General features: G+C 48.6%; 5 protein-coding genes and 1 pseudogene across 30 annotated transcripts; 2 read left to right on the top strand and 4 right to left on the bottom strand.

Annotated features, from left to right (window-relative positions):
* Positions 1–59,039: 59,039 nt before the first annotated feature.
* On the bottom strand, positions 59,040–62,267 carry ZBTB9 (zinc finger and BTB domain containing 9). Of its 2 annotated transcripts, none has more exons than XM_007972919.3 (2): positions 61,754–62,267; positions 59,040–61,567 (listed from the first exon to the last, which is right to left on the bottom strand). In XM_007972919.3, exon 2 carries the CDS (start codon positions 61,494–61,496, stop codon positions 60,072–60,074), a length of 1,425 nt encoding a protein of 474 aa, XP_007971110.1. In that variant the 5' UTR covers positions 61,497–61,567; positions 61,754–62,267; the 3' UTR covers positions 59,040–60,071. The 2 variants fall into 2 exon arrangements, with proteins under 2 accessions (XP_007971110.1, XP_007971111.1); XM_007972920.3 differs by having other exon boundaries at positions 61,822–62,267.
* Positions 62,268–62,907: 640 nt separating this feature from the next.
* SYNGAP1 (synaptic Ras GTPase activating protein 1) lies at positions 62,908–96,973 on the bottom strand. 13 transcript variants are annotated; one of them, XR_005242999.2, is made up of 21 exons: positions 96,299–96,967; positions 92,984–93,105; positions 90,679–90,784; positions 84,365–84,456; positions 83,779–83,900; positions 81,293–81,446; positions 80,984–81,082; positions 78,293–78,916; positions 78,021–78,165; positions 77,665–77,809; positions 75,619–75,855; positions 75,261–75,462; positions 74,876–75,054; positions 74,143–74,184; positions 72,682–73,753; positions 72,023–72,196; positions 69,843–70,054; positions 68,697–68,787; positions 67,745–67,824; positions 65,516–65,635; positions 64,734–64,835 (listed from the first exon to the last, which is right to left on the bottom strand). XR_005242999.2 is itself a non-coding variant. In XM_073005910.1 (20 exons), exons 1-20 carry the CDS (start codon positions 96,363–96,365, stop codon positions 64,689–64,691), a joined length of 3,912 nt encoding a protein of 1,303 aa, XP_072862011.1. In that variant the 5' UTR covers positions 96,366–96,972; the 3' UTR covers positions 62,908–64,688. The 13 variants fall into 13 exon arrangements, 11 of the variants coding, with proteins under 11 accessions (XP_072862011.1, XP_072862010.1, XP_072862007.1 ...); XM_073005910.1 differs by lacking the exons at positions 65,516–65,635; positions 67,745–67,824 and having other exon boundaries at positions 62,908–64,835; positions 72,682–73,548; positions 73,669–73,753; positions 96,299–96,972; XM_073005909.1 differs by lacking the exons at positions 65,516–65,635; positions 67,745–67,824 and adding an exon at positions 93,685–93,833 and having other exon boundaries at positions 62,908–64,835.
* Positions 96,974–98,258: 1,285 nt separating this feature from the next.
* Positions 98,259–100,071, top strand: CUTA (cutA divalent cation tolerance homolog). Of its 5 annotated transcripts, none has more exons than XM_073005917.1 (7): positions 98,299–98,546; positions 98,620–98,759; positions 98,938–99,152; positions 99,323–99,382; positions 99,491–99,536; positions 99,664–99,713; positions 99,853–100,071. In XM_073005917.1, the coding sequence occupies exons 3-7, from the start codon at positions 98,965–98,967 to the stop codon at positions 99,977–99,979; spliced, it is 471 nt and encodes a 156-aa protein (XP_072862018.1). In that variant the 5' UTR covers positions 98,299–98,546; positions 98,620–98,759; positions 98,938–98,964; the 3' UTR covers positions 99,980–100,071. The 5 variants fall into 5 exon arrangements, with proteins under 5 accessions (XP_007971127.1, XP_072862018.1, XP_007971124.1 ...); XM_007972933.3 differs by having other exon boundaries at positions 98,463–98,546; positions 98,620–98,671; XM_007972936.3 differs by lacking the exon at positions 98,620–98,759 and having other exon boundaries at positions 98,259–98,546.
* A 110-nt stretch (positions 100,072–100,181) lies between these two features.
* On the bottom strand, positions 100,182–105,633 carry PHF1 (PHD finger protein 1). 7 transcript variants are annotated; one of them, XR_005243000.2, is made up of 15 exons: positions 105,409–105,632; positions 104,208–104,382; positions 104,044–104,125; positions 103,842–103,937; positions 103,331–103,431; positions 103,069–103,217; positions 102,796–102,891; positions 102,521–102,589; positions 102,263–102,386; positions 102,085–102,152; positions 101,790–101,894; positions 101,475–101,653; positions 101,290–101,384; positions 100,949–101,029; positions 100,182–100,810 (listed from the first exon to the last, which is right to left on the bottom strand). XR_005243000.2 is itself a non-coding variant. In XM_038005973.2 (15 exons), the coding sequence occupies exons 2-15, from the start codon at positions 104,364–104,366 to the stop codon at positions 100,522–100,524; spliced, it is 1,701 nt and encodes a 566-aa protein (XP_037861901.1). In that variant the 5' UTR covers positions 104,367–104,382; positions 105,409–105,631; the 3' UTR covers positions 100,182–100,521. The 7 variants fall into 7 exon arrangements, 5 of the variants coding, with proteins under 5 accessions (XP_037861901.1, XP_007971128.2, XP_037861904.1 ...); XM_038005973.2 differs by having other exon boundaries at positions 100,949–101,026; positions 101,475–101,664; positions 105,409–105,631; XM_007972937.3 differs by having other exon boundaries at positions 101,475–101,664; positions 105,409–105,630.
* Positions 105,634–106,693: 1,060 nt separating this feature from the next.
* KIFC1 (kinesin family member C1) lies at positions 106,694–124,567 on the bottom strand. Of its 3 annotated transcripts, none has more exons than XM_007972939.3 (11): positions 124,441–124,567; positions 118,111–118,248; positions 117,870–117,969; positions 113,231–113,284; positions 113,062–113,112; positions 112,468–112,868; positions 110,970–111,749; positions 110,095–110,385; positions 109,916–109,989; positions 109,704–109,779; positions 106,694–106,933 (listed from the first exon to the last, which is right to left on the bottom strand). In XM_007972939.3, the coding sequence occupies exons 2-11, from the start codon at positions 118,135–118,137 to the stop codon at positions 106,889–106,891; spliced, it is 1,899 nt and encodes a 632-aa protein (XP_007971130.3). In that variant the 5' UTR covers positions 118,138–118,248; positions 124,441–124,567; the 3' UTR covers positions 106,694–106,888. The 3 variants fall into 3 exon arrangements, with proteins under 3 accessions (XP_007971130.3, XP_007971129.1, XP_072862006.1); XM_007972938.3 differs by lacking the exon at positions 124,441–124,567 and adding an exon at positions 124,244–124,433; XM_073005905.1 differs by lacking the exons at positions 106,694–106,933; positions 124,441–124,567 and adding an exon at positions 124,244–124,432 and having other exon boundaries at positions 109,885–109,989.
* Positions 124,568–128,298: 3,731 nt separating this feature from the next.
* Positions 128,299–128,860, top strand: LOC119626763 (large ribosomal subunit protein eL33 pseudogene; annotated as a pseudogene).
* Positions 128,861–140,614: the final 11,754 nt, after the last annotated feature.

The raw sequence follows: 140,614 nt of genomic DNA, 5'->3' as shown, positions 1-140,614 counted from the left end.
CTCAGGTGATTCTCCCACCTCAGCCTCCCGGGTAGTTGGCACTACAGACGTGTGCCACCATGCACAGCTAATTTTTTTTTTTTTTTTTTGTAGAGATGGGGTTTCACCGTGTTAGCCAAGCTGGTCTCGAACTCCTGGGCTCAAGTGATCCGCTCACCTCAGCCTCCCAAGTGCTGGGATTACAGGTGTGAGCCACTGCGTCCAGCCTGAGTACTCTGTTCTTCTCAAGTTGATTTTTGTGCAGAATGGGGATCAGGTCATGTTGTGTTTTTGCTTGTCAGGCGGTGAGAACAGAACTGAGAAGGTGGGGTCAACTTTAAAGACGGGCATTTCCGAGGACACGGAAAGTTGAGTGTTGAGTCCATTGGGAGGACTCCAAAGGCCAGACTTCAGAGATCCAAATTTGTAGAATCTCATGAATCCCAAGAAAACACAAGAGATCTTAGAAGGAAAGGATCCTTCAAGTGTGGTGAGTGCAGTAAGGGATCTAGTAGGAAGTCACACCTTGCTGTTTGCAGAGTAAAGGCGTGTGGGGAAGCCCTGAGGAACAGCCGCAAGTTCTCCCACAGCTGACACTGCTCCAGGGAGAAACCCACACCTGCAGCGAGCGCAGAAACATCTCTGTGTGTGACGACATGGCCGTCCACTGCAGAGAAGGCCCAGGAGTGTGTGGAAAGGCTCCACAGATGTAACCCACATGGAAGAGCCTGGCAGACGACGAGGCCCTTTCCTCCCACCACAGAGCATGTGTGAGAACAGAGTGCAGGCACCTTCTCTCAGAAGGCCATTGTTGTTGATCAGGCGGTCCACTCTGGAGACTTTGGAAGCTGTTTAGGATGTAAAGAATGCAGGAGTGATTTCAGAGAGGGGTCAAAGCTCACTACACGCCAGAGAGTTCATGCTCCAATAAATCATATACGTGCAGGAGCTGTGGAAGAGCTTTCGTGTGTGTTATACTGCAGAACCGGAGGGACGCCGTCAGTGCACCAGAGTGGCAAAGCCTTTAGGGAGAGCTCCCAAGTCCTGGTTCATCAGTGCATTCACACCAGGGGAAAAGCCTTTTACAGGTGGGGAGGACTTCAGGGATCAGCCTCACGTCATTGTCAGAGCTTTCATTTTGGGAAGAAGCCTTTACATTATTATTTTTGGAGACAGTGTCACTCTGTTGACCAGACTGGAGTGCAGTTGTGTGATCACAGCTCACTGCAGCCTTGACCTCCTGGGCTCAAGTCATCCTCCCACCTCAGCCTCCTGAGTAGCTGGGACTACAGGTGCACGCCACCACGCCCAGCTCAGGAAGATGCCTTAAGAATGCCGGAAGGTTGGCCAGGCGCCGTGGCTCATGCCTGCAATCCCAGCACTTTGGGAGGCTGAGGCGGGCAGATCACCTGAGGTCGGGAGTTTGAGACCAGCCTGACCAACATAGAGAAACCTCGTCTCTACTAAAAATACAAAATTAGCCGGGCATGGTGGTACATGCCTGTAATCCCAGCTACTTGGGAGGCTGAGGCAGGAGAATCGCTTGACCCCAGGAGGCAGAGGTTGTGGTGAGCCAAAGTCGCACTATTGCACTCCAGCCTGGGTGACAGAGCGAGACTCTGTCTCCAAAAAAAAAAAAAAAAAAAAGCCCGGGCGCAGCAGCTCACTCCTGTAATCCCAATCCCAACACTTTGGGAGGCCGAGATGGGCAGGTCACTTGAGGTCAGGAGTTTGAGACCGGCCTGGCCAACATAGTGAAACCTCGTCTCTACTAAAATACAAAAAAATTAGATGGGCACGGTGTTGCGCACCTGTAATCCCAGCTACTTGGGAGACTGAGGCAGGAGAATCGCTTGAACTTGGGAGGCAGAGGTTGCAGTGAACTGTGATCATGCCGCTGCATTCCAGCCTGGGCGACAGAGCGAGACTCTGTCTTAAAAAATAAATACATAAATAAATAAATGAATAAATGAATAAGAAAGAAAGAATGCCAGAGGTGTGGACAAGTGTTCAGACATAAGTAGAATCTCAGGGCCCATCAGAGTCCGCATAAGAGAGAAGCCTGGGAATGCCATCAATGTGGCTGGACAAGGAATACCAGCCTTAGAAATCATCAGACTGCACTTTGGGGAGAGGCACTGACTGGGAGGGAGGAGGGAAGAAAGGCTGTGGATAATCATGGGGACCTTCATTAACATAGTAGAATTCACACAATTTCAAATCCCATGAGTGTAATGAGTGGGAAAGCAGAACAAGATCACACCTTACCGTAGAATTCATGCAGGAGAGAGATGGTACAAACAAACCACAGAGAGAAAAGCCTTCACTTTTCATTCATTCCAGAGGAGGGCTTGGTAAGTTGTTTTTGTAGAGGACCAGAGAGCAAATCTGTTAGGCTTTGGGGGCTGCGTGGTCTCTGCCGTAACTGCTCAGCTGTACGGGAAGCACAAAGATGGCCACAGACAGCATGTGTGCGAATGGGCATGACTGAGTTCCGGTAAAGCTTAGCTTTTCCCTTTCTCTTTCCCTTTCCCTTTCCCTTTTCCATTCACTTTCTCTTTCCCTTTCCCTTCCCTTCCCTTCCTTTCCTTTTTTTCTTTCTTTGTGACAGGGTCTCACTCTGTTGCCCAGGCTGGAGTACAGTGGCGTGATCATGGCTCACCGCAGCCTCAACCTCCGAGACTCAAGTGATCCTCCCACCTCAGCTTCCTGGGTAGCTGGGACCATAGGCACAGCCACCCCACCCAGCTAATTTTTGTATTTTTAGTAGAGACAGAGTTTCACCACGTCACCCAGGCTGGTCTCAAACTCCTGAGCTCAAGGGATCTGCCCACCTCAGCCTCCCAAAGTGTTGGGATTATAGGCGTGAGTCACTGCACCTGGCCCCAGTAAAGCTTTCTTTCCAAAACAAGTGGCCACTCAGGTTTGGCCAAGGGGTGTACTTTGCCAACGCCTGTCCTAGAAGTTCAAGGGGAGGAGTCACACTAGATAGGGGCTGCTGCAGAGAAATCTCACAGGAGCAAGGTTAGTGTAGCAGAATCTGCAGGGCTGCCTGCCTCATCAGCGGGGTCTAGCAAGGGACACATGGGTGGTCCAGAGATCTGAGTTCTGCCATGAAACAGCTGAAGGACTAGCCCCCATCTCTCAAAAGCCGTGCGGCTTCTATGAGAAGCAAAATAATGTGTCTGCACCTGCCTTTTTTTTTTTTTTTTTGAGACAAAATCTTGCTCTGTCGCCCAGGCTAGAGTGCAGTGGCGCGATCTCAGCTCACTGCAACCTCCACCTCCCAGGTTCAAGCGATTCTCCTTCCTCAGCCTCAGGAGTAGCTGGGATTACAGGTGCCCGCCACCATGCCCAGCTAATTTTTGTATTTTTAGTAGAGACAGGTTTCACCATGTTGGTCAGCTGGTCTGGAACTCCTGACTTCAGGTGATCCATCTGCCTCAGTCTCCCAAAGTGCTGGGATTACAGGTATGAGCCAACGTGCCCGACCTGCATGTGCTTTGGAAGTAATATAGTAAGTACACCTAAAATGGTGATTTCTGTGAAAAGATTCACTCTTTCTCTAAATAGTTGTTGAGCCCCTGCTCTGTGCCACCTTCCTGCCAGAGGTAAATTCAGGAGTGTCGGAATGCATGCGGTGTTTAGAACCACAGACTAGATGATTTCAAGGGGACCCACGAAGATTGAGCTGCAGGCCCCCAACACTTAGAAGTTACAGGGAAGTGAGGGATCCAGCATGGAAGCTGTGACGAGGCCCTGTGGAGTCGGCAGAGCAGTGTGAAGGAAGCATCTCAAGAGGGCTGGGGGGCCGGGCGCGGTGGCTCAAGCCTGTAATCCCAGCACTTTGGGAGGCCGAGACGGGCAGATCACGAAGTCAGGAGATCGAGACCATCCTGGCTAACCCAGTGAAACCCCATCTCTACTAAAAAATACAAAAAATAACTAGCTGGGCGAGGTGGCGGGTGCCTGTAGTCCCAGCTACTCGGGAGGCTGAGGCAGGAGAATGGCGTAAACCCGGGAGGCGGAGCTTGCAGTGAGCTGAGATCCGGCCACTGCACTCTAGTCTGGGCGACAGAGCGAGACTCCGTCTCAAAAAAAAAAAAAAAGAGGGCTGGGGTTGCCACCACCTCCAAGTTCTGCCAGTGGGTGGGTAAGGGCAGGCTTGGGAATTTACCACTGGATTGGTCAAGGTGGCTCTGTTGGTCTCCTAGGGCTGCTGTAACAAATGGCCACAAACTGGGTGGCTTAAAACAACAGAAATATATTCTCTCATGGTTCTGGAGGCTGGAAGTTCAAAGTCAAGGTGCCAGTAGACCGTGCTCCAAATGCTTGAGGGGAGAGTCCTTTGGCTCTTCCAGCTTCTGGTGGCTCCAGGTGGTCCTTGGTTTGTGGCTGTGGAACTCCATCCTCTGCCTCTGTCTTCATGTGGTCACCTCCTCTGTCCATGTCTCTCCTCTGTGTGTCTCTCGTGATACTTGTCATTGGATTTAGGGCTCATTCAGATATGATCTGATCTTCAGATTCTTACTTGCATCTGCAAACACCCTTTTTCCAAATCAGTTCATGTTCCTAGGTTCCAGGTTTGCAAAGTGAACATATCTTTTAGTGGTGGAAGGATCTTTGAACCCACTAGACATGGTGTCAGTGGAGGAACACGTGGTGAACTCTGGAGAGAATGGGGGTGGAGGGATGCAGATAGCAAGCCTGTCTAGAGCTAGAGGATGAGGCTGTGCTACACCTGCCTGGTAGAAGCCAGGATCCAATCCTACCTAACTCGAGTGGCCTCCCAGACACCCCCCTCACTGCACACACACACCCTTGCTCAGAAGGCAGCGGCTGGAGGAGGGAGGGGACTTGTATTGCAGCACTCCAGTTACACAGCTTTTGTAATGGCCTTTCTGGAATTAGCAATTGCAGTATGTGCTTTGCTTCTGGGTCTCTAGGTGCTTAAAGGACACATGAGCTTGGTTGGGACTCGGATGGTGCTAGCATCACCAAGGGCACAGCACAGGAGGTAGAAAAGAACAAATTTGCAATGAGCTGCCCTCTGCTCCCTGCATTCTCCATGTCTAGGAGCGGGGCTGCTGGTTGCTGCACACTCCAGCCTATGGCACAGCTGCCTGTTCCTCAAGACTGCACTGGGGACTTGCAGAAACTGGGTTACCTGCAGTGCTGAGGCGGCTCTCCGTAAAACAAGCTGTGTGACCTCCCTGCAGCCACCCCTACTTTTTCCGCAGGAAATTTGTCCTCCTGTAGCTAAACCCAACCTGTGTCCCAAGCTTCCAGGGGAAAGGAGAGACTTCCAGCTGAATGTGGGGCACCCACATCAGGCTTGGCATGAAAGCCACCGCCCAGATGCCCCATGGCAAAAGCCCACCCTAGCTGTTTTGCATAGGATTTCTTAAACGGGCACACAAATAGCTGGTGTGCTTCGGGAACAGTGAAGGGGTGGCCTGCCCCTCCACACCTGTAGGCATTTCTCATTAGGTGGAACAAGAGACTTGAGAAAAGAAATGAGACACAGAGACAAAGTATAGAGAAAGAAAACGTGGGCCCAGGGGACCGGCGCTCAGCATACAGAGGACCCACGCCGGCACCGGTCTCTGAGTTCCGTCAGTATTTATTGATCATTATCTTTACCATCTTAGAAAAAAAGAAGTGGCAGGATAATAGGATCATCTTAGGGAGAAGGTCAGCAGTAAGACATATGAATAAAGATCTCTGCGACATGAATAAGTTTAAGGAAAAGTGCTGTGCCTTGATATGCATATGCAAACATCTCCATAAACCTTTTCAGTGCATAAAGAGCAGCATTGCGCTAACACGCCCCACCTTCAGCCCTAAGGCGGTTTTCTCCTTTCTCAGTAAATAGAACATACGATCGGATTTTACACCAAGATGTTCCATTGCCCAGGGAGGGGCAGGAGACAGATGCTTTTCTCTATCTCAGCTGCCAAGAGGCCTTCTTTCCTCTTGTACTAGTCCTCCTCAGCACAGACCCTTCACGGGTGTCAGGCTGGGGGACGATCAGGTCTTTCCCTTCCCACGAGGCCGTATTTCAGACTATCACATGGGGAGAAACCTTGGACAATACCTAGCTTTCCTAGGAAGAGGTCCCTGTGACCTTTGGCAGTGTATGTGTCCCTGAGTACTTGAGATTAAGAAAATGGTGATGACTTTTCACAAGCATATTGCCTTCAGGCACTTGTTTAACAAAGCGCACCCTGCACAGCCCAAAATCCGTTAAACCTTGAGTCACCACAGCACATGTCTCTTGCAAGGACAAGGTTGGGGGTAGGGTCACAGATTAACAGCATCTCAAATACAGAACAAAATGGAGTCTCTTATGTCTACTTCTTTCTATATAGACACAGTAACAGTCTGATCTCTCTTTCTTTTCCCCACAAATAGTGAGCTGTATACTCAGCCTTGAACAAAAGAGAACTAAAAGGAAGGTCTTAGGAAGGAGGCCTTGGCCAGAACGCCAAGTTTCCAGGTGATGCCAGGATGAAGTTACTCATTGGAAAGGGATAGTACCCCGGGGCAGATGTTGGTCAGGGAAGGGGGATGTATTTGAAACTTAGTTTACACATGGTTTGCAAAAAGGCTTTCTTTGAAACACACCTGCCTAAATAAGTTGGGTCCCCTGTTCTTACATCTCACTTGTCCATCATCGCCCTAGGAGGGCAGCTCTGCCATGACGGGGACTGGCCCAGCCTCTCTGCCTAATGCATGGCTGACACTGGGTGAATTGGAGGGGAAGGGTGGGAAGAAATAATCAATGTCATCTGCATCTCAGGCTTGGGTCCTGGGAGAGGGCTTTCCTCTGAGTGGTTGCTGTCTGACATCCCCCTCTGCCCCTGCCCTAGAAGGACGGCTGATGCTGTCCGCCTGCAGGAGCTGCCTGCCCTGCTCTCCCCGCAGCCCATAACACTGCGGGGGATGGAGAAGGGCTGACCCTCGGATGCTCACCTGGAGTCACGGAGGATGAGTGAGTGCCACACTGCCCCCCTCCCTGTGATTACTTCTGCTGATAAGTTTGCCACAAGGGCCTCCTCTGTTGTCACCACCGCTATCACTTGCCACCTCCCAGCTCTTCCTCTTCCCTGTTCCTTCCCTTTATCAGTGGACTCCAGCTGAAGGAATGCCGCAGGGGTGGCAGCATAGGACCGTCCACCCCATTCCTTCCTGTCCTCCCAGCAGTTGGATGTATTTGAAACCATCGAAACCAGCTAATGGAAGCACACAGCCTTTTTTTTTTTTTTTTTTTTTTTTGAGACAGAGTCTTGCTGTGTCGCCCAGGCTGGAGTACAGTAGCATGATCTTAGCTCACTGCAAGCTCCGTCTCCCGGGTTCACACCATTCTCCTGCCTCAGCCTCCCGAGTAGCTGGGACTATATAGGCACCTGCCACCATGCCCGGCTAATTTTTTTTTTTTTTTTTTAAGTTCACACAGGGTTTTACCATGTTAGCCAGGATGGTCTCGATCTCCTGACCTTGTGATCCGCCCGCCTCGGCCTCCCAAAGTGCTGGGATTACAGGTGTGAGCCACCGTGCAAGGCCATGGAAGCACACAGTCTTACCCATGTTACACACACATGTGAGAGTGGGTTTCTGCACCGGCGTTTCTCTAGAGGATGGACCAGGCCTCAGCTGTTTCTGAGGTCTGTTTCCAGAGATGGGATTACCAGAGAGGCCCACTTTCTATGTTCTGGACCTCTCTAGTTTGGCTTTTTTTTTTTTTTTCCCACACGGAGTCTTCCTCTGTCTACCAGGCTGGAGTGCAGTGGTGCAATCTCAGCTCACTGCAACCTGTCTTCTGGGCTCAAGCAATTCTCCCACCTCAGCCTCCCAAGTAGCTAGAACTATAGGCGTGCAACATCACGCCTGGCTGATTTTTGTATTTTTGGTAGAGACGGGGTTTCACCATGTTGGCCAGGCTGGAGGACCTTTCTTTTTTTTTTTTTTTTTTTTTTTTTTGAGACGGAGTCTCGCTCTGTCGCCCAGGCTGGAGTGCAGTGGCCGGATCTCAGCTCACTGCAAGCTCCGCCTTCCGGGTTTACGCCATTCTCCTGCCTCAGCCTCCCGAGTAGCTGGGACTACAGGCGCCTGCCACCTCGCCCGGCTAGATTTTTGTATTTTTTTAGTAGAGACGGGGTTTCACCGTGTTAGCCAGGATGGTCTTGATCTCCTGACCTCGTGATCCGCCCGTCTCGGCCTCCCAAAGTGCTGGGATTACAGGCTTGAGCCACTGTGCCCGGCCGACCTTTCTTAAATAAACATTTTGTTTCAGAGTAAAAATAAATAAAATATGGAAAATATGGCCAGGTGTACGGCTCATGCCTGTAATCCCAGCACTTTGGGAGGCTAAAGTGGGTAGATCCCTTGAGCCCAGGAGTTCGAGACCAGCCTGGGCAATATGGCGAAATCCTGTCTGTACAGAAAATAAGAAAATTGGCTGGGCGTGGTGGCTTGTGCCTCTGGTTGCAGCTACTCGTGAAGCTGAGGTGGGAGGATCACCTGAGCCCAGGAGGTCAAGGCTGCTATAAGCCATGATCACACCCATCCTGAGTGAGTCTCTGTCTCAAAAAAAAGAAAAAAAAGAAAAAAAGAAATATATGGGCATTGTTTGCTAATTATTGGTTACTAATATCTTTTTTTTTTCTTTTGGTTACAAGTAACAACTAGTATCTTTCATAGTTATGTTTTCAGGATTAAGGCTGTGCTTAACTGACCTTTCCATAATGTCTGTATTTCTTTTGAAATTTGACATCTTTTCTAAAAAAGTCCACATGTTTTGTAAAGCACAGATTTAAAACAATTTTTTAACCATTTTTGGCCAATAGTTATAGGCAAATAGTTCCTATCTACCTGAATAGTCTTTTTTGACGATTAAAGCCTAGTTCCAATGGCTTTATTGGATCATACACACTGAAAAGCATGTATCATCTTGGAATATTTGAGAAGTGTCTGTTTCATTGCTTACTGTTTTACCAATTGCAAAGTTTTTTCTAAGTGATGTTTATCTGACACTTTCGAAGGGAGAAGAATGTCCCACAGCCAGTCACCTGGGGCCTTATTTCCAGAAGTGGAGTCCTGGAATCAGCGCATCTGCAAGCAGTGGGCGTCACATGGTATAACGTTATGTTCAGTGTGGCCTAGAAGTGAGCTCCAGCGCCCTGCCACCCTCCCAACACAGGACACTACACATGTAACCAGAAAATAAAAACAAGAATGGCTCCTGTTTCTAGATTATTTAAAGGGAGGGAATCTCTTATTTCTAGATTTAAATTTAAACTTTTTTTTTTTTTTTTTTTAGAGACAGGGTCTCGTTTTGTTACCCAAGCTAGAGTACAGTGACACCATCATAACTCACTGCAACCTTGAACTCCTGGGCTCAGGTGATTCTCTCACCTCAGCCTCCCTAACAGTACTGCAAGCACACGCCACCACAACTGGCTCATTTTTAAACTGTTTTATGGAGACAGGTTCTCCCTATGTTGCCCAAGCTGGTCTTGAACTCCTGAACTCAAGTGATCCTCCCGCCTTGGCCTCCCAAAGCACTGGGATTATAGGCATGAGCCACTGTCGAAAGGAGAGAAACCTTTGCAGTGTGAATAGACTTCTCTAAAAGCACACTTGGCTTCCTCCCTCAAACTTAACTTGATTCTGATGCTTTTTCCCACTCTATAAACTCTTTTACAAAGTTGAATTTACATGTATCGTTAAGATACGTAATTTCCACTGTTACATCCTTCTTAGAGGTCACTTCCCCTTACCTACTGCTTGATATGACTTTTTTGAGGGAGTGTGATTAAGGACATCATGGGACTAGACTGAGCTTTTTGAAAGCAGGGGCCGTTTCTCAGTCATCTTGGGTATCTACAGCACTTGTTGTGAGTGAATGAATGAATGAGGAGGGAATGAGTGATGCCTGCTCTGCTTTCACATGGCCATAAAGCAGGCATCCAGGTACCCATTCCCAGGAGGAGGTGAGGTCCACAGTCTCCACCCCCAAACCCCCATCCCTTCCTGGACCCTGGTGGGAGCCCAAGTGTAAAGCAGCCCAGACCAGAGAAGGGGTTACAGCTGGACAGCCCCCAAAACACAGGAGGGCAGATTGCTCGAGCATCCCAGTCTGAGAACAGTGGGGGCAACATGCCAGAATGGAGGTGAAGGGAACGGAGGGGCAGGGGCGTGAGCTCACCTCCACCCTGTGGCCAAGGAACGGGCACAGGTAAGAAGGGAAGGAAATGTCCTGAGCTCGGCAGGAGATCGCAGACCTGTGAGGGAAAGTGAGGAAGAGCTTGCAATGTTGGGAGGAGAGGCAGGAAAAAAGTTTCCTTTCCTCAGAGGAAAAGGAAGGAGAGCCCAGTTTTAAAAACAAAACCCTCACCTGCACCCTCCATAACCAAAGATCCCGACACTGATTCTCAACAGCTGAGAGTGAGCTGGGACACAGAGTGGTTCATCCACCCCCCAGCTGCAGACAGCAAGCTGTGGGAGGAGCAGGTTTATGGGCCTTGAAACCCTCTGAGATGGGAGAGATAATATCCATAAAATCCAGGATTGCTAGAGAGCCACAGACTTGCTCTCCAAAAGGCTGAAAATAGAAAGTAGGAAGTGAAATTAATAGAGCTGGGAATGAGAAAGAAACAAGGCCATGTGTGCGTATCTTTAAAGCTAGAAAATAACAACCACATCTTCTGAACACATTACATTCCCGGTGCCGAACTAAGCAATTTGCACTTATTTAATCCTCATATAACAATCTAAGGAGACTGATATTACAATCTTGTTTTATTGGTGAGGAAATTCTCTCAGAGAAGTTGTTACCACACCTGTAATCCCAGCACTTTGGGAGGCCAAGGCGGGCGGATTACCTGAGGTCGGCAGTTTGAGACCAGCCTGACCAACATGGAGAAACCCCGTCTCTACTAAAAATACAAAAATTAGCCATACATGGTGGCACATGCCTGTAATCCCAGCTACTCAGGATGCTGAGGCAGGAGAATCACTTGAACCCGGGAGGCGGAGGTTGTGGTGAGCCGAGGTCGCGCGCCCTTGCACTCCAGCCTGGGCAACAAGAGCAAAACTCTGTCTCAAAAAAAAAAAAAAAAAAAAAAAGAAGTTAAGTTACTTGCCTGAAGCCACATAACTGAGCCCAGTTCCAGCTGACTCAAAAGGGTACAAATTTAGTCACTATGTCAGTTATTTTCAAACTTTGTTTCTTTGTTTGTTTGTTTTTGAGATAAATTTTGCTCCTGTTGCCCATGCTGGAGTGCAATGGTGCAATCTTGGCTCACTGCAACCTCCACCTCCACCTCCTGGGTTCAGGCGATTCTCCTGCTTCGATCTCCTAAGTAGCTGGGATTACAGGCATGTGCCACCACACCTGGCTAATTTTTTGTACTTAGTAGAGACGGGGTTTCACCATGTTGGTCAGGCTGGTCTTGAACTCCTGACCTCAGGTAATCCACCTGCCTTGGGCCTCCCAAAGTGCTGGGATTACAGGCGTGAGCCACCGTGCCTGGCCTGCTTTCAAACTTTTTTGACTAGGACCCACAGTAAGAAATACATTTTAGACCGGGCCCAGTGGCTCACGTCTGTAATTCCAGCACTTTGGGAGGCCGAGGCAGGCAGATCACCTGAGGTCAGGAGTTCGAGACCAGCCTGGTCAACATGGCGAAACCCCATCTCTCCTAAAAATACAAAAATTAACTGAGCGTGGTAGTGAAAGCCTGTAATCACAGCTACTCGGGAGGCTGAGGCAGGAGACTCGCTTGAACCTGGGAGACAGACATTGCAGTAAGCCAAGATTGTGCCACTGCACTCCAGCCGCGGTGACACAGTGAGACTCTGTCTCAAAAAAAAAAAAAAAAAAGAAAAAGAAAGATATTTTAGATTCTAAGCCAGCACACATACATATAATTGATAACCAAAATGAAAATTTTATAAAATGCATGTACCCTTACTACTTATTAAAAGAAGAACTTTAGTCAATAAAATTTAGCAGAGTTTATTTGAGCAAATAATGATTCATGTTAGGTATGGTAAGTAATGCCTGCAATCCAGCACTTTGGGAGGCTGAGGTGGGAGGATCACCTGAACCCAGGAGTTTGAGACCAGTCTGGGCAATATAGTAAAACCCGGTTTCTAAAAAAAAAAAAAAAAAAAAAGAGAGAGAGAGATAATCCATGGAAGAGTGGTTTGTAAAAAAAAAACACTCACAAGTATGAGTTGTAATTTATATCTTATATATAATTTTTTTGGTGGAGACAGAGTCTTGTTGCCCAGGCTGAAGTGCAGTGGTAAGATCTCAGCTCACTGCAACCTCCACCTCCCGGGTTCAAGTGATTCTCCTGTTTCAGCCTCCCAAGTAGCTGGCATTACAGGTGCATGCTACCACACCTGGCTAATTTTTATATTTTTAGTAGAGACGGGGTTTCAGCATATTGGCCAGGCTGGTCTTGAACTCCTGATCTCAAGTGATCCACCCGCCTTGGCCTCCCAAAGTGCTGGGATTACAGATGTGAGCCACAGTGCCTGGCCTCTATCACATATATGTAATGGCCTCTGTCCCCTCCACTAGAATTTGACCCCTTCGAGAGTAGAGAATTCTTTCATTCGCTACCTTTGTATTTCCAGCACTTAGCCTAGAGCCAGCCATTTAGATGCTCCTCAATACATTTTGGAGGAATGTTATCATTAATTAATCAATATCTGCCTGAAAGAGGACTCTGGGGGCATGTGCCAGGGCTTCAGCCTTAGTCCTCTCATGTTCAACATTCTTCTCAGCTACCTGGACACGGAAACGAATGACATATTTATCAAAGTTTCAGGTGGCAAAAAACTGGGGCAGCCAAAGTCCTGAATGACAGAATCAGGGTCCGAAAATAACTTAGTAGCCTGGAATGGTGGGCTGAACGAACGTAGAGAATAATAGACATCTGTATTCTGCCTTTCTGTCTAAAACTTAGCTTCATAAGCACAGGACTGGGGGTAGATGATTTAACAGCAATACATGTGAGGGACTTGTGGTTTTTACTGCAAGCTAATTAATGAAGCAGCAGTGTGGTTAGGTCACCAACTCTGCAGACTTAGACTGTGAAAATACAGACTCAGTGAACAAAAGAGGGAGACCAGAGTCCCTCTACCTTATGCAGGTCAAATGACACTGGAAAAACTGGCTTTGTCTGAATGACATTATTAAGGAAGACATTGACAAATTGCAAACCTTTTTAGAGGAGAACAATATGTTGAACTTGCCTGCGTCACAATTAAGGATTCCTGTTAAGTATAAGACGCCATAAAGTTATTGGATGAATAACAAACTAGGAAAAGATGTAAATGTAAAACTAACACAGAATTAATATCTAGAGTATTTAAGGAACGTCTGCAAATCAACAAGAGAAAGCCTGGAGTCTGTAAGAGTAAAGGTCACAGAGAATGAGTACTCATTTCACAGAAGAGGAAGCTTGAACTGATACCAATGTAAGAAAAGATTCACCACTAATCAGATAAATTAAATGAAAACAACAGGACTTCCTTTTTCTAGTAATAGGAGTATAACTCGCTCAAGCAACCCTCCAGCTGAAAACAACTAAATAAGCTGAATAAAATACTGAAAACAGGCCAGGCATAGTGGCTCATGTCTATATTCCCAGCATTTTGGGAGACCAAGGTGGGCGGATCACCTGAGGTCAGGAGTTTGCGACCAGCCTGGACAACATGGTGAAACCTTATCTCTACTAAACATACAAAAATCAGCCAGGCGTGGTGGCAGGCGCCTGTAATCTCAGCTGCTCGGGAGGTTGAGACAGGAGAATTGCTTGAACCCAGGAGGCAGAGGTTGCAGTGAGCCAAGATCGCGCCACTGCACACTCCAGCATGGGCGACAAAGTCAGATTGTCTCAAAAAAAAAAAAAAAAAAAAAAAAAAAACCCTGAAGACATCTTCTGTAAAGAATTGACAAGGTGGGACAGCATCACTCTGTAGGCAACAGGAACCAAAGGAGAGGGAAGCCCGGAGGCTGTTCTCTCTCCAGGACCCTTCACCCATCAGGGGAGGGTAGAGTGTCAAGCTTATTTTGATGATGTATTTTTCTCTCCCTCCCTCCCTCCCTCCCTTTTTCTTCCTTCCTTCCTGCCTTCCTGCCTTTTCTTTCTTCCTCTCTCTCTTTCTTTCTTCTTTTCTTTTTGTAGAGATAATGTCTCACTGTGTTGCCCAGGCTGGTCTTGATCTCCTGCCTCAAGCAATCCTCCTTCTTTGGCCTCCCAAAGTGCTGACAACCACTGCATCCAGCCCAATGGCCTCTTTCAGTGAAAGGATCTGAATCACAGCCCAGCACCATCCTAGGTGGGAAATCTATCAGGACATCCCCTTTTCCCCAGTGAACTGTAAGTGGACCAACCGGCCAGAATTACAGCCTGGCTCTATTTGCCTGGATTATCCAGGGAACCCCCAGGCCTTGACTCTGGATAGCCCAAGACTGACAGTGCTCCCAAGCTCCTAGCAAACGCAAACACAAATTCTCTGCAGGGGAAATCACCTTTGTCTTGGCCCTTAAATTATTCCCACAAATAATTTTTCAAATATAATGACCAGCATATAGTCAAAGATAACTAGGGACACAGGAAATTAGGCTTCAGGTCACTGCCCTAGAAGTCCAATTTCTGTAGCTGTGGGAATCCAAATCTAACACCTGGCAGCAGGGATGTCATAGAGTATGTGGCTACCAACAGCGACGTGCCCCAGGACCCAGAGACTGCATGAGTGAGTGAGAGTGTGGGTACATGTGTGTGCCACCACAGTACTGGAAAGTTCTGCCTGGCAGAGCTGGTCTGGTTTTGTGATACAATAATATTATAACTTTTGCAGAGATCCATGGCTTATGCCTACAATGCCAGTACTGTGGGAGGCTGAGGCGGGAGGATCACTTGAAGCCAGGAGTTCAAGACCAGCCTGGGCAACAGAGTAAGACCCTGTCTCTACAAAAAAAAAAATTTTTTTTTTTTTTTTTTGAGACGGAGTCTCACTCTGTTACCCAGGCTGGAGTGCAGTGGCCAGATCTCAGCTCACTGCAAGCTCCGCCTCCTGGGTTTACACCATTCTCCTGCCTCAGCCTCCCAAGTAGCTGGGACTACAGGCGCCTGCCACCTCGCCCAGTTAATTTTTTGTATTTTTTTTAGTAGAGACTGGGTTTCACCATGTTAGCCAGGATGGTCTCGATCTCCTGACCTCGTGATCTGCCTGTCTTGGCCTCCCAAAGTGCTGGGATTACAAGCTTGAACCACTGCGCCCAGCCCAAAAATTTTTTTAAGTAAAAAAAAAAATTAGCCAGGTGTGGTGGTATGTGCCAGCTACTCGGAGGGCTGAAGTAGGAGGATTGCTTGAGTCCAGGGAGGTCGAGGCAGCAGTAAGCCATGATTGTACCACTGTATTCCAGCCTGGGAGACAGAACGAGATCCTATGTCAAAAAAAAAAAAAAAGACACTTGTTCCAATTTGTGTAAAGGTGCTCTATGGCCTAGTGGCAGCTCCATGTATAGACTTTAAATATTATAACTATCTGGCTGGGCACAGTGGCTCACACCTGTAATCCCAGCACTTTGGGAAGCCAAGGCATGTGGATCACCTGAGGTCAGGAGTTCAAGACCAGCCTGTCCAACATTGTGAAACCTCTTCTCTACTAAAAATACACACACACACACACACACACACACACACACACAGACACACACACACAAAATAGCCAGGTGTGGTGGTGCATGCCTGTAATCCCAGCTACTTGGGAGGCTGAGGCAGGAGAATAACTTGAATCTGGGAGGCAAAGGTTTGCAGTAAGCTGAGATTACACCACTGTATTCCAGCCTGGATGACAGAGTGAGACTCCATCTCAAAAAGTAAAACTAAATATTACAACTGTCTGATACATACAACAAAAACTCTAAGTTTATTATTTTAAAGAAATAAGAAAGAAGAAAAAGTGAGAAGTGATATGGCAGATTTTTAAAGGAACCTAGAAAAAAGAGTTTTTAGAAATGATAAATACAATAATTGAAATGAAAAACTCATGTCCGTGAGATAACTACTTTATACCAGTTAGAGAGATCAAAATTAGAAAGATGGGAAATACCCAGCACTGGCCAGGATGCAGGGCACCAGGAGCTCGTGGGCAACACTTGTGGCTATATATATTAGGTGCTGCCCCCTGGAGAGCCGCTGCAGTACTGAGTGCAACTAGGCACGTGTGACAGTCCTGACCCTGCATTCAGAGCTCAGAGAGACCCTTGCACTGGCTGGTGCAGACAAGCATGAAGGCATCCAACCTTGTGGCACAGACCACAGGCAGCTGCGAGGAACACCCTCATGCAGCACCCAGAGGTTTTGTTACAGCAGGTGTGGAAAGAATGTTTTCAAATGGAAAAGTTCACACCATAGCATGTCGAAACTGAGAAACGAAGAAACCTTATCCTTGGGGGGATCTAACTAAATAGGAAGCAAAAGCTATTATTCATAAAATCATAAAAGTGATTATTCATAAAAGTGAAGTGATTAAAACATTGAATTTTAAACATATTTTACTTGTATTGCTGTCAGAGTATTAAAGTCACTTAATTTGTTTTGCAAAGTCCATACACATTTGTTACAGAAGATACAATATATGATGTGGCTGTTTTAGAAAAAGGAATATTTTTATGTCAACATTTTTTCGTAATGATAGTTGGGCTTCTCACAGAGTCGTGTAAAAATAAACTCACAGCTAAAATGCAAAACTGACCAATTAGTTTGAGAGAGTTAATTTCCCAGTGACTGCAATTATTTGCATCATCTGTTTTTTTCTAAATAAATTAACAAATCATCTTTCTACATGTGGGTATACTGGCAAATATAATGAATAATTTTAAGTATTTAATGTTATTAAAAATGTTTTTAAGGCCAGGCATGGTGGCTTATGCCTTTAATCTCAGCACTTTAGGAGGCTGAGGTGGGAGGATCACTTGAGGCCAGGAGTTTGAGACCAGCCTGGACAACATGATGAGACCCTGTCTCTACAAAAAAATACAAATAAAAAAAAATTAGCTGAGCATGGTGGTGCAGTCCCAGCTACTTGGGAGACTGAGGCAGGAGGATCCCTTGAGTCCAAGAAGTTGAGGCTGCAGTGAAACGTGTTCATGCCACTGTACTTCAGCCTGGGTGACAGAGTGAGAGGAAGTCTCAAAAAATTTTTTTAAGTTCATATAATAAAATGTAGCCTAAAGCCAAATCCGAGATGTGAAGACCATATATTAAATTTATATCAAAAAATGAGCAAGCACTCACTATTTTGTGGAAAGCTGATTAAATCAAGAGACCCAAAGCAATACTTAAATACATTCATAACAGGTGTTTAAAATAGTAAATTGAATCTATCTTATTAAAATCAGATCCCCTGACTCCATATACCAGATGCAATTTGTGCTGATAATATTTAAAACAGTTTGCAATTCCTGAACACCCCTGGCTGGTCCCTGGAAGACGATCCTTGGGAAAGCTCTACGGGTGGAGGTGGGGGCTGCCTAGAACCTGACATTCAGGGTGGGCACATCTGGCAGCCTGTCTGGGCCTGGATAACAGAGGATTGACCACTGAAATGTATTGCCACCAATCGGCTCTCATGTTTCTTGGTTTGTTGGTGTAAAATTGTTTATGTTGAGGCTACATTTGCAAATTCCTTATTAAGGGATTAAAATTACACTGATTTGCTTTGTTGTATTTGGAATGCAAAGCTCAGATACATTTTTATTGGATTCTGGAAGCCCCAGGGGTTTCTCATAAGTAAGCTGCTTGTTAATTGCCTTTTTTGTACATAAACAAAATCCCAAATTGGATAAATAAAAGAAAATGGAGAACTAAACTTTCTGTACTTTAAAGGCAATTTATATAGTTTTATGTATTCCTTTCCCCTTTCCATTAATTATTTAACACATTTTATGATACATGGGGGTAATTGGCTGCTTTAAAATTAAAACTGAGAAAAAATACTTATGAGATCCAAATGATGGTGTTTTTCCCCAATAATAGTTCTGAGATACGATGGGAGGCATTTGAAAGAGTAAGAACTTTACAATCACTCAGACCTGGGTTTTAACTGGGGTTTCTCAATTAGCTATAAATTAATTACCCTTTTGATGTTTCTGCTCTGTGAAATGGGACTATCACTCCCATTACGGTTGTTATGAAGGCAAAAGATAATATGAGTAAAGTGCCTGGCAAATGAGAGACAATTTCTTTTTTTTGTTTTTTTGTAGAGATAGGATCTCACTCTGTTGCCCAGGCTGGAGTGCAGTGGCACCATCACAGCTCACTGCAGTTTTGACCTCCTGGGCTCAAACGATCCTCCCACTTCAGCCTCCTAAGTAGCTGGGACTACAGGCATGTGCCACTACACCAGGCTTTTTTTTTTTTTTTTTTTTTTTTGTAGAGATGGGGTCTTGCTTTGTCCCGAACTCCTGGCCTAGAGTAACCCTCCTGCTATTCAGCCTCCTGAGTGACTGGGATTACAGGCATGAGCCACCATGTCTGTAAATACTTTCCAGTGTGACTTCATTTCCCCCTGAACCTAACACTTTCATATGAATTAATTAATCTAATCTATATAATAGTCTATGAAGGTCTGTCTCAAGCCCATCAATATGAACTTATAATTAAAAACTAGAAAATTAACAAAGAAATAATCCACCACAAATTAGACTTTGTTTACACGACAAACAGTGCAGGATTAGACCCATAAGCACTTCAGATAATGAAATTCCAAGATTCAGTCTGTAAGTATGTTAAAAAGTATTGAGGTTATAAAATAAGGAATCAAAAGAAAAATAAACAGAATGCTATTGGAAAATTAGGTATCATTTTCAAAATTATTATTATAGACAGTGAATGGGTTTCGCAGATGATTAGAAGTAGCACAGAGGCTAAGTTCAGTGGCTTACGCCTGTAATCCCAGCACTTTGGGAGGCCAAGGCAGGAGGATCACTTGCGCCCCAGAGTTTGAGACCAGTCTGGGCAACGTAGCGATACCTTGTTTCTACAAATACTTTTAAAATTAGGTGGGTGTGGTGGCGTATACCTATAGTAGCAGCTACTTGGGAGGCTGAGGTGGGAGGATCACTTGAGCATGGGAGGTCAAGACTGTGGTGAGCCATGATTGTGCCACTACACTCCATCCTGGGTTATGGAGCGAGACCCTTCCTGTCTCTTGAAAAAGAAAAGAAATCACTGAGAACAGAGATGGATACTAGAAGATAAATCTGACAAAATTTTCTAAAATGTAGCATAGAAAGATACAGAGATGAAAAGTGTGTTGAAGAGATGAAGAGGCATCATGGATAGCATAAGATATTCCAATAAATATTTGAAAATATTTGAGCAGGAGAGAATAGGGAGAAGATGAGTGGAGAAAATGCTCATTTACAAAATCATTCAGCTGTTTAGAAGCACCTAAGGTGTACCAGGCACTATTCTAGGCCCTTAGAACCTATAAGGAGATAAGAAGAGATCAGAGCTGATCATCCTCCAGAACTGACTTTGGACAATAATTCTCTTTCAGGAAATGAGTCCCAAGATACACTAGATTCTCACCTGGACACATAGAGAAACTGAAGGACTCAAAGATGGAGATGGGGTTAAAAAATAGGAAAGCAAGGCCGGGCGCGGTGGCTCAAGCCTGTAATCCCAGCACTTTGGGAGGCCGAGACGGGCGGATCACGAGGTCAGGAGATCAAGACCAGCCTGGCTAACACGGTGAAACCCCGTCTCTACCAAAAAACACAAAAAACTAGCTGGGCGAGGTGGCGGGCCTTTGTAGTCCCAGCTACTCGGGAGGCTGAGACAGGAGAATGGCCTAAACCCGGGAGGCGGAGCTTGCAGTGAGCTGAGATCACGCCACTGCACTCCAGCCTGGGCTACAGAGCGAGACTCCGTCTCAAAAAAAAAAAAAAAAAAAAAAAGGAAAGCAGACTGGGTGCTGTGGCTCATGCCTGTAATCCCAGCACTTTGGGAGGCCGAGGTAGTCAGCAGTTCGAGACCAGCCTGGCCAACGTGGTGAAACCCCGTCTCTACTAAAAATACAAAAATTAGCTGGGAGTGGTGGCGCATGCCTGTAGTCCCAGCTACTTGGGAGGCTGAGGCAGAAGAATCACTTGAACCTGGTGGGTGGAGGTTGCAGTGAGCCGAGATTGTGCCACTGCACTACAGCCTGGGTGACAGAGCGAGACTCCATCTCAAAAAAAAAAAAAAAAAAAAAAGAAGAAGAAGAAGAAGAAAGCAAAGACATTTCCCACAAAGCAACAATGCCTGGACAGATGGCAAACTTCTCAACAGCTACTATAGAAATTAGAAGACAAGGGAATACAGAATACAGTCTTCATAGTTCTTAGAGAAACTATCTGGCAACATAGACCATAAAACCCAACTAATCCATCCTTTGACATGGAAGGTGACTTGAACTAATAACCAGTATACAGTCAACTCTGGCTTAGATTTACCCAAATCCTTACAAACTTTTTGGACAGCTGGAGAAATGTGAATATAGACTGCATTAGATAGTTTAAGGAATCATTGTTATTTTTAGTGATATAATATTGTGGTTAAGTAGATGTCTTTAATTTCATAAGATGAATACTCAATAATATTAGGTGAAATGTCATGATGTTACAGCATCTTTGGGGTGTCGATTTTCTTCCTGAAAACCTTGTGGCTGGTGGTGCCTTTGGAGCCTTTGCCCATGTTCTTGTCCTGTGTCCAGGTACACAGACAAGCGAAGGGTGAAGAAGATGAAGAGGGCCTTTATTTAGTGTTAGAACAGCTCAGAGGAGACCCACAGTGGGTAGCTCCTCTCTGTAGACAGGTTGTTCTGTCGAGTGTTCAGCTCTCAGCATAGAAGGCCCTGGAGTGGGTAGCTCTTCTCTGCCCATGGTCATCTGCTGCCCTCAGCAGAGAGGAGGCCCTAGGGAGAGTGGCTCCTCTCCACAGGCAGGTCATTCAGACATATCCACAGGCCTCTGAAGGTCTCATCAGAGACGGTAGCTCCTCTCTGCAGCTGGTCATCCTGTTGTCTTTCTGTCCTCTGCCCTCTGCCCTGCTCTGGCTGAGTCTAGGGCTTTTATGGACTGAGAGGGGAGAAAGTGCCTACCAATTGGTCATGCGCAGCCATGGGTGGGCCTGGAGGAGGCACCACAAGTGCTCACTCTGGTGGGCAGAACTGAATGCCTGGCCCCTAGCCTTCAGGCCCTCCCTGGCCTGAAAGTGGGGCTTTACTGAGGACCCCCTTCCACCCAGGGCTGTGCCTTCCACTGCCATTCAAAGCCTCAGGACTGGCCCCGACCTGGTTCCCACTGGAGCTGCCAGGGAGAGGAGAGAGGTCAGGCAGCAGGAAGACTGGGTAGGGTGGGGCGGGCTGCAGAGATGCCCAGGTCCTGTGCCTGGGAGGGCAACTGCAGCTGCAACCAGGGAGCTCCCACCCTGCCAGTTTGGAAGGGGCGGGTTTCCTGCTTGTCCTCAGCTCCTGCCTGTTCCATGGAGCAGGAGGCCCAGGTCTGCAGCTATGGATTGGGAGGCTGCAGCTGCAACCCGAAGGGCAGATCCTGCCTGCTCCTGCCCCTTCCAAGAGCACAGAGAGGCTGAGATCCACAGCCACAGTTTGGGCTCCGTAGATCAGGAGGCCTGGGTCTGCAGCCAGAGTTTGGGTGGCTGCATGGCACCAGGGAAGCTCCTGCCCCAGGTCGGAAGGGGCAGGGCTCCCACTGGCTTCATGGAGTGTGCAGCCCCAGCCAGACCTCCTTGCTGCAGCCGGCATGATGGTAGCAGCCACTGCCATCAATCATGTGTGAAATAATTTTTTTAAAACCATAATGAGATAATGTTTCACATAATTATATTGGCTAAAGTAAAAATGTCTGCAAATACCAAGTGTTGAGGAAAGGAAATGCCTTACATGCTACTGGAAGAGGTGTAAATGGGCTAATTAGATAGCAATTTGAGACTAAGTGCTAAAGTTGAAGATGTAATCTCCTTCTACTCAGTAATTCTGCTTTTTAAGTTTATAGCTTAGAAAAATTCTCCTGCATGTACAGAGGCATCTTCCAAGTGGTCCCAATGAATGCTGCTTAAAGTCTGTATGTGTATGGCCTTTTATCCCCAGGATGCATTTTCCAACATTCTTCCTTGTCTCTTGCTTTTTTTTTTTTTTTTTTTTTTTTGAGACAGAGTTTCACTGTTGTTGCCCAGGTTGGAGTGCAGTGGTGTGATCCTGGCTCACCGCAACCTCTGCCTCCCAGGTTCAAGCGATTCTCCTGCTTCAGCCTCCCACATAGCTGGAATTACAGGTATGTGCCACCACACCTGGCTAATTTTTGTATTTTTGGTAGAGAAGGGGTTTCTCTATGTTGCTTAGGCTGGTTTCAAACTCCCGACCTCAGGTGATCTGCCCTCCTCGGCCCGCAAAGTGCTGGGATTATAGGCCTGAGCCACTGCACCCAACTCTCTCTTGCCTTTTTTTTTTTTTTTTTTTTTTTTTTTGAGACAGAGTCACACTCTGTCGCCCAGGCTGGAGTGCAGTGGCATGATCTTGGCTCACTGCAACCTCTGCCTCCCCGGTTCAAGTGATTCTCCTGCCTCACCCTTCCAAGTAGCTGGGACTACAGGCTCATGTCACCAATGCCCGGCTAAGTTTTGTATTTTCAGTAGTGTCGGGGTTTCACCACATTGGTCAGACTGGTCTCGAACTATTGACCTCAGGTGATCCACCTGCCTTGGCCTCCCAAAGTGCTGGGATTATAGGCACGAGCCACTGTGCCCGGCCCGTCTCTTGTTTATTGTCCATCACATGAAAGCGAAAGAAAGACAGAGAGAGAGAGAGGGAGGGAGGGAGGGAGGAAGAAAGGAAGGAAGAAAGGAAGGAAGGAAGGAAGGAAGGGAGGGAGGGAGGGAGGGAGGGAGGAAGGAAGGAAGGAAGGAAGGAAACCTTTCACCAAGGATATAATGTTAGCATAGAACTTAGTACAAGAATGCTTATATAACAGATGGATCAGTAGGAGTCTTCTAGCCCAGCACAGTGGCTCATGCCTGTAATCCCAGTACTTCGGGAGGCTAAGAAGGGAGGATCACCTGAGGCCAGGAGTTTAAGACTAGCCTGGGCAATATAGTGAGTCCCCATCTCTTTAAAAAAAAAAACAGTCAGGTGTGATGGCACACACCTGTAGTCCCAGCTACTAGGGAGGCTGAGGTGGGAGGATCTCTTGAGCCCAGGAGGCAGAGGTTGCAGTGAGCCAAGATGGCGCCGCTGCACTCTAGCCTGGGTGACAGAGCCAGACTCTGTCTCAAAAAGAAGTATTTTGATGTGAATATTGCATCGCCTATGATGTGATCAGCCAATAATGTTTGATATGAATCCAGTGAAAACTTTGGATCTAATTTACAGTTTATAGGAAATATAGAGGAAAGAGGAATGTGCTAACCACTACCACAAGGAAGCAGTCAGACCCAGGAGGTGGGAAACTCTGCAGGACAGCCTACCCTGTCTCTTCAGCCAATGAGCACCATGAAGAAAAGGACTGTCCAAGACTAAAAGAGACTGACAGGCATACTAAATAGACTGACAGTATGCGGTTCTGGATTGGATCTGAACTGAAAAAGCAAACACAATTGGGGTAATTGGAAAACTTTGAATATGGAATGGATATTAGATGATACTAAGAAATTGTTTATTTTGGTAGATTTGTTTATGTTTAGTTGACTAAGAAAAAGTTCTTTTTTAATATAGACACAAAGTATATTTAAGGTTGGAATATCAAGATCTAAAATTCTGGATTTTTAAAAGATAAAGCAAGTTTAAAAATATTTTAAAAGGAGGTGAAATCGAGTTGTTTTTATTCAAAGAAAAACAAAGAGTTTATCACCTACACAGCCTCAGTGAAGGATTTCTAAAAGATATATTGCAAGATGAAGAAAACTGAACATTAAGATGCAGGAGAGGCCGGGTGCGGTGGCTCACGCCTGTAATCCCAGCACTTTGGGAGGCCGACATGGGTGGATCATGAGGTCAGGAGATTGAGACCACCCTGGTTAACACAGTGAAACCCCATCTCTACTAAAAATACAAAAAATTAGCTGGGCGTGGTGGCGGCGCCTGCAGTCCCAGCTACCTAGGAGGCTGAGGCAGGAGAATGGCGTGAACCCGGGAGGCGGAGCTTGCAGTGAGCCGACACCGAGCCACTGCACTTCAGCCTGAGCAACACAGTGAGACTCCGTCTCAAAATAAATAAATAAATAAATAAATAGATAAATAAATAAATAAAGATGCAGGAGAGAGGAGTCTACGAATAAATCAGTAAGAACTTGAGTACATTTAAATAGGAGTTGACTGTACAAAGCAAGAATAATAATAACGTCAATCTGAGGCATAGAAAATAAGATACAGTGAGACACTGGACTCCAGATGGAAGGGAGGTGGTTGGTGTGGTAGCATTCAGAGGCCCTTTACTCTTCTGAAAGAAGGCACTGAAGTTAATCAACTTTACACTTTGTCAAGTGTGCATATTATAATATTAAAGATAGGCCAGGCACGGTGGCTCATGCCTGTAATACCATCACTTTGGGAGGCCGAGGCAGGCAGATCACAAGGTCAGGATCAAGACCATCCTGGCCAACATGGTGAGACCTTGTCTCTACTAAAATACAAAAAAATTAGCAGGGCGTGGTGGCACGCACCTGTAGTCCCAGCTACTCGGGAGGCTGAGGCAGGGGAATCGCTTGAACCTGGGAGGCGGAGGTTGCAGTGAGCTGAGATCACGCCACTGCCCTCCAGCCTGGCAACAGAGCGAGACTCTGTCTAAATAAATAAATAAATAAATAATAAAATAAAATAAAATATAAAAGATAGTTACTAAGAGAACAGAAACAGAAAGTGTAACTTCAAACCAGTAGAGAGAAAATAAGGGAAAAAAATAAAACATAATAATTCTAAATTATTATCATGAGGTCAGGAGTTTGAGACCAGCCTGGCCAACATGGTGAAACCTTGTCTCTAGTAAAAATACAAAAATTAGCTAGGCATGGTGGCGGGAGCCTGTAATCCCAGCTACTCGGGAGACTGAGGCAGGAGAATTTCTTGAACCCAGGAGGCAGAGGTTGCAGTGAGCCAAGATCATGCCACAGCACTCCAGCCTGGGTGACAGAGCAAGACTCTGTTTCAAAAAACAATAATAAAATAAAATAAATAAATCCACATAGTCACCAATAACAATAAGTATAATTTTCCCATCGTTCCAAGGATTATTGGGTTGAATGATTTTTAAATAACAAGCTATATGCTATTTACTAGATCACAATGAAAACAAACAAGCTATTTTCAGAAAAGTTGAAAATAAATGGATGGAAAATGATATAGTAGACAAAAAGTTAACCAAAGGAAAGGATTATTAGGGTGGGAGCAGTGGCTCGTGCCTGTAATCCCAGCACTTTGGGAGGCCCTGGTGGGTGGATCACGAGGTCAGGAGTTCAAGACCAACCTAACCAAGATGGTGAAACTCCATCTCCACTAAAAACTGCAAACATTAGCCAGGCGTGGTGGCAGGTGCCTGTAATTCCAGCTACTTGGGGGGCTGAGGCAGGAGAATCACTTGAACCCAGGTGGCAGAGGTTGCAGTGAGCTGAGACTGCGCCACTGTACTCCAGCCTGGGTGATACAGCAAGACTCTGTCTCAGACACACACACACACACACACACACACACACATGCACACACACACGATCCCATGGATCAGAGCCTTTAGCAAATATGTCTATTATAATTTCACATTCAGGAACCTGGGAAATAACCGCATGGTAAGTTCACGGCCCAACCGGGCCTGCCTGTTGTGAGTCAGATTGGAATTGAGAGTCCATCTATCACTTGACCACCATAACCCCTATTTTTTTTTTTAAAGAATCAGGATCTCACTCTGTTGCCCAGGCTGAAGTGCAGTGGTGTGATCATAGCTCACTGCAGCCTTGATCTCCTGGACTCAAGCAATCCTTTCACCTCAGCCTCCTGAGTAGCTGGGACAACAGGCTTGCGCCATCACTGGAGCTGTTTTTAAATTTTCTTTTTTCTTTTTTTTTTCTTTTAGACGGAGTCTCGCTCTGTCACCCAGGCTGGAGTGCAGTGGCCGGATCTCAGCTGTCTGCAAGCTCCGCCTCCCGGGTTTACGCCATTCTCCTGCCTCAGCCTCCCGAGTAGCTGGGACTACAGGCGCCCGCCACCTCGCCCGGCTAGTTTTTTTTTTTTTGTATTTTTTAGTAGAGACGGGGTTTCACCGGGTTAGCCAAGATGGTCTCGATCTCCTGACCTCGTGATCCACCCGTCTCGGCCTCCCAAAGTGCTGGGATTACAGGCTTGAGCCACCGCGCCCAGCCTTAAATTTTTTTAGGGCTGGGGAGGTTTTGCTATGTTGCTTAGGCTAGTCCCAAACTCCTGACCTCAAGGAATCTCCTGCCTCAGCCTTCTGAGTCACTGGAATTACAAGTGTGAGCCACTGTGCCAGCTCTCATATACCCCCACTTAGAATGGCATTTTGAATCCCCAGAATTGGCATTAATTCAGAGCCAGTGTCCAATAATCCCCAAAAGGTCTGGGTATTTCCTTTTTTGTAAGGCACAGTCACTGTAGGAAATGTCTGCAAATTCCTTTAGGGAATGCTTAGAAGATGTTTTCTGTAGTTGTTGGTGTTTTTCGGTTTGTTTTGGTTTGTTTTTGAGATAAGGTCTTGTTCTGTTCCCCAGGCTGGACAGCAGTGGTGCAATCTCGGCTCACTGCAACCTCGACCTCCTACAGTCAAGCTACCCTCCTACCTCAGCCTCTCAAGTAGCTGGGACTATAGGCACACACCACCACACCTGCTAATTTTTTGTTTATTTTTTGTAGAGATGAGGTCTCACTATTTTGCCCAGGCTGGTCCCGAACTCCTGAGTTCAAGTGATCCTCTCGCCTCAGCCTCCCAAAATGCTGGGATTATAAGTGTGAGCCACTATGCCCAGCCAGAATGCTTAGAAGAAGATGAAGGTGTGTGTTTCCTTCCTTCCTTCCTTCCTTCCTTCCTTCCTTCCTTCCTTCCTTCCTTCCTTCCTTCCTTCCTTCCTTCCTTCCTTCCTTCCTTCCTTCCTTCTTCTTGCTTTCTTCTTTCTTTTTGAGGTGGAATCTCACTCTGTTGCCCAAGTTGGAGTGCAGTGGTGAGATCTTGGCTCACTGAACCTCTGCCATCCAGATTCAAGCAATTCTTCTGCCTCAGGCTCCTGAGTAGCCGGGACTACAGGTGCCCGCCACCACACCCAGCTAATTTTTGTATTTTAGTAGAGACGGGGTTTCACCATGTTGGCCAGGATGATCTCGATCTCCTGACCTCGTGATCCACCTGTCTTGGCCTCACAAAATGCTGGGATTATAGGCATGAGCCACTGCACCCAGTTGCAGGTGTTTTCTTATAGCAGTGTTACAAGGTCCTGCGAGATCTTCAAGGGAAACTAGCCTCCTATTCAAGCAAAGGGCTCTGAGTCAGTGAACCGACTTTAGCCTGGAAACTGAGTGAGAGGCCACCATTCACCATTGTTATGACGGAAATCAAGTATTTGGCTACTGGACATAGGGTTTTCCTATTATACAGATCAGCTAACTCCACCAAAGATCTCTGTAGGCCAAAGTGTTTTGATTACTGAAACATTTGTGATGCCCTTTATGGTTGATGTGCCCACCTAGTCTTTGTTGGTTAAGTGCTTCAACTTGGCCTCTGCTACAGTGCAATACCATCATCCCCACTGAAATTAGGGGGCCCATCTTAAAGTTGGAACCCCCCCACAGCCTGGTCTAACAAGGGGAATAACCAGAGAACTTGTCAAAGATGCAGATGTTCCCCTGACAAACGTATTTTTTAATGCCTTGGTAAAGGGAGTATCTTCTTGGGTCTTTACATAGAATAAGTCACACGTGATCAATCCACTCCAACATTGCCATCTCCCGATGCTCTTGGATTTCTTCTTCCACGACACACCAGCAAAGCTCTGGCGTCTTAACCTCATTATATTAGACCTCACGAAACTTGAATTTTGAGTTCAAGTTTCAGTCAATGAACAAAATAAGCAGTTAGATTCACCTTCATCTACACAAGCTAACACTTTACATTCAGAATTCTAGTAAGCACACTCATGTAAAAGGATTTGGCCTGATATTGTGCTATATCAGGTCTACCAACCTCTGATCTACCAACTTCAGAATCCGTTCCCATGTATAGTCCCCAGGTTACTACTAATATATATTAGCAAGGCCCTGCAATCCTTTTGGTGCCTAAGCTGTCTCCTCCTGGGTCCTAAGTACTCCTGTCCCTCTGGAACATGCTAAGACTTTGTGGGTCTGGTGGCCACAGGGTATGGCTGTGGTGGGTCTAGTGGAGAATGTGCAACCCTATTCAAGGCATCTGCCTCAAGCAAGGTTGTCACAAGGATTTCAAGCAGAAGAAAGGTAACATCCTCAGACACCAGAGGGCAACCTACTTCTGCTGGTCAGGGGGCTCAGAACGACCCCCTGATAATCTTGGATCTCAAGACTATTGGCTTCATTTGATATCTCAATTCATTTGAGTTGTCCCAGTTCATTTGAGATGTCTTGATTACAAGGTTCAGGATCCCATTCTTTCCTTATCAGTGCCCTTTCATATTAAAAACTTGCCAAGACTGTGAACTCAAATGTCATTATAATTAAGTAAACTGCACAATTAAGTTTTATTTTTGGTCTTCAGCAATATCAACCCTGGATCTACAAGAAAAATTCCTAAAAAAAATTTTTTTTTTTAGAGACAAGATCTCTCTGTGTTGCCCAAGCTTGTGTTAAAATCCTGGCCTCAAACAATGCTCCTGCCTCAGCCTCCCAAGTTGCTGGTATTACAGGCATGAGCCACTGTTCCTGGCAAGGTTCTTTTTAGGGTCACCATGGAAGCTTTCTTGTTCTCACTTCAAGACTTGAACTGAAAGGTAACAGACATGGACTTGTCATTTTTTCTCTTATGAGCTCTCAAGTACACTGGAAAGAACCGTCCCACACCTTAGAGCTTATAGTCATTATTACCGTCATAATGGTGCAGGGTGGCAGCCATATGGGCTCCTGAGGCATGTGCTTCCTTCTGTTGGCACTCCATCAGAATCAACCACAGATGATGGCTTGACTAATTGTGGTGCCATTGCATGCCCATTTCTCATGGACAAGGAGGTTAGCACTGTGCTCAAGCCCAAGGACACAAACAAACCAATGCCCAAATCTCACCTTTTTCAGTCTGTTCCTGGGACCACTCCTGAGACCGATTTTTTTTTTTTTTTTTGAGATGAAGTTTTTTTGGTTTGGTTTTGTTTTGTTTTTGTTTTGTCACCCAGGCTAGAGTGCAATGGCACGATCTGGGCTCACCGCAACCTCCACCTCCCAGGCTCAAGTGATTCTCCTGCCTTAGCCTCTCAAGTAGCTGGGATTACAGGCATGTGCCACCATGCCCTGCTAATTTTTGTATTTTTAGTAAAGATGGGGTTTCACTGTGTTGGTCAAACTGGTGTCGAACTCCTAACCTCCAGTAATCTGCCCGCCTCGGCCTCCCAAAGTGCTGGGATTACAGGGGTGAGCCATTGCGCCTGGCCAGGACTGATTTTTTATCAGTCTGTGTCCAGTTAGTAGACAGAAACCATCCAGTAACTTAAACAGAGTGGCTTAATATAAAGAATTATTAAATGATGACAGGATGGTAACTATAAAGATGTGAAAAAAGCTCTAAAGGGTATTGTGGAGTGGAGGGAGAATACCACCAAGGCCCTGGTTGAGACCTCATTGGAGAAGCTGCAGCTGCAGTCCACTGGATGGCAGAAAGGTCTGCCGCACGCCCCGGCCAGAGCTAGTCAACCATCAGCAGGCAAGCAGGAAACAGCCCCCAGGGTGGCAGGGGAACGAGGCTGATGGACAGGCATGGAGAGCTTGGCTGCTTGGAGCACGTGGTGTCTAACATCAGGAGGGTTTCGAGGTGAGCTGAGGCCAGTGGAGAGGCATGCAGAGACAGTGAGGGCACCACTACGGCTGTGCAGTCTGGAGTGTGCTAAATCTGCATTGGCAGCAGCAAGGTGGTCTCTGGGCCCACACGGGGGCCTCACGGTAGCTTATTCATGGTGTGCAGCTGAGGGGCTGCGTTTTCATTCTTGGGGCACACAGGTTGAACAGAGCACTCGTAGATCATCCCCACCATCAACATACATTCACTGCTGATAGACCATGGAACAGGAGCAATAAAAGCAAAAGGCAGCACACTGGAACTAGGAAGAGAAGCTCCCTTCCTTCTACAGCATCCCTCCTGTGCCCTCTACTGAAAAAGCTCAACATCATCCTCCTTGCAAAGGAGAAATGCTTACATAGTCCAGTCTTTAACAGTGCTTTCATAGGGCCAGGTACAGTGGCTCATACCTGTAGTCCCAGCTACTTGAGAGGCTGAGACAGGAGGATCACTTGAGCCCAGGAATTAAAGACCAGTCTGGACAACATAGTGAGAACCTGTCTAAAAAATAAAAAATCCTAGGCCAGGTGTGGTGACTCACACCTGTAATCCCAGCACTTTGGGAGGCTGAGGCAGGCGGATCACGAGGTCAGGAGATCGAGACCATCCTGGCCAACATGGTGAAACCCCGTCTCTACTAAAAATATAAAAAATTAGCCGGGTGTGGTGATGGGCGCCTGTAGTCCCAGCTACTCGGGAGGATGAGGCAGGAGAATGGCGTGAACCAGGGGGGTGGAGCTTGCAGTGAGCCTAGACCGTACCACTGTACTCCAGCCTGGGAGACAGAGCGAGACTCTGTCTCAAAAAAAAAAAATCCTCTCATAGTGGCATTCCGGCTGTCACACCTTTCCTGAGTTTGTGGCTGGTTAGCTTCAATTTGTCATTGTCTTCATTCAGCATATCAATGGCACTTAACAGCAATCTAATAAGGTATAAGATGTACAGATTAGAAAGGAAAAAATAAAACTGACATAATTCATAGATGACATAGAAAATCCAGAAGAGTTCACAGAAACTGTTAAAATTAAGAAGTAAATTTAGCATAATCTTTAAATCAATTTTTTAATTTTTTAATTTTTAATTTTTATTTTTTTGAGACAGAGTTTTGCTCTTGTTGCCCAGGCTGGAGTTCAGTGGTGCGATCTCGGCTCACTGCAACCTCCACCTCCTGGGTTCAAGTGATTCTCCTGTCTCAGCCTCCCAAGTAGCTGGGATTACAGGCACTAGCCATGACACCGGGCTAATTTTTGTATTTTTAGTGAGACGGGGTTTTGCCGTGTTGGCAAGGCTGGTCTCGAACTCCTGACCTCACGTGATCCACCCGCCTTAGCCTCCCAAAGTGCTGGGATTACAGGCATGAGCCACTGCACCCGGCCTCATCAATATTTTTTACAAGTACCTTTTTATATGCCAGTAACCGTCAATTAGAAAATGAGATTTAAAAAAAAATACAATCTAGGCACAGTGGCTCATGCTTATAATCCCAGTGCTTTGGAGGCTGAAGCAGGAGGCTTGCTTGAAGCCAGGAGTTCAAGACCAGCCTGAGCAACATAGTGAGATCTCATCTCTACAAAAAATTAATAAAATTAGTCAGGCATGATGGCACGTGCCTATGGTCCCAGCTACTCAGGGGACTGGGGCAGGAGGATCACTTGAGCCCAGGAGTTTGGGCTGTAGTGAGCTATGATCGCACTTTTTCATTCCAGCCTGGGTGACAGAACAAGATCCTGTCTCTTAAAAAGAAAAAGAAAATAATTACAATTCCATCAAATACCAAGAAAAATATCTAACACAGTATCTAACCCAGAACGATATCTAACAAAAGACGTGCAAGATCTTTACAAAACATCATGAACAGTAACACTAGTAAAAATGGTGGAGGGGAACTTCTGGAGGCCACCCCTCCCCAGAGACACCCAAAAAACTATCAAGAATTGTCAGAATCGGCTGGGCGCGGTGGCTCAAGCCTGTAATCCCGGCACTGTGGGAGGCCGAGACGGGCGGATCACGAGGTCAGGAGATCGAGACCATCCTGGCTAACACGGTGAAACCCCGTCTCTACTAAAAATACAAAAAAAAAAACTAGCCGGGCGAGGTGGCGGGCGCCTGTAGTCCCAGCTACTCCGGAGGCTGAGGCAGGAGAATGGCGTAAACCCGGGAGGCGGAGCTTGCAGTGAGCTGAGATCCGGCCACTGCACTCCAGCCTGGGCGACAGAGCGAGACTCCGTCTCAAAAAAAAAAAAAAAAAAAAAAAAAAAAGAATTGTCAGAATCAACCTTATCAAACTCTAAAATATAGTCAAAGGTTTACCACAACCAAGCAAATGCTTAACTAGAAAAGCTACTGTAGGGGAAGGAGAGTGTCGAGGTGTTATTTTGTGTCTTGTTTTGTTTTGTTTGTGAGACAGAGTCTCGCTCCGTCGCCCAGGCTGGAGTGCAATGGCGCCATCTTGGATCTCGGCTCACTGCAACCTCTGCCTCCCAGGTTCAAGTGATTCTCCTGCCTCAGCCTCCTGAGTAGCTTGGCCTACAGGCGCCCGCCACCACGCCCGGCTAACTTTTTGTATTTTTAGTAGAGACGGGGTTTCACCATGTTAGCCAGGATGGTCTCGATCTCCTAACCTTGTGATCCTCCCAACTCGGCTTCCCAGAGTGCAGGGATTACAGGCGTGAGCCACTGTGCCCAGCCCCTCGAGGTGTTTTAACTGAGCCTTTCCCCACACCCCTCCTTGGCATGGAAGATGGCAGCTGGCGTTCCTGGTAACTGGTTCCAGAGGGAACAGAGTGGACTTTGTTCCCGAGAAATTGTGTTTATCTGTTTTCACCTGACGGGCTTCCCCGAAGGATTGATGTAAGAGGCTTCTCTTTGTTTTGCCTAACTCAGAAATCTATCAGGGTGGAGCAGCTGTGCAGAGGACATTCTTGAAAACTGAAAGATAAATGAACTAGCTGCTGCCACCCCGGGAAAAACGTAACATTGGGGCAAAGAAGACATGAAGAAAGCCTGGGAGGAAAAGCTGGAAAGTGAGACTTTGGGGGAATAGGAGGTCTGGAAAATCTCCTCTGTATACTGGGGAAGCTAGAAATCCACACACATGCCCAGGCAGGATGCATGCCCAGAAAAGACCTGAGAAGAGCACAAGCATTCACCTCCAGATGGTCTTTAGGCTCAGAAAAAACAGAAAGTGAAGGCTAAGAAAGAGTTGTAAATGACCAGGTTAGGCATTGAAAAAGTTCTCCCAACACAGAGCCAATCTGCAAACACCTAGAGAGTAATTTCGCTTTGCCTGCCTTTCCTTCCTTCCTTCCTTCCTTCCTTCCTTCCTTCCTTCCTTCCTTCCTTCCTTCCTTCCTTCCTTTCTTTTTTCCTTTCTTTCTTTCTTCTTTCTTTCTTTCTCTTTCCTTCTTTTTCTTTCTGTTTCTTTCCTTTTTCTCTTTCTTTTTTTCTCTTTCTTCTGTTTCTTTCTCTCTCCTTCCTTTCTTTCTTTTCTTTCTTTCCTTCCTTCCTTCCTTTCTCTTTCTTTTTTCCTTCCTTTCTTCCTTCCTTTCTTCTTTCTTTCTCTATCTTTCTTTTTCTCTCTCTTTCTTTCCTTTTTCTCTTTCTTTTTTCTCTTTCTTCTGTTTCTTTCTTTCTCTCTCCTTCCTTTCTTTCTTTCTTTTCCTTCCTTCCCTTCCTTCCCTCCCTTCCCTTCCCTTCCTTCCTTCCTTCCTTCCTTCCTTCCTTCCTTCCTTCCTTCCTTCCTTCCTTCCTTTATCTTTCTTTCATATGGAGTCTCACTCTGTTGCCCAGGCTGGAGTGCAGTGGCATCTTCTCCACCCAAGTTCAAGCGACTCTCCTGCCTCAGCCTCCTAAGTAGCTGGGGTTACAGGCACCCACCACCATGCCCAGGTAATTTTTAAATTTTTAGTAGAGGCAGAATTTAACCGTGTTGTCCAGGCTGGTCTCGGAATCCTGACTTCAGGTGATCTGCCCGCCTCGGCCTCCCAAAGTGCTAGGATTACAGGTGTGAGCCACCATGCCTGGCCCTCTTTCTTTCCCTTTCAGTCATATCATAATATTAAAGGTGTCAGCCAGGCACGGTGGTTCATGCCTGTAATCCCAGCACTTTGGGAGGCCAAGTCAGGTGGATCACCTGAGGTCAGGAGTTGGAGACTAGCCTGGGCAACATGGTGAAACCCTGTCTCTACTAACAATACAAAATTAGCCAGGTGTCATGGCAAGTGCCTGTAATCCCAGCTACTTGGGAGGCTGAGGCAGGAGAATCACCTGAACCTGGGAGGCTGAGGCAGGAGAATCACCTGAACCTGGGAAGCAGAGGTTGCAGTGAGTTGAGATTGCACCACTGCACTCCAGCCTGGGTGATAGAGTGAGACTGTGTCTCTAATAATAATAATAATAATACTAACAATTTAAAAGATGCAAAATACAAAAAATAAAAATACTAAAGTTAGCCAGGCATGGTGGCAGGCACCTATAATCCCAGCTACTCAGGAGGCTGAGGCAGGAGAATCACTTGAACCTGGGAGGTGAAGGTTGCAGTGAGCCGAGATTGTGCCATTGCACTCCAGCCTGGGCGACAAGAGTGAGACTCCATCTCAAAATATAAATACATATATATACACACACACACGTGTGTATATGTGTGTGTGTGTGTGTATATGGTGTCTAGTTTGCTTTTTATTTAATTTATTTTCTAGATAGGGTCTCTGTTGCCCAGGCTGGAGTGCAGTGATGTGATCTCAGCTCACTGCAACCTCTGCCTCTCCAGCTCAAGCAATCCTTCACCTCAGCCTCCAGAGTAGCTGGGACTACAGGTGTGTGACACCACACCCAGCTAATTTTTGTATTTTTTGTAGAGATGAGAGGCTGATGCAGGAGGATTACTTGAGCCTGGGAGTTCAAGGCTGCAGTGAGCCATGATCATGCCACTATACTGTAGCCTGGGTGACAGAGTGAGACCCTGTCTCATAAAAGATAGAAAGAGAGGAAGAGAGAAGGAAGGAAGGAAGATAAAGAAAGGGAAAGAAAGAAAGAAAGAAAGAAAGAAAGAAAGAAAGAAAGAAAGAAAGAAAGAGAAAATAAAAGAAAAAGAAAAGGAAAGAAAGAGAAAGAAAGAAATGAACAGAGACTAGGAGATTGTGAGGCATCATTAAACATGTCAATTTAGGCATAATGAGAATGCAAGAAAGAGAAGAGATAGAAAGAGACATAAAAAATATTTGAAGAATTAATGCCCCAAAATCTGATAAAAGACATGAATCCACACATCCAAGAAGCTCAACAAACTCCTAAACTCAAAGAGATCCACATTAAGACAGATCATCAAACTCAAAAGCCAAATATAAAGAGACAAACTTGAAAGCAGAGAGAAGGGAATCATAAGGTGCAAAGGATAATCAATAAGTATAACAGCCAGTTTCTCATTAGAAACTATTAAGGCCAGAAGGCAGTGGAATGACATATTTAAAGAGCTAAAAGCAAAAAAGCTGTCAACCAAGAATTCTATTCTAGTCAAACTATCCCTCAAGAATGTAGAAGAAATTAAGACATTCCCAGATAAACAAAAGCTGAGAGTTTATTGCCATTAGTCTGGTCCGATAAAAAAGTTATAGGGAGTTCCTTGGGGCAAAAGGAAAGGATATTAGATAATCTACCTCCACAATAATGAATTTGAACACTTATTTCACACCATAAACAAAAATTAACTAAAAATCGGTCAAAAATCTAAAAGTAGGAACTAACACTATCCCATTCTTAGAAGAAAACTTAGGGAGAAATCTTCATGACTTTGGATTTGGCAATGGTTTCTAAAATATGACACCAAAAGCACAAGCAACAAAAGAAAAAATAGATAAGTTGGACTTCATCAAAATTAAAAACTGTTTGCATCAAAAGACACTATAAAGAAAATGAAAAGATAATATTTTCTCCCAGACAGAGCCTGCGAGACTTGTAGGACCATTACACATACCAACTTAGGCCTAATGAGAATGCAAGACAGAGAAGAGGTGGAAAGCAGCAATAGAATGGGAGAAAATATTTGCATATTAAACATCTGATAAGGGTCTAGAATCCATCCTATCTAAAGAACTCTCAGCGGGGCGCAGTGGCTCATGCCTGTAATCCCAGCAATTTGGGAGGCTGAGGCAGGCAGATCACCTGAAGTCAGGAGTTTGAGACCAGCCTGACTAACATGGAGAAACCCCATCTCTACTAAAAAATACAAAATTAGCTAGGTGTGGTGGCACATGCCTGTAATCCCAACTACGTGGGAAGCTGAGGTAGGAGAATCACTTGAACCCGGAAGGCGGAGGTTGCGGTGAGCCAAGGTCACGCCATTGCACTCCAGCCTGGGCAACAAGAGTGAAACTCTGTCTCCTGAATAAATAAATAAATAAATAAATAAATAAATAAATAAATAAATAAAAATAGAACTCTCACAATTCAACAGCCAAAAGACAAACAACCCAATTAAAACATGGGCTAAAGTGCATTATTGCTGGTGGGAATGGGACATAAAATGATGCAGCTGCTGTGGATAGCAGCATGGCAGTTTCTCAAAAAATTAAATGTAGAGCTACCATATGGTTCAGTAATTCCACTTCTGGGTATATATCCAGAAGAATTGAAAGCACAGCCTGGAATAGATATTTGTACACCACTGTTCACAGTGGCATTATTCACAGAAGCCAACAGGTGAAAACAACCCAAATGTCATCCACAGATGAATAGATAAACAAAATGTGTTATATACATACAATGGAATAGTAGTCATCCATAAAAATACATGCTACAACATGGATGAACCTTGAAAACATGCAAAATGAAAGAAACCAATCACAACAAGCCACATATTATGTGATTCTATTTATATGAAATGTCCAGAATAGGCAAAGCCATAGAGACAGAAGCAGATTGTGGAAGCTGGATGCATGGGGGAAATGAGGGGCAACTGCTTAATGAGTACAGGGTTTCTGTTTGGGGTAACAAAAAAGTTCTGGAACCAGATAGTGGTGATGGTTGTATAGCATTCTGAATGTATTTAACACCACTATATCACTTTAAAATTGTTAAAATGGTAAATTTTGTTGTATGTATTTTACCAGTTCAAAACTAACGACTTTTTTCTTCTTTATTTAAGACACAGGGTCCTGCTGTGTTACCCAGGCTGGAGTGCAGTGGCACAATGATCACTCACTGCTGCCTTGACCTCCTGGACTCAAGCAATACTCCTGCCTCAGCCTCCTGAATAGCTTGGACCACAGGTGCCAGCCACTGCACCTGGCTTATTTTTTAATTTTTTGTGGAAGGCCAGGTGCTCATGCCTATAATCCCCGCACTTTGGGAGGCCAAGGTGGGTGAATCTCTTGAGGCCAGGAGTTCAAAAGCAGCCGAGCCAACATGGCGAAACCCCATCTCCACTAAAAATACAAAAATGAACCAGGCATGGTGGTGCACATCTGTAATCCCAGTTACTTGGGAGGCTGAGGCAGGAGAATTGCTTGAACCTGGGAGGCAGAGGTTGCAGCGAGCAGAGATTTTGCCACTGTACTCCAGCCTGGGTGACAGAGCAAGGACCTGTCAAAAAAAAAGAAAAAAAAGAAAAAACACTTTTTTTTTTTTAAATGTAGAGACAGAGTCTATCTGTGTTATCTGGAGTGGTCTTGAATTCCTGGCCTCAAGTGATCATCCTCCTGCCTCAGCCTCCCAAAGTGTTGGAATTACAGGTAGGAGCCACTGTGCCTGGCCACAAACTAATTACTAATGTGAATAATGCTGGAGTGAACACGGGAGAGCAGATATTTTACAAGGTGGTGATTTCATCTCTGGGCATATGCCCAGCAGAAGGGGTTGCTGGGTCACATGGTAGTTCTATTTTTAACTTCTTTAGGAGTCTCTGCACTGTTTCCCGTAATGGTTGTACCAATCTACATTTCCCAACAACAGTGTGCTAGGTTCCCTTTTCTCCACACCCTCACCAACATTTAGTATCTCCTGTCTTTCTGATAACAGCCATCCTTATGGGTGTAAGGTGGTGTCTCATAGTGGTTTTAACTTGCATTTCCCTTATGGATGAACAGATAAAGAAAATGTGTGTGTGTGGGGTGTGTGTATGTGTATGTCACAAATATATATAATGGAATATTATTCGGCCTTTAAAAAGGAGATCTTGCCATTTGCCTCAACATGGATGGACCTGGAGGACATTATGCTAAGCGAAATAAGCCAGACGGAGAAAGAAAATATTGCATGAGCTCACTTATATGTGGAATATTTTTAAAAAGAGCCCAACTACAGAGATAGAGAATGCAAGAGTGGTTCAGGGAGGGGGAGGAAATGGGAAGATACAAGTCAAAGGATACAAAGAAGCAGATATGTAAGATAAGTAAGTGTAGACATCTAATGTACAGCATGAAGACTAAAGTTCATAAAATTAATTATTACTAAGAATTTATTATTATTTTGTTTTGGGACGGAGTCTTCTTGTTGTCAGCCCAGGATGGAGTGCAATGACACGATCTTGGCTCACTGCAACCTCCGCCTCCTCGGTTCCAGCAATTCTCCTGCCTCAGCCTCCAGAGTAGCTGAGATTACAGGCGCCCGCCACCATGCCCAGCTAATTTTTGTGGATTCTTAGTAGATATGGGGTTTCACCACGTTGGCCAGGCTGGTCTCAAACTCCTGACCTCAGGTGATCCACCCGCCTTGGCCTCCCAAAGTGCTGGGATTACAGATGTGAGCCACCGCACCCAGCTAAGAATTTATTATGTGTTAAATAAATAGATCTCGGCTGCTCTTGTCACAAGAAAAAATAACCATGTGAGAGGACAGGTATGTTAACTTGCTTCATTATTGTAATCATTTTACTATCCATGTGTCTCCCACAACATCATGTTGTAAACCTGAAATATATAGAATAAAATTTATTTTTAAAAATAATTGCTATTAGCCGGGCGTGGTGGCACGTGCCTGTAATCCCAGCTACTCAGGAGGCTGAGGCAGGAGAATCATTTGAACCCAGAAGGCGGAAGTTGCAGTGAGCCAAGATCACACCACTGCACTCCAGCCTTGGTGACAGAGCGAGACTCTGTCTCAAAAAAAAAAAAAAGAAAAGAAAAAAGAGCAAGAGTGATTATGATCACATCGAGAGGAGAAAAATCACATTCAAAAATGCATTCCGGCACAGTCTAGGGTTATCAGAAGCTGCATGACACAAGCAAAAGGAATGGGACACTTGTCCATTTTGAGTTTCTTGTGATGCTTTGTCAATACTTTCAGAAGATGATTAACAATCGTCCACTTCTGAAGACTCCATTGCCGAGAAAGAAAAGTAGACTGTCCATCAGCTTCTTGGATCCGAATATGGGCGAACCCCAGGCATTCACGGTTTCACTCAGTCCTTCCACAGCTCATTTTGTTCACTTTTATCTTCCACCAACAGCAACGGGGACCACAGCCTCCATATCCACATATCCCTTCTCATCTCCAAACCTCACTCACTTCACTCTTCACTAACCAACTTGCTTTTAAAAGCAAGTCTAAAAACTTGCTTCATTTTATTATTGCCAAGTGTTATTTAGCTTCATTATATGTCTTTCACACATTATTTCACTGTTCACATTTGTTGCAGTTAAAGGAAAACATAATTTGTATTCTGTAATGTTACTACACAAATAAACTAATGAGTTAATTTAGTGTTAAACAATTAGGCCATTGGTGTTTTAAAGGCTTTATACTAAGCAGAAAAATCTTTTATATATACATATATAGAGAAAATGGTTGGGGTTTTTAGATGTGCTGGGAATACATTATCATTTTTTTCCCATTTAATGTAATGACATACAGACTCCCACGATCTAAAATCCACTATGCAGTGTGTTTTTAGGAATGGATTAGACTCTCTGATGGATGTCTGAACTAGGATACGAGATACTAGAAAGGATGAAGTCATACAGTCACCATATTGACGTGTATTTTAGGTTGTATTCCATTAGAAGGCAAATATGATTGACCATTAGTTATGCTAAGGTTGACCCCTACCTAGATTAGGGTGGTGACATTCTGATCACTCCATTTATAGTTAATGTTTTCCTTTGGGGACTAGAAGTAATCTGTGTGGTGTTACTTTGGTCCTATATGAATGTCTACAACAATCAGTCATCTATTGTTTTTGATGCCAAATGATAATCCTTACCTGAATCACTAATTTATTGGAGTTTGTGAAATTATATTTCTTTTATTTCATTCACATGTATGAACTAGATGTGTACACATCCACTTAAGTTTAAAAAAAAATTTAAAAGGCTGGGCTTGGCGGCTCATGCCTGTAATCCCAGCAGTTTAGGAGGCCAAGGCAGGCGGATGACTTGAGGCCAGGGGTTCAAGACCAGCCTGGCCAATGTGGCGAAACCCTGTCTCTACTAAAAGTACAAAACAGATTAGCCAGGTGTGGTGGCGCATGTCTGTAATCCCAGCTACTCGGGAGGCTGAGGCACAAGAATCACTTGAGCCTGGGAGGCAGAAGTTACAGTGAGTTGAGACCACGCCACTGCAGTCCAATCTGGGTGACAGAGCTCTGTCTCAAAAAAAAAAAAAAGTTAATAACATTTAAACAAAATATATTAACTAGAATTCTGTGAAGGCTTTGCTCATCAACTAGGGCTATTTGGTTATCCTAAAATAAATTTTTACTGAAAGAGCAAAATAAATGCTTTTTGCTTTTTTCTTTTTGAGACAGGGTCTGGCTCCGTCACCCAGGCTGGAATGCAATGGGGCAATCTCGGCTCACTGCAGCCTCAACCTCCTGGGCTCAAGCAATCCTCCTACCTCAGCCTCCTGAGTAACTGGGACCACAGGTATGCACCAACATTCCTAGTTAATTCTTGTATTGTTGTGTGTGTGTGTAGACATGGGGTTTAGCCACGTTTCCCAGTCTGGTCTCGAACTCCTGAGCTCAAGTAATCTGCCTGTCTCGGGCTCCCAAAGTGCTGCGATTACAGGCATGAGTCACTGCACCCGGCCTAAAATTTTAATTTTTTTTAATTACCAATTTTCAAAGTAAGGAGTTGTTTTAATAGTTGTCTCAAATGGTAATAAATGCGACTTCTTGACTTCTTCTTATTGTATCTTTATGAACTAATGAATTTTCATTGATTCAGTATATTCAATCCAAAATTATCATTATACTTTTAGTTGTCCAATTGTCACAACATTGTTCACTGGGGACACCTTCACATGTGCTCCTGAGTCCTTTTGATGTGACATTATCTTCTAAAGTTTTCTTTCTTTTTTTTTTTTTTAAGACAGAGTCTCTCTCTGTCGCCCAGGCTGGAGTGAAGCATGCAATCTCAACTAACCTCTGCCTCCCGGGTTCAAGCGATTCTCCTACCTCAGCCTTCCGAGTAGCTGGGGACTACAGGCGTGCACCACCACACCTGGCTAGTTGTTTTGAAATTTTAGTAGAGACAGGGTTTCACCGTGTTGGCCAGGCTGGTCTCAAACTCCTGACCTTATGTGACCCGCCCACCTCGGCCTCCCAAAGTGCTAGGATTACAGGCGTGAGCCACTGTGCCCAGCCCTGCTTTCATGCTTCTTAACATGAAAAGGAGTCCCAGACTCACCTTGAAAAGTGCCTGCACTAGACCTGAAATCAGCAGTTTCCCAATGAGCCATATCTTGTTTTAATGTGGAGTGGTATTAGAGAGCACAGCATGGCCATTACAAATGCTCATTTCTTCTGGTCCATTTCAGTGGACAGGACCAGAAAAAAAATTATACATATATATGTGTGCATGTATATATATTACATATATTTAAAATATAGAGAGCGCTATATAATTTTTATATATTTTTTGAGACAAGGTCTCACTCTGTCTCCTAGGCTGGAGTGTGGTAGTGTGATCTTGGTTCACTGCAGCCTCAACTTCCTGGGTTCATGCCTCCTACCTCAGCCTCCCAGGTAGCTAGGACTACAGGCATGGACCACCATGCCTGGCTAATTTAATTTTGTATTTTTTTGTAAAGGCAGGGTTTTGCCATGTTGTCCAGGCTAGTCTCAAACTCCTGGGGTCAAGCAATCTGCCTTACTTGGCCTCCCAAAGTGCTGGAATTATAGGCATGAGCCACAGCGCCTGGCCAGAATATATATATATATTTTTTAAGACAGAGTCTCGCTCTGTCGCCCAGGCTGGAGTGTAGTGGAGTCATCTCGGCTCACTGCAAGCTCCTCCTCCTGGGTTCACGCCATTCTCCCACCTCATCCTCACGAGTAACTAGAACTACAGGCACCTGCCACCACACCCGGTTAATTTTGTTTTTGTATTTTTAGTAGAGACGGGGTTTCACCATGTTATCCAGGATGGTCTCAATCTCCTGACCTCATGATCTGCCCAGCTCGGCCTCCCAAAGTGCTGGGATTACAGGCGTAAGCCACCGCGCCCGGCCCAGAAAATATATATTTAAAAACAATGAGTTAATATTGATTTTTCAATTCAATTTTAACATTATCATGTTTTCACTTAGCTTCTTTGATTACATAATTGTATCTTTTCGCTTGTACTAAAAATACTGGTTCCTGGCCGGCTGCGGTGGCTCATGCCTATAATCCCAGCACTTTGAGAGGTCGAAGCAGGTGGATCACCTGAGGTCAGGAGTTCAAGACCAGCCTGGCCAACATGGCAAAACCCTGTCTCTACTAAAAATATAAAAATTAGACATGGTGGCGGGTGCCTGTAATTCCAGTTACTTGGGAAGCTGAGGCAGGAGAATTGCTTGAACCCAGAAGGCAGAGGTTGCAGTGAGCCAAGATCGCACCACTGCACTTCAGCCTGGGTGACAAGGAGACTCCGTATCAAAAAACAAACAAAACAAAAACAAAAACAAAAAACAAACAAAAAATCTAGTTCGTTACATTATTAATTTATGCCTATTTATGTCTCTTATGAGAAAATTGTATATTTTCAAAATTCCAGTACTGATAATACTACAAACAATATTACTTCTGAGAGTTTAAAATTTAGGAGAGTTTAATGTGTAAGGGTCTAAAGTTTAAAATTTTAGTTTCAGCTTTTTTATCCTTAAAATGCATCCTATTGTCTGGGAGCAGTGGCTCATGCCAGTAATTCCAGGACTTTGAGAGGCTGAGGCTGGTGGATCATGAGGTCAAGAGATTGAGACCATCCAGGCCAACATGGTGAAATGTTGTCTCCACTAAAAATACAAATATTAGCTGGGTGTGGTGGCACATGCCTGTAGTCCCAGCTACTCAGGAGGCTGAGGCAGGAGAATTGTTTGAACCTGGTAGGCAGAGGTTGTAGTGAGCTGAGATTGCGCCACTGCACTCCAGCCTGGCGACAGAGTAAGACTCTGTTTCCAAAAAAAAAAAAAAGGCATCCTATTAATGATGTAAAGTGTCTCTCTCTCTCTCTCTCTCTCTCTCTCTCTCTCTCTCTCTCTCTCTTTCTTTTTGAGACAGAGTCTTGCTCTGTTGCCCAGGCTGGAGTACAATGGCACAATCATGGCTCACTGCAGCTTTGACCATCTGGACTCAAGTGATCTTCTCACCTCCTGAGTAGCTGGGGCCACAGGGGCGCACCACCAGGACTAGCTAGTTGTGTGTGTGTGTGGTGGCGGCGGGGGGCTTTTTGTTTGTTTGTTTGTTTTTGGTAGAGACTGCAGTCTCACTCTGTTGTCCGGGCTGGTCTCGAACTCCTGTCCTCTTTTATTTTGGGGTGAGGTAATGGCATTACATGACTCAAAGTATACAAGGAGGAGTCTCAAAGCACATGGTCTTGTTTCCGTCTTTAACTCCTCAACTCCTCTCCCGTTTTTATTGTTTCTTGTTTATTCTAGCAGTGCTTGTTTTTACAAATACAATATTAGACCTTTCTTATTTCTTCGCCACCTCCACCCTTTCTCATAAAACATAGCATGCTGTATATCCTGTTCTGCACTTTACTTGTTTCACTCAATAATATATACTGGAGATCCTTCTACATCAATATGTGGAGCCTCTGATTATTTTAAGAGTTAAGCAAATAAGAATAGTTTTATTTATTAACTTGGACCAGAACTATGTGCTTATAATATAAAATTTTTGATCAGACATTCTTAAAGTGTATAAATAGCTATTTCAAAATTTATTTCTCAATCTTTCTTTACATTGACTATATACACAAATTTTAATTTACACACTTATCTAGAGCATATATATGTATGCATTTAACATTTTATTCAACCCATAACCATGGATTTTTTATTATCTATAAATAGCCAATGCCATCAAAAGACAAGCCCACTCCCCGCCTTCTTTTCAGTGATGGAGTCTCACTATGTTGTCCAGTCTGGCTTTGAAATCCTAGGCTGCAGGGATCATCCCACTTCAGCCTCCCAAGTAGCTGGGATTTACAGATATGCCTCACCATGCACAGGTATAGGCCTCTTTTTTTTTTTTTTTTTTTTTTTTTTTTTTTTTTTGAGACAGAGTCTTGCTGTGTCCCCCGGGCTGGAGTGCAGTGGTGCGATCTCGGCTCACTGCAAGCTCCGACTCCCGGGTTTACGCCATTCTCATGCCTCAGCCTCCTGAGTAGCTGGGACTACAGGCGCCTGCCACCACGCCTGGCTAATTTTTTTTGTATTTTTAGTAGAGACAGGGTTTCACCATATTAGCCAGGATAGTCTCCATCTCCTGACCTCGTGATCCGCCTCGCCTCGGCCTCCCAAAGTGCTGGGGTTACAGGCGTGCGCCACGGCGCCCGGCCCACAATTGAAATTTTTAAGAATAACTCCCTGGCTGGGCATGGTGGCTCACCCCGTAATCCCAACACTTTGGGAGGCTGAGGCGAGGTGTGCGGATCACCTGAGGTCCGGAGTTTGAAACCAGCCTGACCAACATGGAGAAACCCCATCTCTACTAAAAATATAAAAATTGGCCGGGCATGGTGGTGCATGCCTATAATCCCAGCTACTCGGGAAGCTGAGGCAGGAGAATCACTTGAACCCAGGAGGCAGAGGTTGCAGTGAGCCGTGATCGTGCCATTGCACTCCAGCCTGGGCAACAAGAGCGAAACTCCATCTCAAAAAAAAAAAATAAATAAATAAAAATAAGAACTCCCTAATATCATCAAATGTTCAGTCAGTGGTTGAGTCTACAGTTGTCTCACAAATGTCATGTTAAAAAGAGATCGAGATCATTTTTTTTAACACTATGAGCCAAACAAGGTCCACACATTATGATTGGTTAACGTGTCTTTTATTTTTCTTAGAGACAGGGTCTTGCTCTGTCACCCAGGCAGAGTGCAGTGGTGCTATCATAACTCACTGTAGCCTCAAACTGCTGGGCTCAAGCCATCCTCTTGCTTATCCTCCTAAAGTGCTGGGATTACAGGAGTGAGCCACTGCGCCAGCCCTCTTTTAAACTGTAGGTTCCAATCCATCTCTTTTTTTCCCTTGCAATTGTGTGTGTGTGTGTGTGTGTGTGAAGAAATGGGTTGTTTGTCCTTTAGAGTTTCTTATAGTCTTGATTTTGTTGATTGTACCACTTTGGTGTGATTTAATGTGTTTCCCTGCCCTCTGCATCATTTTCTGTAAATTGATAATTAGATCTTTTCTTTTTTTTTTTTTTAGGTTCTACAGAAATTTATTTATTTATTTATTTATTTATTTATTTATTTATTTCCATAGGTTTTTGGGGAACAGGTGGTATTTGATTACATTAGTAAGTTCTTTAGTGATTTTTTTGGTTTGTTTTTGTTTTTTGAGACAGGTTCTCTCTCTGCCCAGGCTGAAGTGCAGTGGCCTGATCACAACTCACTGCAGCTTCACCTCCTGGGCTCAGGTGATCCTTTCACCTCAGCCTCCCGAGTAACTGGGACTACAGTTGTGCACCACCATGCATGGCTAATTTTTGTATTTTTTATAGAGGTGGGATTCTGCCATGCTGCCCAGCCTGGTCTCGAACTACTGGGCTTAAGCTATCCTCCTACCTTGGTCTCCCAAAGTGCTGGGATTACAGGCATGAGCCACTGCACCCAACCTATATTTTGTTTATTAAGAAATGATACTTGGACGGGCTTGGTGCCTCACACCTGTAACCCCAGCACTTTGGGAGGCCGAGGTGGGCGAATTCCCTGAGGTCAGGAGTTTGAGACCAGTCTGGCCAACGTGGTGAAACCTTGTCTCTACTAAAAATACAAAAATTAGCCAGATGTGGTGGCATGTGCCTGTAATCCCAGCTACTCGGGCGGCTGAGGCAGGAGAATCACTTGAACCCGGGAGGTGGATTTTGCAGTGAAGCAAGATTGCACCACTGCACTCCAGCATGGAGGCCTGGAGGATAGAGCAAGACTCTGTCACAAAAAAAAAAAAAAAAAAGAAAAGAATAAAAAGAAGTGGCCAGGCGCGGTGGCTCAAGCCTGTAATCCCAGCACTTTGGGAGGCCGAGACGGGCGGATCACGAGGTCAGGAGATCGAGACCATCCTGGCTAACACAGTGAAACCCCGTCTCTACTAAAAATACAAGAAAAAATTAGCCGGGCGTGGTGGCAGGCGCCTGTAGTCCCAGCTACTCGGGAGGCTGAGGCAGGAGAATGGCGTAAACCCGGGAGGCGGAGCTTGCAGTGAGCCGAGATCGCGCCACTGCACTCCAGCCTGGGGCACAGAGCAAGACTCCGTCTCAAAAAAAAAAAAAAAAAAAAAAAAAAAAAAAAAAAAAAAGAATAAAAAGAAGTGATACTACAGTTGTGCTAAAAGAATAAGAATATATACATTGACATGGCTGGCCGGGCACGGTGGCTCATGCCTATAATCCCAGCACTTTGGGAGACCAAGGCAGGCAGATCAAGAGGTCAGGAGATCAAGACCATCCTGGCTAACATGGTGAAACCCCGTCTCTACTAAAAATACAAAAAATTAGCCAGGCGTGGTGGCAGGTGCCTGTAGTCCCAGCTACTTGGGAGGCTGAGGCAGAAGAATGATGTGAACCCGGGAGGTGGAGCTTGCAGTGAGCTGAGATGGCGCCACTGCATTCCAGCCTGGGTGACAGAGTGAGACTCCATCTCACAAAAAAAAAAGAATATATACATTGACATTACAGACTGAGTAGTCATCACAATGTTCCCAATTCACAAGAAAGCAACAGTCAGAAAAATTTGAAATCCTTTTTGAAAAAAATTTAATCACAGCAGAATTTATTCACACACACAAAATTAAAATAAAGCTACAATCACAGTAAGTTTCCACATAGCTCATTTGTAGCCAAGCAAGGAAAGCAATTTATCAATAATGAGTTAATTAAATCATGTGATGCAGAAGCCAAAGAAGTGTGTCCAGAGAAAATAAATTTGTTTAAGACTCTTACTCATCAAGAGCAGCTTCTTGAAGAGTTGAGGACACTGGGATAAAAATCAATAATCAACTAAAAACAAGTCCAATGATTAAATGTGATTTTCCCTTGGCTCTTGATGAGTGGACAGATGCTACTGACACTGCTTAGCTGTTATTTATTCAAGGAGTCAGTGTGAAGTTTGGAGTGAATGAAGAATAAGCTGCTATCAACAGTATGTTTGGAACAATTACATAAGATAATACTTTCAAAGAAGTTGAGAAAACACTACTTCCATACAGCCTGAAGTGGAACCTACTAAGATGTGCTACAAGTGATGGTGGTAAAGGAAACGTTATAGTGAGGCATATTTGCAAAGCATATGAAAATGTAAGGTGTTTAAAGCCTGTGGTTATTCACTGTAATAACCATCAGTAGGTACACTGTGAAGAATATTTTAATTTATCATGTGTTATTGAACCAGTGTGTCAACAGTGAACTTCATTTGCATCTTGTGGTCTTAACATTGTCCATGCTTTGAACTGAATGTTTATGTACCCCCAAAATTCATATGCTAACCCCTAATTCCAATATGATGATATTTGGTGGTGTGGCCTTTGGGAAGTAATTAGGTCATGAGGGTGGATCTTTGTGAATGAGATTAGTATCATTATAAGAAGAGACACAAGAGAGCTTGCTTCTCTCTGCTCTCTGTCTTGTGAAAATATGAGAAGATAGCCATCTACATCTTGGGCTTTCCAGTCTCCAGAACTGTGAAAAATACGTGTTTGTTGTTTAAGCTACCAGTCTGTGTTAATTTGTTGTAGCAGACTTAACTAAAACAGTTTTTGTTAGAAATAGAAGTTGAATATCCTGACTTGTCCTACCATACAGCAGTTCATTGACATAGTGGTGGCAAAGAGATGTTAAGATTTTCTTGAGCTCAGGGCTGAGATAGAAAATTTTCTGAACATGCCTTCAAACACACGTAATAGTTAAACTTTCTGTGTCAACTTGGATAGGCTATGGTGTCCAGTTCTTTGTTCAAACACTAGTCTACATATTGCTCTAAGGGTATCTTGTAGATATAATTAACACGTATAATCAACTGACTTTAAGTAAAGTAGATTACCCTTGATGATATGGGTAGGACTCATCCAATTAGTCAAAAGCCTTAAGAGCAAAGACTGAGGTTTCCTGGAAAAGAAAGTATTCTGCCTCAAGACTGTAACATTGAAATTCTGCCTGAGTTTCCATCCTGCTGACCTGCCCTACAAATTTCAGACTTGTCAGCCCCCACAATTGTGTGAGCTAATTCCTTAAAATAAATCTTTTTAAAAAACTTTTATTTTAAGTTTAGGGGTACATGGGCAGGTTTGTTATATAGGTAAACTGTGTGTCACCAGGGGTTTGGTATACAGATTATTTACTCACCCAGGTAATAAACATAGTACCTGATAGGTATTTTTTCTGATCTCCTTCCTCCCACCCTCCACATTCAAGTAGGCTCAGTGTCTATTGCTCCCCTCTTGGTGTATGTGTTCTCATTGTTTAGCTACCACTTACAAGTGAGAACATGGCCTCAATGAATTTAATCTAAAATTACAAGGTAAAAAGGTGCTTATTGTGAAACTTATACTACAGTAAATTTATTAAAGTTGTTTGAATCAGGTTAAGCTACTTTATATATTTCCTATCATCAAAAGCTAAAACAAGAACCAAAATCTCCATTCCCATACAAAATTTGCAGCAGATATATTTTCTGAGCTCAAACCACAGTTCTAGCAGGTTTTTTGGTCCTCAGTGCAAGCGCAAAGGAAATTTCTATATTTCAGGCAGGGCTTGGGGGCTCACGCCTATAATCCTAGCACTTTGGGAGGCCCAGGCAGGCAGATCACTTGATTCCAGGAGTTTGAGACCAGCCTGGCCAGGGTTTCTGTAGAAACCCTATCTCTACAAAAAATACAAAACTTAGCTGTGGGTGGTGGCACATACCTACAGTCCCAGCTACTTGGGAGGCTGAGACAAGAGGATCGCTTGAACCCAGGTGGTCGAGCTGCAGTGAGCCGAAATCACACCACTGCACTCCAGCCTGGATGACAAAGTGAGACCCTGTTTCCAAAAAAAAAAATCCTATATTTCATTTAACTGTGCAATTGAGGAGCTTCTACCTAACCCTCATTTGGAGGTGATTAACCTACAATGTAATGATATGCTAAAAGGCAAGGATCAAGAAAAGTATATGTATTAGCCTGTTTTCATGATGCTGACAAAGACATACCTGAGACTGAGAAGAAAAAAATGTTTAATTGGACTTACAGTTCCACATGGCTGAGGCCTCAGAATCATGGTGGGAGGTGAAACGCATTTCTTACATGGTGGAGGCAAGAGAAAACGAGGAAGACGCAAAAGCAGAAACCCCTGATAAACCCATCAGATCTTGTGAGACTGATTCACTATCACAAGAATAGGACAGGAAAGACCAGCCCCCATAATTCAATTACCTCTCCCTAGGTCCCTCCCACAACATGTGGGAATTCTGGGAAATACAATTCGAGTTGAGATTTGAATGGGGACACAGCCAAACCATACCATTCCACCCTTGGCCCCTACTTGGTTCATGTCTTCGTATTTCAAAACCAATTATGCCTTTCCAACAGTCTCCCAAAGTCTTAACTCATTTCAGCATTAACCCATAAGTCCACAGTCCAAAGTCTCATCTGAGACAAGGCAAGTTCCTTCCACCTATGAGCCTGTAAAATCAAAAGTAAGCTAGTTACTTCCTAGATACGGTTGGGGTACAGATACTAGGTAAATACAGTCATTCCAAATGGAAGAAATTGGCCAAAATAAAGGGGTTACGGGGCCCATGCAAGTCCAAAATCCAGCAGGACAGTCAAATTTTAAAGCTCCAAAATGATCTCCTTTGACTCCAGGTCTCACATCCAGGTCATGCTGATGCATAAAGTGGGTTCCCATGGTCTTGGGCAGCTTTGCCCCTGTGGGTTTTCATGGTACAGCCTCCCTCCCACTGCTTTCATAGGCTAGAGTTGAGTGTCTGTGGCTTCTCCAGGCACACGGTGCACGCTGTCAGTGAATCTACCATTCTGGGGTCTGGCGGACAGTGCCCTCTTCTCACAACTCCACTAGGCAGTGCCCCAGTAGGAACTTCGTGGGGGTCTCTGACCCCACATTTCCTTTCTGCACTACCCTAGCAGAGGTTCTCCATGAGGGCCCTGACCCTGCAGAAAACTTCTGCCTGATCATCCAGGCCTTTCCACACATCTTCTGAAATTTAGGTCAAGGTTCCCAAACCTCAATTCTTGACTTCTGTGTACCTGTAGGCTCAACACCACATGGAAGCTGCCAAGGCTTGGGGCTTCACAGCCCAAGCTGTACATTGGCCCCTTTCAGCCATGGTTGGAGTTGCTGGGACACAGGACACCAGGTCCCTAGGCTGCACACAGCATGGGGATCTTGAGCCCAGCCTACGAACCACTTTCTCCTTCTGGGCCTCCAGGACTGTGATGGGAGGGGCTGCTGTGAAGGTGTCTGACACGGCCTGGAGATAGTTTCCCCACAGTCTTGAGGATTAACATTAGGCTCCTTGTGACTTACGCAAATTTCTGCAGCAGGCTTGAATTTCTCCTGAGAAAATGGGTTTTTCTTTTCTATCACATTGTCAGGCTGCAAATTTTCCAAACTTTTATGCTCTGCTTCCCTTATAGAACTGAATGCCTTTATCAGTATCCAAGTCACCTCTTGAATGTTTTGCTCCTTTGAAATTTCTTGTGCCAGACACCCTAAATCATCTCTCTCAAGTTCAAAGTTCCACAAATCTCTGGGGCAGGGGCAAAATGCCACCAGTCTCTTTGCTAAAACATAGCAAGAATAACTTTTGCTCCAGTTCCCAACAAGTTCCTCATCTCCATCTGAGACCACCTCAGCCTGGATCTTATTATCCATATTGCTATCAGCATTTTGGGCAAAGTCATTCAACAAGTCTCTAGGAAGTTTCAAACTTTCCCACATTTTCCTGTCTTCTTCTGAGCCCTCCAAACTGTTCCAACCTCTGCCTGTTATCCAGTTCCAAAGTCACTTCCACATTTTTGGGTATCTTTTCAGCAGCATCTCACTCTACTGTTACCAATTTACTGTATTAGTCTGTTTTCATGCTGCTGATAAAAACATATCCCAGACTGAGAAGAAAAAAAGGTTTAATTGTACTTACAGTTCCACATGGCTGGGGAGGTCTCAGAATCACAGCAGGAGGTGAAAGGCACTTCTTACATGGCAGTGGCAAGAGAAAATGAGGAAGAAGCAAAAGCAGAAACCCCTGATAAACCCATCAGATCTCGTGAGACTTATTCACTATCATGAGAATAGCACAAGAAAGACTGGCCCCCATGATTCAATTACTTCCCCCTAGATCCCTACCACAACACAGGGGAATTCTGGGAGATACAATTCAAGTTGAGATTTGAATGGGGACACAACCAAACCATATAAGAATATAATAGAATTATATAAAGCCTTCCAAGTAATGAATATACCCAATCAAAACCAGATGGTCTTGGATTGATATCAGTATTTGGCAATACCTACCTTTGTAAAGACATTTTCAAAGATGAAATATGTAAAATCTCATTGTAGATCAGCATTAACAGATGAATATTTAGGGCCAGACGCAGTCACTCATGCCTGAAATCCCACCACTTTGGGAGGCCCAGGTGGGTCAGGAGTTCAAGACCAGCCTGGTCAACATGGCGAAACCCCATCTCTACTATAAATACAAAACTTTGCCAGGCATGGTGGCATGCACCGATAGTCCCAGCTACTCAGGAGGTTGAGGCGGGAGAATCGCTTGAACCTGGGAGGCAGAGGTTGCCGTGAGCTGAGATCACGCCACTGCACTCCAGCCTGGATGACAGAGTAAAACTGTGTCTCAAAAAAAAAAAAAAAAAAAAAAAGATGAACATTTGCAGTTGACTTTGATGAGGAGGAACACTAAATTTGAACCCCAGTTAATCAGCAAATCTATATTACAAAAAAATTGCATTCAATTATTACTTATTTTATGTTGTCAAAGCATACTCACCCTTCTCACCATGTGATGTCCTGTATCACCTTGGGACTCTGCAGAGTCCCCATCAGCAAGAAGGCTCTCACCAGATGCACCCTCTTGACCCTGGACTTTCAGCCTCCAAAAATGTAAGAAATAAGTATTGTTTCTTTATAAAACAAATTTGTCAATGACAATTCATGGAAATTTGTTTTATTTTTAAAGTACTTATATAATATCCTTGATTTTGTTTCTTGGCATGCAAAGCCTAAAATGTTTACTATTCGATCCTTCATAGAGTAAGTTTGCCAACCCCCGATCTAGAAGAACATCTGATAAATATATCTTGGATAACTTATAGTGATTTCTACAAAACTCTTTTTTTTTTTTTTTTTGAGATGGAGTCTCACTCTGTCACCTAGGCTGGAGCACAGTAGTGCATGGCTCACTGCAACCCACGCCTCCCCAGTTCAAGTGATTCTCCTGCCTCAGCCTCCCGAGTAGCTGGGATCCACGCCCAGCTAATTTTTGTATTTTTAGTAGAGACGGGGTTTCATCATGTTGGACAGGCTGGTCTTGAACTCCTGACCTCAAGTTGTCTACCCATTTTGACCTCCCAACGTGCTGGGATTACAGTCATAAGCCACTATGCCTGGCCTATACAAAACTCTTGATCCACTCCGAAGTTCTTTTATTCCTGTCTTCCACTCATTAAATTACCTCTAATTCAATTCCTCAAGCCAAAACTTTACAGATCTTTTTTTTTTTTAACTTTCCCACAATCTCTATATTAATCCATCAGAATATCCTGTCAGCTCTGCCTCCAAATACAGTAGCTTTAATTCATCTAGTTCTCTGCCTATCTGCTGTCTTTACCCATCTCTTGTCTGCACTACTAAAATGGTCTGATTGGTCTCCCCACTTCCACCCTTGCCCCCTAATGAGCCAATATTCACTCTAGCTAGAAGGAGTCTCTCTAAAATGTTAAAAGATTATTACTCCCCTACTTAAAACTTTTTATTGCCTTCCCATTGCACTTCCAAAGCCAAATTCTTTATCATGATGTCAAAGGCTCTATATGACCCAGCAGCATCCTACCTCTTCAACGACATCTTTTCCCTCTTTCCCTGTAGCTCTAGGTCCACTGGTCTCCTTGTTAAGCAAACCATTCTTTTTCTCTTTCTTGGCTTATGCATCTGTTAAACACTTTAGTAAACCATCTTCTCCCTTTTCTTTGCATGTCTGGGCCTTTATTTCCCCTTTGAATATTAGATTAATGTATATAGTATGCCCTCCTTTTCTGTTACTCTCCTCCTTATCTAGTTTATTTCATTTACAGCACTGCAGTGTAAGCTTATGAGAACAGGCACTGCCCGGGCATAGTGGCTTACATTTATAATCCCAGCACTTTGGGAGGCCAAGGCAGGCAGATCACCTGAGTAGCCCAGGAGTTTGAGACCAGCCTGGGGAGCATGGCAGGACCCCACCTCAGTTAAAAAATAATAAATATGGCTGAGTGTGGTGGCTCACGCCTGTAATCCCAGCACTTTGGAAGGCTGAGGCAGGTGGATCACTTGAGGTCAGGAGTTTGAGTCCAGCCTGGCCAAAATGGTGAATCCCTGTCCTACTAAAAATACAAAAATTAGCTGGGCATGGTGGCACATGCCTGTAATCCCAGCTACTCACGAGGCTGAGGCAGGAGAATTGCTTGAACCCGGGAAGCGGAGGTTGCAGTGAGCCTCGATGGCGCCATTGCACTCCAGCCTGGGCAACAAAGCGAGACTCTGTCTCAAATAATAATAATAATAAATTAATAAATAAAAAGAACAGGGACTGATCATTGTGCCTAGAGCAGTGCCCACACATGAGTAACACTAGGTAGTTGGCATGTATGTTTTTTTCTCAACTTTTATTTTTTATTTTAATGGCTGCTCCATAGACAGAGCAGGGCTATTCCATAGGCAGAACAGCCTAAACTTTCATTTTAGATAGAGGGGGTACATATGCAGGTTTGTTACATGGGTATATGGCACTCAGATACTGAGTGGAGTACCCAATAGATAGGCTTTCGACTCACACCCCCTTCCAAATGCAATTACTTATTGAATAAAGGAAATTGAAAAATATGGGGAATCAAGAGCTATCAGAGCACATAGCAGAGGTCCTACCCTGGTCCCATGGTCAAGATTTCTAGATGAAGTGAGGTTTAAACTAGTATCTGAAGAGCAGGAATTATTCCACTGACGGGAAACTATACTAGGTAGAGAGATGAGCATGAGAAGCAGGAAAAGCCAAAGCCTGGGACCAGTAACTGGGACCAAATCACTCGGACCTCATGAAAGAGCAAGAGGGCCGGGCGCGGTGGCTCAAGCCTGTAATCCCAGCACTTTGGGAGGCCGAGGCGGGCGGATCACAAGGTCAGGAGATCGAGACCATCCTGGCTAACACAGTGAAACCCCGTCTCTACTAAAAAATACAAAAAACTAGCTGGGCGTGGTGGCGGGCGCCTGTAGTCCCAGCTACTCGGGAGGCTGAGGCAGGAGAATGGCATGAACCCGGGGGGCGGAGCTTGCAGTGAGCCGATATCGCGCCACTGCACTCCAGCCTGGGGCACAGAGCAAGACTCCGTCTCAAAAAAAAAAAAAAAAAAAAAAGAAAGAGCAAGAGGAAGCCAATGAAAGGGTTAAGCTGGAGAGTGGTGAAACATTAATTTTTGCTTTAGAAAGATTACTCTGGTCCTAGTGCATAGGGTGAAATACAGAGGGAAGCAAGACAGGAGACAAAGAACCAGTTAGGAGGTTGTAGTGGCAGAAGTGGGTAAGGAGTGCATCAATGTGAAATATTTAGGAGATAGCTTTGGTAGGACAGGTATGGGAGGTGAGAGAGCTGCTGGCAAGGAACCCTCCCAGGTTTAAACCTTGGGCATTTGGGTTGATGATGGAACCATTACCAAATCTGGAAACAACAGAGGAGAGCTGGCTAGAGGTCGGGTGGAGTACTTTAGACATGTGGAGCTTGAGATGTCTATGGCATATGGCTGGTTTAAATGTCTTGTCTCTTAAAGACATCATCCAGAGTTCAAGCCCCTATGATGCCTTCTGCTCTTTTCTTCAGTGTCTGGTATACAGCAGGCATTCAATGTTGAAAAAAGAAACGAAAGAAGGAAGAAATCCAAGTGGGTTTGGGGCCCAGTAAAACTAGAGGTATAAAATTAAAGGTTGGCTGGGTGTAGTGGCTCATGCCTGTAATCCCAGCACTTTGGAAGGACGAGGCAGGCAGATCACCTGAGGGCAGGAGTTCGAGACCGGCCTGGCCAACATGGTGAAACTCCGTATTTACTAAAAATACAAAAATTAGCCAGGCGTGGTGGCAGGCGCCTATAATCCCAGCTATTCGGGAGGCTGAGGCAGGAGAATCGCTTGAATCTAGGAGGTGGAAGTTACAGTGAGGTGTGATGGCACCATTGCACACCAGCATGGGCAACAGAGCAAGACTCTGTCTCAAATAATAATAATGATAATAATAAAATTTAAAGAAATACATTAAATTAAAGGTCATCACTATTTAAATGGTTCAACTCGGAAGAGTGGATAAAGTCACCCAGGAATTTCAACATGAGTTCTGCGTGGGGGAAAAAAAAATCACCCCAGAGTGTATAAATTTAGAAGAGGGCATAAAGGACCCTGAAGAACTGTAGCATTTATGAGATAGGTAATGATAATGATAATATGTAATCCTTACTAAATACTATGTGCCTCATTTCTAATTTTGTTGAAAATATTTTACCCCTTCACTAGAAATGTTTCCATTTCATCTAGAAATCTCCCAATTATTAGGTCAGGCTAGGACCTCTGCTATGTGCTCTGATAGCTCTTATTTCCCCCATCTTGCAATTTTCTTTATTATGAACATGATCCCTCCCTGGGAGAACTGATCGCAGTAAAGGTATGGGGAACTGATGACTACTGGTCTCACTCATAATAACAGCTAACACTTACTGAGTGATTACTGTGTGCAAGGCACTGTTCTAAGTATTTTACATGTATTAATTCTCACTACCCTATGAGCACAGTTAAATGTAATGAGGAACTACAGAGACAGAGAGGGTAAAGATAAAGGAGAGAGGTGATAATTAAAAGAGCAAAGGCTCTGGGAATGGGGCTATCATTTGACAACAGATTGGACATCTCCTCCACTGCATCTTCTGAAGGACAGAGGCAGAGAGGTAACAAGTTTATTTGTGTAAACCAAAATCTTTAATTTCTGCACTTGTTTTCTGTATAATACCTACAAACAAAAAAAGAAAAACTCTAACAAGCTATTGTAATTGGTTTAATACCAGTAAGGACAAAGTGTCATGGGTATTAAGGAGAGTCAGGAAACAATTCTGCCTTACATCCAGCAGGCAGAGGTGGAAGTTGGGCAACTTCAGCACCCACTAAGTAGCAAGTATACCTGAGGCTTTGGGATCCCAAAATGTGTAACATATGGAGATTGTCCAGTGTGTCTCTGTTGCTGTGGCCTGGCCAGAACCCATTCTCCACTTTTCTGTCCTAGAACTTCAATTGCCTTTGAGGATTTCATGCCCACTTTGTTGCCATCTTGATGGACTATATGATCAAGGTGCTCTGGCCAAAGGGTGGTCATGAGGCTTAAGTTCTTTCCCCGGGAAATTTTATCTTGAGATGAGTGACACAAGAAACAAGAATGGGTCATCATCCCAAACCGTATGCCTTGGAGTTCCTGTTCCATGGATCCCCGACGCTGACCCAGGTCTTATCCTTCTGATGGCTGGTCCTTTGGCCCCTCTTTCAATTCCAGGAGCCACCCCACATCCTGCCATAAATTCCTATTCTGATGAGGTTAGCCAGAGCCAGCTTCCAGTGCTTGCAACCAAAGGATCCTGGCCAATGGATATAGCCACCCATAGAATATGTGTCAAGAATAGCTGATGGATGGGACTGTAGCAGATCCAAGACAGGTTGACCCCTCCTCATCCCCTTTCCCAATATGTTCACAGTCCTTATCATGGGAATGGGATTATGGCATGGCTCTTTTGAGACGCTGACAAATCCCAGCTAGAATTTACCTTCTTAGCCACAGTCACATTTTTCAGACCCTTCTGAGCGCCATACCTCGTAACTTTCAGAAACAAACTTTGGAGAAGGCTATCACCCCTGGCCCTATACTTCTCACTTCAACTCCTCTGTTTACCATCTCCATGTCAGTTCAGCCACCCACACCCATGACCATACTGTGGCACATGGAAGTTGTGTTTGTGAAACCTCTGCTGACCGAGAAAAGGTCTTTACTTAGCTTTCTTTGTGGCATTCAAGCGGTTTGTACTGCCCACTATCATCAACTTATCCTATCACATTGTAATAGCTTGTCTATCTTTGGTAATACCTGTGAACCCTTTGAGGGCAGTGTATTAATCAGGGTCTAGCATAGTGCTTTGTACTGAATGTTTGTAGAACCACCATCCAAACATACAGAATACAGGAAGTTGGGGAATATTATAAAGATCATGTGAACCAGCCAGGTGCAGTGGCTCAGGCCTGTAATCCCAGCACTTTGGGCGGCTAAGGCAGAAGTATCACTTGAGCTCAGGAGTTCAAGACCAGCCTGGGCAACATGGTGAGACTTTGTCTCTAAAATAATAATAATAGACTGGGTGCAGTGGCTCAGGCCTGTAATCGCAGCACTTTGGGATGCCCAGGTGGGCAGATCACCTGAGGTCTGGAGTTCAAGACCAGCCTGGCCAACATGGTGAAACCCTGTCTCTCCTAAAAATACAAAATTAGCCAGGCGTGGTGGCACACACCTGTAGTCCCAGGTACTTGGGAGGCTTAGGCAGGAGAATCGCTTGAACCCAGGAGGCAGAGGTTGCAGTGAACCAAGATCATATCACTGTACTCCAGCCTAGGCGACAGAGCAAAACTCCATCTAAAAAAGTAAATAAACAAATAATAATAAAAAGATAATGTGAGCCAACCTCTTCTAAAAAGGAAAACAAAACCAGTTAGGTGGTCCACACCACCCTACCAAAAAAAGTGCTAGTTTAGATTTTAAAAGGTAAAGCAGACCAGGCGCAATAGCTCACGCCTGTAATCCCAGCACTTTGGGAGGCTGAGGCGGGCAGATCATGAGGTCAGGAGATCGAGACCATCCTGGCTAACCCGGTGAAACCCCATCTCTACTAAAAATACAAAAAAATTAGCCGGGCGTGGTGGCGGGTGCCTGTAACCCCAGCTACTCAGGAGGCTGAGGCAGGACAATCGCTTGGACACGGGAGGCAGAGGTTGCAGTGAGCCCGCAATTGTGCCACTGCACTCCAGCCTGGGGGACAGAGTGCGACTCTGCCTCAAAAAAAAAAAAAAAAAAAAAAAAAAGGCAATCTACTCAAAGTTATTAGGTAACAGGTTAGGGCCTAAGTCCAGAAAAGTATTCTTGGCACCAGTGTGAAACCATCCCATTCCTTCCCCATCAACATAACCTAGCCACCTAAGGCACACACCCAAGGCTCTGCAGCTCCGTTCTCACACTCTCCCCCACACAAATTACTCAATCCAGTCCACTATCAGTTTAGGTTTCAGGGCACAGTTTATTCAAAAATTTTAAGTAACTGCAAGTCCCACACCCAATTCCAATATCTATCCCCTCCGTATCTCCACAGAGGGGTTGTCTATCATATGTGGGTGGGATGGGAAAGGAAGAGGTATGGTCCTATTATGCAAGTTACTCGCCAGCCTTCAGCTTGTGCTGTCCCAAACCTGAGTCCCTCTGACCAAGGCAACTTGTTCAGAGAGCAGTGGTGCCACCCTGAGAGCACTTTAGGACAGTGCCATCTCCTGAGATCACTAGTCACATTCCAGTCCTTGTGACCAATATATGAGTTATCAGTGGTGGTCAAAGGTAGACCAGAGGCACAGGCTGTTGAGGGAATACCCTCTATTAAAGAAGGTTCTAAGAATGAAACATGGAATGCTCAACTTGTTAAAGTGCTCAACTACAACATTAAAAAAGTGTTGGAAAAGTGTCTACTGGTGAGAAAGCAAGGTACAATCTGAGGGGCTCCTGGAAAGATACAATTTTAAAAGTACACAAAAGGAATTCTGCTTAAATCATTCCAGCAATGAGAGAGAAAAAAGTTTAGAGCTTAGCCTCTGAATTACTCAAGCTCTAAATCAAATGTATCTGTAGGTGGAGACCAACTCCTTTAATTCCTCATGGAGACGGAATAAAACATTTACCACTGTCTTTTGCTCTAATTCTTCTCTCACTAAATAATTGAAAATCTGGTTTCCTTAATGGACATCACCACTACAAAAATGTCCACCATGGGCAAGTGATCAACTGAAGTATGAATGGCCTATAAACCGCTTTCCTGCAGGGTTGGCTAGCCAAAACCTGGAGTGGGATGAGAAATTTGAGTTTCCACATCTGCCAGGCTGAGAGGCCCATATCTAAGAACAAGAGGTCCATAATGTATCAATGTATCTATTCTCTTGGCATGATTACAAGATCCATGACTGGTGTGCCATGGTAGTGAGGGAAAAGTACCCATCAGCAGCAGTGGTTATTTCATTCTAGAAGCTAGTATATAGCCTCAGCAGTCACTTGTAAGTCCAGTGGGCAGTGGCCCAGCCCTGGCCCTTGCACAGGTCCCGGTGGCGGAGAAAACAGGCATGGACTCGGAAACGACGGCCACAGTGGGGACAGGCATGCAGGGCTCCAGCATGGGTCTTCATGTGCTCTGTCAGATGGTGCTTCAGCTTGAAGCGCTTGTTGCAGATGCCACAGCCAAAAGGCCGAAGGCTGAAGGTCAGCATGATGTGCCGGTCACGCTTTGGCTTCACTGCAAACCGCTTCCCACACAGGCAACCAAAGCGTTTTCCATCTGCAGGGGGTGTCCCCCCTAGTTTCACAGGCCCATGCACAGCCTGGCCTGCTCCCCCAGGTCCTCCTCCCCCTGACAGGATTTCATTCCCATGAAGATCCACTGGTTTCCAGGATGGACCCCCTCCCCCAGATGTTGGCCCTGCCCCTGAAGGCAACAAGAACCCTAGCTCCCCATTCCCTTCAGTGTCCCCTCCAGAAAACACTTTGGTTTCCTCCTTTGCTCCTCCAGGCTGAGTTCCACTTCCTGATATCTCCTCCTTAGGCTCGAAGGGTTCCTGCTTAATGTAGAAGATTTTAGGGGGCAGTGCAGTAGGAGGGGCAGGAAGCTCAACTGGTGCACTCTCACCCTCTGGAAGCTTTCGGGGAGTAGCAGTCACGGGCAGTGGGTGGGGTCCATGAGGACGGGGAAAAACCCCTGATACTCTCTGGGGCTGAGGAGTCTGAGAGAGTGTGGCTGACCCCTGGTCCTCATCATCATCTTCTTCCTCCTCTTCCTCTTCTTCTTCTACCTGAATTTGCAGCACTTCTCCCAGTTCACTTCCCTCCCCTCCCACAGGGCTCTCAGTGGAAGCAGGGCTTTCAGTGGAAGCAGAGGACTGTACTGGGGTCTGGAAAGGCGAAGAGCGAATGCACCAGCCTCCTGTAGAGGATGTAGTGGAAAGAAGGGCATGGTAGGAGTTTGCTCCACGGGCTGAAATTCCACCACCTGAAGTTTCTAATTCTCTAAGAATCTCTGAGCACTGATCTACTACTTGCCACATTTGAAGGCCACTGGCCACAAGGAGATGAGCAGGAAGAGCATCCAGTGGTAGGCGGAGACGCCCTGAATAAATGAGCTGGAGCAGCCCTTCGAAGGCATCGGCTTCAATGACACTCGGCAGAGTGAGACGAGGTGCATCCCCCAGAAGCAGCTTGTCATGGAAGTAAGGAGAGGCAGCAGCCAACACTGCTTTATGAGCCCTAAGTTCCCGGCCCTGCACCAGGAGGGACACATCACAGAACTTTCCCTCTAGCCTGTGGCGGTTCAGAGATTCCAGTAGCGATGAGCTATGCTGCGGGAACTCGATCTGGATAGTCCGTGGGGCTGGGTTGCAGGTCGGGGAGGCGGGTACGGGCGGCAAAGGCGTTGGGGTTTCCATGGCCTCCTCGAAGGTGAGAAGAATTGGATAGAGGAGAGGGGCCTGGGGGTAGACTCCACGCGGGAGGAAGGCTGCAGAGGAAAAAGATGGAGGTCACAGAAGCCCTGGATAAAGGCAGCCACATCTCTTCAAACAACCCCCTCCCCCCACGAGCAATAACTGGAAACTTTTAAGTCAGTGGCGGTTTCTGCAAATCAGTCCAGCACACCAAGAAAGCAAAAACAAACAAACCACCACCACCACCACCAAACACCAACCGGGGTTGTAACTTCCAGCCCCTGTGGAAGATGCGAAGGAGGTCCTTCAGCCACGAGCCTGTCTTCACCTGCCCAGAACAGCTCCTGCCCCGCCGCTCCGTTCCGCCTCACAGTGCCCACAGAGGCCTGCTCCCGGGAAACCGCAGTCACCCGGACACCGGGAGTCCCGGCCCGGCTGTCCTTCCCGCCGACACGCCCCCGCCTTTACACACGCGGCGCTGCACTCGCAGCTACAGTGCCGCTACAGCTCCGTCCCAGGCCGGAAGCCGCCGCCTCCCCGCCGGACGCCGTCGCGAAGTGCGGCGGGCGGAGCTAGAGGCGTAGCCAATCGATGAAGGGCAGCCTACAAGCCTCGTGTTGACTGGCTACCGCAGACGAGGAGGGCGGTGCTAGTAGGAGGGCGCTGGCCCAGGGTGCCAGCGTATAGGGCGTCCGGGGTAGCTGCCGAAGTCCTCGCCGCTACAGAGCACCGAGAGCCAGGTCCCAGGAGAGAACAGCCCGGTCGGAGGGGGCGGGCCGTCAGCCGCCCCGGAAAGCTGCGTTTCCTGGTGATTAAGTGTAGCACCCGCCCCCGGTAGGTCCTGAGAGGGGCAAGATTAGTTGGGCACTTACCGTGTGGGCCTGGCACTTGCCCACATCACCTTGTGTCCTCCCACCGGACCTGCGAGGATGGGGGTTGCCGTCCTCAGTTTCCAGGCGGGGGAAACGGGCTGGAAGCGTCACTCAGTTAATAGTAGTGGACCTGGGACTGGAACTCAGATTTGCTAAGGAACTAGGCAGGTTCTTTCCTCTATTCTGCACGGGAGTATTTTAACCAGCAATTAAAGAAACCTTCTAGGTGATTTTTAAAAGAGAGAAATGTGGATATATACATGAATTATTTTATCAGATAACGCCGCTGTTCCTGGCCTCAGACTAAGTGACACAGTGGTGAGGGGAGAGACTGACTGGAGAAGTTTGGCCAGTGCAAAACTCCTGCTCTAAAATATAAAAACTCTTATTGGGAGGGGAGAGTGACATTTTATGAGGAGAGTGTGGCATCAGGTGGGGATGTACGGTTTTCCTCTCAGGCTGTCAGCTTCCTTTCAGAAAGCAGATCTTACCACCGTACAGGTCTGTCTGGAGAGCCCTGCCTAAGAAAGTCGGCACAGCGATAAAAGAACAATCTCCGTTTATTAAACATGTTTTTTTCTGTTTCACCACACACTCCAGAAAAAAAGGAAATGGGGCTGGGAGTGGAGAAAAGGGGACAGCGAGGGGGGGATAGATAAGGCTGGGAGTGGGGTGGGGAGGGAGAACGAGAAAACAAAATAAAACAGGTAGGAAGAGCATCTCCCTACCCTTAAGGTAGTGGGTGGGGAGGGAAGCAGAGGGGCGGGGGGGGAGGGGGCCAGGAAGCTCTGTACAGAAGGGTTGCCCCCAGCCCACACACACACACCCCGGATATGTACAGTACAAACCCCAGATAATTACAACAGCCAAAGAAGAAAGAAGGAAGGTTGGGGAGGGTCCAGGGCTAGGGCCTGAGGTGGGGAAAGGGCACAGGGATAAAATTTCACATATTTACAACTTTTATATAAGTATAAATTTGGCCCCGGCTGGGTGTATGTGTAGGGGGATGGGACTGAAGGGAAACTGTCCATACAAAAGAAAGAGTAGAGTCTAGGAGAGTCTCAATACCAAACGCAAAAGGATGAAGGGGGCAAGGCTGGGTAGGGGACAGCAGTCAGGGAAGAGGGGGTGCCAAGGAGGGGCTTCTCCCCTCCCATGGCCTACCCACCCCAAACCCCATCCATCCTACCTCCCCTATCCCGCCAGATAACTATGTACAGAGAAACACCGAAAAATTGTGGAGCTGGCGGGAGGGAGGGAGGTGGAAGGAGATTGGGAGGGGGAGGATGAGAGGGAAGCCCAGCCCCGTCCTACCTCCCCCAGGGGACAGAGTCATGGAAGGGGGCCCCCCAACACCCCTCCTCCAACACAGGTCCCCCCACCCCGGGGGAGAGAGACATGGCTTTTCCTAGAGTAAGTTCCCCCCTCCCCCTGGGAGTAGAGACCAAGAAGAGAGAAGGGAGCGACAGGGGGGGCTGTGTGTCAGAGTAGGACAGATCAACTAGCCTGTCCTCCCAACATACACACCCTCCTAAACCCTGACCCCTCACCCTAACCTCAATTCCACCCCACCCAACACACTGGGGGAGGGGGGGGCATAAGCCCCCTCACCCCGCTCTGGGACCAGCCGAGAGCAGATCAGGTGTGGGGAGAAGGGGAGACAACTCCCATTCCCCCTTGCCGCCCCCTCCCTGCCCCGGTGGCCCCCTCCACCCCATCTGGGTTCTGGGTGGGGAGGGAGTAAATTTAAGAGGGGTAGGAGGAGAAGGAGTTTGTGCGTGCTGAGCCCCCCCAGACGCTCCTGAGAAATCAAGGGGTAATAGGGCCCCCTCACCTGGGGTCCCCTCCCCATAACAAGGGGGGCAGGGGAGGCCAAAATGGGGCGGTGGAGGGGAGTTAGATTGTCAGCTCTGGTTACTGCTAAAAAAATCACCCTGAAGTTGAAAGTTTGGAGGTGCCACACCCCCAGGGTGGGGGTGAGGGTCTGTCCCCCAGTGCTCAGGGGAACGATGAGGCAGAGGATGGGGATAGCACCCCGGAGTGAAGGGGTCTGTGTGGGATAGGCGGTGTCCTGGGGCAAGGGTCCCTGGGGGTTAAAGAGAGGGCAGCACCCCAATGGGAAGGAAAAGGGGGCGGCTGAGGGTCCCCGCTCTCCCTCCTGGAAATGGTGCAGTGGGGGGGGGTGGGCAATCAGTGTGCCTCCCAGGGAGGCATTCGGGGAGGCAATCCCGCTGTTCCTCGGTGATGTCCAGTCCTGGTGGTTGGTGCTGTTACAGGGTGGGGTGCACAGGAAAGGAAGAGAAGGTCTGTGATGCTGGGTGGGCTAGTGGTCTGCGGTGTTTCGGAACTCGCCGTTCTCCGTAATCTGCAGCCGGGGTGGGGGTGGTGGGGCTGGGGGGGCCAGGCCGTTCCACGGTGGGGCCAGCGTCACACGCGGGTTTGTTGGACCCAAGGGGGGAAGCTGCCTCTCCTGCAAGACACCAAAAAGGAGAGCGCGGACTTATTGAGACGCTTCAAGGGGGCCTGGATGCCAGTCCCCTAGCAGTGGCCTCCCCTATAGCCAGCCCACACCACAAGCCATGGACCACCTCCTCCTCCCAGGACAGTCCCCACCATCCTCCTATTTTGTTTCTCACCTGCAGTAGAAGTTAACGTCCTCTGGGATCAGAGAGAAGAGAATCTCACCCCTAGACTCCTAACAGGGGCCTTCAAGCCTTTAACCCAGAGTGTCACACCAGGAAACCAGATCAAAGCAGGAAGTTCCCACCGCACCCCCAACCTAACCCTTCTCTGGCTTCACCTATGTATATTCCTGCCCATTCCACCCTCCTCCTCTTGAAACCCCCTCCCACCCATCCCCAATCCTAGGTGGGGAACTTCATGTTGAGGAATAAGGGGAGGCAGTACAGCAAAACCTCATTAATCCAAACCCCTGTGGATTTGGAATTTCTTCGTAATTTGAACAAAAACTGAGCTTGATTTTTCCTTTATCTGTGAAGAAAAGGTGTACTAAGCAAATTAGTGGTGGAAATATGTCTGTAGGAGGGGATATTTAACCCATACCAGAAAACAGACTTTTGAATCATATCTATTCATTAATGCATGCTCCCTGAGGAGTGGAAAAAGCCTTGTTCATCGAGTTCTACTTACTGTATATATTTTGAAGACATGCATTTCATTAAATAGACACTGTCATTCAGTTTTGTCACTTATTCACAGTGGCCATCTTCTCAAATATAACATTCCAAATTAGAGAGAGGTTTAACTGTACTGGGGGGAGAGGAAGGGGATTCAGGGAAGTGATACGGGAAGGGAAAAATCTTATGGGAGGGCTGCCCCTCTCTCTCACAATTATGGCAGAAATGACTAGGAGCTTCTGCAGACACAGCATGCCCCAATCTCTGCATCCCTGGGAAGCAGAAGCTGGCTTTATTCTTTTCCACCCCCATCTTCTTTTCAGTCCTTCTCCCTGGGCTCCCAATTAGAGGGTGAGGGGTACCAGACCCAACTCCTACCCCTGGTCCTACTCTCATCACCTCCTATAGCTGCTGGACCAACTCCTGGTTCCTGCCCTTAGTTCTGTTCCTCTGCTGGGAGAAAAGAAAGCCATCTGAATTTCCCTACACTTCTGGTTGGGAAATTCACTTCCTTCTCTCTTCTTTGGCTGTTGTAATTATCTGGGGTTTGTACTGTACATATCCGGGTGTGTGTGTGCCGAGGGGGGGGGGGAGGGCTGGGGGCAACACTTGGCTTTTTAAAATTCAGGCTCAGAACTAATTTTTATTTAATGGCTGAGTTGCAGAGGGACCAATACCTACCACAAGTGGTTTAGAACAAATATCCAAATTATTACTTGGGCCACATGGCATTTAGGCTTGGCAATATAGCTATGTCTGACCTTAAGATACAAAACCTTCCAAGTAAAAGCTTCTATGTAAGCTCTCCCTTCCATCCTAGGATTAAGGAGCTAACCTCTCAGGTCGCCCAAACCCCAGCCTTGGGTATGAGATACCCAGCAAAACTGCCTTCTTAGCTTGCTGGGCATCTCACACATTTTCTGCAAGTCAGTGAGAGGAAATCACTTATGGTAGGGTATCCTGAGTATGGCGCGAGAGCAGGAAAGGAACCCCCATATTCTATTCCCTGTTTGTCTGCTGGTGACAGCACAAAAGCATGCCCCGGACACCCCCATAGACCCAAATTTAGAAAGTGGATAAATTAGGGTGCCATTATCCATTTTACAAAAGAATTCACTGCAGGAGTCCTTTAAATGGCAAAGTCCCCTGGTGCCTTTTAGCATCTGTTTATAGATCACCAGCTACTTTGACAGAGAGGCTGGGCAGACAGAGTTAAAATTACAGTGTAAGGAGCCACTGCCCACTACAGCTCAATCCCAAAGAAAATCGCATCTCAGAAATAATGTCTGTAGCTGACAGGTTCTCATTTACTGGCTTTTTAGGTAGGGTTATGTGTCTGGCAAGGCCACTCAATGGCAGGAGAGGGGGTGAGTGGCATCAGCAACCTGGGGATGTGAGCTCTGAGAGTACATTCTTTACCATGCTGTTCCTGGCACCTCTGCCTGGGAATCAACATGCCTACTGAGCCCACGATCTGATCTAGGAGGATGTCTCTCCCCATTTCTAAACTCCCAGGCCACATGGTCAAGTCCATGTCCTAACATCTGCCTGAGGTTCCTTTCTTGCTCCTTCTTGTTCCACCCACCATGCCTAATGTCAGGACATCTCAATAGCATTTTTTTCAGGGTATCCCAAGTCTCCCTGAGTTAATTACCCACTCCTAATTCCCACCCAACGGGGGCCAATATGAGCTCCAGATGCCTTCTGCCTCACAGATGTGAGGAGGAGGAAGAGAGAGAATCAGGTGAGGAGTGGAAAGGAGGGTAGAGAACCAATGTTAGGGAAGGAAGAGGAAAACCCAACCTACCTGCTGCAGTCAGCACAGCCCCTATAGCCAAGGTCCTCCAACCCATCATCGCCTCCACCCCATTAACAAACCCACCCCCAGCCCCTAAGGACACTCTGGTGAAATGGGGGGTGACAGACATACACTGGAGAGGTAGAGGAAGAGGAGGGCTTAGAGTCAGGAGGAGGCTGGGAGGGGGTGGGTTTTGCAGGGAAGTGGATGTGACCTGTGAATGTGCTGGGCCCATGTAGGGCCCAACTCTTGGTGTTGCTAAGGTATTGTTGGACAGTTCTGGGAAGCAGCAGCAAATGCTGTCTTTGGGTGGTGTCTTGGGAGATGGGTCTGTACAGGAGGTGTCGGAGGGCTGGAGTCTGTGGAGGTTCTCTGGGTGTGGAGGGCAGCAGTGAGAGGGGAGAGGCTCCGGAGGTGTTGGAGGGGGTGGGCTTCATGACCAACCTGCAGTGGTCCGGAGTCACCTCCCCCTGTGTCCTCCGCCCGTGGCCAAAGCGGAACCAGGAGAATTACCTGATGAGGAGCTGCAGTGGGAGAGAGTGGGGTCATGGGGTCAGGAGCCTTGGTGGGGGCATGGCAGGCAGGGGGAGCCTAGCAGTCAGAGCAGAGGAAAGAGGAGTATGGGTAGGAAAATGAGCAGAATTTTGGGAAAGCAAGGGGTAAGGGTGCAGAAGGGAGGTCCTAGAAGCTGGCTTTTGAGAAGAGAGGCTGGGCAGCAGGCAGCTGGGAAGGTGTGAGGGCCAGAGTGGGAGGGAGGCCAGAGGGAGGCCAAAGGGAGCCTGGACTTAAATTCTGAGGGAAAAGGGAGGTTACAGGATGGAAGGCCTTCAAGATCTGAAGAGTCAGGAAGAGGAAGCTATGCAGGAGCTGCCAAGGAGACAGGAAAATTGGGGAGCCAAGAGAACAGAGGTGATGGGGTCCCCAAGTTTTCAGGGTACCGGCCAGGGCCTAGGGAAACTACAGATCATACTGCCCTGTGCTCTATTCCAGAAAATAGCAGCTTCTAGCTCTCTGGCCCAAGAGCTCAGAGGAAGCTGAACAACACGCGTTGAATAGGAGTGGGCAAAGAAGGGGCAGGGGTTCACGGAACTAGGTGGGGTCTAGGGGCAGAAAGACCAAGGTTCTGGTAGAGAAGGTCCTGAGATGCAGACAGGAGTGGGAAGACTGGATGAAAAGGCACAGGAGTTGGGCTGACGCTGCTAGGAGTGACAAAGGCACAGACGATGGGATGAAGATGGGGTCACTAGGGGGCTGCCAGGAGCAGCCAGTGGACAAACTGCAGACTATGAGAGACAGATGGTGATGGGGCTGGGTGGCTGGTGTAGTGAGTGCACGAAAGACAGTGGGATGGATGGGGATGGGACACGGAGAAGATAAATGACATTGTAATTTCCACCTGAGCGTCGAGCAGCCTCTTCTTGGGTTCTGGCAGCGGCTCAGCCATGGCGGGGTGGTCCCGGCGCAGCTCCTCCTCCACCAGCATCAGCCTGAAGGGACGGGCTTCAGTGGGGTTAGTGGCGGGCACAGGCTCAGAGCCTGCCCATGGAACCCCACAGCTCTCTGGAAAAGCCTCAGGCATCCTTATCCCTTAGAATCAGAGTCCCTCCATTGCCATGACACAAGACTCCCTGTTACTCAGGATCATGCTCTCCACCTTCCTCCCAGGAACCCTTACACCTCCCTGCTAAGGCAGCTTTCTGTGCCTCAAAGACTTCTACCATCCAGACACCTCCAGGCCTCCATCTTCCCAATCAGGACAGTAGTGCCCCTTCCCCAGACCTTCCATGGCTGAGGACCTGGCTTCTGCATCCCCCATGTCACCTTACTGTGAAGATCCTCAAAGTGATTTCTCATAAAGGATATCAATTAGAGCAGTGGTTTTAAAAAAATATTTCAAGAAGTCCTTTTCTTCTAATTAAATCTTACATAAAATACATTTAGAATGGATCAAAATAGAGGTGGCTCTGGTTGGAGTGGGGCCCAGGGGCACCCCCCTCCCTGCAACCCCACCACTCTGAAGATAATTGACCTCTTTGCTGAGGATACCCTCTTTGGAGCCCAGGGCTTGCTGGAGCAGCTGAAAACATACACAGGCTAAAAGACCCTTTCTACAGAACACCTTTCCAAGGCTAGAGAGGGAGGGTCTGCCCAGGAAGGGTAGGGGCTACTCTGGCTAGGGAGCCCTGCTTAGATTTGGGATGAACATCACAGGTTAAGTTGAGAATAACCAGTGGGGAGTCCTGGCCTAGGGTGAATGCAAATGCAGTGATGGTTGGACAGGAACAGGTACATTTTCCAAGGGCTTCTGAAGCTACTCTATCAGAAGAGAGGTCAGGGTTTAGTAAAGGGATATTTAATGCACTAAGCAGGTTGCGGTTTCTCTCCATCTGGTGATAGTGGGTGGGTGGCTTCCCGGGGAGGAGAGTGGTGGGCTCTCCTGGTGGGCTCCTGAGTTTGGGATGGGAGTCAGTAGTCGCTCGCCCACTTGCTTTCTTCAGCCTCAAGCTCTCCCTCACAACCCCCTCCCCAGGCCGCCCCTCACCTGCCAATGATGCTCTTGATCTGCGAATCTTTCTCTGCCTGCTGCTGCCTTAGCCTCTTCTCACTCTGCTCCAGTCGGGCCTGATACTGCATCAGGATTTTGCTGGTCTGTTCTTCCTGGGACAGCAGCCTCCGCTCATACTCTTCTAGCTTCCGGTTGGACATGTGCAGCCGCTCTTTCAGTGAGTGAATCTCCTCCTCGTACTCCTTCACCTGCCCGCCGGGCACACGACCCCGCACTGTGAGGGGCGCCCCACCCCAAGCCCACCACCCAGCCTCCATCCCTGTCTGCTGAGCACAGCCACTGCATGGTAAGGGACATCCAGCTGCCTTCCCCAACCCCTTCCCTGCCTGTGGATCATATCCACACACCTGCTTTTGAGAAGAACCTGCCATGGTGCTGAGACTCCCTCAAAATAGAGCAAGGTCACAGACTCCCACACCCTGAGGTCTATGTATGGCACTTCATGAAGACCCACACAGAAACCTAGACTCACAAGCACACCTTGAGTAACTGTGCTCAGAAATTAAAAATAGGGTGACTCTTCAGCCCTAAGCCAGGCCCCAGAATACATGCTGGAGACACAGGAAGAAAAGGCAATTGATGGGGGAAAGGCAGGTGTTGTCCTCCATGTGACCCTCTCCTTGGCTCTGTCAAGGAGCCAAGGATAGGGGGTCTACAAGTGAATTCTAGACTGAGAATCTAGGAATTCCAGAGCTGGAAGAGTTCAGAAGAGTCATTTTATCTGCCCTATTGGCTCTAGAGTTTACAGCTGTGCTGTCTAATGTAAGAGCCACCAGCCCACATGTAGTTATTTAAAATTTAGGCCAGGTACGGTGGCTCAACACTTGGAATCCCAGCACTTTGGGAGGCTGAAGCATGTAGATTACTTGAGCTCACAAGTTCTAGACCAGCCTGGGCAACATGGCAAAACCCCGTCTCTACAAAAAAAAAGGAAAAAAAAGAAAGAAAAGAAAAGAAAAACCAGCCGGGCATGGTAGCATGACCCTGTAGTCCTAGCTACTCAGGGGGCTGAGGTGGGAGGATGCCTTGAGCCCAGGAGGCAGAGGTTGCAGCAAGCCACATTTGCACCACTGCACTCCAGCCTGGGTGAAAGAGCAAAACCCTGTCTAAAAAAAATTACAAAATTAAAATTAAATAGAGCTAAAAATTCAGTTCCTGAATCACAACTAGCCACATGTGAACAGTACAGATTACAGAACATTTCATCACTGCAGAAAGTTATATTGGATAGTGCTAGTCTACAGCCTTTCTCAACAAGGTTTCCTCATCTGAAGCACAGAACAGAAAAAAAAAGATTCAAAAGACTATTTCCTCATTCTCTGAAGAGGATACAGACATGTATCACCAACCCTTCTACATGCAGAGGAGAGATGTGAATTAACTTCCTATGGTGGCTGCGTTTGGGCTAATATTAGGGCTTAATTCTCATTAAATTTGCTGGTCAAGCCCATTTGAGTCAGTCCCCACATTTCCTATGCTCAAAAACCACTTCCCCATGTTAGGGTCATATGTTGTTTATATATGACCTAATCCTGCAGCCACCCTCTTCCTCAGGCCCTAGGAGCAACAGCTTCCTCAAGTAACTTTCTGCTAAGTTATCTGTGTGTGCCCCAGAGCTCTTGGTGCCCCTTGCCCTCAGCCTCCACCAAGTGAGGGTCCGGATGGCCTTTTCACAAATGACCGATATATACTACTTTACCACATGCATCCTCTGCCCACTGACTGTAACTTATGCCCATGGGACAGTGACTGCCTAGGCCAGACATCACTTGTAATATAACTGCATCCCCCTCCATCTCCACCCAATTTATTAGCTCCTACTGCCAGTAAAGTAACATTTCCTTTCCTAAGCAGTCACAGGAGCCAGGGCTTATGTTCCTCCTGGGGAAGAATATGGAGGTAAGCCTAAAATAGATGATCCCCAGATAGTCTACGATATATATAACCTACAAAATAGAGCTGAAAGTGACTTTTAACAACTGTGTGTATCTGGTCTCCCCAGATGGACTGAAGGCTTCTCAAGAGGTGATCACGTCTTTGCCTTTTCTTTCTACCATAACTACCTGACCCTGGAGGTTTCCCTTGGAAGTGACTAGAGATCTCCCCTGTGGGTAAAAGGAAACACTGGGGCTTGGAGCTGGTAGAGCCCACCGTACCCTATCCAGCCGGCTCTCATCCATCGATTTTGAGTACTCCTTGAGCTTGTACTCTTCCCGCTCGATGTGGGCACTCTCGATGTCAGCCGACAGGTGAGGCATATTGGAGACCCAGGCCACTGTCCGCTCAGAGGCTGGCATTGTGGGGTTCAATGTGGACGGTGTCTGAGAATGCTGGGACAAGGCACAGTGAGGGCAAACAGAGAAGGGAAAGGTAGGAAAAAGCAGGGTACATTTAGAGGGCAACAGCACAGCCAAAGGAGATGACAGTCCCAGTCCTATTGCCCTGCTGTAGCCTTTATCACCTCTGAATGCCAGAGATGTGAGTTGAATGCCAGAGAATTTCTCCTGTTACTGTTCTGATTCAGGATCTGATTTTTATGCCTCCAAGCCCCCAACTGGCCCTATTCCAGTCACCCCCACGCTACTTATGGATTAATCCCCTCTGGAATGAGAATGCTAAGAGGGTTCAGTGCCACATCCTTAGTGCCTGGCATAGCACATGGCACATAGCAGGCCCTCTATACACATTTAATGGCCAAAAGGAGGCAAGAAGATTGTTAACTTCAGGCCACAGACTCTGTTCCAACCCCACCCCTCCAATCTCCTTCTTCCCTCCCTGTCGTGACCCAGCCCGCCTTCCTCCTGCCTTCACCTACCTGCTTGGTGATGGAGGGCTTCAGCCCCCCACCCCCTCCGCCACCGCTGCCCCCGCTGCCCCCAATGCTGCCCTCCTTGCTGAGGCTCTGTTGCCGTGGACGGGCGGGGCCATAACTTGGCTCTGGGGACTGCAATAGATTCCCGCTGGATGGCCGGGGTTTCTGGGCTGCGCTGACTGTCAACTGCTGAGACTTGCCCCTCTGCAATGGAGGTGGCTGGCCCCCGCCACCCCCACCGCTGCCCCCACCGCTCCCACCTCCAGGCCCTGAGGGGGCTGGCCTCTGGGGACCAATGGTGATCTGGGGAGGGGACAGCATGTGCTGCAGGTTGTCCTGGAGTGAAAGCTGCCGACGGGTGAAGTCAGTGCCAGAGGGTCCAAACTCATCACTGTAGCTGTGGCTATGAAGGATGGAGGCAGCAGGGGGCTTGGGGACCCCGGAAGAGAGGTCCTCACTCTTGCTATAGCCATGGAATGGGGCAAAGGTGTCCCCAGGGGGCTCTCCACCTCGGTGGTGGTGATGGTGGTGGTGGTGGTGATGGGAGGAAGGTGGGCCATGGCCACCGCCCCCGCCATGGCCGCCTGGGGGACCTGGCCCATCAGCAGCCATGTGGAAGAGAGGGTTCTGGAAGGAGAGGGGTATTCGCAGTTGCTGGGCAGGGACACCGTCTGTGGTGACACCCATCTGGCTGAGGCGCATGCCAGCTGCCGTGATGGATGAGCCACTCCCCTGGGAGAGGCGTCCAGCAGGCGCAGGCCGTAGCCCCAAGGCTGCTGTCAGCGAGGCCTGGCTTGAGTGCAGCAGGTCCCCTACGGCTGCCAGGTTCGAAACACTGCTGCTGTTGAGGCGGCCACCAGGCCCATCGCCCTGTAAGTCCAGCATGGACACACTCTTGTTGACACTCAGCATCTTCTGCTCTGGCTCTGTGATGTCCGAGCTGCTCGTGCAGTATGCTGGTGAGGAACGGGCCAGGGGTGGACGGCTTACATAGAACAGGTCTTTACCCCCACCAGGCGGTGGTGGGGGTGGCTTTTCCTTGGTTGGGGAGGGGAGGCGAGCCATGTCCATAGAGCTGTCAGAAAGGAAGGGGGCACACAAGCAGAAGGTAAGGTTGAGGCTCCTAGCAATTGAGCCTTGCTGTGGTCTGGCATAGGCCTCGGGGTGAAAAGTGGGACCCAGAGGGAAGGGCTGAGAGCTAGCAGTGGCAGCCCTGAAGAGGGAAGGCAGGGAGGATGGGAGGGGACAGGTGGGTAAAGGGAAAGGACAGGGCCCCTCCGGGAAGGGGGTGAGGCCTAGAGGAGGGGAGATGGGGGCAGCAAGAGAAGGAATGGGGACAGGGCTGGGCAGATATGGAGGAGATGAGGTCCATGGAGGAGGAGAGGAGTAGGGCGAAGGCCAGTGGAGCAGGAGAGGGAACAGACAGGAGAGGAGAGGAGGGCGGGGGAGGGGAGAGCCCCTCACCTGTTGAGGCCTCGAGCCATGAAGGACTGAAGGTCGATGGAGCTGGAGAGAGATGGAAAGAGGGGCAAGCACAGACAGAGAAGGAGAAAGATGTGGACAAATGAAAGGAGAGGTGGGAATGGTGGCATGGGTATGGTGTCATGGAGGAAGACACGGGCAGAGGAACAAGCAGGGCCATCATCAAAATAATGAGCAGCAAATGAGGCACAGGCACCACCCATGGGAATTGAGGCTGGGACTCTGGAGCAGGCTGCAGGCCCTACTAGGCTTCTGCTGCCACTGCTCTAAGTGCTGGATCATGGGGAGGTCTGTGAGGTTTTGGTTGGGGGCTAGGGGAAGTGCTTATTCACTAGCTATTACTGAGATGTTTGAATATTTTGACATATAGCTGACATGACGTGCTGGCTGAACCTCAGCCTGGGGACAAGCATAGGCAAGCAGAGGAACAGCAAATCAGAGCTTGCAGCAGGGATGCTCTAGGCTTACAACTAAGCCGTGAGTTGGTGGAGCCTCAGCCCTCTTCCTAAAGCTCCACATCTCTCACTCCCTCAGGCTGTAAAGGGCTCTCAGCCTACCACTGACTGTACCTGTCTCCTTACCAGTCTTCCCTGAGAACTTGGTGCTTTTTCCTTTTTTTCAAGCCCTAGAGAGATGCGTGTGGGGCCCAATGAGGAGTATCTAGAACAGGAGAAGGGCTCCTAGGGCACAGGCCTGGCTGTCCCAGGGTGCTCACCTGTTGAGGTCCCGCATCATGTAGCCCTGCATCTCAGCCGATGGCCCCCGCAGTACCACGGGCTGAGGCCGGGGCCGCTCACTCTGGCGGCTTGGCTGCCTTTGGATGTTGGGGTTCCTCAGAGCTGTGCTGATGTCATTGAGGAGCCGGGGCAGTGGGCCCAGCTTCAGGAGGGCTTCCTGGAAGGGTGAGGCTGTTACCTGGGGGCTCAGTGCCCAGCTCTAAGAGGGCCTCTGAGGGTACAGGTGGAGGGGGTCTGAGCTGGGATGGTAGTGGTGACACCTCGGGGAACAAGGGAAGAAAAAAAATCTTCAAAGGGTAGTTTCTTAGGCTCCAGGAACCTCTGGAGTCATCTGGGGATAGGGCAAAGAGGGGATCTGCTGACCTTGCTGAGCTGGGGCAGCACCTCCCAGAGCAGGGCATGCAGTGTGGAGAGCTCTCGGCCCAAGTCGATGTAACCCTCAAAGCTACTGCTGTTGGTTAGCGTGTCCAGGTTGGAGATCTCATACAAGAACTGCTGCATGGAACCCCATTCCAGCTCCAGAAACTCATTCATGAAGCCCAGAAAGTCCTCCTTTGAGGTAAACCTAGTCAAGAATCCAGAAGATAAAGGTCACAGACACATACACAGAGAAGGTGTCATAGCCTCCCCATCTCAGGATCTCTGGGGACTCAGGAGACCCTTCTTGCCCACCCCCAGCCCTGCCACGCCCTGCCCTGCCCCCTCCTGAAGCTTCCCTCACTTGGAAAAGTTGGCCAGGTTCTGGATGACCTTGGCAATGAGGGTGAGGGTGCGTGAGGTCTGCTCATCTGGGTACTCCTGCATAAGCCCAAAGAGACTGGGCGACATAATCGCTGGGCAGAGGAAGCGCAGGAAGAGCGAGGCGCTGATAAGCCTGTCTGCGATGTCCTCCCGGCCTCGCTCTGCGCAGCGCAGCCGCCACGAAGCAAACACCTCCTTCAGCTCCCTCGGGAACACGCTGGGGGGAAGGGGCGGGGAGACAGAGAGAGAGAGAGAGAAAGAGAGAGACCGGGACTGAGCCCCAGAGACCCTCAGCTTCCAGGGAACATGCTGAGGGGGGTGGTAGGAGGTGAGGGTGTGGAAACAGAGGTGAGAGAGACAGGGAAGGAGGGACCGCAGGAGCAAGATGGGAGGCTGCTTGAAGAAGGGGGCCATGGCAGAGGGAACAGACAGATTAGGGAGAGAGAAATGGAGGGGGAGAGAAGGTGAGGGGAGAGACACGTGGGAGAGAGATGGAGGGGTGTGGGAGAGAGACAAGGAGAGGAGGAGAAGAAAAACAGACACCAGGGAGAGACAGAGATGGGAGAGAGATGGAGGGTCACTTGAGGTACAGGGCGCTCGGACCCCCCAACTCTTCTGGATTCCAGGGAAATGGGGATGGAGGTGCCCCAGGCATGATCCCCAGTCCCTGGAATGGCTCAGAGCTCACTCCCCCCACCTCCCAGATCCACTTCAATGTCCCACTGACACCTTAAACTCGACTGGTGTAAAGCAGAGCTCACCACCGCCCCCACACCTCCAACTGGCTCCTCCTCCTGACTTTCCTGGTTGTCAATGAGGCCACAGGTCTCCCAATCACCAGCCTCATGGCCTCTTGAGTCATCCGTGACTCCCCGCAGATATGCTCCCTCTTTTCCAATAAGCTGACAATTCCTACTGATCCTTTCCTCAGAGCGTCCTTCCAGTAGCTCCTTCCTAACTCTGTCACTGTTCCGATTCAGGATCTGACTTTCATGCCTCCCAACCCCCAGCTGGCTCTACTCCAGTCATCCCCCCACATACACCCCTCTATTCTACTACATATAGTCTACTTATGGATTAATTTTTTTTTTTTTTTTTGAGACAGAGTTTCACTCTTGTTGCCCAAGCTGGAGTGCAATGGCGTGATCTTGGCTCACCGCAACCTCCGCCTCCTGGGTTCAATTGATTCTCCTGCCTTAGCCTCCCAAGTAGCTGGGATTACAGGCATGCACCACCACATCCAGCTAATTTTATATTTAGTAGAGACAGCGTTTCTCCATGTTGGTCAGGCTGGTCTTGAACTCCTGACCTCAAGTGGTCTGCCCCTCGGCCTCCCAAAGTGCTGGGATTACAGGCATGAGCCACCGTGCCCGGCCTATGGATTAATCTTCTAAATCACAATACTTCTGATACCTTTAATGGCATCCCAAGGCCTACCAATGACCTCAGACTCCGTGAGGCCTTCCAGTTTCTAAAGCTAATCTTCCTGCCCAGACATCTCTCCCACCACTCCCCATCATGAGGCACATGCTCCACTAAACCTGATGTAATTGCTACTAAGCTACTCTAATGTCCCCTAATAACTCCTGGGCTTTTCACCATCACACATGTGCCTTTCTCACAGCCTTCTGCTGAAATGTCTTTCTTGCCAACTATGTCCACATATCAGAACCTAAACCAGTCTTCAAAGCCTACCCAATGGGGCACCTCTTCCCCGCTTATCTCAATTAAAGCTCTGCCTTCTCTCTGACCTTCTATCACACAGAGATGGGGGGACCCTTACTCAGAACTTACACACCATTATGACTCTGTGGCTTTTTTTTTTCTAATTTGTCCCCACTCATTCTGGTGGAGGCCCTCTGAGGGCAGGGACCAGGTCTCTTTCACCTGTTTGCTCTATAGTGCCTAGAACAATGCTTTGCCCATAAATGGTTCTCAGTCCTCTTTGAGGATGGACAGATAGATGAACAGATGAACACATAATTCCCCCGACCCTGGCCCCCCAGCCCAGCGTTCCCAGTCTCACCAGTGGGAGTTGACCACCTTGCACAGGGCCAACTCACAGCACATTCGCAGGTTGGCCTGGTGCTCTGCCAAACTGGACGCTGTGCACTTGATAGGGTCTACCTCGCAGTTTTCCTCAGACTCATACAGAGCACGGATGAACTCTCCTGGGGGGTGGCGGCACAAGAGGGTGTGGTCACACTTTTCAAGGGCAGGGAAGGGGGTGGCCAGGGTTGGGGAAATTTCAGAATCAGGTGTTGGAGGCTGGAGTCCTAGGACTCTGGGTTAGGAAGTATCAAGCTGTGGAAGGGTGGACTTGGGATCTGGGGTGGACATCTGGCAGGTTTGGGAAGAAGAGGGCCTAAGTGTGGGCCATACCAATGGCATCCTTGAGGTATTTCTGACCAATCAGTCTCATATACTCTTCTATGGCTTTAGTGGCGAGCGTGTTCTCGCGGAATATGAGGTGCTCCCGTTCCATGAACCGGTCTACCTCAGACATGGCCATGTCTGAAAGGAAGTCCTGAGGCCCAGGAAAATCCAAGTGTCAGCCTCTGCACAACCCAATCTCGTGAATTTGCCCTGTCCTCACTAACCCCCAAGCAAGTGCCCATTCCCATGTCACCTTTCCCTGAGGGCACAACACTCACCTTGGCCTTGCCTGTACTCTGCAGGATGTGAACTAGTGCACTGGCAACCTCCTCCTTGCCTTTGACATTCAGGGCAGGCTCCAAGACTGCACACAGCATCCGATAATGGTTGGTGACATACTCTGCAAACTCTTTATATAGCTCCATGGGCAAGATGCTCATTGTCTGGTAACGTGCTTTCAGCCGCACAGCCGGGCAACCTCCTTTGCCCTTGCCCCCTGAGCCGCCCCCCGAACCTCCTCCCCCTCCCGAGCCCATGCCCCCAGATCCCCCACTGCCTGTTGGCAGGGTTACAGGGTACCACTGCTCTGTGAAGTGGCGCCCAGCCAGGGTGGCCACCGGCACAGTCACCAGGCCGACATAGCCCGCCTTGTCCTTCTTGCGCTTTTTGTCTGAGTCACGGTACAGATGCAGCCGCAAGGCACGGACAGCCGGCAGGTTGTTAAACTCGAAGTGCTCGCCCCAGAAGACGGTGTCCCCTGAGGCAGAGCGGGGCTTGGAGGTGGTGCGTGCATACAGCATGTCATCCAGGCAGAGCTCGCAGTAGTACCGCTTCTTGGGGGGCAGCTCTCGGGCCTCTATGATCCACAGCTTTAGCACATTGTCTACCCGGCGGCTGTTGTCCTGGCATGGTGGGGTGGGCACGATGTGAAAGGGGGAAGGGACAGAGAGACACCAAAAGAGGAGAGACAGTAAGAAAGTGGGATATAGACAGCAATCATAGGTGAGACAGTGTACTGGGTTGAACAGTATCCCACCAAAACTCATGTCTACCCTGAACCTGTGAATGTGATCTTATTCGGAAACAGGATCCCTGCAAATGTAATCAAACTAAGAAGAGGCCAGGCACGGTATCTTATTCCTGTAATCCCAGCACTTTGGGAGGCTGAGGTGGTGGATCGCCTGAGGTCAGGAGTTCCAGCCAGCCTGGCCAACATAGTGAAACCCTGTCTCTAATAAAAATACAAAAAAAATTAGCTGGGCATAGTGGCACGTGCCTGTAATCCCAGCTACTCGGGAGGCTGAGGTAGGAGAATCACTTGAACCTGGGAGGCGGAGGTTGCAGTGAGCTGAGCTCATGCCATTGCACTCCAGCCTGGGAAACAAGAGCGAAATTCCATCTCAAAAAAAAAAAAAGGCCATACTGAATTAGAGTTGACTCTTAATCCACCTTATAAAAATTGATGTCTTTATATGGAGAGGGAGATTTGGAGACATAGACACACACACAAAAGGAAGCCAGCTACATGAAGATGGAGGCAGAAATTAGACATATGCAGTTACAAGCCCAGGAATGCCAAGGACTGCTGGCAACCTCCAGAAGCTAGGAAGAGGCAAGGAAGGATTCCCTGCTACAGCATCAAAAGGAGCATGGCCCTGCTGATACCTTGCTTTTGGACTTCCAGTCTCCTGAACTGTGTGAAAGAATAAATTTCTGTTGTTTAATGTGACCAAGTTTGTAGCAGTTTATTATAGCAGCCCCAGGAAACTACTCTAGAAGTGTAGTTCATACACTAAACAACACAAACAGTATTGGAAAGAGTTTTAAAGCTGGAATAACAAGCCAAAAATATTAATGTAGAATTTAAAGGGAACTGGAAAGTCCTACAGAGACTATCAGAAATTGTGAAAAAAGAATTGTATATAGAATGGGTACAGCTTGGCCAGGTGTGGTGGCTTATGCCTGTAATCCTAGCACTTTGGGTGGCTGAGGCAGGCAGACAACTTGAGGTCAGGAGTTTGAGGCTAGCCTGGCCAACATGGTGAAATCTTGTCTCTGCTAAAAATACAAAAATTAGTCAGGTGTGGTGGTGCATGCCTATAATCCCAGCTACTGGGGAGGCTGAGGCACAGGAATTGCTTAAACCTGGGAGGCAGAGGTTGTAGTGAGCCAAGATCACACCACTGCACTCCAGCCTAGGTGACAGAGTAAGACTCAGTCTCAAAAAAAAAAAAAGAATGAGTAAGGCTTGACAGTTGGTATAAGGGCCTGGGGGGATACAATTGAGCACAAGCTAATGGGAAGGCTCAGGTGATATTGCAGTGTGTGGAAAAAGAACATGGTGTTTGTACTCTGCATAGGTCAGATCATGTCAGCATCTTGGGTTGAGTTCTTTAAGGACATCAAGACACAAGAGTTCCCCCCAGAGGAGGGTGACTACAACTGTAAGCTTGCTAGAAACTGGGATACAGAGAATAGCTGACAGAACTGAAAGCATGAAGTTTTGGGAAGAACACAGACTCATAGAATTTATGTGCCAAAGGGAACTTAGAGATCATTTAATCCAACCCTAAGACAGTTCCCTCTGTCTTAGAGAGGAAACCAAGGTACAGAGACTTGGCTAAGTGTATTTTATGTGTCCTGCAGGGTTTTAGTGAAGCATTCCTGCCTGCAGGGAAGCTAGACTAAAGGATTTCCAGAGCACCGTCAACTCTGTAAGTCTACAACTTATATGGCAGGGAAAGAGATCGTAAGGCAGGGTAGCAGTACAGAAAGTACAGAAAGAGAAAAGAAATGGGGGACTCAGAATAATGGGGGTCTCCCCCTTCTTGTCCAGGTACCCTGTACTTCAATCCTCTCCTTCTCCAAGCCTCTCCTCCTTTAACTCACTTTCCTCCCTAGGCCCCCAACTTTCCATGTTGGCACAACCTTTGCCCTGCACAGGTTATGTCCCCTTTATTCCCCAATACCTTGTTGGGCTTTACTGCCCGCTGCAGATTCTCAATCCATTTGTCTCTTTCGGCTGCAGACCGACAGGCAAAGCATTTTGTTCCTGATGAAGTTGTTACCTAGAAAGGAGTGTGGAGTTGAGGGAAAGGGCTACAGAGGGAAGGAGACTCTGCTACTTTCTCTTCCTCCCTGGCCTATCCTCCTTTCTTCCAGTCCCAGAAGTTTGTTTCCTTGATGTCCCCACCTGTGCCACTTTCTCTAGACCTCTCTGCCCCCCACCTTCCATTGCCCCTTTCCTTTTGCCCTCCCCAGCGCACTAGACCCAGTACCTCAAAACAGAACTCCTGGCCCAGGATGGAGCTGTGCACTGGCTTGATAATGGAATCTTCATCCAAGTTGAGCTCCAATGCCTCAGCTGCACTGCTAGGACTCAGCAAGGACTCATGAGAGTGCGACTCCTTAAAGCTTTGCATCAGCCGGGCCCTGGCAAGCAGGAGGTTCAGGAGAGGAGGGGATCAGGGCCCCCCACTCTTTTTTTTTTTTTTTTTGAGACAGAGTCTTGCTCTGTTGCCCAGGCTGGAGTACAGTGGTGTGATCTCGGCTCCCTGCAACTTCTGCCTCCTGGGCTCAAGCGATTCTCCTGCCTCAGTACACCCAGCTAATTGTTTTTCTTTTTCTTTCTTTTTTTTTTTTTTTGTATTTTTAGTTGAGACACGGTTTCACCCTGTTGGTCAGGCTGGTCTTAAACTCCTGACCTCACGTGATTCAGCCTCCCAAAGTGCTGGGATTACAGGCATGAGCCACCACGCCCGGCCCCACTACTCTTCTTAGACACATAGGGATCCTGCACCATCAGTCTGTTCCAGGATGGAGACTTGGAGAGAAGGCCCCCTGAACACCCTTCCCAGACAGACACTGAAAGAAACCCTGCCTATCTCAGGAAGGACATGAGGGATGTGAGAGAAATGAGAATCCTTTAAGGAACTCCCCTGCTCCAGTTGGGCCTGGTGGCTCACGCCTGTAATCCCAACACTTTCAAAGGCCGAGGTGGGAGGGTCACTTGAGCCCAGGAGTTCGAGACCAGTCTGGGCAACACAGTGAGACCCTATCTCTATTTTTAAAAAAAGGAAAAAAAAAAAGAAACTCCAACCATCTCACACCTAAGAGATTGTGAGGACTGGGGATACCTAGAAATATCTCAACCCAGAAATGGACCATGGCAGAAAAGATAAAAAAAAGGAGAGAACAAAGTGGGCCTGGGGCACTTCTAGGTAGTACCTCCAGGTAACCCCAGAAACCAGAGCCTCAGTATAAAGGAAAAAGTGGAAGTAAAGAAGTGAAGGCACAGAGAAGAGATATGTCTAGCCTGGGCCTGGCACACAGCTAGTGCCTAATAAACATTTAATGATTCAAAGAATGAATGAACATAGCATAAGAGGACAAGTTTTAGCAGAACCAGGGGAAAGAGTGAGGGAAAAGCATATGAAATAGGAGAAAGCTGAGGGCAAAAAAGAGCTGAATGAGGATAAAAGACAGAATATGGGGACTAGGGAAGAAGAGAAGGTAGGGCAAGGAGAAAGGGGAAGACAAAGGTATGTGCAGCAAGACAGAGGACAGGAGAAGAGGAGGAGAGCCAACTGGAGAGGTGGCCAGGAGAACCAAGGTTGGGGCTAAGAGGGGATGGAATGCAAAAAAATCACTGCAGGAGGGCAGAAGATAAAGGGGACTGGGGGCATGGAATAATGAGGGGTAGGATAGCAAGCGGTATGGAGATGGGCAGGGGATGAAGAGTAGAGAGCAGTGGGAAAGCGGGAGGGGAGCTCGGGTGTGGGAGCCTCCAAGAAGTTATTTATAGCAGCCCCGTCATCGCAGGCTCTGGCTGCCGTCAGCGCGACGCTCCCCCGGCCCCCGGCCCCCCCGCCCCCGCGGCCAGGAATACCATGCCCTCACCCCCTGCCGGCCCCAAATCCAGCTCTGGCAACATGGGAGGGGGGCAGGGAAAGGTGTAACTCACTTTATCCCAACCTCCCTACCTGCCCAATCCTGTGGGTGGCCAGACGTGGTGGAAAGGGAGGGCATGGTTCTCCCTAGGGAGTGACTGGGTGAGGGGGAAACCCAGATAGGAACCCCAAATGGCAGGCAACAAAGGCAAACAGTGGAGGTCTCCTTCAGCCTGGCCTCAGGGCCACTGCCTTCTGGACGTCTCTACAGGCTGCTTCTTCATGCCTCAGTCCATGGATTGCTCCCCATTCTGTCATCCTGCACACCTGTCCCAGCCTCCCCTTCTCTGCCATGCTCTATACTGTCTCTTCCTTCACTGATGAGGTCCTTGAGCCCTAGCCATCATCCATTCATTCAGCCACCCCCAGCCCCACTCCAACCTGCTGCCCTGTATTTCCTGACCTTCCCTGACACCCTTCCACCTAGAGCCTATTGCTCACTGACCTACCAACCCCTTCCCTGCATTCCTTAAACGTTCCTCCAGGGTCACTCTCCTCCTGTACAGCTCCTTTGATCCTGGGCTAGAGCCCATCCTTCTTGGCCTGAGTAGTCCCTGAGGAGTCACTCCTTGGCTTCACCTTCATTCCCTTTCCAGCCTCTCTGTCTGTCTTCTCTCTGCCACCCTACCCCTCTCCTGCTGCTCACAGATCCCTATTCTAGTTATTTTCTGTTCTGTCCCCTGCCCCATGACATCCCCCAACCAACTTGAGTTGAATCCTTCAACCTTTGCACACAGATAACCCCCTCCCTCTGCATCTCACACAAGAGACCCTACATTACATCGATCTCATCCCACATGCTCCAGCCCCTGTACCGGTCATGGTCAGCACTTCGGAAGCGAGGCAGGATCTGGCGAAAGCTGCTGGTCCGGTCAAGTTTGGGTTGTGACTTCGTTCGTTTGATGGAGCTTTTTAGCCGTCGGCTCAGGAAGCCTTGCTGGGGGGGAAATGGGGATGGGGTGGGTTGGGGCAGGGTCAGTTCTACCTACTCATCCCTCAGCTGGTAGATAGTCCCTGGATGAAAGTGGGATGGGGAAAAGGGAAGTCTCTAGAGGCGAGGAAAGGGGGATAGGAACCCTAATACCAGTTTGTCTTCCTTGCTCCCACAGGTACAGTGCAAGCACGCGTGCACACACACACACACACACACACACACACACACAGCTTGGAGAAAGTGGGAGGGCTGGTCTCAGAAGCAGAGGGGCAGAGCCAAGAAGGGGGAAACCAAAGAGGTGGGGAGACACACACACACACACACACACACACACACACACACACACTCTTTTTCTCAATCTCACTCCCTCTTTCCCCCTCCTGCCCTCTTTCTCAGACTCCTAGGGCCCAAGTTGGGGCTGGAGGGGAGGGGGCCCAGCTGAGCCACATCTGGTAGGCACCACTCACCGAGGGCCGGAAGGGCGCAGCGGGGGCGCCCTCCATGCTGTACTGCTTCCCCCCTGGGACACTCTTCCTCCTCGAGCGACCCAAGTGGTATTCTGGAGGGGAGAAAAGGGCCAGAAGGGAAGTTGGGGAGGGGGCCAGGAGGGAAGCTGTTAACCCAGGTTCCCACCCCTGACCCCAGTGCATGCCCCCACCTCCCTCTGCCCTTCAGCTCCGGCCTCACCTACCCCCCGGAAAGCAGCAGGAAGAGCAGCGACGGTGGAGAGGCTGGCAGCGGGAAGGAGGGGGCAAGGAACCTGAGCAGGAGCCCCCTGAGGGGGATGGGGTGGGAGGCCTTAGGCCCATGACTGGGGCTAGCAGTCAGCAGGGGGGCATGGCTGAGAGGGTCAGTAAAACCCCAGTAATGAAGGACACCAAAGATCCAGGGAGGCTAGGTCCCTGGTGCCCACCCACCCCAGAAAGGGCCAGCTGAGGGGAAAGATAGGTTAAAGGTCATTGCCCATAGGCAAGCTTTCCTCTTCCCCCTGCTGGACACATCTTCCATCTGCCCCCCACCTCCTGGAACCCCTGTCTGTCTGGAGGGCCAGGGCTGCCTCCCATGACCCCCTCCCTGGACTGGAGGGGGAGGTCTTGGAAGAGACCTGTGAAGAGTAGCAGGGGGAGAAGCCGGGGACAGAAAATCCAAGGAAGGGGCAGGTGGGGGGAGGGGAGAAGGAGCCGGTTCCACGTGCACTGCAGTGGCAGGGGCTCAGGTCGGGGAGGGGAAAAGCAAAGAATGCAGGGCAGTGGGCAGGGAACAGGAAGGATGGGCAGTGGGGGTTCTGGGGACTCCCAAGTAAGGACAGGGAGAGGAGGAGGAGGGGAGGTGAATGCGGATGCAGCTAAGCCTGCCAAGAGCCTAGAGGAATGGCAAGCTCTGAAAAAGGAAGCTGAGGCTCGGCTACAAGGGAATTTAGAGGGGCCGAGGGGCTGGAAGAGAATGTAAGTGGGGGGATGCCAAGCTCCGGCTCCAGCTCCAGAATGGCTGCCCAGGCCTGGGCTCCCCCCTCAGCCCCACAGTCACCACTGCAGCCAATGGGGGGGCAGGTGCTGCATCAGGGGCGGGGCCAGCATCTCCACGGCAACAAGAAGCTACAGGCTGGAAGGAGGGGGGTGGACCGGAAGAGCTGCCTGTTAACCCTCTAGGTTCCAGAACAGAACAAGAGAGGACCACAATTATATTTTCACTGTCTGCTTCCAGAATTGCAAATTGCCTGCAAACTGCCCTAGAATCAGTCCCCAGCTCCCCTTTACCTGTAAAACCCAGGTGGTGGACCCCATGACACGAGAACCCTATCACTCCCTCAGGAACAGGTGTATAGTACAGAAACATACACTGAGCTGTAGTGGTGCGTGTATATGAGAACCACAATACAAAAAAATAACTGGGGATCTATGTGCTTTTGAGACATACAGACAACTGTGAGCACGGGCATAGCACGGATCCACATTCTGAGACCCTAAGGCCCACACACCCCACAGGATACATGCTTTGACATATGTGAGTACTACAACAAGGGAGTACATACTTGAACCCAGTTACCCACATGAGAGCTGCTCCTGTGGACTTTGTGGCCCAAGTCTCTTGGGCAATCATGTGGACAGCACACTACAGAAATGGACCTATAACCCTAAGATGCGCATATCCCCATGCAGGGGAATTCCAGTTTAACCCCTGAAATACATGCTTGAGTACACCATGATCCTGACCACAGAAAGGTATCCCCATATCTCAGAAGCACAAACATCCTTTCATTCACGTGAAAAGTACAACCATATCCGCTCTGTCTCAGGACAACCCCCTCTCCTCCCCCAGCCCTTCTCTCACTCTAACACAGGCATCCAAGATTGCCACCAGAGTAAAGAAAAACCAGGAGCAAATGTGTTAATTATCCTTCTGGCACACACTAAGCAGTGCATCCAATGGTTCAGGATATCTCTTCCCTAGTAACATTTTTCTGCATTTCTCAGGTATGGCTGCCTCACTCTCATTTCAGGGAACCGAGCTCAGCCATTATTTTCATGTGCAAGCTCATCTAATAAAGGCATAAAGTCTAACTTTAAATGCATTAAAATTCTGCTTTGGAACTAAAGCATTAACAGAAGAACAAATTTGCTAATTGGCTTGCTTGGTTCTTGGAAGTAATATAACCTTACACATATTATCAAGAATTAAGATCCATGAACTCACTCATAAGTCACAGGAACACAGAGGCCACATACACATACGCTTATTAAAGACTTTTGTTGCCGCAGGAAAAGAATAGCAGAAACATAGAGGAAAGGGGGACAGAGTGACAGAAACACAGAACATCCTGTTATTAGTGCTGCATGCAGTGATATGTACAGAGAAAATAACACACACCCATGTATACACACACACAGCAAACCTGAAAAGCATAAACTGTGATCCTGGGTCTCCATGTCCCATGCCTGCACGATATATACACGCATGCACACACATAACAGCCACCTACACAAACCCGTAACACAGGCATTGTGCACACACCCACACATGTACACACCCTGTGTACACACACAATGGCACTCACACACACACAGCAAGGGCTTGGACTCCTGCCCCTCCAACATCTCTAATCTTGCCATCACCCACAGAATCTCCCCCTACCCTCCAAATCCCTAACCTTTCCTTGGCCTTTCTTCCTCTCCACACCCAGCTGGCAGCTCTCAAGGGGAGCCAGGGGAGGGAGGTTGCCAGAGAAGGGCGAAGAACAGGGTTGGACACAGAGCAGAGAAATGGGAGACAGAGCTCTGTGCTGGGCATATGAACCTCTAATGACAGTCCCTGCCATGACAGGCCTCACTGTGAGCCAGCCCGTATGCCTGAGTGGCCTTCCCTGATCCAAAACCAAGCCTGATCCTACAAGGCCTACAAGAATCCAGTGCCTTCTCCCATCTTCTTCCCTTTCTTCTTTCAAAGATGACTTTACCAGAAGGCCTGACTCTCTCCTCCCCACTGCCTTCCCAGCTCCCAGACCCCTTCTTTTCCCACTATCTCTATCCAGTTCCCCATCTTAAGCTCTTATCCCCTGTTCTCTCCTAAGTCTGGCTCGGCTTTCTTCCACATTCCCATTCTCCAGCTATTTCTCCCTGGCCTGCTCTCTGCTCTCTTCTTCAAGCCTCTCTCATTCCTTCGCTCCTATTCCTTCCCCAGTTTTCCTCTTTACCCCATTTCTTCCCTTTTTGAGCTTTTCTGTCCCCACTTACTGACCAAGCAGGGCTTACACCTGCCCGGCCCAAAGGTGTTTCATACACAGTAGGATTCCAAGGAACACATTCACACACTCCCCCCCGCCACACCACCCACATCCAGACACGCCCTGGACACCCATGCTGGGACTGACACAGATACTCAGGCCAGTGCTGGAACACACATGCAAAGACACACACCTGCCACCAGGGACACAGAAAATCCTGCTCATAGGGCCACACATTCCCACACACAGAAGGCTGACAGGAGGTGAGCCCCAGCCAGGGATATGCATGCTCAGGGTCAGAGGTGACATGGACCAGCATGGCCACGAACTGCCCCACAAGCCCATGGCTGGCCCAACAGCCCCCTAGGCAGGAAACAGGCAGAGGCAGGATAAGACAGGACACACTTACACAAGGCTGGCTGCACATGTGTGCACAAGGAACTGGGCCCCCGTGTGCACATGGTACCGACACACAGGAGACACGAGCATGGGCACGAACACACACGCGGACACACGGGCTGCCCCTTCCACCAGGGGCTCCAAGATCGCACACACACCGGCCGCCCCCGCGTGCTGAAGACCCTGTCCGCACGAGGCCGGTCCCCGACCCTCCCGACCTCCGCTGTCCCTCCGGTTACCATAACTCCCCCCACTCGGAAGATGCAGCGAGAACATGCGGAGGGAGCAGCTGCCGCCGCCGCCGCCGCCACCGCGGCTTCCCCACCCCCCTCCCCGCGCCCACGCACACGCGCGCCCCCGCCCCACGCGCGCGGCGGCCTCCCCCCCCACGCGCGCTCCTAGACCGCCTGGCCCCGCCCTTACCTCGCACCGCCCCCCGGGGGGGGGTCAGGGGTGTCCCCGGTGGGGGAGGGGCCCCGCCCCTGCGCGGGGGAAGGGCGGGGTGCGGAGTGAGAGGGGGCGGTACGGCCCGGCTCGCGCCGCCCGGCGCGGTGAGGGCGGCGGCGGGGCCCGGGACGGCCGGGACGGCCGCGCGGTGACGGCCGCGGGAACGGCTCCCTCCGCCGCCGCTCCCGCCGCTGCCGCCGTTGCCCGGGCCCCGCCGCCGTTGCTAGGCGACCGCTGCTGCCGTGGCCGCCTCTGTCACGAGCCCCGTCGCCCGGAGACAGCGCGAGAGAGACGGGGGAGGGGGGCAAGGGGACCCCCAAAACAAACCAGGCCACCCACCATCCCCTCCTGAGCAGGACCCCCCCACACACACAAAACCGCGGAGAGAACGAGGGTTCGCGGCTCCACCCAGCAGAGGAGGAGCCCTGGATTCCAATGCCCCTCAAAGGTCCGGCGACCTCTCCCGGGCTGGAGAGTCCACAGCCTCAGCAAACACCTTTGCATAGCCAAGTCCCCAAGGTTCCAACGACCCGTGTCCACTGCACATCCTCTATGCCCTTTACATATTCCATGTTTCCCTGAAGACCCTAAATGTTCACCCCCTATCAACTTTCACTAAGCCCTCCCCCCAAATACATATGCCCCTGGAACCCCTCCCAGCCCCTAGTGAACCCCAATACAGCAACCTCCACGTGCCACCTCAACTCCAAACACACATGGTGTCCCCACCCAAAACACACGGGAGACCCCCGCCAGAGCCCCCTAGACCCTGAGGACTCAGGATAAGGAGAAGAAAGATGGGGAATAAGTGGGCAGATCTGCCAACCACAGGACACATGATAAACATGCTCTGTGAGCATGTGACCATTCTGGCCTGGAAACGCAGGTATACACACGTGCACACAAACACACACATCTTCCCCAGACACGAACATGACATACACACATATACATATACACACAGATGTGACAGACATCACACACATTCTCTGTATACACTCCACCACCACCTGACTTTGCCTCACAGAGATGTGCTACCCACACACCCCTATGGTATGGGGTTTCCATGACAATGACACACATCCCTGACCACCCACCCACCCACCCACCCAAGGTCCCCAAACCGGCCCACAAGGCTAGTAGGGCCTGGACCTATCAGAAGGCTGGAAGGAGCCAACGGATGGGGACAGGTCACCGGCTCTCTAAGGGAAAGAAACTGGTAGCCTGAATTCCTGAGGGGAAGGGGAGCTGGTGGGAAAAAGGGGTCACCCGGGGGTTGGAGGAATGGGGAACCTGGATCGCTGGGTCCGGGAAGGGAAATGCAGTGGAAGGGGGCAGTGACGAGGGGGTTTCCGGGGGCTGAGGGCGTCTCTCTGCACCTTGGCTGCAGATCTCTGTTCTCTGCCTTCATCTCCCCTCACTGTTCCCATGGAAACCTTTTAAGCGAACTTCTCAGGAAGACAAAAATCTTTTTTTAAATGACTAAAGAGGGGGTTGGGGGGGCAGAAAGGGGGAGGGAGGGGAAGAGACAGATGGAGAGAGGGAGAGAGTTGGAGAGACAGACCGAGCAGATAGCTCTACAGACAGAAAGGAGATGAGATGGGAGTCTGATGGACTTTCGCCGGGAGCAGACGGGAGGGACGGGGTAATCAAGAGGGGTACAGAAAATAAGAGAAATCAGGGAGGAAAGAGAAAGGGGGTGATACAATTGCAGAAAATAGAAGCAGCTGATGAGAGAAGAAAAAAAGGGGGCAAGAAAAGGAGACCTCAAGGACTGAAGGTCCGGAAGAAGAATCAGGAGCATAGGGGTGGGGCAGAGGTCTGGGGGGAGGGCAGGAACTAGGTCATTCTTTCCAAGATCCCAGACCAGGGGCTGGGAGGGGCAGGGGCAGGAACACATGGACTGGAAGCTAAAGATCTAAGGAGACTATTTTTACAAGCACCAGGAAAATAGTCAAACTTCATTGCTGGAGAGGAGAAAGGGAGCGAAGCCGAGCGAGGACCTACAGGGGCCTCTCACCCACAGCCCCTGTCCCGCTCCACCTTCCAGAGGAGGGCGCCATCTCCCCTCGGGAAGCGAGACTTTGTCTCCACCTTCTCCCGCCCCCGGCCAGCTCCCGCAGCTCCCCGACGCCCCCGCCCCGCCAGCCCCGTCCACCTTCAGCCCTCTCCCCTCGCCTGTCCGGGGCATGAGAGCCTGCTCGGCCGCCGTACCATGCTCGCCGTGGGGCCGCCCCTCCACCGGCACGGAGACTGTGCGTCTCAGCAGTTTGTTGCGACTGGACTCGCTCCTCCGGTCCCGGATCAGTAGGGGGTGTATCTAGGGGAGGTGGGGGTGTCTCAGACCTCCCTGGCCCACGCCGCCCTTCCCCTCCCTCTACCCCCCTCCGCCCCCTCCCAGGAAGGGCGGGCCTCCCTTTCCCCCCTCAGCCTGCCCACCTTCTGCCCCGGCCCCTCCACACTTGGTGACTGGATCTCTCCCTTCTCTCCCCCAGTCTCTCTCTCTCATTCCTTCCCGTCCCACCCTCTTTTCGCCCTCCATTTGTCTTGAAACACCTTCCTGAGAATTCTCCCAAACCCTACTCAGCTCTTCTGCAACTCCTCAGAAGTTAGCTACTTCCTGAATCCAGTTTTCCCTTGACCTTCAGTTCCTCCATTCTCCCTGCTTTCCTCCCAACCTCCCACCTCCCTTACCCCCTTCTCTCCCTCCGAGCCTGTCACGGGGGTAGCAGAAGCTGCATTTATAATCAGGATCCACAGCTTGTCTCCCTCCCACGGCCCGGCTTGCGGCCAGACTGGGACCCAACCTCCCCTCCCCCAAGAGGGCCTGGTCACCTTCCCCCACCTTTCGTCTCCTTCCATCACCCGACCCAACATCTCTCAGTTCCCTTCTTCCCCTCAGCCATCACCTTTCCCTAAGCTTCACACCCCACTCCCCCTGTCCACCTCCATCCCTACCTCCATACACCTCCACCCCTGCAGTCTCCTCCACCTCTACCAAGAGCCACAGGAACAGACCCCTCACTATCTCCCAGCCCCAGTTCCACCACCCATCCAATTGCAACTCCCTGTGTCTGTTCAGGCTGCTCATTTTCCCAGTTCCATCTACTCCCCCTCCCACACACATGCCCTTCCTACTCCAGATCGGCCATTCCAATTGCCCCTCAGCTTGCTGGCCACCAGTCCCTTCAATCTGTCCCTATCTCTGTCATTCCTTCATTACCCCAATCCATTGTCTTCCCTCTTCATCCCTATAACAGTCCCCACTCTTGGTTCCAGTTTCCCCCATTTCTCCTACGGACTCCAAACCTTCATCGAGGGGTTTGACCACAGTCACTCAAATCTCTCCCAGTGGTGTCCAAAACTTAGACTCCCCAAACCACCTCCCCTTTCAAAGTCACCATATCCTCTCCTTAACACCTCTACTTTACTCTGTGGCCTGGAAGCTCTCTACCCAGCCATCTCTCCACACTCTCACCTGCCCCCACAGGTCCCTTGACACTGTAGTTAGCCCTGACTCGAATTCTAACCCTTCCTCATCACACCATTCCCAATAACTTTCAGGGCCCATTTCTCATCACATTTGGTTTTCCAGGCTCCCCTACCATTCTTTAAAGCTTGTCCCCCAAATCACCCCCATTCCCTGACTCACACTTATGGGGTATCCTTCCAGTTTTCATCCTCTATTTCCTCCGATGGACACTCCTACTGACCCAGCTCCCAAATCAGAACCCACACTCCCCTGGCTCTCAGATCTCCATACCTGGCCACCACCTTCCATAAGAGGCCTCTGTCCATTTCATCTCCTTTACTCTGGCTAATCCCTGCCCCTACTCCACTCCTACTCCTTTAGATAACTCCACATACTCCCAGTTCCCCTCCCTTATATTCCTTCCTGATGTCCAACCATTCCCTTGCAGAATCCCTCTCAGTGTCTCTCCAAACCTTGATCTCAGTCACCCTCCCAGTCTTCACCCCCATCATGCCAAGATCCACTGACCTCAGTCTTCTCTCCTATTACCCTTCAGCTACCGAAAACCTCCTCTATCCCCTGCCTTTTCTCTGGGTCCTGCAATTTCTCCTCCTTGCACTCTGCCCCCTGATGGAGAAAGGACTGGGAGTCTTGCTCAGTGGGCAAAGCAGAGAGGGGTCCTGAAGATTACTTTGGTGGGGAGGGCTTTCCATGTCTTCACCCCTTCTCCAAACCTTTCAGTTCCCCTTCCCCATTCTAACCTATTCTACAATATGGACAGTATGAAAACAAGAGCCTCCCCACCCCAAAATCTTCAGAACCACATCTCCTCCCTAACACAGTTCATAACCCTCAAAGACTCCCTTCCCAAAGTGAGAGGATGACTACCCCTCTTGTCACACTCCAACCCAAGTCTCAGTGGCCACCCTCCTGCCATTTGCAAATGCTTCATCTTTGTCTGCCTTCTTTGTGTCTCTCTCCCCTTCACTAATGAGGATTCTCCCCATTCTCCCACATGCCTTTCCCCAGCCTTCTCACCCCACTCACCTCATCCTCATCCAGCATGAGCAGCTGGTTCCCCGAGATGATGCAGAACCGAGGGTTCCAACCAGGACGATCATACGGGGAATGAACATATTGGGTTCGGTGCATAGAGGGTCCCCGTACATCTGGGGGACAGAGATACACAGAAACAGTAAGGGAGGCTCTATGTATTTGGAAGCAGAGGCCTAAAATGGCAAGAAGAGAGTCCACAAAGTGAGAAGGGGACCCCACCAGCCTTCAGGAGATCACAGTCGAAAGTGAGGCACCTGGCAACTCTAAAGGAACACAAGACAAGCATTTATACATAGGGGAAAAGAGGAGAGGATCACATCACAGAAGGCTCTGGAGACTTGGGGGAAGAAATGCAGAGGTTCAGGGACGGGAATTATATGACAGAGAAGGTACACGTTTGGGGGCAGAGAAAGAAGAAGGAGCTCTCCATCTACTTCAGGAAAATAAGGTGGAGATGCCACAAAATTGGCAGGAGAAAAACAGAGAAGTTGGTGTCAGATATCTGGGTAGAGGAAGGCATCCAAATAGCTGCAGAAGACAAGGACTTGGAAGGTGGCACCATCCCTCTATAAAAGAGTATGAGGAAAGCTACACAGCTGTGGAAAAGAAGGATGGGGTGTGTGTGTAGGAACACTGGGATCATGAGATTCAGAGGGCTAAATATCTAGAAAAGAGGAAGTCAGGGAGCTTACCTGTTCACAGAGTCAGAGACATGAGAGGGCCTCCCCTCCCAACTCTCCCTCCTCTGTGCCCTCCTCCCCTAGTTCAACCCTGTTCATCCTTTAGGGAACGTTCTGGTTCTTCTGGTGTTAAGGAGAAGATGGCTTTTGTCGGCATCTGGCTGTGGAGGGGCCAGGGCAGAATGTGAGAAATATGCCCTTGTTTGGACGAGTAGAGACCAAATTTATCTCTTCCCCCATTCAGTGCCCAGAGATTCAACACTGCCCCCACCACCTCACCCCACCTAGTCTCAATGGACAGGATGGAAGCCACTCCATATGGTTAGGAGCCTTCCCAAGGCACAGTGAAGAGCCTGAGGAATAAAGAGGTCGGGGGAAAGAATGGAATATCCAGGCCTGGTGACATAGAAGGGCCTCCAAAGACGAGAGCTGGAGATGGGAATAAAACTTTCAGAAGAGAGAATAGTAGACCAAGTGTCACCCATGGCTGAGATGATCCCAGGGTCCTCCTTCCCCAATTCTGTTGTTCTTGCCATACCGCTTTTCCTGCAAACTGCCTCTCCTTTAAACCCCAATGCCACACAGGCCCTATTGAAGTAAGAGAGATGTCACATTGGTGACAGCAAAGAGAAATCAGCTTAAGGTATCAGATTTTAGATGGAAAAAAAGATCAAACTCTGTCACTTTTATGGGATAACCATGAGTATACTGCAGGAGAACTGGTCTTTGAGCTTCATTCCAACAGAATGCAGTGAGTAGCAGAGTTTTGCAAATTCAGCCCTTTTCTGTCTATAAATATATCTCTCAAATTTACCCAGCCTCCAGATCACAGTGAGCGATGAATGTCCACCTCAGAATGTCCACCATCTAGAAACCACAATACTTTGAAACTCTATCTCAACCCATTTCCAGAGACTAACTAATGTTCTCTAGACACAAAGATCACCAATACCTAGCCTCTGAAACTACAGACATTGCTGGCAACATGCCCACCGCACTTAGACATTTGGTATACTCAGAAGAGAAATCTGTTGATACACATAAGCATCTTGGGAAAGGGCTGGTTCAGGCTGCAGCCAAGGGAGGCAGGTTAGACTTCAGAGGGCATCTTTCTCCTGGCAGCAGGGAACTTAGGAACAACTCTAGAAACACACACACACACAGACACACACACACACACACACACACACACACACACACACACACACTGTCTGGACTTGGTGAAGACTGATTCTGGGAGGCAGATGCAAGAGGCAGAGGAACATGACTGAGAAAGGGAAAATTTTTACTAGCATGAGAAATCTCTTAAGGGCTGAGATGGGGATCCCTTGTTCTAATCATCAAAACCTGTGTCTTTGTAACCCGAATCTCCAACACCCCAATAAGTAGAGGAGACAAGAAAAGAGAAATGATAATAAGAGTTGAGGTATTAAGGGAAAGTGGGTAGGCACAGACTTGTGGTGACAAGGAATGGTCTGGGGGACAAATAATAGGAGTAGATATAAAAGAAAAGGAGGCAGAAATGATGGTAAATGCCTAGGGGCAAGGCAATACACCTGAAGGGCTCGACTGGACGTGTCAGAGCAAAGGAGGCAGACCTAATGCGGGGGCTATGACAAGGGGTCAAGACAGACTAGTAGAGAAGCGATAGAGATATAAGGGAGCGACCACATAGAAAAGAGATAGAGAGAGGCAATGGACACCAGAGAGGGGACTGATATAGGGGAAGGACAGAAGGGGGACTCATATAAGGAACGGACACCATATGGGGGGAAAGATATAGGTGATGGACAGCAGAGGAGGGAGGGGGAATGGAAATAAGGATTGGAGGGGTGGGGGAAGGGGGTAAAAGTGATAAAGTGAAGACAGCATTAAGACCCCAGAGGTTACATTTCACTGGTCAAGAGCCTTTAAGAGGGTCAGAGGCTGGGGCAGGATCCTAACCTGTCCCCTACTCCCATCACTTAATTTTACTTATATTGCCACCCCACCAAGCACACATAATTTGGCCCTCCCCCTGCCCTGGTCTCCCCTCCCCCACCATTCCATCTCTCCTCTCTTCCCTCCATCTGGACCCTCCATCCCCCCACCCCCCACTGCCTCCCTCTCTCTCCATCTGGCCCCTTCTCTCCCTCCATCCTCCTCTCTTTTTCCACCCCTTACCATACTCTGAGTCCCCCACCAAATTCTCCCCCCACATCTTCTTGGCTTCTCTTTTCACCCCTATGTTTTCATTTCTCCCTCCTAGCCCCTCTTCCAAGACTCTGTCCCTCTATTTCCTTGATGTTTTCCTCATCACTCAGCTCCCACCCCCAAATTATTTCTGCAGCTTTTTCCCCAACCCAATCCTTCTACCTTCCCACCCCTTTCTGGCGCTTTCTTTCCCCTTCATCATTTTCCCTTCAGCCCCCTTTCAAGGCCCATTTCCTGGCCCCTCCATCCCTTATCTACCCCTATCCCTCTGGCCTCCAATCCCTCCTTCCCGGTTGCTCCCACCCCTGCCTTCCCGGTCCTCCCCTCTCTCTCCATTTCAGCCGCTCCCCTCCCTTGGCCCCGACTCTCCCCCGCCCCCTGCCCCTCCCCCTGTTGCCCCCCATATGGCCCTCCCCCTCCCCCCACCACGTACCTCTGAAGGGGGCATAGGACATCGCGGGGATGCTCCCCCGATGGATGGAGGCTCGAGACCTGCTCATCAGGCCTGGGGGGAGGGGGCGGGGGGACGGGGGAGAAAGAAGAGAGAAAGAGGGGGAGAAAGAGGGGGAGAAGGAGGAGGAGGTGGAGGAGGAGGAGGAGGAGAGAGGAGGAGAGAGGAGCAGAGAGAAGCAGAGAGGAGGAGAGAGGAGGAGGAGGAGGAGAATAAGAGCCAACGGCAGCAGCGGCAGCCGAGAGAGAGGGGGGGCGGGGGAGCGAGCGAGAGCTAAGAGAGCAGGAGGAGGAGGAGGAGGGAGAGACTCTGCAGCCCCCACCCCTACTCGGGGAGGCCCAGATTGTGAGAGAGAGAGACCCCTGACTCAAAAACACACCAGAGAAAGACAGAGGTGCTAAAGATGCAGACCCCAGACCCTGAGAGAGAGACCCTAGACCCACAGAGAAAGATACTTCACCACCCCCCACCGTGGGTTAATTTGAGACACAGGCCCAAAATCTAGAGGAAAAGAGACTCCTGATTTGAGGAAAAAACGACCCCAGATCCCCCAGAGAGAGGAACCCAAGATCAAAATCTGAGATTCCAGGCTCAAAAGGGTTCTCCATACCCACAGACATCTTAGACTCCAGACCCTGAGATGATGATTTCAGGGACCAGGACCTGAGACCTAGACTCAGAAAAAGATGAGGCCCAGATTCAGAAAGAGCCAGATGTAGAATTAGAGCTTAGAGAACTCAGACCTAGAGAGAGACCCCAGACTCAGATCTCAGAGACTGATAACTCAGAGACAGAGACACTCCAGATTTAAGGGGAGATAGAGAGAGACCTCAGCTGGTCCAGAGATGGACAACTCAGAGACCCAAAATTCATGAAGAAGACTTCGAAAGACCTCAGAGTGCGACCACAGACCCTGAAACATAGAAACCCCCCAAACCAAAAACATAAAAGGAAACTCAGTCCTAAGAAAGATCTCCACACAAATACTGAAAGACCCCTCCGAAATCTGTCTCAGAGACAAACTCCAAACTCAAAGACAGAGATCTCAGGGAACCTCCCCTCCCCACTTCCCTGCCCTAGAACCTCCGAGAGGTAGAACCCTGACGTCAGCCTGGGAAACTCCGAGGCATCCCCACCACCAGACCAATGACCTCAGACCTTGAAGGGAGGGGAAATATTGGGTGGGGGCAGTGGCAAGAGCTTTTTTCTCTGCGCCTCCTCCCACCTCTCTGCCTCTCACTGGCCCCTCTCTCCATTTTTGGGTCACAGGATGTGCTTGGGCCCCAGGGAAGTTATGTAGGGCAGGTCCTGGCTCCTCAGGGGATGGGTTAGGGAAAGGAGACCCAAGGCTGAGAGGTGGACCAATCCTGGGGAGTGGAATAGGCAGGGAAGAGGGGACAGAAGGACCATCACCACTGTCCCCATCCTGCAGCCCTCGTTCTCCTTCTGATTCAGTAGTCTGTCTCAAGCTTTGGGTTTTCAATTAATATGGCTAGGCCCCATTTTCACCATCCTCTACCCCATTTACAGGATCTCGCTCTGTTTTAAAATGCATCTTTCCTCACCTAGCTATTGTCGTGCCATGACCATGCCTGCCTAATCACTCCCCGCTACCCAGGGACAGCGGGCTTCTAGATCAGCGTTGTTCATTCCCAAACCCAGGCATATCTCTGTCCCAACTAAAATGGCAGGGGGCGCTCTCTTAACCCCTGAGGTTGGGGTGAAGGGTCTTTCTCAGACCCTCCCACACCTTAAGGCCTCGGAAACAGTGCAGGGGAGGTTAGGCACATTGTGGGGTTTAAGAATGATTCCCCACACCACAGCCTGACGCATTGACTATGCGGGGTCTCCGGCCCCCCCCCTTTCCTGGAGCCAGCACTCGCCTCACGTGGCCTGCAGGGCTGGCCTGTGATTGGCCACTTGGCGTCACTCACTGAGTGCCGCCGCCGGAGAGGACCGGCCCCCTCACGTGACAGTGGAACGCCGCAGCGGCTCTCCTCAGCCAGCAAGTGGTAGTTTCGGGTTCACACGGAAACGGGCGTGCCATTTCCGCGCACGTCTGCAGATCCGGCGGTCGATTGGTCAAGTCTCCCATCGCTCCGCCCTCATCAGGAGGCGGGCAAACCGCGCCACGAGAGGGCCAGGATTGGCTGGCTCTGGAAACACGGGTGGTCCCCCTTCTACTGTCACATGGTGCGCGCTGTTTTCTTATCACGTGGCTGCCACCCAGGTAAGAGGCCGCTGTTCCTGGGGTTGTTTCTCCGTGTGACGTGTGGCCTCTGAGATCAACTCTCCTCTACCAGCGTAGGCCGCATGAGTAGGGGGCGGGCTCCCGCGGTCCTGCTCGGCGGAGTGGTGAGTGACCGGCCCCGTCCCGCCCCTTCCGGTCCTCGAAGCCTCGACCGCTACCTGCACCCCTAATCCCAGAGGTTGGCCCCCTGAGGTGTGAGTGAAATGAGCCTTTGCTTTACTTTTCCAAGTTTCTCTCTCACCTTCAGGGGCTTTCTTCTTCGGGGTACATCAGAGGGAGGGCAGAGCCTGAGTATCTAAGCAGAGGCTTCCCTGGGTGTAATTTCCTGGGCTGTTGGTGAGGAGAGATCGAATTCGCCTCCTGCTCTCAGGCTTCTCTGCTCCTGTCTTTTGTTTGGATGCCGGCGCTGCTGCCTGTGGCCTCCCGCCTTTTGTTGCTACCCCGAGCCCTGTTGACCATGGCCTCTGGAAGCCCTCCGACCCAGCCCTCGCCAGCCTCGGATTCCGGCTCCGGCTACGTTCCGGGCTCGGTGTCTGCAGCCTTTGTCACTTGCCCCAACGAGAAGGTCGCCAAGGAGATCGCCAGGTAGGGACCTCGATGTTCAGCGAGAAAGGATGATCATGAAGGGAGAGTTGGGGGTGGGGCAGAAGAGTGCCGCTTTCTCCTCTCTTCAGCTCTGCAAGCCTGTCTCTGGGCTGCCAGTACAAAAACTGGGGTCATGGGGCACTCTGAATGGGACTGTCTCTTCACTCCAGGGCTGTGGTGGAGAAGCGCCTAGCAGCCTGCGTCAACCTCATCCCTCAGATTACATCCATGTGAGTCATAGGAGTTGGGGGGTTAACCTAACTGTAGGAGCTGACTGGGAACCTCTTTCCTGGGGGAAATTCTTTGCTCCTCACAACTCTCCCCCTCTGACCTTTCAGCTATGAGTGGAAAGGGAAGATCGAGGAAGACAGTGAGGTGCTGATGGTGAGAAACATTTCCCCCACCCAACAAAATTTCCCCAATCCCTGACCCCTTTAGCCCTTACCCCTCTTCTGAGAAACTGAACTCAGTCCCACTCCTTGATTCAACCATGTTTATCTTTGTCCCTTAGATGATTAAAACCCAAAGTTCCTTGGTCCCGGCTTTGACAGATTTTGTTCGGTGAGAACTTTGAGATGTATGGGGTGAGGGTGTGTACTGTGGGGGTGTACTGTGGGGATGTGACTTGCTTGCGCGAGGGAGTGGGTTCCTCTAGGTCAATCTTTGAGTAATCCCCTTCCCCCACCCACCTATCTTGTAGTTCTGTGCACCCTTACGAAGTGGCTGAGGTAATTGCATTGCCTGTGGAACAGGGGAACTTTCCATACCTGCAGTGGGTGCGCCAGGTCACAGAGTCAGTTTCTGACTCCAGCACAATCCTGCCATGATGAGCCCTGTTCCTGCCGTGATCCCCTTGATACTCAATGCCTTCTGACTTCCAGGTGATGACCGGGCCCCCAATAAATCCTGTCTTTAGGTCTTTCTGCCTTTTGCCGGTTTTTTCCTTGTCATGTATGCAAATTTGTTGGGAGAATATAAGTGCTTCTAGTCCCTGTATTCTCTACATCTTTCAGAATGACTCCGAGCTGCTAGATTTATTTCTCTTTATTTCAATCATACAGAGTCCGGGATCCCTTATCATCCTCCCTCCTCAGTCTCTGCCCCCAGGGGTTAAATAATTTTAAAAAATATTTAAAAAGCTGTAACAAAATAACATCAAAGGAAATGGGAAGGATGGAGGGGTCAGGAATCATGAAGGAAGGTAGAGAAGAGAGCCTCTTCCCCACCCACCACTCTTGGATTCCAGCCTGGGCAGTAGGGAGAACTATCCCCTATCTCTCCAGGTACATCCCAGCTGTAGGTGAGGTCAGAGGTCAGGGTATGAAAGTGCCGGTGTGTGTGAATGGGGAGGTGGGCAGAGGCAAGCTGTTCAGAAGATGCCCCCTCCTCCCCACTCAACCAGGTACTGCACAGAGCCATCAGGCCGTACTCTCCGAGCAAGGACCCGGACAGGGTCCCCTCGGGACAGGTAGCCAACCCCACCTCGGACTCCTCCCCCAGTCCCAGGAGACAAACTACGGCACAGGGGAGAAGGGGGTGCTGAGCGTCTAGGAAGACCTGGGGATGGGGATGAGACTGAGGAAGATGAGGCAGTCATCGAGTGGGGGGCATTTTTAGGGATGTCTGTGGGGAAACCAATGTGAAGTTCCAGGGGTGACCTAGGGAGAGAAGACAATTGTAACAATGGGCAGAAATGGAGAGCACATGTGAATCAGAGAAACAGTGTTAGAGACTAAGAGCCTTGAGCACATAGAGGGGAAGAGGAGCATTGCTGGTAATAGAAGATAGAATCTCACCTGTCTGGGGGTTCACCGTCCCCAGAGGTCCCTGCGGTGCTGGCAGAAGGGTGGAAGGAAGCAAACATCCGGATGGGGCTGCTGGGGTTGGAGTGGGGCAAGTCAGGACCTGAAGCAGGGGAACAGGACCTTCTCCCCCGGGGAAGTGCAGAGCTCAAACACTACCCACAAGGGACTCCCTTCCCCAGAATACTGGCTACCAGACACTAGTTCTAGAAGTTGGTCTAGGCCAAGAAGTGGGTAGCCAAGGGGGAGAGGGAAAATAATTCTGGGTGAGAAAGTCCAGAAGATGTGAATAAATGGGAGCATATTTTGTGGGGGAGAGGCAGAGGAGCACTGACCTGGGCAGGCAGCGGGCATCTGTGGGCCGGAAGTTGTAGCCGCTGCTGCCCTGGTAAGTCTGGTTAGGGCTGGGGGATGGTGGAGACACTGAAGCCTAGAAGAGGGGGCAAAGGACTGAGAGGTAATCCTTGACTCCTTCCCACACCCCACCATTTGCTCCATAGGGTTCCCCCTGCCCCGGTACCTGCAGTGCCCTCTGCAGATGAGCCCGCTCCCTCTGCTCCCGGGGCTCGGGCTGATTGCGCACTGCTGAGGGTGGCCCCAGCTCCTCCACTTTCCCCTTCTGCCTCCTCCTCAGGGGCTCTGGCTCCGGCCTCCGGCGCTTCCCCAGGGGACGTGAGACCCCTCCCCCAGGGCCCTGCCCTGAAGGGAAGCTGTAAGAGGCCTCCTTATCCCCCCAGCCCCCTCCCGGACACCCCAAAGACCTCCCCATCTCTGTACATATACCCGCCAGCACTAACACCCTGAGAATTTCCCCCATCCCCCCTGGACCAGTGACCTGGTGAGTGCTCCATCTCCAGTAGGGGGCTCCACAGGGGGAGGCATCCGAGCATGGAGACCAAACAAACATTTCCTCTTCTTAATCTCTCTCCCTGAAATGAAACTGGAGCAAGAAGAAAAATGATATAGGGTCAGTGCTGTTAAAAAAAAAAAAAAAAAAAAAGTTCCTCCTTACACCATTCCTCAATCCTTTTCAGTCATAGTCTTCCAGGTGGGTTGCAAGCCCCTCCCCTTCCAGGCTTCCAATCTCCATCTCTGAGTCTCATCCTAGACTCCTCTTCCCTCCAACTCACCGGTCCTTGTGGCTGTTGAGAGCAGAGAGGAGCTTGGAAGAACGTTCTCCTTTGGGGGTGTCTGAAAGCTGGGAGGAATGAAGAAAAATGGGGCCAGGGGAAGAGTGATTTCTTCTCTTCCCCTTTCCACTACATCTCCCTGTCCCATCCCAACCCCCAAAACTGCACTACCCCTTACCTCCCCCAGAAGCAAACTGTCCCAATTCTCAGAAGTGAAGGGGAGGATCTCACGATCAAAATCAAAGTATTTCTTCTTACAGCAAACGCTGAGGTGATACAGGACAAGATGGGCCACATCCACCCTGGAAAAACAAAATTTCCAAGACCACAGAGGCATTTTAAGAGCCAGGGGAGTCCTGAGGTGCGAGGCTGGGGCATACAGAGTAAAATACTAGGGGTGTGGAGTTACACTGAGGTCATGCCCAAGCCAGCTCACCAGCGAAGCTGTAGTCTCCGGACTTTCTCAGGGCCTCCACGACACACACAGCATTCAAATTCATAGAACCTGGACGTGGGCAAGAGGGAGAACACACACTTACGCAGGAAAACTATGCCATCCCCTGGAGGACTCACAAGCAAGGATGGGGCAAACAGGTGAGGTAATGCTACAGATATTGGGAAGAGACTGGAGTGGAGACGGGCATGGGAACTGAGGGTGGAGCACGAAGAAAGAGAACACCTTGGCTTCTGGAGAGTCTGCCTTGGTCTCACCTGTCCCCGTAGAGGAGGGGCTTGCTCAGACACTGGGTGCAGGCCTCATGGAACCACTGCAGGCAGCTCCGGCACTGCAGCATTTTCAGGTTCCACCTGAGGGGGAACATAGGACTTCTGGCCTCCAGAAACCCCCTTCCCCGTAACTGCCCCAAACCCTAAACTTACCTCCCATCCCCCTGAGTGCTACCCTCATCCTGTTCTTTTTCCTTCATTTCCTGGGAGGCACCACCACATCATTCATTCCACAGTCTGCTCCCCCTCATTACTCACTCCCCAGGGCCACCACAGTAACAGTAACTCTGCTGTCGGTTGCTCAGATGTCCAGCATCCCAGTCCAGCCCCTTCAGTCCATATGGCAGAGAGAGCTTCATACCCAGCATGGCCCGGGCATAGGGGCCCTTCTTCAGGGCACCTCCCCTCTGCAGAGACAGGACAGGTGGATGACTTCAGAGGGGTGGGGAGAGGAAAAGGCTTGGGAGAGGATGTGGATGGGAGGCTCCCACAGGAAGGGGTAACAGGGAAGTGCCTTTACCTTGGTGGCGATCGCAAAGACACACTGGCGGCATACCCAGGATGTGCCCTCTCCCTCTCCAGGGGCTGGGGCCCTGGGAACATGGCAGTCCTGGTGATAAGCTGAAGAGTGATAATGTTAATAGTAGACCACTTATTGCATACCTGTGTGTGCTTGGTATTGGGACAGGAATAGTCTTTACCCATCTCATTTAATCCTTGACCATGTTCTTGATGAGAGGGTACATGATCCTTATTTTACGAGTCAGGGAACTGAGGCTCCTAGAGGTTAAGGGACTTGTCCAAGGTCATATGGTTAGAAAAGGATGCAGTTAAACCATCCTCTGCTTGCAAAGGTTACACCACCCCTTTCCATGGCTGCTTCTCCCTGGGCTGAAAGGGGATGAGGACTAAGATAGGGCTAAGCAGCCTGGCCAGAGCAGTGGCTTGGGGACTAAGGCCATGACAGGTGACATAAGGACCATCCTGGAGGGAAGAGCAAGCTAGACCATTCAGGTGACCTGTCCTCTCACCATGGCGACACTTCTCACAGCTGACCAGCCGGTTCCCAGGGACCACAGTCTCAGAGCGACAGACACAACAGAGGAGTTCCTCCCCAGGGAGGGCAGCTGTGAGAGAACACAGTGTCACGGGGCCTGCCCTTAAGTCTCTTTCTGCCCCTCTAAGCCAGGTTTGTTTTCCATGGGATGTGCAATCTCAGGTCTCTAGTCTTACCAGGGCTAATGTCTTTCCATAGAACCAGAAACTGCGAATCATCCTCAAACTGGACCAGACACACCTCTCTAGCACTGTCCACCTGGAATGGGTGAGCAAAGAGGATGAAATGGGAACCAGAATTAGATAAGGGAAATAGGAAAAAGATCAGAGGTAGGTCTTACCTTTTTGATGGTACCCAAGTATAGCAGCCCATCAGTCCATCTGGCCAGCACATCTTGACCCTCCCAAAGTCGAGGCCTGGGGCCAGAGGTGGGAGCAGGAGAAGCTGGGTCCCAAAGTGAGGAGGTACCAGAGCGGCTCAGCCGGGGGGGCTGCGCCATTGCATCCTGGGGGGGCCTAGCCAGAAAAGAAATGGGGAGGAGAAGGTTATGAATGCTCAGAAAGCTTCCCCATTTTCTTTTTCTTTTTTTTTTTTCTGAGATGGAGTTTTGCTCTGTCGCCCAGGCTGGAGTGTAGTGGCACAATCTTGGCTCACTGCAACCATCACCTCCTGGGTTCAGGCAATTCTCCTGCCTCAGCCTCCCAAGTAGGTGGGATTAAAGGTACCCACCACCACGCCTGGCTATTTTTTGTATTTTTAGTAGAGAGGAGGTGTTGGCCATGTTGGCCAAACTGGTCTCGAACTCCTGACCTCATGATCCACCCACCTCAGCTTCCCAAAGTGCTGGGATTACAGGCGTGAGCCACCGCGCCCGGCCAACTTCCCCATTTTCTTTGCCTATTTTGCCGTCAAGAATGAAGGATCTGTGCCCCCATCTCCAAATCCCTGAGACACCTGGATAGGAAACCACCAGGCACCCATCACCAGCTTCTTGAGTCCTCTTTCAACTCTAGTGACTGGCTCTCCTCACGGTAACTGCCCTCCCCCCAACCCCAAACCTAGTTGCTAGTTTCCCAGCTTCCAGAGCTCTCCTGGGATATTATATCCTGGCCTTGAAATTTTAGGAGAAATTACAGTTGTAGAAGCAAAGACTACCACTCAGTTTAGAGGTATCATAATTAGGGTGTCCTGTTGCCCAGAGATGTGTTTTGGGACCTTTTCTGGAGATGTTTTCCAGAGCAGAAACGGCTGTCTCCCCAGGCCTGCGTGTCTCATTAAGAACAATCATCCTGGTGCCAGGTTATGTCAGGTCACCCTCAAATTCGGGGCTCCCTGCCCCCGGGTTAGACAACTTCTCCGAGTGCCCCGGGAGGGGGGCGTGTCCCAGTCCTGGTCTCCACTCCCCAGGACCGCAAGTCCGAGAAGGGACTTGAGTCGGCCCAGCTCGGACCCGAGGCCAAGGCGGCGAGGCTCTCCCGCCCGCGCCCCGCGCCGACCCCCGGCTCCCTGCCCCCCACCGGCGCCTCCTGCCGCCTCCTTACCGGTGACAGCTGGGGCCGCCGGGAGCCGGGCAGGGGCAGACGTAGGAGACCTAGGCGAGTCCCCCGCGCGGAGAGGGCACGTCCGGGCGTGGGGGGGGTGTGCAGGCGGAGGCCGGGGGGTCCCCAGGCCCAGCCCCTCCGTCCCGGCGGCTCTGGGGCGTATGACGCAGCAGCCAAAGCAGCGGCAGCGGCAGGAGGAGGAGGCGGCGGGGGGGAGGGAGGGGAGGGACGGACCGGTTGGGGGGAGGGTGGTGGGAGGGGAGGACTGGGGGGAAGGAGGAGCCGGAGGGGGGGGCGGGCACCACCTCACCCCACCTCCCTCACCTCCGACAGGCCTGGAGGGCGCCGAGGAAGAGGCAGGCCCTCCGCGGCTTGGGAAGCAAAGAGTCGGACCCGGTGGGAGAGGGAATCCCCTCAGCCCCTTCCTCCGACCTGAGACTCGCCCTTGGGGCACGAGGGAATCCCCCCTCCCGGCAGCGCGCCTCCGGACTGGTCCCCCGCCCCATGCCACATCCGTTAACTGCCCCACCCCCCATGGTCACTCCAAGTCCCGCCCCCCGGCCCCAGTTCACGGCCCCGCCCTCCATTCACCCTTCTCGATGCCCCCACCACGCCCTCCTCCCTCGCGCGCCCCGCCCTCCACTCGTCGTTAGCCCCAGCCCCGCCCTCCCCGTGGCGAGTCGCGCCCCACCCGCCGCCCCTTTGCGCACGCGTGTCCCCTCCTGCGCGCGGCACCTGGGAGGACTGAGCCCCTCCTTCACGGGGCGGCGGCCGTCGGCGGTTGGCGCGAGGGAGTCGGCGGGCGTGCGCGCCGCTTCCCGGGCACGTCCCGCCCCGTGCTTCCAGGGCTGGCGCAAAGACGAAGGGGGCAAGGACCCGAGGCGGTGACGCCACCGAGAGCCAGCCAATGGCCAGCGAGCGGGCAGAGCCCCAGCCGTTCGAACGGAAAGGCAGGGAAAGGGCGGGAGGAAAGAGCCAGCAGTTTGGGAGCGCGCGCTAGCCCCGCCTCTGGACTCCGGGGTCCGGTCCCCATTTGCCGACACCCACCAAAGGAACGTTGCTCCCTGGGGCTGGGGTGGCCGGCGGAAGGGTGAAACTTATCTATAACTAGTGACCAAGGAGGGCGTGGATAGCTAGAGGGCACGCCTCCCTGATGTGAGGGACGGGGGAGGGGGTATCAGCAGAGGGGAAAATGATCCAGACCATGGTCCAGAACCGGTGAGAGCTGAGGAGAGGAAAGCCCAAGCCCTCAGCCCCCGCTCCCGCCTCCCACACAAACAGATATGAAAATATCTGCCTTCTTGGGCAGATAAACCTTTATTTAAAAAAAAAAAAACTATTCTTTATTTGATAGCCCTGGGACATGGTGCCCTCCACCCAATAAAGCACCCTCCAGCAACCCTCCCACTCCTCACCCAATACATACACATACAGATACAGACACACACACACACTCCCAACACAAGATCTGGATCCGTCTTCACTTCCTGTTGGCCTGGGCAGTACCAATAACACACTGGTTCACCTGGGGGTAGACAGGATAAAAGTTTGCAGAGTAACCAATACAACATTTTCCCCAAGATCTCCTTCCATCCTCCAATGCTAGGGCTGCCCTCAGAAATACTGAAATAAGGCCTCCAAAGGCAGGTTCAGGCTGGTCCCAGTTATGGTTGGTTCTCCTCTGCACACTAGGTTTGGAGGAGGTTAAAAGGCCTGAGAAGAGATAGAAGCCCCAGAAGAAAATACAGGAGCAGAGAGAGGAGGCTTTCATTTCCAGCAATACCCTGTACTAGAGACCTCCAACCTCTCCCACTGTAAAATACTTAAACCGAGATAAAAGAGTAGTAACACCCATTTAGGAACTAGGACTCCTTAGAAAATGGATCAGTTGAAATCTGGGGAGGAAATGTACAAGTTGAATCTGAAAAGACTGCTAGAGTTCTGTCTAAAGGACACTGGCGCCAACCTGAAGGAGGTTCTTTTTTTTTTGAGACAGTCTTGCTTTGTCACACAGGCTGGAGTGCAGTGGCTCGATCTCGATCTCGATCTCGATGCTCACTGCAAGCTCCACCTCCCAGGTTCACGCCATTCTCCTGCCTCAGACTCCTGAGTAGCTGGAACTACAGGCGCCCGCCACCACACCTGGCTAATTTTTTGTATTTTTAGTAGAGACAGGGTTTAACCGTGTTAGCCAGGATGGTCTCCATCTCCTGACCTCGTGATCCACCCGCCTCGACCTCCCAAAGTGTTGGGATTACAGGCGTGAGCCACCGCACCCGGCCAGGAGGTTCCTATTGGCCCAAAATGGGGCAATTTGAGCATCAGAAAGAAGAACGACTGTGGCTGGGCTGGGTGGCTCACGCCTGTGATCCCAACACTTTTGGTGGCTACAGTGAGCTATGATTGAGCCATTGAATTCCAGTCTAGGCAACAGAGCAAGTCTCTGTCTCAAAAAAATAAAAATAAAAATAAAGATAACCCTCAGATAAACATTCATTGGTCACCTTTGGAAGCTGCTAGGGTATCAACTCAATACTGAAAATCAATAAATAATTCAGCATTTATCTTGTTTTTCCTGTATGAACTGAATTTCAGAGAAACCAAGTAGATGGCAAGGCAAATATCTTCATAAAAAAATTATGACTAACCAATGCAGAACAACTAAGATTAGAAAAATCGCCATTTAAAAACCCCTTAATGAAATAATGGATCCAGGTATGGTCACTGATGGGTAAAATCACTAGGTGAAAAAGTCAGTAAGGAGCTTTTAAATGGATGGATCACGCTAACAACACCCAAATATGATAAATAAGTGAAAGTACGGGGGAAAGAGGAAGCAATCAGCCAAAATCCAGAATAGTATATTCGATAGGACAAATGACCTTCAACAAACAAATGACATAATAGTGGCAGTGTGGGGTAGGGTTGTGGAACTTGAGACATTTCAATCAAGTGGGTGGCCCTTGCCTGGATCCTGATTTGAACAAACCTATTAGGTATAAAAGACACTTCTGAGACAGTTGGGTGAAATTTAACATAAACTGGGTATTAGAGGATATTAAAGTTCATGTTGTTGGATGTTACATTGGTATAACATTAATAAAAATTAGAAAAAACATCACCACCCTCTAAAATTGAACTTAGAATACCAGATCAGGGTGCAGGTGCTGGCTACAGCGACAATCAGTGCTGATTGGGAGGAGGCCCAAGCGCACAGCAGGACAGACCTGATCAGACCTCAAATAAAGCCAGAGCCCATTAAAGGGCTAGACACTCAGGAGGAGGGTGAACCAGAGAAAAAAATTACCGTAGAGGCAGACAGTAAGGAAATTTTCTGACTTGCTTAACACTAGTGGGAGGAGATTCTAGTGGAAGGAATTCTCATACATGAGAATTCATATGGCCACTGGCTGATCCTCATGGAGTTTGGAGTCTGAATTCACACTATTTGGAACAGTCTGAAAAACCTGTAAGCCTTTGATCCAGTAATCCCATTTCAAGGACTATTTCCCTGGTTAGATGTAACTGAAAAAATACAAAATGATGTATGTACAAAGTTAGTCAACGTGGCCTTGTTTGTAACTAAAAAAGGGTGGAAACAATCCAAGTGTCCAGTAGAGGGAACTGGTGGATAAATTTTGGTGCAACTACATAGTGGAGTCCTAGGCAGACCTAAAAATAATGGAATGATCTCTGTATGCTGATAGGGAGGAATCTTAGGGATATTTTGTGTGTTTTGTTTTTTGAGACAAGGTCTTGCTCTGTCACCCAGGCTGAAGTGCAGTGGTAGGATCATGGCTCACTGCAGCCTCTACCTCCCAGGCTCAGGTGATCCTCCCACCTCAGCCTCCTGAGTAGCTGAACTACAGGTGTGAGCCACTACACCCAGCTAATTTTCCTGTTTTTTGTAGACAGGTCTCACTATGTTGCCCAGGCTGATTTTAAACTCGTGGGCTCAAGCAATCCTCCTGTCTTGGCTTCCCAAAGTGTTCGGATTACAGGCGTGAGCTACTGCGCCCAACCAGTTTAGACCTTTTAGTCAGTCACCTTTTCTTTTTTTTTTTTCAATCAGCTTTCTCAGGTTAAATTAATCACCTGTTTTTTAAAAAACTTAACTCAAAAGCTAATAATTAAAAATGGAACCATGGTGAGTACTGCCTCAGATGCCTGCAAATGTAAAACCTTTCTGGACAAATGTGCTCCCTGCCCTAGAAGACAGAAGGGATAGGAATGGAGAAGCCTACAAGCACCCATGGGTCCTGACAAGGCCTGGGATTGATTGGTGGTAATCGCACCTTGGAGGCAAAGCGTAAAGAGTTGAGGGACTCGGAGACGTTCTCTTCCAGTGGAGAAATGTTCACAAACATGAGCCTATGAAAACAGAATATGCCCAATCCCAGCATTAGGGGCCAGCAGAGCCTGGACAGGTCTCCACTGTTCCCCTCTTTCTACCCCTCACCCCAACACAGTTCCTACCTGAACCCTTCCATCTGTCCCTTTCACTCACATCTTAGCACTACCACCCAGAGAGTTCTGCAGCAGGTACGTCAGTTTGCTGTTCCGGTAAGGCACATGGGACTCCTACATGATTGAGGTGGGGACAGATGTTTAGGAATGGGCAGAGTTCTGCACAGCCAACCCCAACTGGCCCCCAGGTCCCATATCTACCCCCACCCCTATTCCCACCTTGTTGCTCAGGGCCATGATAACCAGCCCCAGCGTGGACAGGCTGCTGTTAATGGCCTGTGTTTCCCGAAGGCGTTCCCGCTCCCCAGGGCCGAGGGCTAAGCCAGGGTCAAGTCGCTCACTCCCGGCCAGGTCCACAAGACTGAGGGAGGCCCCACACTGCAGGCCTCGGCTGGAGTGCTCCCCAGAAATCTGTAGCTGGAATACACTGTGGCTGCGTGATGACCGTTCATTCTGGGCTGTGCGGGCCACAGCCCGATTCTGGCGGGCCAGATGAAGCAGGGCCTCCACCTGGGGATGGGAGCAGAAGGGGCAAAAGGGCAGGCAGAAGTCATTACATAGTAATATGTATGGAAATAAGTAAGAGCCCACCCCCACTCTCTTGAAGCTTTCTAGCCTGTCAACAAACAAAATTAGATGCACAGTATGTCTGAAAATGGTAAGGAATACATAGAATAGGAAGTGTATAAAGGCCGGGTGGGGAACCAAGTTTTGACAGGATAGCCAAAGATGGCCTCATTGCCATAAGATCTCCAGGAAAGGAGCATCCAGGCAAAGGCCCTGAGATGGGGAGCATGACTAGTTGGTTGAGGAATAGCCAGGAGACCAGCATGGCTAGGATAAGCTGAGCAAGGAGATGAGACCTGAGATGCAGTGACCCTCCCCATTTCGGCAGCTGCATCACTCCCTCGCCACTCCCGGGTTAAGGCAGATCTACCTACAGCCCACAGGCCAAAACGGGATGTGGTAACCCAGCCTCACAACTTGTACTTCATCCTTCAATTCTCTCCTGCTCCTTTCTCTCTCTACCTCCATCTTGTGGCACCCTGCCCACTCCTCCCCATTCCCCAGTTCCAGTGCCCATGGGTCCTCACTTCTTTCTCACAGGAGACAGGGACATATCGAGCATTGGTGACAGTGAGCTCCTCGCTCCCTGGCCCCGCACGGCGAATCTCACACTCGCCCCCTTGACCCTTCCGGGTTCCAGTGGCCAGCAGGTCCCGGACAGTCTCATTGTAGATCTCTACGTAGCTTGCTACAAAGCTGTAGGTCCAGCCCTGACCACTCAGCTCCTGGGCCACAGAGAAGAGGTGCCGTAGGGCCCGAGGGATCAGCCCCTCCAACTGGGGGTCTCCCCCAGGCCCACCCTCCATTGTGAAGGTCTTGCCACTGCCTGTCTGGCCATAGGCAAAGATGCATACTGGATAGCCATCCAGGGCTGACTGGACAAGCATGGCAATCTCTTCAAACACTTCATCCTGTCCACTTCCTGGTGGGAATACCCGGTCAAAGGAAAAATCGTGGCGAGTTGGTGGGGCTGGTGCCCCACTCAGGGTCCCACGCCGCTCGTCAGACCGGGAGAGGCTAAGGCGGGTTGGAGGATCAGAGGGCCCACCAGGGCCAGAGGGAAACAGGAGGAGGCCGGGGGGTGGAGTGGGCTCCCCCGGAAGGACAGGGCGGACCCGGCAGAATACACGGATGTTGCCCTTGAGTTCCTGCAGCTGGTTGTGCAGTCGCCGGCGCTCCATTTCTAGCCCGTGAAGACGTTCTTCCCGCTCAGCCAGTAGGGCTGCCTGGGCCGCAGTCTCCTGCCACAGAGATGCCACCTCTGCTCGGCTGCTTGACAGGGCTGCTTCTGATGTCTGCAGCCTCCTCTGCCCAGAACAGAACACAACATACACAGAGGGTGATTTGCAACCAAGAATAAGAACAAATTGTGTGGCATATGGAGTGGGTGGAGTGAGGTCCCCGCTGAAAAGGACCTCAACACCTGGTAAACAAAGAAAGATAAGAAAATAAGGAATCATGGTACTAAGACAGGGAGTGCTATGGGTATGCCCAAGCACAGAGGAGCACAAGGAAGATGATATCTAGGCTGATACCCAGAAGTACAGAAGTGAACCAAGGAAGGATGCAGTACACAAAGAACATTCCAGAAAGAGGGAAGCACATATGCAGAATGCCCAGAAGTGAAAGTTGAGTCATTTAAGAGACTGCAAATAATTTAATCTAGTTGGTGCTCACCAGGAAGGAGTCAAGTGGACATGGGAGGAGGGAAAGAGAGTACCACAGGAATTTGTGATCAGGATGCCAAAGAAAGAGGGATGGAGGACTAAGGAAGACACAGATCTAAATGGGAGCTTTGCAAACAGTCAAGGGTAGGAAGAAGCATGGCAGAAAGCAAGACAGTCAGGAGTGGGCTGGGTGCAGACTGGTGGAAGAGAGAGGTATCTTCAGCAGCACCTATACTGCTAAAGATAGGTGCTCAGGAGTTCTGAGCCCAAACAGACTTGAGGGGCACCTGGAACAGAGGGGAGGCATGACCTCTGCCAGGAAAGCGGGGCTGGCATCTGGTGAAAATCTGGCCCTTACCTCCTTCTCCTCTAGTTGGGACGTCAGTCCCCTCCTTTCTTCCTGCAATTCCACCTGTTTTTTCTGAAGCTCTTGCACCAAGCCCTCCTGCGTGCTCAGCCGCTCTTCCAGCTCCAGGACACAAGCACGCAAGTTCTTCAGCTCCTGTTGGCCCTGCTCAGCCTGGGCCTGTACCTTGGCTAAATGCCCCTCCAGTGTCCTGCGCTCTGTCCCCAGGGCCTTGGCCTGCTGTTGGGCATCTCTGAGCTGGTTCTGAAGCTGCTGGTTCTCTTGGTCCAATGTTTGAGTCCTCTCACGGCAGCGTTTTAGTTCTGCGTTTAGGTCACATAACTGACCCTTTAAGTCCCAGGCTGGACGTTTGCTGGGTTTCTTCCCTCCTGCCATGGGAGGAACAGCTGATGCTAAGACGAACACAGAAAGGACAAAGTTCAGTGAAGTCTAGGCTCTCTATCCCTCCTCCCTTCTAGCCTTTATGGGATCCACACCTGATGCTACATCTCCTTCCCCTAAGAGACCAAATGGATTTTTCTGGGCACTCACCATCTTCTCTTCCCTATCCCAGCCTCTCACCCAGTGGTTATGTTTGTCACCTACTGCCAGGCTTCTGGACAGGAACAGCAGGAACTGGCTTCTGGTTCTTCAACCCTAGAGAATTGAGGAGGTGACTTAGGAAGTACAGGACCAGTGTCCCTTCACCTCCGTCATTCTCCCTTTACACATTACCCCAAATCCCTTCTCAGACCCAGCTCTTGAGCACAATTACCTGTGGCAATAGCTGTGGAACACCGGGGTCCTGTCTTCTTGGAAACTTTTTGAGCTGCCCAGGAGATGGGAGAGAGCAAAGGTAGAATGATCATTCTTAAGATGACATGTAATCTTGCTAGGACAGGGGCAGAAGTGCTTTTCTCAGAATTAGAAATAAGATAACTTTCTTCCCTTATCCCTACATCTGGCCAGCTCCTAATGATACCTCCCCTAGAACCAGAAATTAGAGTCATCCCTCAGTATCCAAAAGGGGTTGATTCTAGCACCCCCCAAGAATACCAAAATCCAAGGATGCCCAAGTCGCTTACATAAATTGGTATATAGTATTACATATAGTCTATGCACACCCTCCCATATACTTTATTTATTGATGATTGAGACAGAGTTTCACTCGTTGCCCAGGCTGAAGTGCAATGGTATGATCTCAGCTTACAGCAAACTCCACCTCCCGGGTTCAAGCGATTCTCCTGCCTCAGCCTCCTGAGTAGCTGAGATTACAGGCATGCACCACCATGCCTGGCTAATTTTGTATTTTTAGTAAAGACGGGGTTTCACCATGTTAATTAGGCTAGCCTCGAACTCCTGACAGCTGGTGATCTGCCTGCCTTGGCCTCCATTTTTTTTTTTTTTTTTTTTGAGATGGAGTTGCGCCCTTGTCACCCAGGCTGGAATGCAATGGCGCAATCTTGGCTCACTGCAACCTCCGCCTCTAGGGTTCAAGCAATTCTTCTGCCTCAGCCTCCTGAGTAGCTGGGATTACAGGCATGCACCATCACGCCCAGCTAATTTTTTTTTTTTTTTTTTTTTGTATTTTTAGTAGAGACAGGTTTTCAGCATGTTGGCCAGGCTGGTCTCAAACTCCTGACCTCAGGTGATCTGCCTGCCTCAGCCTCCCAAAGTGCTGGGATTACAGGCGTGAGCCACAGCATCCAGCCACATATACTTTAAATCATCTTTAGATTACTTATAATATCTAACACAATGTAAATGCTATGTCAATACAGTCATGTGCCCATAATGACGTTTCGGTCAATGACAGACTGCATATACAACAGTAGCCCCGTAACATCATAATGGAGCTAAAAATTCCTATTGCCTAGTGACATTATAGCCATGGTAATGTCATAGCATTCCCCACCTGTTTGTGGTGATTCTGGTATAAACAAACCTAATGTACTGCCAGTTGTATAAAAGTATAGCACATACAATTATATATAGTACATAATACCTGAAAATGATAATGACTGTTACTAGTTTATATATTTACTGTATTGTACTTTTTATTGTTATTTTAGAGTGTACTCCGTCTATTTGCAAAAGCAGTTAACTATAAAACAGCCTCAGGCATGTCATTCAAAAGGCATTCCAATTTAATTTTAAAAATAAAATTTTAAATTAAAAAAATAATTTTAGGCGGGGCATAGTAACTCACACTTGTAATCCCAGCACTTTGGGAGGCCGAGGCGGGCAGATCACGAGGTCAGGAGATTGAGACCATCCTGGCTAACACGGTGAAACCCCATCTCGACTAAAAATACAAAAAAGTAGCTGGGCGTGGTGGCGGGCGCCTGTAGTCCCAGCTACCAGGGAGGCTGAGGCAGGAAAATGGTGTGAACCCGGAAGGCGGAGCTGCAGTGAGCCGAGATCACACCACTGCACTCCAGCCTGGGCGACAGTGCGAGACTCCTTCTCAAAAAAAAAAAAAAAAAGGGCATTCCAGAAGACCCTGTTATCACAGGAAGTCACATCTCTATGTGTGTTACTGCCCCTGAAGATCTTCCAGTGAGACAAGATGTGGAGGTGAAAGCCAGTAATGTTGACGATCCTGACCCTGTGTAGGCCTAGACTAATGTGTGTATTTCTTCATTTTTAACAAAAGGTTTCAAAAGCAAAATAATATTGAAAAATTTTCAAATTCAAGCTTACTTCTTGGAAAAAATACAAATAAAATTTTAAATTAAAAAAAGAATTTTAGGCGGGGCATAGTAACTCATGCTTGTAATCCCAGCACTTGTGGAGGCTGAGGCGGGTAGGTCACAAGGTCAGGAGAAAAGACCATCCTGGCTAACACGGTGAAACCCCATCTCGACTAAAAATACAAAAAATTAGACAGGCGTGGTGGCATGCACCTGTAGTTATAGCTACTCGGGAGGCCGAGGCAGGAGAATTGCTTGAACTCGGGAGGTGGAGGTTATAGTGAGCTGAGATCATGCCACTGCACTCTAGCCTGGGCAACACAGCAAGACTGTCTCAAAAAAAAAAAAGAATTTTCTTTTCAACCCAGGAGACGGAGATTCATATTGCCCTGAGTATATGCTCCCCACCCAAAAAAAAAATTTAGACAGAAAAAAAGCATGAGGAATAAGGATATAAGTAAATATTTCTGTACAGCTATACAATGTGTTTTAAGTTGTTATTATAAGGTCAAAAAGATAGCCGGGTGCGGTGGCTTACACCTATAATCCCAGCACTTTGGGAGGCTGAGGCAGGCAGATCACGAGGTCAGGAGATCGAGACCATCCTGGCTAACATGGTGAAACCCCGTCTCTACTAAAAATACAAAAAACAAAATTAGCCAGGTGTGGTGGAGGGCGCCTGTAGTCCCAGCTACTCGGGAGGCTGAGGCGGGAGAATGGCGTGAACCTGGGAGGCGGAGCTTGCAGTGAGTTGAGATTGTGCCACTGCACTCCAGCCTGGGCGACAGAGCGAGACTTCATCTCAAAAAAAAAAAAAAGAGAGTTAAAAAAAGATTAAAATGTTACATCAGCCTTGGCAAGTGGGAAAAAAAATGTTAAGTTTATAAAGCAAAACAGTTATAGTAAACTAAGGTTAATTTATTATAAAAGAACTATTTTTTATAAATTTGGTGTAGCCAGCCGGGCGCGGTGGCTCACGCCTGTAATCCCAGCACTTTGGGAGGCCGAGGCGGGCGGATCACAAGGTCAGGAGATCGAGACCATGGTGAAACCCCGTCTCTACTAAAAATAGAAAAAATTAGCCGGGCACAGTGGCGGGCGCCTGTAGTCCCAGCTACTCGGGAGGCTGAGGCAGGAGAATGGCGTGAACCCGGGAGGCGGAGCTTGCAGTGAGCCGAGATTGCGCCATTGCACTCCACCCTGGGCGACAGAGCGAGACTCCGTCTCAAAAAAAAAAAAAATTTGGTGTAGCCTAACTGTACCATGTTTCTAAAGTCTACAGCAGTGAAGAGTAAGGCCCTAGGCCTTCACATTCACTCACCACTCACTCACTGACTCATGCAGAGCAATTTCCATTCAACCATGCTCCATTTAATGGTTTGTACCCTGTACAGGTGTACCCTTTTTTTTATCATTTATATTGTTATTTTAAATGTACCTTTTCTATGTTTAGGTATGTTTATACACACAAATGGTTACCACTGGGTTATAGTTACCTACAGTGCTTCACTATAGTAACACGCCACACAGGCTTGTTGCCTGGGAGCAATAGGCTATCCCAGACAGCCTAGGTGTGTAGCAGGCTAGATCATCTAGGTTTCAGTAAGTACATTCTATGATGTTTCCACAGTAATGCATTTCTGATAATGTATCTGCATTGCCAAGTGACACATGACTATAATTGTTATATTGTATTTTTTGGTTATTTTTTTATTTTCCATGAATATTTTCTTTTCTTTTTTTTTTTTTTGAGACCGAGTCTCGCTCTGTCGCCAGGCTGGCGCAATCTCGGCTCACTGCAACCTCCAACTCCCGGGTTCTAAGCAATTCTCCTGCCTCAGCCTCCAGAGTAGCTGGATTACAGGTGCGGGACATCATGTCCGGCTAATTTTGTATTTTTAGTAGAGACAGGGTTTCACCATGTTGGCCAGGCTGGTCTGGAACTCCGGACTTCAGGTAATCCACCCACCTTGGCCTCACAAAGTGCTGGGATTATAGGCGTGAGCCACTGTGCCTACTCTCCTTGAATATTTTCAACCGATGGTTGGTTGAATCTACAGAAGCAGAACCCACGGATACAGAGGGCCAACTGTACTCCATAGGCCAAAAAGCAAGTTGGATCAAGATAAGTAAAAGCAGAACCATGTCTAAAGTATACCACCGTTTGCGTAAAAAAGGTGGGGGAGTATAGTCTTACTTGCTTGAATACCAATAGAATTTTCCTGGAAGAACATACAGTTGCCCTGGGTAGCAGAACTGGGTGGTTGGAGGACAGAAACAGGAAGCAAATTTTACTATACAACAACCTTTGTGCCTTTGGAATTCTGAACCAAATGAAATGTTATTACCTATTCAAAATAGACAGGCTGGGCGCGGTGCCTCACCTGAGGCCAGGAGTTCAAGACCAGCCTGGCCAACATGGTGAAACCCCGTCTCTACTAAAAATACAAAAATTAGCTGGGCATGGTGGTGGGCAACTGTAATCCCAGCTACTCCGGAGGCTGAGGTAGGAGAATCCCTTGAACCTGGGAGGAGGTTGCAGTGAGCAGAGGTCGCGCCACTGCACTCCAGCCTGGGCGACAGAACAAGACTCTGTCTCAAAAAAACAAAAACAAAAACAGAAAAAAAACAAAATAGAATAAAATTGAAAGAAAAGAAACAAGTGAGTTGAAGAGCACTGGACTTCCGTGTCCTTCGAGGCTATCCATCCCGAGAGCCCACCTGTGGTCTGGCCTTGTGTCTGTGGCACTGTAGTGAGGGATGGAACTCTTGGGTGGGATGTGGTAATTTTGGTCGTTGCACCCAGGCCTCTTGTCCGTTTCTGGGGAAAGATAAAGACAAGGTCCACAGTCACCCTCCCAAATGGTTTATACTCTCTCTCTCCTTTCTTTCACACACACATACACACACACACCCCCACATACCCCACACACACATGCACAGCTCTCCACGCCCAGCTCACCTTCTCAGGCTCCAGGCCATCTTCCATCTGGTCAGGCCTCCTCTTGAGTCTGCTTCCTGAGAGAGGCAGCCGGGAAGGGGCCTTAATCCGAGGTCTCTTCAGTTCTATGTTCCCCTTTACTTCCAACAGCGGGGACCTCTGTTGGGAAAAGAGACCCTTAAGACAATACCCAGGAGCCCAAATGTCCCAAGAACTTCCCGTCTGGGCCCCCCAGCCTCAATTATCAACATCACCACACCAAGCACTGAGCACCACTTGTGCCAAAAGCTGAATTATGTGCCAGACAGACAGCATGAACAGAAGTGGGGACATAACCTAAAAATGGGAATAACCTCTAGGAGAAAAGCTGGACTTGACTAACTTTAAGGGCAGGAGTCAAACAAGCAGAGAGGAATGGATGCTTTTTCTGGAAGGCAAAAATGCAAATATGCACACAGCATGGCTAAGAAACCAACTGGCCCTTTTGGCTGAAGCTGAGAATCATAAATAAGGGAGAGAGTGGAAGATATCTGAGGGCTGAAGACTGCTTGGGAGAATCAGGCAACATTTATTGAGCAATATTTGAAATGTTTTACCTGGGCCAGGTACAGCAGTTCACGCCTGTAATCCCAGCACTTTGGGAGGCTGAGGCAGGCAGATCACAAGGTCAGGACTTTGAGACTAGCCTGGCCAACATGGTGAAACCCTGTCTCTACTAAAAATACAAAAATTAGCTGGGTGTGGTGGCGCATGCCTGCAATACCAGCTACTTGGGAGGCTGAGTCAGGAGAATCACTTGAACCTAGGAGGCAGAGGTTGCGATGAGCCGAGATCACACCACTGCACTCCAGCCTGGGCAACAGAGTGAGACTCCATCTCAAAAAAAAAAGGCACTCGAACTTAATTCTGGCCGAGCACGGTGGCTTACGCCTGTAATCCCAGCACTTTGGGACGCTGAGGCGGGCAGATTACTTAAGGTCAGGAGTTCAAGACCAGCCTGACCAACATGGTGAAACCCGTTTCTACAAAAATTACCCAGCCATGGTGGCATGTGCCTGTAATCCAGCTGCTTGGGAAGCCGAGGAAGACAATTGCTTGAGTGACTGGCAGAGGTTGTGGTGAGCCAAGATCATACCACTGCACTCCAGCCTGCGTGACAGAGCGAGACTGCGTCTCAAAAAAAAAAAGACGAAGAACTTGGCCAGGCGCGGTGTCTCACGCCTGTAATCCCAGAACTTTGGGAGGCTGAGGTGGGCAGATCATGAGGTCAGGAGATTGAGACCATCCTGGCTAACATGGTGAAACCCCATCTCTACTAAAACATACAAAAAATTAGCTGGGTGTGGTGGCGGGCGCCTGTAGTCCCAGCTACTCGGGAGGCTGAGGCAGGAGAATGGTGTGAACCCGGGAGGCGTAGCTTGCAGTGAGCCAAAATCGCGCCACTGCACTCCAGCCTGGGCAACAGAGTGAGACTCCATCTCAGAAAAAAAAAAAAAAAAAGAACTTAATTCTCATGGAACTTAGTTGAAAGGGGCTATTCTAGAAGCTTGAGGGCTAAGCTAGGCAGACATCCACCTTAGCGAACCAGATGGCATTTGCCTGTGGTCCCAGCTACAAGGGAGGCTGAGGTGGGAGGATGGCTTGGGCCCAGGTCAAGGCTGCAGTGAGCTGCGATCATGCCACTGCACTCCAGCACTCCAGCCTGGGCGACATACTGAGATCCTGTCTCAAAAAAGAAAAAGAAAAGAAATAACACAGAGATCTGAGTACCTGAAGAGCTGGTTTTTGTTTATTTGTTTTGAGACAGGGTTGCCCAAGCTGGTTTTGAACTTTGAGTTCAAGTGATCCTCCTGCCTCAGCCTCCTAAGTGCCTAGGACAACAGGCATGTGCCATTGGACCCAGCAGGATTGGTTTTATGGATGCTAAGTTCAATTTTGGGAAAGTGAGTTTGAGCTACCTGTGATACAATAAGATTTACTCAAGGAAGTTCATAAAGCATCATTATTTTTAAAAATTATGAAACAACCTGATACACTGTTTTCTTTTGTTTTTAATTTATTATCATAACCCCTATATAAGACTGTGAGCACCATAAGAATTCATCTGTTTTGTTCGTAACTATATAACCAGAGGACCTAGTACAACGTCTGCTACATGGTAGGACTCTACAGTTTTTGAAGGAATGAAATTTAATGTTCATCAGTGGGGCAATACTTACACTGTGATATATCCATACCATTGGCTTCTATACAAATAAAATGGGAAAAAAAGAGGTAGTATTTTTCCTGCCACCTACAGAAATGTGCACAAAGAATGCTTATTTTAATTTAGTGTAATCAATTATAGTATGGAAACCAAATTTTTCTTTAAGTATTCCAAAGTCAAACACTGATTTTCAAAAATACCCTGTGCCCTTCCTCCTCTCTACACTACCATAGTGGATCTGCCACAGACCTACCTCCTTGGAATCTGTCGGTTCAGAAAATGTGTTTAAAGGTTTGTTTATTCAGGACAACTCCAAAGACCACAGTATATATATTTTTCCCATCTATTAATATAAAGCTAGACATGATACCCTCCAACTTTCCACAATGAGAAGCATAAGCACTAAACCTTCTATAAGAATGGATATTCATGCAACCCTGCCTACATCCACCTCACCACAAGATCAGAGATGGATGGCCCTGCTCCTAAGGCAACCCTTTCACATATGCATCACATCCCACCCCTCCTCACCAAATCCTGGACTCACCAAATCCTCCCAATTGCAGGAACATTCCTCCAGCAATCATCCCTTCTCACCTCTGCACCATCAGCTTTGCGCTATATGGCATCACTCCAACTGACATACAACAAACTCTATTATTTCTTCGAACCTAAAAGAATCTGAACTGTTTTCCCTAACAGATACTATCCTTTTTCCTTGCCGCCCTTAGCAGCAAAACTCTTAGCAGCAAAAGTATTACCTATATTGTATTCACTGTGGCCAATTTCTCTCCTAAGCCCATTGCAATCAGGCTTTCATTCCCACCATTCCATCGAAATTCCTATTCTCAAGATCACGAGTAACTTCATGTTGCTAAGTCAATTCTTTATCTTCATTTTCTTGACCCATTAAACAGCATTTGATACAATTGATCACTCTCCTTTTCCTTAATAGGCATTCTTCATTTAGCTTCCAGGAGACCACCCTTTCTTACCTCACTGGCAGGTCCTCCCCATCACTCCAGACTTTAACAGCATTCTCTATCTATACTCACTATCCACTCCCATGGCTTTAAGTATCATTGATATGCTGACAGTTTCCAAATTTATATGTCCAGCTCAGACCTCAATCCTGCACCTATACTGAACTGCATCCTCAACATCTCTATTTAAGGCTGGGAGTGGTGCCTCATGCCTGTAATCCCAGCAGTTTGGGAGGCTGAGGTGGGTGGATCACTTGAGGTCAGGAGTTCGAGACCAGCCTGGCCAACATGGCAAAACTCTGTCTCTACTAAAAATACAAAAATTACCCGTGGTGGTGCATGCCTGTAATCCCAGCTACTCGGGAGACTGAGGCGGGAGGATCACTTGAAGCTGGGAGGTAGAAGTTGCGGTGAGCCGAGATCGCACCACTGCACTCCAGCCTGGGTAAGAGTGAGAGACTCCATCTCAAAAAAAAAATCTCCATTTGGAAGTCTAATAACTGACCTCTTGATGTCCAACCCTGCTTTGAACTTGCTCCTCTTGCAGCTTTCTCCATCTCAATTAATATAACTCCATCTTTCAGGTGCTCAAGCCAAAAACCCAGTCTTCTCTTTCTCCTACATACCACATCTAATCTGTCGGCAAAGCATGGCTGATTGTACCTTCAAAATATATCCAGAACCCAACCACTTTTTACTATTTCTTCCACTGCTACCACCCTGACCTAAGACACCATCATCTGGCACCTAGATTATCATAAACCAGTGGTTCTCAACTGAGGGCTATTTTATCCCCCAGGTGACATTTGACAATGTCCAATGCAGTCCTGCACACTGTCAGATGCCTAGCAGCATCCCTGCCTCTATCCACTAGATGCCAGTAGCAACCCCCCACCTAGTCATGACAAAAAATGTTGGCCAGGTGTGGTGGCTCATGCCTGTAATCCGAGCACTTTAGGAGGCCGAGGCAGGAGGATCATGAGGTCAGGAGATCGAGACCATCCTGGCTAACACAGTGAACCCCTGTCTCTACTAAAAATACAAAAAATTAGCCAGGTGTGGTGGCACGCACCTGTAGTCCCAGCTACTCGGGAGGCTGAGGCAGGAGAATCGCCTGAACCCGGGAAGCGGAGGTTGCAGTGAGCCAAGATTGCACCACTGCACTCCAGGCTGGCGACAGAGCGTGACTACATCTCAAAAAAAAAAAAAAAAAAAAAAGAAGAAGTTGCAGGGCACGGTGGCTCATGCCTGTAATCCCAGCACTTTGGGAGGCCAAGGCAGGTGAATTGCTTGAGCCCAGGAGTTCCAGACCAGCCTGGGCAACATGGCAAATCTCTATAAAAAATACAAACAACTAGCCAGGCATGGCGGCAGGTGCCTGTAGTCCCAGCTACTCAGGAGGCTGAGGTGGGAGGATCACTTGAACCCAGGAAGTTAAGGTTCTAGTGAGCCATGATCATGCCACTGCACTCCAGCCTGGGAACAGAGAAAGAACCTGTCTCAAAAACAAAACAAAAAAAACAAGAAGCAAACAAAAAATCAAAACAAAAGGCAATGGTGCTATGGTTGTGAAAATGTTGGACCCGACAAATATTATCTCTTTGCTTAAAATCGTCCAGTGATTCCCCATCTCACTCAGAGTAAAAGTCCTCACAATGACCCCCACAAGGACCAACTGTGATCAGCAACCCCACTACCCATTACCTGACTTCTTTTCCCATAACTTTTCCCCTTGCTCACTTCAATCCCGCCACACTTCCCTCCTTACAACTCTTTAGGGACTCTGCTCTAGCAGATTCCCTCTACCTGAAATGTTCTTCCCTCACTATCTGCTTGTCTATCTCCCTCACTTCCTTCAACTCATCTTTTCAATGGGGGTTACTGAGACCACCCTATTTAATATTCTATCCCGCCAGTTGGCTTCTCCTGCTCCCTTAACCTTGAATTTCTCCTTTTCTCCACAGCATTTATGGCCTTCCAGCAGTTATATAATTCATTTATTACATTTGTTGTCTGTATCCCCATAGAATGGCAGCTCCATGATGGCAGCGATTTGTCCCTTGTTCACTGCTGCATCCTAAGTACCTACAACCGCGCCTGGCATGTAGTAGGTGCTCAGTAAATACTTGATGAGTAGATCTGATAAAGCTTTTACTACTTCTCACTGTCACATCATACTACTCTGCTCTCTGGTTGTCACGACAGAAAGAATCTCTCTTAAGGGAATCCTAACTTTAGAGAAACCTGAACTTGAAATACTAGTAAACAAAAGATTCAGGCAGGAGACCTTTCCTGGCACCAGAAATCAGTACACTCCAGCTGTCATACACATTCATCTCTCTTCACTGGAGAGAGGAAGCTGCATATGGTTGTGGGGTGCAGCAGGGCACCATTTAAAAGAAAGAACTAAATCAATCAGTTTCATTGGGCAGCAATCTGCAAATTTTGGGAAAGGAGAGAGAGAATGAGTCTTCCGGCCCAGATTACCCTATTCTCCTTCTCCCTTTCCTACACTCTGAAGCAGCAGTGATGAGGAGAGGCGATAACACAAAAGGACCTCAGCAAGGATGTGGCCTCAGACACCATGTCCCCAAAGGAAGAAGTCATATCAGAACTCTCCCTTCTTACACACTGCAATCACACCCTGAGTAGGAATAAAGAAGTGGAAATGTGTCAGAGGAGCCTGAGAATTCGAAAGGGGAAATCTCGGAGACATGAAAGGGAGGGGGTCCCGAGACTTGAAGCTGGGTGAAGACAGACAGACGTCCCTTCCGACCTCCCCGGGTGCACTTTGCCGTCTCCACTCCTGTCTCCGCCCCTTTCCACTTGTGCGGGGCCGCACGGACCTTCGTTCTCCCGGTAGACATGACAAAGGCCGGCCGGGAGCCGGGGACGCAACAGCATCGGGGCGGCCAGCCGTCGTCCCCATCCCCAGGACAGGACACCCGCGCCGCCCCCTACTCACCTGCGGATCCATGTCCACCTCGGTCCCACACGCGCCGGGGGAATGCAGTGGAAAAGATCTGGGTTCCGGGGATCCTGGGATTCGCGTTCTCTTGCCCGCTCACGAAGCAGGGTAGAGAACTCGCGCGGCTCCGGCCGCTACCAGCCCCGCGCCACACCCGCCACTTTTGAATTCCAACGGCCGCCACCCGCTCTCACCGCGCTCTGCACGCAGGGACCAATCGTCGCTGTCGCCACAGCCGAGGGCCAATCGCAGCGTCCTCCGCCACCCGAAGCCACACCCCGCCCGACAGGCGCCTTCTCTTTTCTGTTTCGCAGGCGCCGGATAGGTAAGCGGATTAATTCCACTTCCGGTCCCACTTACGCTTCTCACCCCTCCCTCCTCTAGCGGCAACCGTGCTGGACTTCCGCTCCGCTCCCCGCCGTCGCTCGCTACGTCAAAAAATGCGTGGACGTCGCCGCACGAACGGAACTGGCCGAACGTAACTGGTGGCGGCCGGAGGAGGAGGGGCGGGGATGCTGGAGGAAAGAAATCACACATGCGCAAACAGGGACCATTGCCGGGAGACAGGCTGGACTAGCGCCTCCTGGTGACTGCAGTAGGGAGCGCACTCGTTTTTCGTCGACGTGATTGCGGCTCCAGCGCTGCCTCTCCTGGTCGTGGTTGACTGGGCCCGGAAGTGGCTCCTGGAGCCCTCATGTGGACGTTAGTGGCCTGGTGTGTTCATTCCCTGGTAATGTTGCCATTTCTCACCAAATTTAGGAACTTTTGCGCTCCATTGAAGCCTGACAGTGGGGATTCAAAACTCAGGAAATAATTTTTTTTTTATAGCCCTCTTCTCTCAGTCAACCTACTTACCTGGGTGCTGTTACTGGTGCTGGGCTCAGGGTCTTTGGAGTCTCGAGCCCAGGGAGGATTTACTTTTTCCATTTATGGAGTATTTTATGTTTTTCAGGTTATGGACCTGTATTATCTCCTCTTATAATCTCAAAAATTCACTGAGTTCCTACATTGTGCCACGTTCTTTGTATAGATGGATGGAGACAGGTTCAGAAAGGTTAAATAGTAAGTATAAGGTCACACCGCTGGTTGGGAATGGATCTAGATTCCATTAGCTTCAAAATTCGAGCTATTTCTGTTAACTCACGTTGCCTCTAACAGGCTCGGTGACAAGAGCAACCTCTTACGTGTGAATAAGGTGCTAGTTTGCAAAGTCGTTCTACCATATTTACTCATCCGAGTTTCCATCCAATCCTGGAGGTAGTCAGGACAGGGTTTTATTTATGAAGCCGAAAGGCAGGGGCCTAAAGCATATGTTGGGGGGTTTGGTGTGCAGTTGGAAATTGGCAGGTCTGGCACCCACGCTGCCGTCTTCTATCCATTGCTTTAACTTGGCTTCAAACAAACTTGTGGAGAGAAGCAGATTGTGGGGAGACACACTGTCTGAAAACCATGTTGCCATCCCCCCAACCTTTGATATCCTGGGAAAACTCCAAAAAGCAAGAGCTGGAAGAGAACACAGTAAAAAGAAAAGTAAAGGAAGAAACTAGAGAAAACCAACAATGGAAGGTAAAGGGAGTAACTGAGAAGGGAGACCTGAGAAGAAACATATAGCTAAAGATATTTATCAAATTAAAAGAAAAAGTTAAACTAGGAGAAATATAGACCCATTAGCAGATGAAAGGGGGAAAATTTATTCATCCCAATTGATGCAGCAAAGCCACTCAAAATATTCAACACCCATTGATTTAAAAAAAAAAAAACTCCAGAAGCTGATAAAGGACATCTTCAAAAATTTCGCAAAATGCCTCACCATAATGGTGAAATGTTGAAAGCATTCCTTTCAAGATGGGGAACAAGGCAAGGATGCCTTCTCTCAATAATCCTCATCAATACAACAATGGAAGTTGTAGCCAGTGCAGCAACAAATATATAAGGATTACAAAAAACAATAATGTTAATATTCGCAGATGAAATTATTGCATGTACAGCAACCCTAAAGTAAAATTCAGATAAAATTGATAAATGAGTTTAGCAAGGTTGATGGATAAAAGATCAGTAAGAGGAAAAAAATCAATTTACAAGATCAATTGCATTTCCATCTTCAGCAACACCAATTAGAAAGCGTAACTTTAAAAATTGTACTATTTGGTTCCATGAATATTTACATACATAAAAGTTAAGCTCAGGCTGGGCACGGTGGCTCACACTTGTAATCCCAGCACTTTGGGAGGCTGAGGCAGATGGATCACCTGAGGTCAAGAGTTCAAGACCAGCCTGAACAACATGGTGAAACCCCGTGTCTACTAAAAATATAAAAATTAGCTGGCTGTGGTGGTGTGCCTGTAATCCCAGCTACTCAGGAGGCTGAGGCAGGAGAATTGCTTGAACCCGGGAGGCAGAGGTTGCAGTGAACTGAGATCGCACCATTGAACTCCAGCCTGGGCTAACACAGTGAGACTCCTTCTCAATAATAATAATAATAATAATAATTAAAAAAAAGAAACACTTATTGTGTGCCAACGATCTGGAGCCAGAGGACCTGTGAAGGTGCCACACCGTGCTGCTTACTGGGAATACAGCAGTGAACACAACAGATGTGGGCCTCCATTTCTCAAAGTTCTGGCCCAGTGAGGAGTACAGATGAGCAGAGAGGCAGCGACAAAAAATAAAAGAGATCATGCATGTGAAGTTCTTAGCACGGTCTGTACAATTGTATGTATCCCTGAGCAGCAGCAGCAGGGCACAACGGGCCAGAGCCAGGCTCATCAAGTGTGCAGAACTGAGAAGGGCTGCAGCACAGAACAGTCTGGGGAGCTGAGGCTGGCGGGATGGGTAGGAGGGGGCAGACCACGAAGGCTTTACCCTGGGGATAGGAGCAGGAGTCTCCTTCAAATCTGTCAGTTGGTGGGATTCCCTACTTCCAGGATGGGGAAGGGTGAAGCTTTACAGGGACAAAGTCTGTGCTGGAGTGAGCCCAGGAGTTCAAGACCAGCCTGGGCAACATGGGGAAAAGGAGTAAACACTCCTTTTCCTGTGCATCATGCAGTTTGCCACCATCTGCTATAGAGAGCCCCACAGGGCAGGGTTTCCTGCTGGGCCACCTCAAGTGCTACAGGCCTGTCCAGGGGTGTCCTGCCCACACAGGGTGCTGTGACTCAGGCACTCAACCTTGGTCCAGCCTCTCACAGTTGAGCATAATATTGATAGTGACACTGAGCCTTTGATAGAGGCTGTTAGTTTCCCCCCCAGTATTGTTTCTCCAATCTTTTCTTCTTAATGAACCCTCCAGTTTTTTGCAAGACACAGGGCCACCAAAAAAGACCTCAATTCCCAGCCTGTCTTGGGACTAGGTATGGCAATGGACGGTGCTCTGGCCAATAGAGCACAAATGGAAGTAATGTATCCACATTTCAGGAAAAGCCCGGAAGAAAGGAGTATGCCCTTCCCCGTCAAACCATGCCATTTGTTGAGAATAGAATAACCACAGGCTTGGCCTGGCGCTGTGGCTCACACCTGTAATCCCAGCACTTTGGGAGGCTGAGGCGGGCAGATCACCTGGGGTCAGGAGTTTGAGACCAGCCTGGCCAACATGGTGAACCCCGTCTCTACCAAAAATACAAAAAATTAGCTGGGCGTGGTGATGGGCACCTGTAGTCCCAGCTACTCGGGAGGCTGAGGCAGGAGAATGGCGTGAACCCGGGAGGCGGAGCTTGCAGTGAGCCCAGAGAGCGCCACTGTACACCAGCCTGGGCGACAAAGCGAGACTCTGTCTCAAAACAACAACAACAACAACAACAACAAAACCCACAAAAAAATTAGCCAGGCATGGTGGCAGCCGCCTGTAATCCCAGCTACTCAGGAGGCTGAGGCAGGAGAATTGCTTGAACCTGTAAGGCGAAGGTTGCAGTAAGCCGAGATTGCACCATTGCACTCCAGCCTGGGCAACAAGAGTGAAACTCTGTCTCAAAAAATAAAAAATAAAATAAAAAATAATTAAAAAAAGCTCTTCCTACCATCTTGACTCCTGTGGAGGCCTGCTGGGAAAAGGACTTCTAAAAGGAACTATGTCTGGAAGGCTGTGGTCCAAGGCCATTTTTGGCGGCTATAAGTGGGGTCTCCAGAACCAGAGGGAGCCTATAGCTCTTCTTAAAATTGAAGGTGTTTATGCCCGAGATGAAACAGAATTCTATTGGGGCAAGAGATGCACTTATGTATACAAAGCAAAGAACAGCACAGTGACTCCTGGCAGCAAACCAAACAAAACCAGAGTAATCTGGGGAAAGGTAACTCAGGCCCACAGAAACAGTGGCATGGTTGGTGCCAAATTCTGAAGCAATCTTCCCACTAAGGCTATTGGACACAGAATCCGAGCGATGCTGTACCCCTCAAGGATTTAAACTAATGAAAAGTCAATAGGCTGGGTGCAGTGGCTCACTCCTGTCGTCCCAGCACTTTGGGAGGCTGAGGCGTGTAAATCACGAGGTCAGGAGTTCAAGACCAGCCTGACCAAAATGGTGAAACCCCGTCTGTACTAAAAATACAAAAATGCTGGGTGTGGTGGCGAGCACCTGTAATCCCAGCTACTTGGGAGGCTAAGGCAGAGAACTGCATGAACCCAGGAGGCGGAGGTTGCAGTGAGCCGAGATTGTGCCACTGCACTCTAGCCTGGGCGACAGAGCGAGGCTGAGTCTCAAAAAAAAAAGAAAAAGAAAAAAGAAAAGTCAATAAATAAACATGGATTTGTGCTCTTAAAAAAAAAAAAAAAAAAAAAGACAAAAAAAAAGCCAGGCATGGTGGATCATGCCTCTAATCCCAGCACTTTGGGAGGCCAAGGCAGGAGGACCACTTGAGGTCAGGAGTTCCAGACCAGGCTGGCCAACATGGTGGCACCCCGTCTCTACTAAAAATACAAAAAAATTAGCCAGGCATTGTGGCGTGTGCCTGTAATTCCAGCTACTCAGGAGGCTGAGGCAGAATTGCTTGAACCCATGAGGCAAATGTTGTGGTGAGCCGAGATCATGCCATTGCACTCCAGCCTGGGCAATGAGGGCAAAACTCCATCTCAAAAAAAAAAAAAAATTATTCAAAGACTTAAAAGGCTGTAACTCAGCCTTGATTCAAATAGGTTACAAGTAGTCATGATGATATTTAACAGGAAACATTGCAAGATGAGAACTTTGATGAAGTCTCATGTAGGTATAGATACAGGTACAGATATTCATATAGGTACAGATACAGTTATAGTCATGGTAGACTCCAGATCACAATGAACCAACATTTGGCCAAAGGCAAAAAAATTATTTAAGATTACTTTTATGTATGCTCAGTCTCTAGTAAAGGTAACTACCATTCAATTTTTTTAATTTTTTATTTTTTGGAGACGGAGTCTTGCTCTGTCAACCTCCACCTCCTGGGTTCAAGCGATTCTCCTGCCTCAGCCTCCTGAGTAGCTGGGATTACAGACGTCCGCCACCATACCCACCTAATTCTGGTATTTTTGGTGGAAACGGGGTTTTACTGTATTGGCCAGGCTGGTCTCGAACTCCTGACCCCGTGATCTGCCCGCCTTAACCTCCCAAAGTGCTGGGATTATAGGCGTGAGCCACCACGCCTGGCTTACCATTACATTTTAAAAACTGTGATAAAGTCACATAGCCTCTGAGATAGGCTACTTCTTTTTTTAAATAAAATTTTATTTATTTATTTTAAGACAGGGTCTCACTCTATCACCCAGGCTGGAGTGCAGTGGTGCAATCTGGGCTCACTGCATCCTCTGCCTCCCAGGTTCAAACTACTCTCTGACTCAGTCTCCCGAGTGGCTGGGATTACAGGTGCGCACCACCATGCCAGGCTAATTTTTGTATTTTTAGTAGAGACGAGGTTTCACCATGTTGGCTAGGATGGTCTGGAACTCCTGATCTCAAGTGATCTGCCTGCCTCAGCCTCCCAAAGTGCTGAGATTACAAGCGTGAGCCACTGCTCCCGGCCAATATTTTAAGACTTTTAATAAAATAGAGACAGGGTCTCACCATGTTGCTCAGGCTGGTCTCAAACTCCTGGGCTCGGACAATCCTCCTGCCTCGGCCTCCCAAAGTGCTGGGATTACAAGTTCGAGCCACTACACCTGGCAGTAACTGACTACTACTAACTCTGAAAACTGTAACCTGAATCTTATGGCTTTGATTATTTGTTATAGGAAACTACATTTGTCAGATTGCTATCGTAAATTGTGTTTGTTTACTTCCAGTCAACTATATTTGTTATGTGAAGTTGTATTTGTATACCAACCTATGTTGGTAAGCTACTGTTTATAACCTCACTGATTTTCTTATAATCATATGTGTATATTATCTTGCCAAGATAGATTCCAAATCCAGAATTTTCCTCCTTATGGGTTGTAAACATAAAATAAAACATTATTTGTCTGTGCTACTATAACAAAATACCTGCGACAGAGTAATTAATAAACAACAGAAATGTGTTTCTTACAGAGCTGAAGGGTTGGGAAGTGAAAGATCAAGGTGCCAGCAGATATAGTGTCTGGTGCGGGACCTGGTTTCTTCTTCACATAGAGCCTTGTTGCTGCATCCTCCAGAGGAGATGATCTCCATAGGAGATGCTGTGTTCCTTACATGGTGGAAGGACAAAAAAGGGCCAAAGCTAGTCCCCTCCAGCCCTTCCCTCCAGCCCTTTCCCTCAATGAATAAGGCACTAATTCATTCATGAGAGTGGAGTCCTCATGACTTAATTACTTCCCAAACAACCTCACCTCTTAATACCACCAAAGCTGAGATTAAATATCAACATATGAATTTTGGGGGACATTCAGATCAAAGCAGTATTATAGCACATTTGCTTTCAAAAACACATAATGACATATTTTTCTGTGTGTTTGTTTTTAGCCAGGGTCTCACTTTGTCACCCAGGCTGGAGTGCAGTGGTGCAATCTCGGCTCACTGCAGACTCCGCCTTGCACGTTCAAGCTATTCTCCTGCTTCAGCCCCCCCAAATAGCTGGGACTACAGGCCTGCACCCCATGCCCAGCTAAATTTTGTATTTTTTATAGAGACGGGGTTTTGCCATGTTGTCCAGGCTAGTCTCAAACTCCTGACCTCAGCGATCCACCCACCTCAGCCTCCCAAAGTGCTGGGATTACAGACATGAACCCTGGGCCCAGCGGCTGGGGTGTCTTTTGCCATCTCATCTTTACCCCTTTCTTCCCCTGAACTATTCAAATATCCAGCTAAAGGCAGAGATAGAAATAGGAGGGGAGGCAAGTTGGGCTGAGAATGCTTGTATAACATCAGGCCTGCAGGCACTTTCAGAAGCCAGGCATCGCCTATATTTCATCTCAAACTGCTACACAAGTGTTATTTCTAACCATGTGCCAATATCACACAGTGTCACGACTACACGCGGAACTGAATGAAGGTCCTGGAGAGTCTCTCATAATAGAAATTTTCAGATCCAGACTTGGAAATAATTGGTCATTTAAGTGAGCTAGAGGTGGCGTTAAAATAAAGAATTGTGCTTTTCTATATTTTATTATCATTTCTTTGATGAGAAATGGAAGATGTTAAATAAAAATGGGAGTCTAGGCCCAGCGTGGTGGCTCACACCTGTAATCTCAGCACTTTGAGAGGCCGAGGCAGGTGGATCACCTGAGGTCAGGAGTTCAAGACCAGCCTGGCCAAAATGGTGAAACCCCATATCTACTAAAAATACAAAAATTGGCTGGGCGTGGTGGTGGGCGCCTGTAATCCCAGCTACTTGGGAGGCTGAGGCAGGAGAATTGCTTGAACCCAGGAGGCGGAGGTTGCAGTGAGCCAAGATCACACCATTCCACTCCAGCCTGGTCAACAAGAGCAAAACTCCGCCTGAAAAAAAAAAAAAAAAAAAAATTGCCAGGCACGGTGGCTCATGCCTGTAATCTGAAATCCCAGCATTTTGGGAGGCTGAGGCTGGCAGATCACCTAAGTTGGGCAGTTCGAGACTGGCCTGACCAGCATGGAGAAACCCCATCTCTACTAAAAATACAAAATTACCCAGACGTGGTGGTACATGCCTGTAATCCCAGCTACTCAGGAGGCTGAGACAGGAGAATTGCTAGAACCTGGGAGGCAGAGGTTGCGGTGAGCCGAGATTGTGTCACTGGACTCCAGCCTGGGCAACAAGAGTAAAACTCCATCTCAAAAAAAACTCCAACTCAACAAGAGTAAAACTCCATCTAGACCAGGCACAGTAGCTCATGCCTGTAGTCCCAGCACTTTGGGAGGCTAAAGCAGATGGATTGCTTGAGCCCAGGAGTTCAAGACCAGCCTGGGCAACATGGGGAAACCCTGTCTCTACAAAAAACACAAAAAATTAGCCAGGCATGGTGGCACATAGGTGTAGTCCCAGCTACTCGGGAGGCTGAAGTGGGAGGATCACCTGAGCCTGGGAGGTCGAGGCTGCAGTGAGTAATGATTACACCACTGTACTTCAGCCTGGGTGACAGAGTGAGATCCTGTCTTAAAAGAAAAAAAAAAGAAAAAAAAAAGGGGCAGGGGGCAGTCTGTGCACATATATTCCCCTTCTTCCAGATCCCTGCCTTTGGACATGAAGACCTCCCTCTAGGGTCTCCAGTCTAAGCTGCCAGGGAGACATCACTCAGCACCACCACACCCTCCATCTGCGTGGACAGGCCTCCTAGGGGATGGCCACTCCTTGTGTAAGATCCATTACCACTCCGAAAATCAATGTCGAAGATCTAGGGAAGATATGCCCTCTAGAGGAGTTCTAGGGAAGCATCTTCCTTTCCCTGATCACTGCTCCTTAAGAAAAATTAGTCACAAAAGGAAAAAAAAAAACAGTGACTGTACTTCACAATGTGTTGGTTCATTTTTATACAAGTTGCAAATTCAATATAAGAAACACTTATGGCCGGGTGCAGTGGCTCACGCCTGTAATCCCAGCACTTTAGGAGGCAGAGGCGGGCGGATCACCTGAGGAGTTCGAGACCAGCCTGACCAATATCATGAAACCCCATCTCTACTAAAGATACAAAAAGTAGCTGGGCGTGGTGGCATGTGCCTGTAATCCCAGCTACTCAGTAGGCTGAGACAGGAGAATCGCTTGAACCCCAGAGGCAGAAATTTTGCAGTGAGCTGAGATTGCACCATTGCACTCCAGCCTGGACAATAAGAGCGAAACTCTGTCTCAAGAAAAAAAAACAGAAGGAAAGAAATTATGGTTTAGGAGTCATGCAGATGAAGGCTACAAGATTCTGACCCTCCCTAAACATCTCCTAAGATCAGTGCTTGAGACATTTTGCAGACCCTGCACTTGATGGATCAGCTGGCCCCACCCACATTGATTAACTGGCTCATCTGATCTTATGGCCCCACCCAGGAACTGACTCAGCACAAGACAGTTTAGACTCCCTATGATTTCATCTCTGACCAATCAGCACTGCTGGCTCACTGGCTTCCCCTGACCCACCAAGTTGTCCTTAAAAACTCTGCTCCCCAGGCTGGGCGAGGTGGCTCATGCCTGTAATCTCAGCACTTTGGGAGGCTGAGGCAGGTGGATCACCTGAGGTCAGGAGTTCAAGATCAGCCTGGCCAACATGGTGAAACCCCATCTCTAAAAATGCAAAAATCAGCTGGGCATGGTGGCACAGGCCTGTAATCCCAGCTACTGAGGCTGAGGCAGGAGAATCACTTGAACCTGGGAGATGAAGGTTGCAGTGAGCCAAGATTTTGCCATTGCACTCCAGCCTGGGCGACAGAGAGAGACTCCGTCTCAAAAAACAGAACAAAACAACAACAACAAAAACAAACTCTGCTCCCCGAATTATCAGGCAGACTGATTTGAGTAATAATAAAACTCCAGTCCCCCACACAGCAGGCTCTGCATGAATTACTCTTTCTCTATTGCAATTCCTCTGTCTTGAGAAATCTGTCTAGGCAGCGGGCAAAGTAAACATACTGGGCGGTTACAAGACCAGCCTAGTTAACATGGTGAAACCCCATCTCTACAAAAAATACAAAAATTAGCTGGGTGTGGTGGTGCATTCCTGTAGTCCCAGCTTCTCAGAAGGCTGAAGTGAGAGGATGGCATGAGTCCAGGAAATGGAGGTTACAGTGAGCCAAGATCAAGCCACTGTATTCCAGCATGGGCAACAGAGCCAGATCCTGTACCAAAATAAATAAATAAATAAAAAGCCATACATTGTTTTTTTTTGCGCCATTTCAACCAGTGCATTGTGATGGCTCTGCCCATTAGCTAAATCTAGCTAATCAGTATAAGCATCTGCCCAGTCTGCCCATCTGGCTGGACTTCTCCAGGGAAAGTCTGCACTGACACTGAAAGTCTGGCCACAGAAGCTGTTATTCCTTAAAAGTGCCAGGCCTTCAGACTGAAAGCGTAAAACAGTTTTCTCCCTTCTCTTCTTCTCTTTTGAAATTATGAAATACTTAAGTAGAAAACTACGTAGAATAGCTATAATGAATCTGTCTGGGCCAAAGGAAAACTTCCCTTTGGCCCTCTGAAGGTTGGCTGGAAAATCGACTCACAAAGACAGATGCAGGCTGGGCACGGTGGCTCACACCTGTAATTCCAGCACTTTGGGAGGTCAAGTCGGGTGGATCACCTGAGGTCAGGAGTTCAAAACCAGCCTGGAAACATGGTGAAAATACAAAAATTAGCTGGGCGCAGTGGCGTGTGCTTGTAATCCCAGTTACTTGGGAGGCTGAGACAGGAGAATCATTTGAGCCCAGGAGGTGGAGGTTGCAGTGAGCTGAGATTGTGCCATTGTACTCCAGCCTTGTTGACAGAGTGAGAGTCTAGAAAAAAAAAAAAGATGCATTGGAGAAGAGGCATATAAATGGATTAATGTGTACACAGAGAGAACCACAGAGTGATTAACGAATCCACAACAGAGTTCAGGAGCTTATTTACCATCCTGGCAAAACAGGTTATGGGATAGGGAATAGGAATTCTGTTGAGGGGCCATAGGGGATTACTAGGGAGAATAAATGGGCCCAGAGATAGAGATTAATTTTTGAATAGTTCTCTGTGGAATTTGAATGAGCCTGAGAGACAGACTCTCTTGGGAAAGGACCTGCTCAGGTGTGATTCCATTCCTGATCTTATAGGGAGGGGAAGAGAAAACAATTGTTATTTGTGATATGTCTGGACTTGAAGCAGATAAAGGAACTTCAGAGAATAACTCATCCTGGCTTGTGGGAGAGCCGGTTGAGAAGAGAGGTCAGAGAAACCTTGAAGTTTCTTCTTCAGTTCAGCATGTCAGCATATTTTCGGGTATTAATTTCTGAGCCTCAACAAACCTCACACACTCACTACTTCCTTATACAACTGTAAACAAACTTTTTTTTTTTTTTGAGACAGAGTACCACCCTGTCACCCAGGCTGGAATGCAGTGGCAGGATCTCAACTCACAGCAACCTCTACCTCCTAGGTTCAAGCAATTCTTGCCTCAGCCTCCCGAGTAGCTGGGATAACAGGCCCGTGCCACCCCAGCCGGCTAATTTTTGTATTTTTAATAGAGATGGGGTTTCACCATGTTGGCCAAGCTGGTTTCGAACTCCTGACCTCAGGTGATTTACCTGCTTAAGCCTCCCAAAGTGCTAGGATTACAGGTGTGAGCCACCACGGCCGGCCTCTTTTTTTTGTTTTTTTTGTTTTTTTTTTTTGACACTGAGTTTCGATCTGTCACCCAGGCTGGAGTGCAATGGCAAGATCTTGGCTCACTGCAACCTCCACCTCCCGGGTTCAAGCAATTCTCCTGCCTCAGCCTTCTGAGCAGTTGGATTATAGGCACCTACACCATGCTTGGCTAATTTGTTTACATTCTGAATAGAGACGGGGTTTCACCATGTTGCCCAGGCTGGTCTCCAACTCTTGACCTCAGATGATCCACCCGCCTCAGCCTCCCAAAGTGCTGGGATTACCTCTTTTTTTTTTTTTTTAAGGGGGTGGATTTAGGGGTGTCTCACTATGTTGCCCAGGCTGGTCTCCAACACCTGGGCTCAAGTGTTCCTCCCACCTGCCTCAGCCTCCCAAAGTGCTGGGATTACAGGCATGCACCACGGTGCCTGACATAAACTGTTTTCTTCCACCATACTCTTGTTACCTGAAAAAAACTGGGGTTTGTTTGCCTGGCAAATAACAAATGACTCTCCACAAGGCAGGTTTTAATTAATAGGAGTTCAATTACTCGTCACAAGTAAGAATAGCACTGGGAGGATTCTCCAAAGCAGTGTCCCCCGGAGAGAAGTGACAGGAGGATTTTAGAGGGCGATGGGGAGGGGAGAGGGTGCCTCATTGCATGTAGAGGACGGGTGCCAGTTGTGGAAACACAGTGAATCATCACGCCCGCACACAGGTCACACGCTATGAGAATGAAGCCACAGCTCCTCCCGGGATGGAGACTTCAGCATGGTAATGAGGAACTTTCACTCGGGTTTATCTACAAGTTGCTGGGGTCTGCCAGGAGCCAGTTTTAACCAACCAGGTGACTGCATTCAACACAGGGTTTAGGAAAAAAGAGGCTGCAGGGCAGGAGGTTGTAAAACAAGCCAATTGCTCAGGATGATTAAATTTCTATAATCCCTGAAGACCCTCCCTGTCTGCTCACACAACACAAAACACTTGTGACCAGATGTGTGGGACTTTTCCCCCATACACCAAGCAGTTATCCAGCAAACACTGAGTGTCCTATTCGATTCAGTTCAGACACTAGCTACCTGGAGATGGTATCAGATTCCACAGGTGGAGGGCTGAGTCCCAAAAGACTGCCCCCCACTTTAGATGCTAATTCCAAGACCAAGGCTGTGATCTGTGCTTCTGACAAACCCACTATAAATCAGGGTTCCCACAACCCCCTCCTTGGCTTCATAATTTGCTAGGATTGCTAACAGAACTCAGGGAAACACTTACGTTTATCACTTAATTATAAAGGACATTATAAAAGATATAGGTGAATAGCTAGATTTAAAAGATGCATAGAGTGAGCTTTGGGGAGGAAGAGACTTGGCGCTTCCATGGCCCATCTGGGAACCACCTCCCAGCACCTCCAAGTGTCAGTACCCTGCCAGCCCATCAGTTCTTTTTTTTTTTTTTTTCTTTTGAGAGGCAGTTGCCCAGGCTGGAGTGCAGTGGCCTGATCTCGGCTCATCGCAACCTCTGCCTCTTGGGTTCAAGTGATTCTCCTGCCTCAGCTTCCCGAGTAGCTGGGACTACAGGGTGCGCCACCATGCCCAGCTAATTTTTGTATTTTTAGTAGAGACAGGGGTTTCACTATGTTGGCCAGGCTGGTCTCAAACTCCTGACCTCGTGATTCAACCACCCCAGCCTCCCAAAGTGCTGGGATTACAGGTGTGAGCCACCGTGCCTGGCCAAAAAAGTTTTTATAAAGTTTAATCTTCAAACACCACTACTTTTCCTGGAAGTTGGTGGGTGAGGCTGAAAATTCTAAATCTACTCCTTTAATACCTTGGTCTTTCTGGTGACCAGCCCCATCCTGAGGCTACTTAGGGGCCTCACCCTAACTCATCTCATTAGCATAAACTCTGGTGTGATCCGAAAGAGCTCATTATGAATAATAAAAGACACTCCTGGCCTGGCACTGGGGCCCAACACTTTGGGGAAGCAGAGGCAGGAGGATCACTTGAGCCCAAGAGTTCAAAACCAGTCTGACAACATAGTAATTTGCCTGTTTCTATTAGAGTAAAAAAAAAAAAAAAAAAAAAGTTAAAAAATAAAACAGCAGCCGGGCGAGGTGGGTTACACCTGTAATCCCAGCACTTTAGGAGGCTGAGGCAGGCGGATCACGAGGTCAGGAGTTCGAGACCAGCCTGGCCAATATGATGAAAGCCCATCTCTACTAAAACTACAAAAATTAGCCTGGCGTGGGGGCACACATCTGTAATCCCAGCTACTCGGGAGGCTGAAGCAGGACAATTGCTTCAACCCGGGAGGTGAAGGTTGTAGTGAGCCGAGATCATGCCATTGCACTCCAACCTGGGTGACAAGAGCAAGACTCCGTCTCAAAAAAAAATAAAAGACACTCATCACTCTGGAAATTCCAAGTGTTAGGAGTTCTGTGACGGGAACGGGAACAAAGATCAAATATATTTCACATTATACCACACCAACACTAATAATTTACCCTCTTTTTTTTTCTTTTTTGAGACACAGTCTCGCTCTGTTGCCCAGGCTGGAGTGCATTGGTGCAATCTCGGCTCACTACAGGCTCCGCCTCCCAGGTTCACACCATTCTCATGCCTTAGCCTCCCGAGTAGCTGAGACTACAGGCACCCGCCACCTCGCCCGGCTAATTTTTTGTATTTTTAGTACAGACAGGGTTTCACTGTATTAGGCAGGATGGTCTTGATCTCCTGACCTTGTGATCTGCCCTCCTCGGCCTCCCAAAGTGCTGGGATTACAGAAGTGAGCCACCACGCCTGGCCAATTTGCCCTCTTTTTAAAATAAGTAACACAGGTCCGGCACGGTGGCTCATGCCTATAATCCCAGGACTTTGGGAGGCCATCCTGGGCGGATCACCTGAGATCAGGAGTTCTAGATCACCCTGGCCAACATGGCAAAACCCCGTCTCTACTAAAATACAAAAATTAGCTGGATGTGGTGGCAGGCACCTGTAATCCCAGCTACCTGGGAGGCTGGGGAAGGAGAATTGCTTGAGCCTAGGGGGCAGAGGTTGCAGTGAGCTGACATACTGCCACTGCACTCCAGCCTGAACAACAGAGCAAGACTCTATATCAAAAAAATAAACAAATAAAAAATAAAAAGGCTGGGCGTGGTGGTTCACGCCTGTAATCAGGAGATCGAGACCATCCTGGCTAACACGGTGAAACCCCGTCTCTACTAAAAATATAAAAACTAGCCGGGCGCGGTGGCTCACGCCTGTAATCCCAGCACTTTGGGAGGCCAAGGCGGTTGGATCATGAGGTCAGGAGATCAAGACCATCCTGGCTAACAAGATGAAACCCCGTCTCTACTAAAAATGCAAAAAATTAGCCGGACGTGGTGGCGGGCGCCTGTAGTCCCAGCTACTCGGGAGGCTGAGGCAGGAGAATGGCATAAACCCAGGAGGTGGAGCTTGCTGTGAGCCGAGATCGCACCACAGAACTCCAGCCTGGGCAGAGCAAGACTCCGTCTCAAAAATAAATAAATAAATAAATAAAAATAAAAACTTAGCCGGGCGTGGTGGTGGGTGCCTGTAGTCCCAGCTACTTGGGAGGCTGAGGTAGGAGAATGGAGTGAACCTGGGAGGCGGAGCTTGCAGTGATCTGAGATTGCACCACTGTACTCCAGCCTGGGTGACAGAGTGAGACTCCGTCTCAAAAATATATATAAATAAATAAAAAATACAGGAAATTTCAGTACTGATAAATTTCACACTTTGGAAACATAGAATCATCACAGAGAAGAATCATGAGAGTATGTTTTAAAAATAACCTGGGGCTAGGTGCAGTGAGGTGACTCGCACCTGTAATCCCAGCACTTTGGAAGGCCAATGGGGGCAGATCACTACAGGCTAGAGGTTGAGAGTTCGAAACCAGCCTAGTCAAAATGGCGAAACCCTGTCTCTACTAAAAATATAAATATTAGCCAGGCATGGTGGCACACACCTGTGATCTCAGCTCACTGTAATCACAGCTACTAGGGAGACTAAGGCAGGAGAATCACTTGAACCCAGGAGGCGGAGGTTGCAGTGAGCCAAAATGACACCATTGCACTCCAGCCTGGGTGATGGAGCAAGGCTCTATCTCAAAAAAACAAAAATAAAAAAGCATAACCTGGGCTGGGCGCAGTGGCTCAAGCCTATAATCCCAGCACTTTGGGAGGCCGAGACAGGCGGATCACGAGGTCAGGAGATCGAGACCATCCTGGCTAACACGGTGATACCCCGTCTCTACTAAAAAATACAAAAAACTAGCCGGGCGAGGTGGTGGGCACCTGTAGTCCCAGAGTAGCTGGGACTACAAGCATGCACCATCATGTCCAGTTAATTTTTGTATTTTTTTATAGAGATGGGGTTTCTCCTTATTGGCCAGGCTGGTCCTGAACTCCTGGCCTCAAGTGATCCGTCCACATCAGCCTCCCGAAGTGCTGGGATTACAGGCGTGAGCCACTGCGACTGGCCTGCTTTTTTATTTTTATTTTCATTATTTTTTGAGACAGTTTTACTGTGTCGCCCAGACTGGGGTGCACTGCCACAGTCACGGCTCATTGCAGTCTCAAACACCTGGGCTCCAGTGATCCTCCCACCTCAGCCTATAGCTGGAACTACAAGCTCCAGCCACCACGCCCAGCTCATTTTTTGCATTTTTTGCAGAGAC

Source organism: Chlorocebus sabaeus, chromosome 17 (assembly GCF_047675955.1).
Source record: "Chlorocebus sabaeus isolate Y175 chromosome 17, mChlSab1.0.hap1, whole genome shotgun sequence".
Classification (NCBI taxonomy): Eukaryota; Metazoa; Chordata; class Mammalia; order Primates; family Cercopithecidae; genus Chlorocebus; species Chlorocebus sabaeus.
This window is presented reverse-complemented; position numbering and strand designations above follow the sequence as displayed.

Coding starts and splice junctions, on each gene's coding strand:
- ZBTB9 (XM_007972919.3), bottom strand. CDS start 61,496: ATGGAAACCCCAACGCCTTTGCCGCCCGTACCCGCCTCCCCGACCTGC.
- SYNGAP1 (XM_007972922.3), bottom strand. CDS start 96,365: ATGAGCAGGTCTCGAGCCTCCATCCATCGGGGGAGCATCCCCGCGATG. Junction 81,083..81,292: donor GCCAGGAGTTCTGTTTTGAG/GTACTGGGTCTA, acceptor ACTCCTTTCTAG/GTAACAACTTCATCAGGAAC. Junction 77,810..78,020: donor ATACCTCAAGGATGCCATTG/GTATGGCCCACA, acceptor GCCACCCCCCAG/GAGAGTTCATCCGTGCTCTG.
- CUTA (XM_007972933.3), top strand. CDS start 98,630: ATGAGTAGGGGGCGGGCTCCCGCGGTCCTGCTCGGCGGAGTG. Junction 99,153..99,322: donor GTCGCCAAGGAGATCGCCAG/GTAGGGACCTCG, acceptor TCTTCACTCCAG/GGCTGTGGTGGAGAAGCGCC. Junction 99,383..99,490: donor ATCCCTCAGATTACATCCAT/GTGAGTCATAGG, acceptor CTGACCTTTCAG/CTATGAGTGGAAAGGGAAGA.
- PHF1 (XM_007972937.3), bottom strand. CDS start 104,366: ATGGCGCAGCCCCCCCGGCTGAGCCGCTCTGGTACCTCCTCACTTTGG. Junction 102,153..102,262: donor ACAGTTTGCTTCTGGGGGAG/GTAAGGGGTAGT, acceptor CATTCCTCCCAG/CTTTCAGACACCCCCAAAGG. Junction 101,665..101,789: donor GGAGATGGAGCACTCACCAG/GTCACTGGTCCA, acceptor GGCCTCTTACAG/CTTCCCTTCAGGGCAGGGCC.
- KIFC1 (XM_007972938.3), bottom strand. Junction 113,113..113,230: donor TTCCACAGCTATTGCCACAG/GTAATTGTGCTC, acceptor TCAATTCTCTAG/GGTTGAAGAACCAGAAGCCA. Junction 111,750..112,467: donor CCCAACTAGAGGAGAAGGAG/GTAAGGGCCAGA, acceptor TGTTCTGGGCAG/AGGAGGCTGCAGACATCAGA.